We start from the raw sequence: 144,179 nt of genomic DNA, 5'->3' as shown, positions 1-144,179 counted from the left end.
CAGAAGTGTGAAGGGAGAGAGATATCTGGTTTCCCCATGAGTGTCTGCTCCGCCCTCGCTCTCTCTGTAATACAAACAGTGAAGGAAAACACAGCAAAGCACAAAATCAAATCGCTCTCTCTGTAACAGTGAAGGACTCAGAGGGGGGAGGGGAGAGAGGGCAGAGGGCAGGGACAGAGATATCCAGTTTCCCCATGAGTGTCTGCCCCGCCCTCGCTCTCTCTGTAACACAAACAGTGAAGGAAAACACAGCAAAGCAGGAAATCAAATCGCTCTCTCTGCAACAGTGAAGGACTCAGAGGGGGGAGGGGAGAGAGGGCAGAGGGCAGGGACACACACACTCCCACATACACACAGAAGAAAACCTTGCTAGCCCCCGTTTCATTTGCATAAGAAACGGGGCTTTTTTACTAGTGTTTGATAAAAGAATTCCACTTATCTAACTATGTATATAATGCAACACTATAATTAGTGATCATGTAAGCTACGGGCCCAAAAATGGAGTCCCATACTTACTTTTCTGATCCCTCATAATTAATCTGCTGAGTGGAGCCTCAAAAAATCTGGGCAACTATTTCCTTCCCCTGTGGAAACTTTTCCTGATCATCACACCTGGGATTCAGTCCTGATTCTCCTTTTCCACTTTGAGAATCAGTTAAAATTAGCCTCCTTTGGCTCACTTCTGCCAGATCTTGGCTCCCATTGGCCTATCCCCACTAGGCTACTCAAGCACCCCCCCCCCCCCCCCACACACACACACACACACAGGAATGTCCCATGCCCTAAGCAATCTTGATTAGCCAATCTGCATAAAGTAGTTCTATATGTTATATATAGATAGATTCTCTCATGTAATATGGCAATGCTGATCAATACAGGAGTTCACAGACAATTGATAGGAGGATAATGAAGAACTATGTTAATGTCTGATAGTTCACCATTAGAGACATGTTGAATTCAGGGACATGCAGCTGAATGCAGGGAGAAAAACAGGGAAGTAGACTGAAAAAAAAAACAGAAAAAAAACCCTTTGGAATTCCTTACTGTCACGGAACCCGGGATGGTGAGCCCTTGGGCTGCAGCCAGGCTGCAGTAGACAAATCCTCTGGGAAGGCGCAGAGCAGAGGTGAACCAGGCACTGAATACACACAGGATACCAGACATGGCAAATAGCACACTCAAGACAAGCAGAACCAAACAGAGAGGACACTCAGGGCTGTGCTAAACGAATAATCCTAACCTAGTCAAACAGAAATCACACAGAGAGGTAGCTCAGGGCTGGGTTAGTAGTCCCAGACAAACAGAAGTACCACCCACTCAAGCACAAACAACCAAACAGAGAGGACACTCAGGGCTGTGCTAGATCCTCAGCTATAAGCAAATAATCCTAACCAAGTCAAACAGAAATCACACAGAGAGGTAGCTCAAAGCTGAGCTAGTAGTCCCAGCTAAACGGAAGAGCAGTCCACTCGTGCCACACAGAGAGGCAGCTCAAGGCTGAGCTACTAATCACAACAAACAGAATCAACCAAAGAGGATGCTAGTAGACACAGCTAAACGAATAAGCAATCCATTCAAACACAACCAGAAACATCACACAGAGAACTCAAACAGAAAGCACACAGAGGAACACTCATGGCTATGCCATACAGAACTCAAGGATAAGGGAAGCCACTCATGAGGGAACACTCTAAGCTGTACCATACAGCACTCAGGGAAAAGGGAATCCACTCAAAGGAATACTCAAGGGTGTGTCACTCGGCACTCAAGGGAAAAAGTGAAGCTACTCATAGGAATACACTAGGCTGTGCCACAGCACTCAAGGGAAAAGGGAAGCCACTCATAAAATACACAAAGCTGGCCATGCAGCAATCAAGGGTAAAAGGGAACCAACTATAGGAATACATGCTAGGGTGTACCATATAGCACTCAGGGAAAAGGGAAGCCATTCATAGGAATACACTAGGCTGTGCCAGACAGCACTCAAGGGAAAAGGGGCGCCAACTATAGGAATACACTCTAGGCAAAAAAGGTGAGAGAGAAAGAAACAAAAAGGAACAGGAAAGAAAGTGAAAATGAGGAGAGAGAGAAGTAAAATGAATGGGCAAGAAAGTGAGAGCATTAGGTGAGAAAAGTGAGAACATGGAGAAAAGAGAGAAGTAAAGGACAGGCAAGAACATGAAAGAGAAAGATGGAAAGAGCGAGAAGTGAAAGAAGTGGGGAAGAAAATGAACAGACAGAACAGAGAGAGAAGTGAAAGAAGTTGTGAAAAAAATGAAAAGAAGAGGAAAGAAAGAGAGAAAATGAAAGGAACAGGCAAGAAAGTGAGAGAGAAACAAAAGGAGCAGGACAAAGTGAAAAGACAGGGAAAGAGTAAAAAGAGTGGGGAGGAAAGTGAGAAAGAAGGAAAGTGAGACAAAAATTAAAGTAGGAAAGAAAGTGAAAATGATGGAAATAGAGAAATGAAAAGATCATGCAAGAGTTAAAAAGGAGAGACAAAGAAGTGAAAGGAGAGGGCAAGAAAGTAAGAGAAGGAGAGAGAAAGAAATAAGGGCAACAAGAAAGAAAGAGAAAAGGCAAGAGGAAGACAGAGAACTGAAAGGAATAGGGAAGAAAATGAGAGAAGAGTAGAAAGTAAATGAAAGGAGTAGGAAAGAAAGTGAAAAAGATAAGTGATAAAAGTGAAATAAATAAGGAGGAGAGGAGTAAGTAAAAGGAGCAGAAAGTGAGAGCGAAAGAAATAAAATGACCAGAAAAAGTGAGAAAGAAGGGAAGTGAGAAATGTGAAAGGAACAGATAATACAAGGAGAGAGAAAGAAATAAAAGAAACAGGAAAGAATGTGAAAAGAAGGGGAGAGAAATATAGAACTGAAAAGAGGAAGAAAGTGAAAAAACAGGGAAGAAAGTGAGAGAGAAAGAAATGAAAGGAGCAGGAAAGCAAATGAAAAGACTTTGAGAAAGGGAGAAGTGAAAGGCGCAGAGAAGGGAGAGAAAAACAAAGCAGGCAAGAAAGTGGTAAAGAAATGAAGGGAAAGAAAGTGTAAAAGAATACCAGAGTGACAGAAGTGAAAAGATGGGGAAGAAAGTGAGCAGAAAGGTGGGGGGAGAGAGAGAGAGAGAGACAAATGAGGCATTTATATTACAATTGCCTTGAGGAAACAATATCTATTTAAATGCAATGAACGCAATGAAGGGAAGGTCATTAATAGCTATTGTTTTGTAGCTCAGTACAATAATAGTTTAAGTGGTTAATGAAATTTTTATGCATCAGCTGTAGATGCTTGCGAAAGTGATGGAAGATGGGAGGGGGAGACTAGTGGAGGTTGAATAAAGTCATATTAACCTTTCCAAATGAATGTTTCTTGTTCCAAGGTAATAATAACAGAGAGGTCTCATTCCAAGCAGTGCTCCCTGTCAATCTCACTTGATCATGATTATTAATTTTTCATTAGGAGCTGTCCATGTCACACATTAGGCTCTAAGATGAATGAGAATGCACTGGGACCAGGTTGGGAATGATGTATTGGACCCATCCGTCATTAATGTGGCATCATTATCTGGTTTTTTTTCTCTCTCTCTCTCTCTCTCTCTTTTCAGTGGGTGAACAAGGGCAGACAATAAGGTATTCTCTCCAGCAATCTAGATAATGAGCACCCATTGAGAAAGATTTAGCATTGCTGTTTTCGCAAAGATTTTAATTCCAGGCTGTAACATCAGAAAGCTAATTAGGGAGTTCTCTTGATCAGGTTAAATGAATCCCGAAATAAAGCATAATGTGCTATAGTTAACACTTAACATATACGCCACATTTTTAAGTTGTCATTTTACAGTTTAGGAGGTACTGTAAGCTATAAGTAACGCGTGATGAAGAATTACCCTCGTCACATCTTTCGTTTAACTGTTCAGATAGAGAATAAACATCATTCAGGTGCCAGGCAATCAGCGCTAGCGCAACATCTTGGTGAGTTGCAATGATCATAACGTGTCCATAACCTATCCAATAGCCCTAAACTACAGATGATACTACAAATCTATTTATTTAAGAAAAAAATAATTTGTTTTACCACCTCAACTAACTAGTAGACCTAGGCAGTTTACAATATATTAAACTCAAAATTGCAACTCTTGTCTTCACAATTCTTCAAGGTCTATCCCCAAAATATCTTGCAACACTAATTGAAGTCCCCTTGAGGAACGTCGCAATGGGTACTCGAATTTTCTGACTCTCCACCACCACCACTACAAGTGCATACACTGCAAATCTATATACGCTACCTGTGTCTCTTATCTCTCAACCTTCAACTAGAACTCCCTACCATTCAACCTCAGAAATATCACCGCCTACCTAATCTTTCAGAAAATGCTAAAGGCATATCTGTTTAAAAAAACACTGACATACACATCTATTCTACATAACCCACATCAGTACTTTCAAGGATCTGATACCCATTAACGAAAACCAAGGTGTCCACCACCCTCAACACTCGCCAAGGTTTCTGATTACCTCCCAACAATGTTAAGTAATTGATATCCACACCCGATTATTACATCTGGTTCTCCTTGCACTGATCTACACCACTAGGGGCACATATACCTCGCCCAACCATATCACTCTTGCCAACTGATGTATTTACTCCTTCACATCCATTTGCCCAATTGATGACCATTGCCCCATACCAAGTTGCTGTCGCTGTTCTTCCCCATTAAAACAATCAGTTTCACATGTTATGGTTACCATTCATCTGCTAGTGATTTATCACAATATAAATTAAGTTATGTTCAACAGTTGTTACTACTTACTACATTAGATGTAAACCACATATTACTATTTAACACATTGTATGTAAGCCACTTTGAACCTAACATGTTTTGGATAATGTGGGATATAAATGAAATATGAAATATAAATAAAGCCTATACCAGTGATGGCGAACCTTTCAGAGACCGAGTGCCCAAACAGCAACCCAAAATCTAATTATTTATCGCAAAGTGCCATTCCCCCTTCCCCTCCCTCCCCCTCCCCTGTCCCCCCTCCCTCCGAGTTCCAGGCCCCCTCCCTCCCTCCATCCGAGTTCCAGGGTCCTCCCTCCACCCGAGTTCCAGGGTCCCCCCTCCACCCCTCCCTCCCAGTTCCACAAGATCCCCCCTCCCTCTCAGTTCCACAGGGTCCCCTCTCCCCTCTCCCTCCCTCCCTTCCTTCGAGTTCCAGACCCCCTCCCTACGAATTTTAAAAGTCAGCTTTTGACTTACCTCGTCAGGGACGGGTTACGGTGGCCGGCAACAGCGCTAAAATGCATGAAGGCTCTGCCCTTCTCTCTCTTAGCTCTGGTTCCACCCTTGCGGAAACAGGAAATGAGGACGGGACCAGAGCTCAGAGAGAGAGAGAAGGGCCGAGCCTGCACACATTTTAGCACTGCTGCCGGCCACCGTAACCCATCCCCGACGAGGTAAGTCAAGAGATGACTTTTAAAATTCGGAGGGAGGGAGGGGGCCTGGAACGCGAAGGAAGGGAGGAACGACGACTCTGGAACTCGGAGGGAGAGGGGAGGGGGACACTGGAACTGGGAGGCGAATCTGGCTGAGGCGACGGGGCACGTGCCAACAGACAGGGCTCTGTGTGCCCTCTCTGGCACGCGTGCCATAGCTTTGCCATCACTGGCCTGTACTATCAAGAAAAAAGAAAAGGAACTACAATAATTGAAAGGAAAGTAAAAACATTCATTCCAACAAAAGCAAAAACTAAACAAATGGGACAGAGTAAGGGTAGGGGAGGAAGGGGACTGATGTGAGGACAAAAAAAGGTAAAAGCAGGAACGAGAAAGAGGGAGGGGAGGGTAAGGAATGCACGGGAAACAGTGGCGCTAGCAGCAAACAGCCCTATGGGAGATTATATGCTTGGCAAAACAGCCAGGCCTATATCGCTGGTTTGAATTTTTTAAAGGACAATTCTGCTCGTATATCTCGAGGGAGGAAGTTTCAGTAGAAAGGGGTTGCAAAGTAGAAGGCATGGTGTCTGGTAGATTCCAAAGTCGCTTGTGTAGTGTTGGGCAGGAGCAGACGGTAATCATTGAGAGATCACAACAGATGCATGGGTAAGTGATGGTAAGGGGAATGTTAATACTAGGTATTGTGGGAAACCCATCCGAAAAGCCTTGAAGGTAAGGGTTAGGAGCTTATGAATGATTTTTTGCTCAATGAGGATCCAGTGGTACTGCTGAAGAAAGGAGGAGACATGATCAGATCTTTTAACATGACAAAGTAACTTAATTGCAGTGTTTTATAGTGTTCTGCAATTCTATATGGTTTATAGTTCACAGAACCCATGACAAGGCAGAATTGGTGTGTAGGGCTTTAGCTCTTTCATTAAAACTTGGGGACTATGAGTCAATTTTAGCAGACAATGAAAAAGGTGCCGGTACTCAGTACCCCCAAGTACCCCCTCAAAAAAACCCTGAGTATAAGATTGTGCCAACCTATGGCACAGTGACTTTCTGTGTCCCCTGGAACAGTGGTTCCCAAACCTGGTCATGGAGGCACCCCAGCCAGTCAGGTTTTCAGGATATTCACAGTGAATATTCACGAGAGAGACATTTGCATGCAGTGGAGGCAGAGCATTCAAATCTCTCTCATGAATATTCATTGTGGATATGCTGAAAACCTGACTGGCTGGGGTGCCTCCAGGACCAGGTTTGGGAACCACTGTTCCAGGGGACACAGAAAGACACTGTGCCATAGGTTGGCACAATCTTATACTCAGGGTTTTTTTGAGGGGGTACTTGGGGGTACTGAGTACCGGCACCTTTTTCATTGTCTGCTAAAATTGACTCATAGTCCCCAAGTTTTAATGAAAGAGCTAAAGCCCTACACACCAATTCTGCCTTGTCATAGGTTCTGTGATTGATTGCAGGAGAGCTGGCTATTGTTGGGTGTGTCCCTCAATGATCACCCCACCCCTGAAGGGTGGCCTGGCATTTGAGAACCAGCACCTTTTCGCTAGCAAAAATGCACTGCTTATACTACATACTGCAATTCCAGCCATTACACATCCGAGATTCGACTGACAGATAGATCCTGACCCAGAGAAAAGTTTTTTTAAATACTCTCCAGCCCAGGCTGAATTAGACCTGGATGTTCAGTGCTGGTCCATATCTGGATACAGGCACCAAATATTCATACTTTATTTATTTATTTATATCTCACTTTAACCAATGCGAGTCACAATCAAACATACACAATTTAAAATTACATAAAATCACATACTACTACTACTACTATTTAGCATTTCTATAGCGCTACAAGGCGTATGCAGCGCTGCACAAACATAGAAGAAAGACAGTCCCTGCTCAAAGAGCTTACAATCTAATAGACAAAAAAATAAAGTAAGCAAATCAAATCAATTAATGTAAAAAAACAATTAATGTAAAAAAAACATAAAAAAACATTTAGTCCATAGCCTCTGCATACAATCAATAAAGTTTATAAACTTAATAGAAATTCAGCCCTCCAAGAAAGCCTTCACAAAACAATGGGCTTTCAGAAATGTCTTAAACTGCAGAATATTAACGCAACGTCTCAAATATGCTGGGAGCTTATCCCACAATATAGGTCCTGCAACAGAAAAAGCACATGTACAGGTCTCAGCATAATTGTATTCTGTCACTGATGGAAGGCATAACTGCTTTGTGGTTTCAGATCGTGAAGATCGTTTTGGACAGTACATGTTCAGAATATCAAAAAAATACTGAGGTACATTAGCATATATACGTTGATGAATCAATGACAAAACTTCAAAGATCGCTCTGTACGTCACTGGCGACCAGCAAAGCTCTTTCAACACTGGTGTGATATGAGTAGGTTTAGGTTTTAGGTTTCTATCAATTTGATATACCACCTCTATCGAGCCACGAATCGAGGCAGTTTACATATACTATACAGGTACTTGCACTGTCCCTGATGGACTTACAATCTAAGTATATTGTACCTGGGGCAATGGAGGGCTAAGTGACTTGCCCAGGGTCACACAGAGCTGCACAGGGAATTAAACCTGGTTCCCCAGGATCTTAACCCACTGCGGACCCCAGGATCAAAGTCCACTGCACTACCCATTAGGCCACCCCTCCATTCCCATAAATCTTGACACTCCCATAATCAAGCATGCTGCTGCATTCTGGATGACCTGCAGAGCCTGGAGTCTAGCTGACGACATTCCTAGGTAAAGAGGATTACAATAATCAATTCACATCAATACCAGACTCTGCACAATCATCCAAAAATCTGATGCAGGGACCATCCCTTTCAATTTACTGAACAACCAAATGTACCTTGGATATTCAGTACTGGTGCCAGATAACTAATTGGGCACAATTAGGGCTGCATTTTCCTCTAGGTTCTCTATATGGCGCCAAAACTTGCAAGATTATATTCGATAACAATGTGCACCCTGGTCCCACAGCGCACAACCCAAAAGGGGGTGTGGCCATGGGAGGTGCATGGGCGGGTCAGGGGCAGTCCTAAAATTCGAACGCAGTGTTCTAGAATACTGGAAATGTGCGTCCAAATTGGACACAGGGAATTACACCTGGTTTCAGTAGGTGTAGGTCCTGGTAGCCAAATGTGGGCACCAACGTTGGCGCTCAATGCTGTTTTCTAATGGGTGCTCATCTTTGAGTGCCCGTTATAAAATAACATTGAGTGCCAATTTCTTTCAGTGCTGACTTTTGGACACCGTTTACTGAATCTTGCCCTTTACATGGTCCTACATGCCTGGTTAGTTAACTGGGCACCAGCATTGAACATCGGTGATCCATGGATAACTTCTCAATCTACCTCAGCTCCACTAACCAGACAGTGCTGCATCAGTCTGCCTGGATATTGAGTGGCAATATCCGGGTAAGCGCCACTGGAAATTTGGATATGACCCAGTCAGCGGAACTTATCCGAGTAGGAGTCTCTCCTACCTAAGGGGCCCTTTTACAAAGCGGCAGTAAGCCCAACACGGCATGCTAAATATATATATATACCCTTGTTGTATTTGCACCTCCTGGTAGGTCATAAGGTAACAAATTACTTTCTTATGCATTGTTCTTAGTTATGTATCCAATATTGTTTATTGTAAGCCACATTGAACTCAAACTTGTTTGGGATAATGTGGGATATAAATGTCACAAATAAATAAATAAATCAGAACTACTGCCTGCCCAACGTGGCCGCCGGCGGTGCATCATTTCCATTGCTACACTAGAGAAAAATATTTTTTCTGGAGCGATGGAAATGGTGCATGCTCCAGCTGGAACTACCGCCGGCTCCGGCTGGTTAGTGGAGCTGAGGTAGACTGAGAAGTTATCCGGGGATCATCAATAGCTGGTTGCAGAAGTTCCACTAAAGTTGGTTTGCATTTCATCAAACTCCAGGACTGCATAGTGATTTTTGGCAAAAGAGTGAGAGGGTGCTTGTTCCTGGGCTGAGAGTAAAGCAGCGCTATAGAACCCCACCCCCACCCCCGCCAAGCTCCCAATTCCCCAGATCGCTATTCCAGACCATTAACCCACTCCTAAGCTTGACTGCAGGTGCACTGGAACTGTGAGTGTGGTGTGTGTACTCCCCTGACACATCCGGTGGTAAAAAGTAAAACTGAGCTTTGTGGCCCGGGAGGGACTTGAGCTAACGGGGACCGCGAGACCCAGGTTACACTAAGTTAGAGACATATACTAACCTTGGTGCATTGCTAGCTGTGCTGCATTTGTCAGTTGGGATTGGACTCTGGGAAGGGGTCAGAAGGCCATTTTCAGAAACCACCTGGGAAATGACACAAAATGAACATTTTTTTGGCTGTGCACCCCTACCCAAAGCACATTCTTCACTGTGTGGCTACCAAGTCAGCCGTGTCATTGCGTGATAACAAGGCAATCTGCACAGTGGTGTTGAGTGAGGTAGTAGCTAGACCAATAGCAAAGACAGAAACAAAGGCAGGTAGGCAGGCATCTGAAACTTCATTCCCTTTATGCAACCAAGTTCTGAAATCGCCTTTGGACATCATTTTAGAAGGCATGTCTGAAATTCCCTGCAAATGTAAATAGCAATTTTAGAAAGATGCTTTTACACATTTAGATCTGCAACACCATGTCCGCCTTAACCATTAGACAAATTAGGTGGTCACCTTGGGTGGCAACTTCTGGGAGACAGCAAAGAAGAACAGCCATCACAGCAAAACAATAGATAATGACAGCAACAAAACAAACAACAAAAACAGCAGCAGTCAAAGCAAAACAATAAATGCAGAAAGCAACAGAAATAGCAAAATCAATAAAAACAACAGTCAAAGCAAAACAATAGATAGTGACAGCAACAAAAACAGAAAGATCGTTCAGTACATGCTTTTATCTACAGCAGTGGCTCCCAAACGCGTCCTGGGGGAACCTCCAGCCATTCAGATTTTCAGGATACGCACAATGAATAATCATAAGAGAAATTTGCATGTAATGAATATTCACTCCGACCTTGGACAGGCTTCCTCTGCCCTAGTCCCGCTTCCAGGCTGGATTCCCTTATCCTCTTGGAGCTCTGTCTCCTCCTCAGTTGCTATTTAGAAGGGCAGCAATTACTCCTTTACTCAGCCTGTTCTTATTTCTTTTACTCCAGGATCCCCCAATACGCCCAAGGGTCCTGGCAGGTGTACAGGCAACCAAAGACCTCATGCACCTCACTCAAATCCCTTTATTAAACTCATATTCCACACCTGCTGTCATTCCCTACAGGGAAACACTTTCTCTCTGCAGCTTATTTCAATGCCACTCCCTTGGGCATGGCTTTCTTCCACCCAGGGACATCCCAAACTCTCCAACCCACTGGCAGAGACCTCCCTCCTTCCCCCCCCCCCCCCCCCCCCCCTCCGGGCTTCTGGAAACAACTAGTACTACTGTCTCAGTAATACCCATACCATGGGGTATTACATTAGGTTCAAACTTAATTCTCCCTCCCCCCCCCATCTTGTCATTATCCAGTTTCATTCTCTTGTCCCTCTCTTCCTCCCCTATCCTACTAATTTCCTTCTCCTCTAAATCAGCCACCCCACCCCAGCCCTCACCACCCAGGAAGCCAATCGGCCAACTCCCCAGCTCATATTGCCCCCCCATGTAGTCAGCCCATTCCCCAGGTAGCCCTCACTACCCAAGAAGAGAGTCAGCTGCCTGCCCAGTCCCTACCCCAACTCCTATGCTGCCAGCTACATCCCCCCTCCCAGGAAGTAGCCAGTATCTCCCAGATTTTTCATGAAGCTCGCTCCTTTTCTTGATCTCACCTTGACCTGCCACCGCTGCTACCAGGGATGGTCAAAGAAAACAGCAGGGTAATCGATCAGCAGACTCCAAGATGGAAACCAAATGAAGCAGATATGTACATGGAAAACAATATTTAATGGATACAAGTCAATAAAAATTAGCAAGCCCGACACAGGCCGTGTTTCACCACACTGGGCTGCATCAAGGGCTAATAAATATCTGTATGATCATATAGAGGGGCATAATTGAACGAAAACGTCTATCTCCATGGGCGTTTATCTCCGAGAACAGGTCCGTGAAGGGGCGGACCGAACCGTATTTTCGAAAACAATAGACGTCCATGTTTTATTCGACAATTTGTGAGCTGGGCGTTTTTGTTTTTCAGTGATAATGGAAAATGAAAGCGCCCAGCTCAAAAACGAATAAATCCAAGGCATTTGTTCGTGGGAGGGGCCAGGATTCGTAGTGCACTGGTCCCCCTCACATGCCAGGACACCAACCGGGCACCCTAGGGGGCACTTTTACAAAAACAAAAAAAAAGGTAAAAGAGCTCCCAGGTGCATAGCACCCTTCCCTTGTGTGTTGAGCCCCCCAAATCCCCCTCAAAACCCACTGCCCACAAGTCTACACCATTACTATAGCCCTAAGGGGTGAAGGGGGGCACCTACATGTGGGTACAGTGGGTTTGGGGGACGGTTTGGAGGGCTCCCATTTACCAGCACAAGTGTAACTGGTGGGGGGGGGGGGGGGTGGGCCTGGGTCCACCTGCCTGAAGTCCACTGCACCCCCTAATAACTGCTCCAGTGACCTGCATACTGCTGCCAGGGAGGTGGGTATGACATTTGAGGGTGAAAATAAAAAGTTGTGAAACGGCATATTTTGTGGTTGGAGGGGGTTTGTGACCACTGGGGGAGTCAGGGGAGGTCATCCCCGATTCCCTCCAGTGGTCTTCTGGTCATTTAGGGCACTTTTTGGGGCCTTATTCGTGGAAAAACAGGGTCCAGGAAAAGTGCCCTAAATTCTCGCTAAAAAGGCATATTTTTTTTCCATTATCGGCGAAAGGCGCCTATTTCTGATCGGCCGATAACCACGCCCCAGTTCCGCCTTCACCACGCCTTCGACACGCCCCCATCCGCGACGGAGTGCAGTTGAAAACATCCAAATTCGGCTTTCGATTATACCGCTTTATTCGTTTTTGTGAGATAAACGTCTATCTCCCGATTTGGGTCACAATATAGGCGTTTTTCTATTTCGATTATAAGCTGGATAGTCTCCACTTGAATATCTATTTGTTGAACTCGCAATTTGACAGATGGCACTTCACGAAAACAAATCTTTCAGAAGCCGTGAACCGACATATGACACCATAAAAATATGGTGGCATATGTCGGGCTTGCTAATTTTTATTGACTTGTATCCATTAAATATTGTTTTCCACATACATATCTGCTTCGTTTGGTTTCCACTGCTGCTACCAGTACAGGTGTTGCTTTCTCTGTGCACTGCATGTCTTTCTGTGAGTTTCAGTTATGCAATATAGGAACTCTCGCTCTGGTCTCAGGGTCTCAAGTCTTGCAAGACCTGTGAGAATATTTCTGCACTGTGCAGAAGGCCCCACATTGCAAAGAGAAAGTAGTTTCTGCATTGGTAGCAGCAGCAGCCCCCCCCCCCCCAAAAAAAAAAAAACAAAAAAAACAAGGTACTAAAATCCCAGTGCTGGGAAGAATTTCTGGCTGTGGAAGATCTCCAATAGAACTGTAAGGTTGCATTAATTTGGATGATGTTACAGAGAATTCTAGCCCAGGAAATCACCCAACATTTTTGGAGGTCTGCACTACTCTGGAGGGTGATATATATTCCATTTCCAACAGATTTGCAAGATCAGGTTCTCTGTTCAGAACTCCACTATATATTCTGCTCTCACCCCTACCCAGCACTAAGGCCCCCTTTTATCAAGCTGCGTAGGCCTGCTGTCACGCGGTAAAGCCGACAAAGCTCATTGGTATTACCACACCGGCAGCCGCTAGCATGGCTTGATAAAAGGGGGCCTAAGTTTACTTACTGACGGGTCATGTGGGCTCAAGAAGTTTAAATATAACCTAAACTAAGGGCTCCTTTTACAAAGCCGAGCTAGTGATTCCTGTGCGCCAAATGTGATGCCCGTTCAGTTCCTATGGGCTATGTCGCATTTGCTGTGCTGGGATCACTAGCGTGGCTTTGTGAAAGGAGCCCTGAGTTTTAAGAAAATACGGATTAAAATGACCTTGTTGCAAGAACTGGAAATCATTAAGGATTAAGGCCAGGTTCATTAAAGCTTTTCTCCCACTCTATCTATTGGGGGAAAAAAGCTTAGCGAATCAAGTTCTGAACTTGAAATACTTCCAGGGAATATATTAAGCTTCACACAGCACGCGTCTCTTTCATTAGAAACTCTGTAGACATTACTACATCAGTGGACCGGAAAAAAACACTAGCATCATGACCCTAAGAGAATTGTGGGAAATGAAGAGGTTATGATTACCTGGGACATCTCCATGCCGACTGCTAAAAAGTTGGATGAAAGAAAACCAGATATAGTACTAAAAAAGAAAAACACCAGAAAAGCATTAATCATAGAGGTGTCAGTCCCAAGTGATCACTCTGTGAATCATATATATACTGTATATATATATATAGAGAGAGAGAGAGAGAGAAGATCCTGAAGTCGCAAGAAATGCAGTCGGAGACCAAGAAAGTGTGGCAGAAAGATACTGAAATATTTTCCATCTTTTTGGGTGCCACATGCTCGATCAAAAAACAATTTCCAAACATACCTATACCTGTTGTTATATCTTATGAACGCCAAAAGGGAGCTTTGTTTGGCACAGTATAAGTTGTACGGCGAGCGTTCACAGTAAATTTGAGAGACTGAAATCATGCTCCATATACCCTGGCTTAGGAGTAAGGTTCATTCCTGTCATTGCATGTACAAAATTAACCCATTTGGAGAAAATGCCCCAGAGAAGTCCTTAAGAGGCATTTTTACTAAGCCGCATAGGTACCTATGCATACACAACGTGCGTGAATTTGGAACTACCGCCAGGCTACTGTGTGGCCTGGGCGGTAATTTCAATTTTTACATGCGTCCGCTACACGCGTCCGAAAATACTTTTTATTTTTGAACGCACGGTGCTAACCGGGCGGTAATCGGCAGTGTACATGTGTTGACGATTACCGCTCAGTTAACGCGTGAGACCTTACCGCTAAGTGAATGGGTGGTGGTAAGGTCTCAGAACCAAAATGGAAGCGCGCCAATTTTTATTTTTTCCCATGTCCATTTTTGGTCAAAAAAAGGGCCTTTTTTACAGGCGCGCTGAAAAATGGATCTGCGCGCATTGAAAACATGCGCCTACACAAGCGCAGGCCACTTTTCAGCACGCCTTTGTAAAAGGACCCCTACATAAGTAATGCCACACTGGGAAAAGACCAAGGGTCCATCGAGCCCAGCATCCTGTCCACGACAGCGGCCAATCCAGGCCAAGGGCACCTGGCAAGCTTCCCAAACATACAAACATTCTATACATGTTATTCCTGGAATTGTGGATTTTTCCCAAGTCCATTTAGTAGGGGTTTATGGACTTGTCCTTTAGGAAACCGTCTAACCCCTTTTTAAACTCTGTCAAGCTAACCGCCTTCACCACATTCCCCGGCAACGAATTCCAGAGTTCAATTATGCGTTGGGTGAAGAAAACTTTTCTCCTATTTGTTTTAAATTTACTACACTGTAGTTTCATCGCATGCCCCCTAGTCCTAGTATTTTTGGAAAGCGTGAACAGACGCTTCACATCCACCTGTTCCACTCCATTCAATATTTTATATACCTCTATCATGTCTCCCCTCAGCCGTCTCTTCTCCAAGCTGTAAAGCCCTAGCCTCCTTAGTCTTTCTTCATGGGGAAGTCGTCCCATCCCCGCTATCATTTTAGTCGCCCTTCGCTGCACCTTTTCCAATTCTACTATATCTTTCTTTAATTTCCAGTTTATACATTTAGCTCAGTTAGGCTATTCTTTTCTTTTTTTTTTCTTTTTAGCTGCAAAGGTATATAAAAGGCTTTTTACCTGTTGGTGTGTAGCTAATTACAGTCAAAATAAAAACTGCAAATAGTTTTTTTGCGTAAGCAGTGGGGAAATCCTGAAAACCCGAAAGGATTGCGGCCCTCGAAGTCAAAGGTTGCCCACTCCTGCTCTAGAATGTTGCTTAACAATCCCAATTGATCAATCGTGGCACAGACTGTCAACCCAGTCCTCACAACACACCTAGCCAGTCAGATTTTCAAGATACCCACAATGAATATGCACGAGACACATTTGCATGTGTTACCTTCATTTTATGCAAATCTATCTTATGTATATCCATTGTGGCTATTTTGAAAACCTGACTGGCTAGGTGTGTTGTGAGGACTGGGCTGAGAATCCCTGCGTTAGTAGTATATATATATCAAACATATAAATGGCAAGTGACCGACTCACCTGCAAATGCGACTTCCCTCTCTGTCCTGCCCTTGCGTCAAGACGTGATGATGTCAGAGGGCAGAACAGAGAGGGAAACGGAGTCGGACTGTCGGACGCTGCTGCTTGGAAACGAACATCGCGCGCACCAACCTCCACCCTCCCCCCCCATCCCCGCCGCCGCTCCCGCCCCCCTCCGTATCAGGCCCTCTGCACTGACCTGACAGCGCCTCTCACCTCCGTGTGGAAGCTCTGGTTTTCATGTATTTTAAAAATGGTGACAAATGTTCCTCTCCTTGACAAGTGCAGCCAAATGGTACAGGTGTCTTATCTTTTTTTTTTTCTAAAGCTCCAGGTGCTTTTACAGCAGGGGTGGGCAACCACTGTCCTTGGGGGCCACAACCCCATCAGGTTTTCAAGATTTCCACAATGAATATGCATGAGATCTATTTGCATACTATTAGTGGCGTAGGAAGGGGGCTGCCACCCGGGGCGGTTTGCCGTTGCACCCCTGCCCAGGTGCAGCACGATGACATCCCCCCCTCTCCTCGGCACATCAACACCCCCCACCCGACCCAGTGCCTACCCTCCTCAACTCCGTCCAACCAGCTCCTGCACCCTACCTTTAAAGAAATCTCAGAAGCCGTGGCGAGGCGAGGCGCAATGCCTCGCACCTGCATGTAAAAGAAGTGTGGATCGTCTCATCAGGCCTTCCCTCACTCTGTCTGTCCCACCCTTGTGGAAATAGGAAGTTGCGTCAGCGGAGGGCGGGACAGACAGAGTGAGGGAAGGTCCAATGAGATGATCCACACTTCTTTTACATGCAGGCGCGAGGCGCTGCGCCTCACCTCGCCACGGCTTCCTAGATTTCTTTAAAGGTAGGGTGCAGGAGCTGGTTGGACGGAGCTGAGGGTAGGCACTGGGTCTGGGGGTGTTGATGCGCCAAGCGGGGGGGGGTGTCATCATGCTGCACCCGGGGGGGAGCTGACAGGGAGCACCCCCCTTGAGCTGACACCCAGGGTGGACCGCCCCCCCCCCCCCCCCGCCCCCTTCCTATGCCACTGCATACTATGGGAGCAATGCATGCAAATCAATCTCATGAATATTTATTGTAGAAATCTTGAAAACCCAACTGGGTTGTAGCTCTCCAGGACTGTGATTGCCCACTCCTGTTTTTCAACCTTCTTGGGAGCATAGGAGCCAACTTTTTAAAATTATTGGGGGTGCTAAGCCCAATGGAAATAACACCTCCCTGGATACATACAAGGAATTTTCTCTATATTGGGGGTGCTCAAGCACCCACAGCACCCACAGAGTCGGCTCCTATGCTTGGGAGGATGGAGATTCTCATAGATTTTTATGCTCAGTGCTTGCCTTTAAAGACAGATCCTTACACATGAAACAATATCTAACATTTTTATTGATCTGTTTTTGTTTTTGTTTTTATCAGGCATGCTTTATACGTCAGGAACTCCAAGGAATGCAGCAACTCTTCCCCCTGAAAATTCAATCAGGCCCCCTAAAAGCATGACTCATCCATGTTCTCCCTGTCATGCTGTGTGTGAATTACAGCTTAAATGATAAAAGATAAATCTGTTGCCTAAAGGATGCAACTTATGTTCTAGATTTGCCTTTTTATATTGGAACAGCATTCCTGGCAAACAAATTGGATTAAAAAAAATCATAAAAATTGCATTTTTGATAAGTCAGTCTCATAAATGTTTGATCTTCAAGACTGTTGGCTCCAGGTTCTGTCGTCAGAAGGAAAAAAAAAAGCCAAGGCAACAGATTGTGGAAGTTTTGTTAAATTGATGCAGTACATCACAGCCACTCTAATACAATAACATATTGACTGCTTGACCTGCGAATCGGATGAGGCTGTCAGAGGTTTGATAAATGATTTCTTATCCCCAGTGCTTAGCATATTATTAAAATATTGGGATGAATCTTATACTTAAGTTCGCTCTCATATTAAGGTGGTCATTTTTCTTTGCATTTGAAATGTTTAGTTTTAATCGTTGGAGTTTGCTTCCCACCCCCCACCCCCAACTTAGGGGTCCTTTTACTAAGGTGAACTGAAAAATGGCCTGTGGTAATGTAGACATGTGCTTTGGGCACGTGCAGAATTATTTTTTAGCGCAGCTACAAAAAATGCCTTGTTACATATATAGTTATAGAATATGGCCCAGTGCGCGTGAATCTATGCCACATTTTCATTGGTGTAAATGGAGGCGTGTATTTTTAGTTTACTGGGATATCAACTAAATGTATTCTATATACCGTGCCTATATTTTTACCGTGCGGATAATACGCGAGGATGCATGACAGTCTACACATGTCATCATCTGTTTAACTTATATGGTTTGTTGTGGGTTTTTTTTAACTCTGAGCTTGAGAGATAATTCTTTTTGTTTCCTGTGCATTAATTATTTCTGGAACATACATTTACCAGAAAGTATTTATAGTAAGGATCACAGAGTAGCCCCTGGCGAAGCCCTTCTGGGCGAAACACGGCCTGTGTCGGGCAACGTACTCTATATGTTATTTTATTAATAAAATTTGCTTACATTTACCACTGATCTGCTTCATTGTTTTCCACCTTGGAGTTTGCGGATCATTTTCCTTGCTGTGTTCTTGGACCAACCCAAATAAAGTAAATTACAATAATCCAGAGAAGACGATACTAATGCTTGGATGAGGAATTTTAAACGGTCAAAGAGAAAGTAGTTCTTAACATGTTTTAATAACTTTATTTTTAAAAAGTCACTCTGCATTACCTTAGAATCCAACGTTACGCCTAGCACTCATAGGGAAGATACGATATCAGAGTCTATATTATTAATTTGGATTTTATCCTTGGGAAAGAGTATAGAAGGCGGGCCATTTCCATATTCAACTTCAAACGAGCGCTAATTGTCCAGTTCTCTGTGATCTCTAAGCGCTCTTGAATACAGGGTATAATATCTTTTAGAGGGAAATGGAAAGTATGTACTCAGACTCAGATAACTTTATTAATATAGAACTTAATCTACAAAACTATCCATAATGCTAATTTTTCTTACCAAAGTACCAAACTCTGGAACTCATTACACAACTATATCAGACACTCAGTCGACTATATATCATTTAGAAGTTTACTTAAAGCCCACTTCTTTAGATCTGTGTTCAGCTAATTGATCTGAAAATATAAATTTTTAAATAGTTGTACTCTTGTATTAATAATTGTCTTGTAATGCTTCTTATTTGTTATGTAAGCCGCACTGAGCCTGAGCTTTCTTGGGAAAATGTGGGGTAGAAATGTCATAATAAAGTAAATAAATAAACATGATGATTTTACATGCGTCGGCAAAGTAATATATTTACTGGAAGACAGAGAGAGGAAAAAACGCAGAAGGAGATAATTTGCAAAGCAGTAACAACAGCAATAAAAAAAAGTAATGTACAATGGAGGTGAATAACAAGAACAGGTTCTGGTCCTGGTTTGCATTGTCCATGGTCAGGTCACATCTATTTTTCTGCTATAGCTGTTCTACTTACCCGGATTCTTATCTGGGTACCGGTGCTGAATTTTGACCATACCCGGATAGGTTCAGGCAGTCAGCTTATACCTTAATATTCAGTATCCATATCCGGGTATGACCCAGTGCTAAATACCCACATATAATTTTAAACGCTGCAGTCAGTATTTAAAGCAATGTCGACAGTGGAATTTATGCATCAAGGGGGGAGGGTAAGTCTAATGCTTGGAATGTGCATTTATGTTATTGTTGTTTTATTTTGCATAGTACAGAAGGGAGTGAATTTCTCTTTCTCTTTCTCCTGTGTTACACTGCCCTCAGTCTGGCATTTTGGGGTTTCTAGTTCATTTTTACCTCCAGATTTCCATTTTCTAATTTATGGTCCCTTATTCCATATTACATAACATAGTAACATAGTAGATGACGGCAGAAAAAGACCTGCACGGTCCATCTAGTCTGCCCAACAAGATAAATTCATATGTGCTACTTTTTATTTGTACCTGTCCTCTTCAGGGCACAGACCATATAAGTCTGGCCAGTACTATTCCCGTCTCCCAACCACCAGCCCCGCCTCCCACCACCAGCTCTGGCACAGACCGTATAAGTCTGCCCAGCACTATCTCCGCCTCCCAACCACCAGCCCCGCCTCCCACCACCGGCTCTGCCACAGACCGTATAAGTCTGCCCAGCACTATCCCCGCCTCCCAACCACTAGCTCTGCCACCTAAACTCGGCTAAGCTCCCAAGGATACATTCCTTCTGAACAGGATTCCTTTATGTTTATCCTACGCATGTTTGAATTCTGTTACCGTTTTCATCTCCACCACCTCCCGTGGGAGGGCATTCCAAGTATCCACCACTCTCTCCATGAAAAAGTACTTCCTGACATTTTTCCTGAGTCTGCCCCCCTTCAATCTCATTCTTACTAGGTGAAGGACCATATGTGTTGTGCATATGTAACAGAAGTGAGGTACTTTATTAGTGTTTCTGTGTAGGGACCTGTAGCGATCTAAATTAATTCAAAGGTGAAGAGCCTAGACTTAAGGAAAACTAACTTTGTCATGATGGAGTATTTCTTAGATCATTAGCTGGATGGAAAAATCCAGGGGAAGTAGAAGAGCAGTGAAGAGAAGCCAAAAGCAGACAAAGCAACAAGTACAGACAAGGTGCATTAAGGAACTTGAGAAGGTTTTGGCAGTTCTATTATAAGTACATAGGCATCACCATACTGGAATGGACTGAAGATCCATCAAACCCAGTATCCTGTTTCCAGCAGTGGCCAATCCAAGTCACAAGTACTTGGCAAGATCCCAAAAGTATAAAACAGATTTCATGCTGCTTATAGATTTTTCTTTTAGGAATGTGTCCAAACTTTTTTGAAACCCTGCTAAGCCAACTGCTTTTACCACATTCTCTGGCAACAAATTCCAGAGCCTAATTGCACATTGAGTCTGACTTTTCAAAACTTCTTGGTTTCTGAGAGTGGAAACAGGGAGATGTGATTCCTCTTCACTAAAAGAGAGGATAGTGCAGTTTATGGAATCCAATGGACTACAGGATTCAAGGCAGCAGTGGCGTAGGAAGGGGGGGCGGTGGGGCGGTCCGCCCCAGGTGCACGTCACTGGGGGGTGTCGGCTCCACTGGTTCCCTGCTCCCTCTGCCCTGGAACAGGTTACTTCCTGTTCCGGGGCAGAGAGAGCAAGGAACCAGCGGAGCCGACACAGCTCCCAGCGACATGCACTCGGGGGCGGATCGGCCCTCTCGCCCGCCCCTCGCTTTCTAATTAAAGTAAGAATGCGCTCGGGGGGGAGGGTGCGCTCCGGAGGGGGGAGGGTGCGCGCCAAGGAGGGGAGGGGGGCACCGTGCTGCACCCGGGGGGGGGGCGCAGAGGTGACCCGCCCCGGGTGTCAGCCGCCCTCGCTACGGCACTGCAAGGCAGTCTAGCTTTAACAGAGGTAGTTTTGTCAAACAAGTCTGATTAATTAATTTCTTTGACTGGATAACTGAGTTGAAGCAAGGGAGAGTGCTGGATGCGGTGTGCTTAGAGCTCAGTAAAACCTTTGACACAGTTTTGCATTGGAGTTTTATAAACTGAGTGCTCTTGGTATGTTCACAAAAGTGACTGACTGGATTAGAAACTGGCTATGTGAGAAGTGACAAAGGCTAGTAGTAAACTGGGTGTGCTACAGGAACCGATCCTAGGTCCCATTCTTTTCAATGTTTTTTAGGTGATATTGCAGAAGTGTTATTGAGAAAGGTTTGTCTCTGTGGATGATACCAAAATCTGCAACAGGATAGATACCTTCAGATAGGTCATGCATTTGGATTGCAAAGCCCAAGGGAGCGATATCATATCAGGCTACAGTTTTGTGCACAAAACAAGAGCAGGATTTGGCAATGATCATAGCTGATGATTTTAAGGTGGCCAAACAGATACGAGCAAAATCAAAAAGGATGTTTGGGTGCATTGGAAAAAGAATGACCAGTATAAAAAAGGAGGTTATATTGCCTTTCTATAAGTATCTGGTGAAACTTTATTTGAAGTAATGTGTGCAATTCCAGAGATCACACCTTCATAAAGATATATACCAGAAGGAGCTGGTCCAGAAAGCATCTACTAAAATGGTCAGTGGTCTTTACCATAAAGAATGTGGGAAAGACTTAAAGATCTAATCATATACCTTCAAGAAAATATGGAATAGCGAAGATATGATAGAAACACAAATAACTCTATGGTATACAACCAAAGGATATGGGCCTCTTTCAACTGAAAGGAGGATCTGAAAAGAAGATATCATAGGATGAAAGTAGAAGAGGTTAGACTCAGGACCAATCTAAGGTGATGGGTATGAGGAACAGACTGCCAGTGGATATCGTGAAGACAATGACAGTATCTGAACCCAAGAAAGCATAAAACAAACACAAAGAACATCTGAGAATGAGGCAGTAGAACTTAGTGATTAGGGTAGATAGGCAGACTGGATAGGGTATATGGTTTTATTTATTTATTTATTTGCCATCATGTTGGAGGGGAAGGCACTTTGAGGAGAGAGTTCAGTGTGGCAAAGAGACGTTGAGGGTTTGAGCCAAGAGAATTTGTCAACTGGATGTAGTAGTCCTGTTTTTTTTAGGGGGGGGGTTGCCATCATGTTGAAGATGAAGGCACTTTGAGGAGAGAGTTCAGTGTGGCAAACAAAACATGTTCTATGTTTCTATGATTTTATTCTGTTTTCCAGCTGTATTGCTTAAAGATTCCACATTGACACCTCAGATAAGTCAGATGTGTTGACAATTTTGGAAAGTTTTGTCCATTTCTAAACATTTTCTAAAGCAATCTGCCTTCTCACAGAGTAAGAGCATTAAAGACATAATTCTAGTCATACTTGCAAAACTTAAATATCTGGAATAAGGGAGACTGGACATTTCCGTAATGGACATTACATTCTGTTCACTAATCCTGTATCCCTTACAACTTTTACGAAGCCTTTTACAAATGAACATATTAGATCAACTACTTGTATTTCTGATTCTCACCTTTTCTCCCCGATTGAGGAGGATGATACAACTAAACAAGCAGTCCACTGTGACATTAACACACCACAGGTAGTAGGTCTCTGCCAAGCTTCTTTTAATGATCACAATTATAAGATCTTTATTTTAAGAAGAATCATTAGATCTGAGAAGGTCTGAAAATTAAGGGACAATAGCTAATATGCTTTTCTAGGTAAAATAATTAAAAAGGCAATAGCTATCCAATTTAAAAAAATTTTCTGGATGATAATAACATCTTAAATAAATGTCAGTCCAATTTCAGACCCACATTTGGAACCAAAACAACATTGCTGGTATTAATTGGCAATCTGTGAAGAAACCTGGTTAGAGGAATCAACTTGTTGATAAACTTCCTCAATTTGTCAGCAATATTTCACATTGTTGATCACGGTTTGTTGATTAGCTGATTTAGAATTATGGGTATATTGTAGAAGTATGAGTATATTTATGTGCTATAATAAATAAATTGTTATTTTTCCAGAAGCCTCATATGAGGAAGGGATATTGCGTATAGGTGCCAGGGAATGGGTGTGATCACTACCCCGGACATAGAGAGACATACAGAGCCACATTTGTCACCCAATATTGCCCCCACAGCCCCTCTATAGGACTCATTTGGAGTACTATGGTCAGTTTTGGAGGCCATTATCTCACTAGGTACATAAAGAGGTTGGAGTCAGTCACTACACAAGAAAGCAACCAAAATGGTAAGAGGTTTCCATCAGAATTCATATGAGAAGAGACCATCCAGCTTATTTTCGAAAGAGAAAGACGCCCATATTTCGACCTAAATCGGGAGATGGTCACCTTTCTCTCATGGGCGCCCAAATCGGTATAATCGAAAGCCGATTTTGAGCGCCTCCAACTGCACTCTGCCGTGAGAACAAACAAAGTTGATGGGGGCATGACGGAGGCGTGGTGAAGGTCGAGGAGAGATGGGCGTGCTCGGCCGATAATGGAAAAAAAAGGGCGCCAGAAGCGAGAATTTGGGTCACTTTTTGGGACCCTTTTTTGTCACGAACAAGTCCCCAAAAAGTGCCCCAACTGCCCAGATGACCACCGGAGGGAATCGGGGATGACCTCCCCTGACTCCCCCAGTGGTCACTAACCCCCTCCCACCAAAAAAAAAAGAACTTTAAAAACTTTTTTCCCAGCCTGTATGCCAGCCTCAAATGTCATACCCAGCTCCATCACAGCAGTATGCAGGTCCCTGGAGCAGTTGTTAGTGGGTGCAGTGGACTTCAGGCAGGTGGACCCAGGCCCAGGGCCGGTCTTAGGCAGAGGCGACCAAGGCGGCCGCATAGGGCCCCGCGCCTAAGGGGGCCCCGCTCAGCGTGCCTCAACTCTTTTCCCAGCCTGTATGCCAGCCTCAAATGTCATACCCAGCTCCATCACAGCAGTATGCAGGTCCCTAGAGCAGTTGTTAGTGGGTGCAGTGGACTTCAGGCAGGTGGACCCAGGCCCAGGGCCGGTCTTTGGCAGAGGCGACCAAGGCGGTCGCATAGGGCCCCGCGCCTAAGGGGACCCCGCTCAGCGTGCCTCAAATCTGCCTCATGCCTCCGCTCCGACCTCCGACCCGGACCGGGACCGCATCGAGTCACTCAACCTCTCTCCAACCATAGGCAGATAAAGCATTCCTGGCATACCTTATACACTGTAGCACTGTGCTGGATATTTTCTTAATATTTTTCCTTATTTTCTCCTTTGTTATGAGAATTGGAACTACTAATTGTAGTGGACTTGAACTGAATAATTTCTGGGGAGGGGAGGTTTCATGATGATAAGCATTGTGCTTATTATTTCAATCAGTTTTTTGTACAAGTTTAGCATCATTTGTCTTTATTTGAAATTTCATAAATAGAAAAAATTTCTAAAAATGGAATAATCTTATCCATGGGGCGGAGCTAGGGTGGGGCAGAGCTAGGGTAGGGGCGGGGCTAGGATGGGGCCCCACCAAATTGGTCTGCACAGGGCCCCGCACTTGCTAAGACTGGCCCTGCCCAGGCCCTTCCCCCCCCCCTACCTGTTACACTTGTGCTGCTAAATTGGAGCGCTCCAAACCGCCCCCAAAACCCACTGTACCCACATGTAGGTGCCCCCCTTCAGCCATAAGTGCTATGGTAATGGTGTAGAGTTGTGGGGAGTGGGTTTTGGGTGGGCTCAGCACCCAAGAGAAGGGAGCTATGCACCTGGGAGGTATTTTAATTTTTTTTTTTACTTTTTACAAGTGCCCCCTAGGGTGCCCGGTTGGTGTCCTGGCATGTGAGGGGGACCAGTGTACTACGAATCCTGGCCCCTCCCATGATCAAATGCCTTGGATTTGTTCATTTTTGAGCTGGGCACCTTTGGTTTCCATTATAGCTGAAAACCGACACCGCCCAGCTCAAATCTGCCCAAACACAAACCATATTATCGACACAAAAGATGGACGCCCATATTTTTCGAAAATACGGTCTGTCCCGCCTCTTCGCGTACCTGTCCTCCGAGATAGGCGCCCATGGAGATGGGCGTTCGCATTCGATTACGCCCCTCCATGGGTCCTATGTATATATAACCTAGAGATGGGAAGGGATAGAGGGGATGTGATACAGACCTTTACATTTTTGAAAGGAGTAACTGAACACACATCCTTTTCCAAGTGAGGACATGATATGAGGCTACAGGGAGGTAGAGTCCAAAAGCAACATCAGGAAATAATGTTTCATGGAAACGATAGGAGATGGCTGGAATGCCTTCCTGAAAGAGGTGATGGAAGCAAACATGGTGCTAGAATTCAGAAAGAAATGGGATATATACAGCGAGTCCCTAACAGGCAAGAGGATGTAAACCAAGCATTGAGCACTTTAGCTAAATAATGACTTTTGCAGTATTAAAAAATCACTAAGAAATAAGGTTCAACCCTAACAAGACAAACATGGGGAAAGTAATCTGCACTGTGTGGCAACTGCATAGGAAGAAACCAGCCACATGATTCAAAGAGAAACAACTTATCATTTATCGATTAATTTGATATACCACCTCTTTGGAGCACAAGTCAAGGCAGTTTACATGCAATTGTACAGGTTCTTGCACAGTCCCTAATGAGCTCATAATCTAAGTAGTATATTGTACCTGGGGCAATGGAAGGCTAAGTAAGTGACTTGCCCAGGGTCACACGGTGCTGCAGAGGGAACTGAACCCGATTCCCCAGGATCCCAACCCACTGCCGACCATTAGACAGCAGTGGGAATCGAGCACGATTTCCCATACTAACCATTAGGCTTATGAATGTGCCACTATAAGTGACAAATCATACCAGCTCTATTAACAGCATTACTTTACTCTCCAAGCACACAAATCGTGTATAATTAATATTCCAAAAATCAATTGTGTGCATATAAATCCTGTGAAATCAAATTTCATAATGGAAATGGTTCGCTGCCTACTGCTAGTTAAGTTGAATAGTAAACACATTCAAAATGTTCCCTCTACTTGTCCATATATGTTGAAATTAAATCAATTTATCTGGACTGCTCAGCCATGTCCAACAGAGCACCTGTTTTGGCACAACTTCCTCATAGACAATCGAAGCTACTACTACTACTATAAACCATTTCTATAGCGCTACCAGTCGTACGCAGCGCTTCACAATTTAACATGAAGACAGTCCCTGCTCAAAAGAGCTTACAATCTAAATCAAGACAGACAGGACAAATCAGGACAGATAGGACATATGGGGAAAGGGACTATTGAAGAGAGGAAGACAAGATAAAGGTTACGAGCAGGTGACAAGTTAGGAATTAAAAGCAGCATCAAACAGATGAGAGATTACAACAAACAAAGTTGATGGGGGCATGTCGGGGGCGTGGTGAAGGCCGAGGAGAGATGGGCGTGCTCGGGCGATAATGGAAAAAAAAGGGCGCCAGAAGCGAGAATTTGGGTCACTTTAAAATATCAACTTATTCAAACTGTGGAGGTGTCTGCTCGTTTCAGCTGTAGAAGTGAACTGGTAGCAGTACAGTATTGATTTTGGGAATATTAGTTATGCGCGATTTGTGCACCTGGGGAGTAAGTTAATGACGTTCATAGAGTTATGATTAGTCACTTACATTGGCATATTCATAAGTTGGTGCTCTTCATGGGGCTGGTTCTTTCAACTGAATTTCTCCCTCTGTAATTATTCATTCAGATACTGTGAACTCATTTAGGGATTAGCTTTTGGTGTATACTGTTTGCTACGCCCTGAAAGGGTTGGTTTTTTTTTTTTTTTTTTTGAACAGCATAGGAAAGCACATTTTGGTAGCTTGATTCACAAAGATTTCAGTAGCACCTTACTTCTAGTTGATCCTGCAGCTAGCACTATCCAGTCTGTACCTGGTAGATTTAAGTTCTTTGTTATGGTACGGCAGTTGCCCCTGAACACACGTGTCAAGCTGTGAATGACTTATGAGAGCTGCCACAAATATGACAGTTTCCAAGTTAGGATTTAAGCAGGGTAGGGTTGTCAGCACCACCTCCAGCCAGTGGTGTAGCCAGACTGCCAATTTTGGATGGGCCTGAACCCAAAGTGGGTGGGCACAAAATTTTCTCTCTACCCCCCTCCCCCAGCAAAATTTAGTCACGCTAATCAGATGCATTTGTCACGCAGGGTAAAGTGCTGCTTTTCAGTGCATCAGATTTCAGAAAATTTATTTAATAGCCTAACACCCTTTTCAGTGAGCTTTCAGAGGCCAAAACCTCCTGCCTCAGGTCAGTATAATGCTGTTACAGTATCCTCGCCTGACCTAAGGAAGGAAGTATTGGTCTCTGAAACTTCATTAACACAGGTACCATATTACTTTATCCTAAATTAAAAATAAAATTATTTTCTTTACCTTTCTTGTATGGCCATTTACCTTTTCTCATTGTGTCGCTCCCAGTCTCTAGATTCTGCTTTCCTTCGTTTTCGCTTAACTCTTCTGCCACGGTTTCCTGGCCATTTCTCATTTTTCTCTCCTTTTTCTTTGCTTTCTTCAATATTTTTCTGCCTCTCTCTCTCTCTCTCTCTCTCTCTCTCTCTCTCTCTCTGTCCTGATTTAATTCATTCTTACTATCCATTCTTTAATTTCCTTCATCTACTTATGGCTTTTCATCTTTTTCTCACCCTTGTTCTCCCCATGCCCCTTCCTCTTATTCTCCAGTCTTTCACTACTCTCCTTTTCCATCCAGCAGCTCTCTTCTTTCTCTCCCCATCCTTCCAGTCTCCCCTCTCTTGCCCCATCCTTCCAGTAGTCTCCCCTTTTTCTTTCTGCATCCTTCCGTCCAGTGTCACCTCTTTCTCCCTACCCTTCCATCCAGCGTCTTCCCTCTTTCTCTCCCCATCCTTCCATCCATCTACCCTCTCTCCTGATCCTTCCATCTAATGTCTCTCTCCCTCTTTCTAACCAGTGTCTCTGTATCATTCTACCCTTTTCTGTTCAGTGTCCCTTCTCTCTCCACATCCTTCCAGTCTCTCCCCTTTCTCTCTGCATCCTTCCAGTCTCTCCCCTTTCTCTCCCCATCCTTCCATCCAGAGTCTCTCTCCCCATCCATCCGTTTTCCCTCTTTCTCTCCCCATCCTTCCATCTGTTTTCCCTCTTTCTCTGCCATCCTGCCATCTGTTTTCTATCTTTTATCCCCATCCTTCCATCTATTTTCCCTCTTTCTCCCCATCCTTCCATGTTTTCCCTCTTTCTCCCCATCCTTCCATGTTTTCCCTCATTCTCTGCCATCCTTCCATCTGTTTTCCCTTTCTCTGCCATCCTTCCATCTGTTTTCCCTCTTTTTCTCCCCATCCTTCCAACTGTTTTCCCTCTTTTTCTCCCCATCCTTCCATGTTTTCCCTCTTTTCTTCGACGAGGCCCGCCCTGCATGCCAGCGCCAGCCCCAGCACCCATTGCCGGCCACTGCTGCTTTTCCTGTTGAGCAGCAGGGCCGGCGCTACAAAAAGAAGAAGCACTAACGGCGCTAAGGACGAAAAATGTTTTAAAAAAAAAAAAAGCGTGGCACCGGCAGGCACTGTCTAGGCAGCCTTGAGGCATTGGCTGCTGGCTCGCAGGCTCCTCCCGCAGTGACGTAGGAGACTGGAGGAGCCTGCGAGCCAGCAGCCAATGCCTCAAGGCTGCCTAGACAGTGCCTGCCGGTGCCGCGCTTTTTTTTTTTTTTTTTAAACATTTTTCATCCTTAGCGCCGTTAGCGCTTCTTCTTTTTGTAGCGCCGGCCCTGCTGCTCAACAGGAAAAGCAGCAGTGGCCGGCAATGGGTGCTGGGGCTGGCACTGGGCGGGCCTGGGCTGAAATTGGGTGGGCCTGGGCCCAGCCAGGCCCACCCGTAGCTACGCCCCTGCCTCCAGCTATCCCAAAGCAATGGAGGGTTAAGTGGTTTGCCAAGGCCACAAGGAGCTACCATGCTGTAACCATTAAGCTACTCCTCCACCCAAGTTTTCTATTAACAGTATCTTTATTTTATGTGCTATCATTTGAATGGCTTCTATCATGTCTATAGCTACTTCTTCCTTTTGAAATAGTGGCCTATAGATTTTAGCTACCAGTATACAGATTTTAAGCCTGTGAGGTTTCATTGGGAGAACCCACAGACATTCAGCTAGTACATACTCTTTTAGTACCTCAAAGGTCAGCCAGCAGATCCGCTAGAACTTCCCTAAGTTCCTTCAGTATCCTTGATGTATACCATCCAGCCCCCATCACGTTGTCCACCTTTATTTTAGCCAGCTCCTCATGAACATAGTCCTCTGAAAATTGATCGGGGACTACCAACCCTTCCTTCCTATTTGAGTTTGTCTTCTACATTCCTGCTCCCAGCCCTTCAGCTGTGAACATAGAACAGAAATATTTGTTAAGCAAACCTGCCTTGTCTTCATCAACCTCTACATATTCCTCCCCTTCACCTTTGAGTCTCACAATGCCACGTTTGCATTTCCTCCTATCACTAACATATCTAAAATAAAAAAAGGTCTTCCCCCCCCTCCCCCACATTTTACCGTACCAGCTATTTTTTTCTTCCATTTGCATCTTTGCTTTTCTGACTACTCTACCAGCTTCTCTTAGCTTTTCCACATATTGTCACCTGTCTTCAGGGGTGTGCTGGTAAATTTTTAACAACAGGCTCTTTCTTCAGACGTAGCCAGCTCTGCAGTTGGAAGGGCCAGGGGTGGCGCAACACTTGCCTCTCTCTCCTCCCTCCCTTCGTGCGGGCACACTAGGCATACCTTTTCTGGCAGCCAATAAACGGACTGCCACCACTCCCAAGGTCTTGCTCTGAGCAGCATGCTGAAACTTCTCACACATGCTGGAGAAGTCCCAGCCTGCTGCTCAGAGCTGGAAACAAGGAGCAGGGAGCAGCAGCAGTCTATTTACTTGACTGGCAGGGCTCAGCATCCCCACCAGCAAAGTAAAAGAGAATTCAGCAGGGGGCCCAAGCCCACATTTTGGGAGCCAGTTGTTAAAGTAGCCATGGAGGGCCCTACTTTAACAACCGGCTCCCAAAATTCTTAAAAACTTAACAACCGGCTCTTGCGAGCCTATGAGAGCCTGCCCCAGCACACCACTGCCTGTCTTCCACTTTCTGTGATCTCTTGTGGTTTATAAAGGATAATCTCCTTTTCCTCTTACCTTTATTTACTTTCCTTTCAAAAGCTTTGCTACCCTTACACATAGCTTCTTTCAGTTTTGTCCACTGCTTTCCAACGTCTTCCGGATGTTCCCGTCCAGAAAGCAATTCCTTGAGGTAATCCCCCATCTGAATAAAGTTAGTTTTTTCTTTTTCTTTTTTTTTTCGAAGTCTAGAATTTTCACTTTTGAATGAACCCTCTCCATATCTATCTTAATATTAAACCACACAATTTGGTGATCACTGGATGCCAGATGTCCAGAAACACTCTCCCCATTTGTAAGCATTAAGTCCAGTATGACCCCAACCTACATGGGTTCCATTACCAACTGTTGGAATAGTTCCCCCCATATGGGTCCAGAAAAAGAAGGACACATTGATCCAGTCCGGGGTGTTTGCTTCCATTAAAAGCAATGGAAGTAAAACCCAGACTGGCTCAATCTGTCCTCCTTTTTCTGCACGTCTTATATTCCGCCAGAACCGATATACTCATATCACCCCTCTCCTCAAATCACTTCATTGGCTTCCGATCAGATATCGCATACAATTCAAGCTCCTCCTCCTTACCTACAAATGCACTCAGTCTGCGGCTCCTCACTACCTCTCCACCCTCATCTCCCCCTATGTTCCCGCCCGTAACCTCCGCTCACAGGACAAAGCCCTTCTCTCAGTACCCTTCTCCACCACTGCCAACTCCAGGCTCCGCTCATTCTGCCTTGCCTCACCCTATGCCTGGAACAATCTTCCTTTACCCATACGCCATGCCCCCTCCCTACCCATCTTCAAATCTCTGCTTAAAACTCACCTCTTTAATGCTGCCTTCGGCACCTAACCGCTTGAGAAATATAGAATGCCCCAATCTATCCACCCTATCAGATTAACTCGTCCTCTAGATTGTACACTTGTCTTTAGATTGTTCTCTTGTCTTTTAGATTGTAAGCTCTTTGAGCAGGGACTGTCCTTCTATGTTTAAATTGTACAGCGCTGCGTAACCCTAGTAGCGCTTTAGAAATGTTAGTTAGTAGTAGTATTTTTCTGGAGCCATATGGTAACCCTACCCTATAGAGAATACAGGATCTCCCTGCTTCCAAAAGACCCCACAATAGGGATACCCCAATCAACATCTGGCATATTAAAATCACCTATTAGTAGTTCTTCCCCTTTCACAGTTATCTTTTGAATGTCTTCAATTAAATCTCTGTCCATTTCTTCTGTCTGTGAAAGAGACCTGTATATCACGTCAATGTAAATACATTTGCCATTCCCTCTTTCTATTGACACACAGTCATACATGTTAGTTGACTTTGTGCATATTAACTCATTGGTTAATGCATGGTAAATCAACTTTGCCCACACTAAGGCAGCCCTTTTACAAAAGCTTGGTGTCGGTGTTGTAGGCAAAATCTTCTGCCCAATGTGCAGCGGCAGCCAAAAAAGCAAACAGGATGCTATGAATTAATAGGAAAGGGATTGTAAATAAGACCGAGAATACTATATTGCCTCTGTATCATTCCATGGTGTGACCTCACCTTGAGTATTGTGTTCAGTTCCGGTCGCTGTATCTCAAAAACGATATAGCACAATTAGAAAAGGTTCAAAGAATAGCGACCGAAACAAAAAAGAAGATGGAACTCCTCTCATATGAAAGAAGGCTAAAGAGGGTTGGGCTTTTCAGCTTGGAAAAGAGACAGCTGAGGGGAGATATGATTGAGGTCTACAAAATCCTGAGTGGTGTAGAAAGAGTAGAAGTGAATCAGTTTTTTACTCTATCAAAAAGAACAGACCAGGAGACAATGAAATTACATGGAAATAATTTCAAAACAATTAGGAAGAAATATTTTTTCACTCAACAAATAGTTAGGCTCTGGAACTCTTTGCCAGAGGATGTAGTAACAGCGGTTAATGTATCTGGGTTTAAAAAAAGTTTGGACAAGTTCCTGGAGGAAAAGTCCATAGTCCGCTATTCAGATAGACATAGGGAAGCCACTGCTTGCCCTGGGTTTGATAACATGGAATGTTGCTACTATTTGGGTTTCTGCCAGGTACTTGTGACCTGGATTGGCCTCTGTTGGAAGCAGGATACTGGGCTTGATGAAGCATTGGTCTGACCTAGTATGGCTATTCTTATGTTCACTAATGGACATTAGTGTGTGCTAAATGCTAAGAAGCCCATCGGTATAAAATAGGTGTCTTAGCATTCAGCACACAGTATGCTTTAGCAAAATGGCCCCTAACTTTTTAAGGTACACTAATGAAGGTATAAAGTATACTTTTGTACTAGAAAAAAAGATAGAAATTGATCATCACTCCTCTCTTGTGTCCTTTTCCCCACTGCTTTTCCTAATCATATGGCAGTTCCTTTTACTGCACACAGGAGATGCCAAATCATCCCTTTCATTGGTTTAGCTCTTCGACAACTTGAAACGGTAGCTTTCAGGCATCAAAAATGTTTGTTGTTTGTTGCACTTTTATGCATCTGATAGGCCAATATTTTTCTTTTGAAGTATCACAGAAATCAGATGCCTTAAATGAGGCTTTGTTGGCACCTATAGGGCTCAGTATTCATCAGAAAGGACAAATGGGGAACCCTATTCTTGATATTCATCTATGGCAATCGGACGCTGGCGGAGAAAGATGGACATCTTGGTGTTTAAAATTATTCTACTACCATTGCTCAGCAATGTTCAATTATATTGTCATCTTAGAATCACTCTGGTTTACTGTAGATTTTTCTTACTGTTAATTAAACAAGTTAAAGTTTGATAGTACCACACATAATGAATTACTTTGCTAAAGATAATCCACAGCTTGTGGCCTTTAATAGCTTTTCAGTTAATTATAGGAGATTAACCACTAATTAAATGTTTTCATTTTCTTCTCTTCCTCTTTGCATCATAATGTAATCTTGTCTGCTGTCGGCCTATTTTCTGCCCTTAAAGTACCATCATCCTATTTTAATAGGTATTATAATTTCCATTAAAGGCTCTCCTGCTAATCAGGTTTTGATATCATGAAGCTAAATGGGAATGTACACCACCTTCTGATAATATTGTGTGCATGTGCCATTACCCTGATGTGTGATTTACAAGTATTGAAAGAGAGAGCTTGGCTAATCAGACATCTGCCTGGTCTCTTGATATGACTTTCAAATGTCCTTGAACAGAATCTCAGTCATGAGGAAACACATGCCACAGTAGTTTTATTTCCCTTAAATTATGCAGCTCCAACTTCTACCAAGTACCCATCTGTCAAATTAGGGTAGAGATAATGCATCTCATTCTCCACCAGGAGGATAACATGGGATAAGAAACCGTCATGGGAGTTATTCAGGGAAATTTCATTGAGAAATAAATTGCTCTTTATTCTCTACTTATGATATAATATTTTTTAGGCCTCAGAGTCGCCTTCTTCTTTGTAACCAATCCAATTGGCTACAGTACCCTGAGCTTCATTGACAACTACCTGGGAGTTTTTCCTCTATTTTTATACAAGCCGTTGAGCCCATTAAAACGGGCAAGAAAGTGGTCGGAGCAACGCCGGGTGCAGCCGAGCCCCCGCCCAGGAAAGCTGCCCCGGGGGATGGTGGCAGAGGAAAGCGCCCAGGTCACAGCAGCGGCGGCAGCAGCTCATCGTACCTGTCGGAGACGGAGTGCGCCTCGGAGCTGCTGTCGGACGATCCCCGCCCGCCCGGTGCTTGCCGGTCAACGTCGGAACTCGGAAGAGATTTGTGATGTGCCGCGCATGCGCAGATGTTCTACGCATGCGCGGCACATCGGTCACTCTTCATTTATATAGTAGGATATGTTAACAGCACTGTTCAAAAAAAGGGAGTGAAATTAGAGCAACACCTCTGGGCCTCACTTTTTCACTACTTTTTGGCAGACCAGTGGGTATGCCACATACAACAAAATTCTTCCTTGCTGTGTCACTGGCCACCAGCAACCGAAGCATGGGGTCAATATTCAAAGCCATTTAGATTTATTATTTATAACCAGCCCTTATCCAGGGTGGCATATATAAAATACATACAAATAACAAACAAAACCAAAGTCAACAATCAACATGTCCAGGCAATACAATCCATTATCATTGGTCATAAGAATAGCCATACTGGGTCAGACCAATAGTCTATGTAGCCCAGTATCCTGCTTCCAGCAGTGGCCAAGCCGGGTCACAGGTACCTGGCAGAAACCCATTTAGTAGCACCATTCCCTGCTACCAACCCCAGGGCAAGCAATGGCTTCCCCCAAGTCCATCTCAATAACAGACTATGGACCTTTTCTCCAGGAACTTGTCCAAACCTTTTTTTTTTAACCCAAATACACTAACTGCCATTACCACATTCTCTGGCAACAAGTTTCAGAGCTTAACTATTCTTGAAGTGAAAAAATATTTTCTATTTGTTTTAAAAGTATTTCCATGCAATTTCATTGAGTGTCTCCTGGTCTTTTTGAATGACTGAAAAATCGATTCATCTCCACCCACTCTACACCACTCAGGATTTTGTAGACCTCAATCATATCCCACCTGAAGCGTCTCTTTTCCAAGCTGAAGAGAAGAGCCCTAACCTCTTTAGCCTTTCCTCATATGGGAGCAGTCCCATCCCCTCTATCATTTTGGTCACTCCTCTGTTAACCTTTTCTAATTCTGCTATATCTTTTTTGAGATATGGCGACCAGAATTGAATACAATACTTAAGGTGAGGTCGCACCATGGAATGATACAGAGGCATTATAATATTTTTGGTCTTATTTTGCATCCCTCTCCTAATAATTCCTAGCATCCTGTTTGCTTTTTTGGCCACCACCACACGTTGGGCAGAAGATTTCAGCGTATTGTCTACAATGACAGCTAGGTCTTTTTCTTGAGTGCTGATTCCTAAAGTGGACCCTAGCATCAGATAACTATGATTTGGATTACTCTTGGGCTCAGTTTGTCAGCATTGTTAAAAATTGGATAAGAAACATTCTTCTGATCACCTTGAAGATGTGTTTGGCTACTTCTACTCTTCTGGTTTTCCTCGGATTATTCTTCCCAATGTGCATCACTTTGCATTTATCTGCATTCCATTTTATCTGCCATGTGGACACCTATGCTTCCAGTTTCCTAAGGTTTTCCAGCAATTTTTCACAATCTGCAATGCGTTGTGACAACTTTGAATAGTTTTGTGTCATCTGCAAATGTAATCACCTTACTCATCATTCCGATTTCCAGATCATTTATAAATATGTTAAATAGCACTGGTCCCAGTACAGATTCCTGCATCACTCCACTATTCACCCTCCTCCATTGAGACAAATGGCCATTTAACACTACCCTCTGTTTTCTAATAACCAATTCTTAATTCACAGAAGGATATTGTCTCCTATCCCATGACTCTTTAATTTTCTCAGGAGTCTCTCGTGAGGTACTTTGTCAAAAACTTTCTGAAAATCTAGATACATCAACCAGCTCACCTTTATCAACATGTTTATTCATTCCTTCGAAGAAATGTAGCAAATTGGGTAGGCATGACCTCCGTTGGCTGAATCCTTGCTGACTCTGTCCTATTAAATCATAATTGTCTATGTGTTCCATAATTTTATTCTTTACAATAGTTTCCACTATTTTGCCAGGCACTGAAGTCAGACATATTGGTCTGTAATTTCCCAGATCACCCCTGGAACCCTTTTTAGAAATCGACATCACAATGGCCACCTTCTAGTCTTCAGGTACTACGGATGATTTTAATGACAGATTACAGATCACTGGCAGCAGATCAGCAATTTCATGTTTGAGTTCTTTCAATACCCTGGGGTGTATACCATCTGGTTCAGGTGATTTATCACTCTTTAACTTATCAATTCGGCTCAGTACATGTTCCAAGTTCACTGAGAATTCTTTCAGTTCCTCCGCATCATCACCCCTGAAAACCATTTCCTGTATAGGTAGATTTCTTACATCGTCTTCCATAAAGACCAAAGCAAATAATTCATTCAATCTCTCTGCCATGGCTTTGTCCTCCCTGAATGCTCCTTTTGCTCTTTCCTGATTTAATTGTTCCACAGGCATACCTGAAAAAAGTGTTACTATCGGTTTTGGTCTCCACGGCAAGTTTTTCTCTATAATCTCTTTTAGTCTTCCTTATCAATGCTTTGCATCTGGCTTGACAGTGCTTATGTTACTTCTTATTTTCTTCATTCAGATCCCTTTTCCATGTTTTGAAGGATGTTCTTTTGACTCTAATAGCCTCTTTTACTTCACCTTTTTAACCATGCTAGCTGTCATTTGACCTTTTTTCCAGCTTTGTTAATACATGGAATATATCTAGTCTGGGCTTCCATGGTGGTATTTTTAAACAATGCCTATGCCTGATTTAAAGTCCTAACCTTTTTGGCTGATCCTTTCAGCTTCTTTTTAACCATTTTCCTCATTTTGTCATAATCACCCTTTCAACAATTAAATGCTGCTACAGTAGATTTCCTTAGGGTGACTTCACTGCAGATATCAACTCAAATTTGATCATGTTTTGATCACTGTTTTCCAGCGAATCCAACACCATTACCTCTCGTACTATGCCCCGTATTCCACTAAGGATTAGATCCAAAGTAGCTCCCCCTCTCATTGGTTCCTGGACCAGTTGTTCCAAAAGCAGTCATTTATTACATCTAGAAATTTTACCTCCCTACCGCTCTCTGATGTAACATTTATCCAGTCGATATTAGGATAATTGAAATTACCCATTATTATAATGTTGCCCAGTTTGCCAGCTTTCCTAATTTCTGTAAACAAATTTTCATCTGTCTGTTTGCTCTGTCCTGGCGGATGGTAGTACAGCCCTACTAGTATATTCCTTCCCTTCACACCTGGAATTTCTGTCCATTTGTTTGACTCAGTTCCCTTTTTTAATTTACAGTGCAACACCCCTCCAATTTGATCCACTCAGTTGTTGACCCCCCGCTCCCGGGGTCCAGCATCTCCTTTCTCTCTTCTCCCTCCCCCCTTCTCCCACCCCACCCCCTTTTTCAGCCCAGTGCCTTAAAAGGTAAAGAACAAAAATTATTTTTTGACAGCTTTTTAATTTATTTGAAAGCTTCCCACATGTAGATATAGATATCATGAAATAAAATTGAATATCACTACAACTGCTTAAAAAAATGTATTGTAGCTGGTGGAAACAGCACTAAGAAAGGCTATATTTTGTGCTCCTTTTTCTACAATGTTCCATTCAATACAACCAAATTTCAGTAAGAATATCCTGTTTACTGATGGGTTCATCTTAACTGTTGCTATAATCTGCCTTGGGAAGGCTGGTGTGGTAAAGATTGGAAGTAAAATTAAGCTCTCTTTCATTGGGCCACATGGAATCACATCTACACCTCATCTCTTTTGTACAAATGGATTATTTCTGTTTTGAGCATGTTTCAGGGACAAGTGGTTTTCATAAAATAATAAAAATATTTTCTTTCATGCAGATCTCTCATTTGTTTAAACATAACTAAATGGACTATAAGCCCCTAATGCAGTCCATTGGTTTTCTTATATTTTGTCCTTCTGATGAGTGTCTTATACTGTGCCAAAACCTGGTCCCCCCTCCCCCCACTGCCGCAGATGCTGCCATCGCCACCATCACCGCCCTCCCCTCCCACAAACTACAACCCCCTTCTCCCACACACTACAGTCCTACCTTGAAGGGCCCGCCCCACCCTGGTGGTGTAGTGGCCTCTGCAGCTGCGGGAGCAGGAAAGAATCCCACTCTTTCCTGCCCGCTGCCGCTACTCCGTCTCTGCATTGCTCTTCTGCACCACTTCTGGAACCTTCAGGTAAGAATGCAAATTACCGTTGCCCATAACATTTTCTCTCAAACTGTATTATAAAAATAAAGTGTGCACTAATTGTATGCTTCTCTGTTTCCTTTAAGGTGCAGTCACTTATCTCAGTCCCAGAAAAAAAGAAATCAATTCTTGTATGTGTTGGCTGGCAATCCATTGTCCTCTGAATCCTGAACAGTGGCAAATCTTGATTGAAGATTCATAGCCAACCCCTTAATACCTACTACCTATGCTCAAATAAAATCAAAGGAGAGAAACTAACACTCCCTATGTGTACTCAGTGTGTCTTATTCACAGTTTACCTTAGAGAACACCGGTGTATCTACTTCAGAAATAAAATAAACATAAACTCTGCCTTTTTTCCTGACTTGCCCTGTTTAGCTAAGACACTTTAATCCCTATTTCTATCTGTCTATTCAAAAACCACTGTCAGGAACTGTTTCTTTCACTCACCCAACACTTCACCTCACATCAGCTAACACTGGAGATAACCAGAAAGGCATTTTTATTTCTTCTGGTGAGGAAAAAAAAATCAGCTTTTTAGGCAGCCACAGTTAACCAGTTCACTTCAAATACAGTGTATCAGAGCATCGCTGTGTTCAGAAAATCTGAACAGTAGTCAGAAGAGATTTTAGAGGCCTTTTATGAAGGTGCGCTAATGGATTTAGCATGTACTAAATGATAAGAAATCCATTATATTCCTATGGATGTCTTATCATTTAGCACATACTAAATCTGTTAGTACACCTTAGTAAAAGGACCCCTTCCTTCTGGCTTTAAGCTAAATCACCAGATTTCAAAATGTGAGGATTTTATATTTATCCATCACTGATAAAAATTCAAACAGGGTGACATTTTTTTCAGGAACCAGTACTCTTAGTTTCTCTTTCACCTTCTTCCTTTCAGCAGACACAAACTCCCTTGTTTGCTTTTACAAACAAAACAAAACAAAAACCAATCAGAATTCCACTTCCCAGCTCTCTTTCCATACCAAACACAGCAACAAAAACTCCTGAAATATATCCCTTTCTACCTAAAAGGCTTTCTCTTAGAAGAACATAAACAGAAAATAGCTTTCTCCTCAGCTCTCTACCCCCAACTCCAACAGTTTCTCACCAAACCCAGCTAAAATTCCTCTTTGAACCTACTGCTTGAGCTTTCAGCCAATCAAATTGATTTTAGCTATTTCCAGTCTTCTGCTAATTCTCATGCTGGAGCTTCCCTACAGGCATGCTGTTTTTTTTCAATGTACATGATCAGCACAAGCTTTCAACCAACAATATTTGCAGATTTTTAACAATCACTGCTATATTTTTTTCACTCCCCAGTGATACTTGCACTTCACATCTCCTCCAAGCCTGTGCTCTCCATTTGGACACTGTACAATCTTACCCCGAGGTAAGAGTGTTTCCCTGGCAGACACACATATATACCACTGGCTCCATCCCCTGAAACAGTTTCAGTACTACCAGAGAGTCTGCCCCTTCCCTAAAGCCACCAGGACAATCAATTTTTTTCTCCTATTAATATTGTAGTTATTTTGGCATCACTGAGTATTACAGGTTAAGAATGTTGTGCGTACTGTCCTGTTTTATTTTTATCAGCTCACTGACCTGTATGATTTTGTTTGTTTGTTTGTTTGTTTTGTTTTGTTTTATTCATTGTTCCATATTATATGCTGTTATATGTTTTTATAAATATTATGTTGCTTTAAAATCAATAAATAAAGTTTAAAAAAAAGGATGTCCAAATAGCTTTAGGCCTGCTATACCCGCAGCCGTGATCACTGCAAACAGGTAGCCAGATGAAGGCTGAGTATCTCTGCTATGTGATTGCCTCCAATTGCACCCAATTATACATGCTTAACTTTTGGCCAGACGTTAGATTCTCTGGCTAAGGGCCCTTTTACTAAAATGTGCAGGTCTTTCGCACGCACTGAGGCCACTTTTAGCATAGTCGTAATACGGCTCCATTTTCCATTTTGCCTATTAATGGCCACACACTCATTTCCTCATTAGCGTGTGGTCATTAGTACATGAGAACTTACCGACGCTTATTTTCTAGGTGCTTAGGGGCTCCCGCACTAACCACACGCTAATGAATTGGTGCACAGTGATGTAGCTGCTCTAACCAATTAGTGCTGGGCACACCTGTCTGCTCCCAGACACCGCCCCCGCGCTAAAAAATATTTTTTAGCGCATGGGAAGTACATGCCGATCCTAAACTAAGATGGAATGTCCGAGTACAACCCGCGACAGTGCTTTTTAACCTGTGGTAAGCAGGCATTACCACAGCTTAGTAAAAGAACCCCTAAACGTTAAGCAGTCTGTAGGGCCAACATTGAAAAAAAATAGGATCTGTCCAGATAACACTTGAAGTTACCTGGACAAATCATTTTGAATATTGCCCCATCGATTTTTGCACCCCTATAATCTTTTTGTACATCTAGGGGACCTTTTGCATTGCCCTGGAGGTGCAACATGAAAGAAAAAGACAGTGATATTTAGAAAACAAAGGGGAAAAATACCAAAAATTCACCAATGGAAGAAAGTAAAAGGGTCTAGATGGAATGGGTGAGGCAGAACTTTCAAGCCTAAGCTGAAGTGAATAAAATGCAAAACAAATCTCAAAAAGGCAAGTGGACACCAAGGTGTATTAGAAAATCAAGTATTACAGTGCAAAAGCACACTAATATAACTTAAGAAAATCAAGAAACTGAAACAAGCAAAATCCCAAACTGCAGTAAAAAGTGACCTTAGCCTGTCCTTACGCAGGTCTTTCCCATGAGCTAAGCCAAGGTTACTGCCGGGGTAAAATGGCTGAATTTCCTATTTTTTGTATTAATGGCCACATGCTAATTTTGCCATTAGCGGGTGGCCTTTAAAACAGATTAGTACATGAGCCCTTACTGCCACCTATTTCTTAGGCAGTAAGGGCTCACATGCTAATCATGCACACGCTAACCAATTAACGCAGAACACAGCCACGCTCCCTGTGCCAAAAGATGCATTTTATTTTTTAGCACATGGATAGAGCACGCACAGTCCAAAATGACCATGGTACGCCATCTTTTGCTCTGGTAAGCACACATTAGTGCTTACCACAGCTTTGTAAAAGGGCCCTTTAGTATCTCAATGTCCTGATTCATGTAGCAGTCCCTCCGCTATTGTTCTTTCTATTCCTCAGAGGTCCCGGGCAGGACACTTGACTCATTCAGTAGTTTCTGCAAGATAAGTGCAAAAATGCAAACTCGCAATATTCAGTACCTTAAGTAGGCAGAATCATTGTCTTGTGCTCTAGAAGGTTCTACAAAATCCAAACGTTTTTTTATGCTACCTGCCATCTGGAGATACAAAAATTGGCCCCCCAAAAACAAGACAGGCAGTATGCAAAATTCAATGTGAAAAACAGATAGCACTTTGGGGACATCCCTTCAAGCCTGCATCTCCAGCTGCACACCACAAAGCATGCTGTCCTTTAACCAGCCTCTATTAGATGACATCACTGCAGGGCTGTATCTAGGGTATGCCATGCCAAAACTCAGGCACCTGGATGTTACAGCCTTGGATAGGTGTCACAATATTGGCTCTCCTCCACTCCTTTTTCTTCCAGGATGCCACAGAGAATGCTGTCCTGTTCCAGGCTCTAGTAGATGATGTCACATCAGGACTATCTCTCAAGCACAGCATGCCAAAACCCAGACACCCAGCCTTTGGTAGGTGGCTTTATTTACTTAGTTATTGATTGATTGGGATTTATTAACTGCCTTTATGAAGAGATTCACCCAAGGTAGCGTACAGCATAACAGCTCTCCTCCACTCCTCCTTCTCCCCGTTTTCGTTTTTATGTGTGATGTATTATATTTGATGGATTTTAGTCTGTATACTGCTTTGGGTGGTTTTTACAAGCAGGAAAAGAGGTGCTTAAGAATAACAATTAAATACATTTTTTGCCCACCTTCTTCCTTAGATTTACCTAGTGCAGGTTTTTTCTGTAACATTAAGCAAAGTTCTCTCCAAAGATTGACAGCTTCAGACTGTGTGCAAAACTTTCCACTGACCATATCTGTGTGCAAATGTCTATCTATCTCTATCTACTTAACATTTCTACAGCGCTACAAGGCATACGCAGCGCTGTACACCATACACAGAAGATAGTCCCTGCTCAAAGAGCTTACAATCTAGATAAGACAAACAGACAGAACAATTAAGGGTAAGGGAATAAATAGGTGAGGTTAAAGGACAGGGCAAGTGAGTAGTGGTTAGGAGTCAAAAGCAGTGGTAAAGAGGTGGGCTTTAAGTTTGGACTTGAAAACGGCCAAACAAGGGTAAGGGAATAAAGAGGTGAGGACAAAGGACAGGATAAGTGAGTTAGGAGTCAAAAGCAGATGTAAAGAGTGGTAAATGTGTCCTACGGAAGCTAATAGTATTGGCTTAAAATGGCAATGATAAATGAGATGACTAAATTTATTATCTCATTAGTAACATGTTAATATTGTCTACTTATAACTGGTTGTTTACACATTTTTATTTTTTTTTGTTTTGCAACTATTATTGGCAAAAGTATAAATTAAATCATAAAAAATGTAAACAGGAAAAAATGTTCATGGGTCTCTTGCTGATTAAGATAAGAACAAACCCCTTTCAAAGCATCATGCAATGAAACTTTACCATTCACACACACATACAGGGCAAGAGCATGCAATCAAGCCTTCGAGTATATCCCAGGAGATTATCCTTCTAATGCCTCGGCATCCAAGACAACTTGGCAATCCCACTACAGCAAAGAAATCCTTTCACCCAGAGCCTTTCACATTAGGGATTTTAATGCAGCCAGCTCTACCAAGCAAAAACTAGTCAGAGGGCTTCCGCGCAAGAGAATGAGAAACTAAAGTCATTATCACTACACTTTCAATTGGTTATAAGTATTGCCATACTGAGACAGACCAAAGGTCCACCAAGTCCTACATCCTGTTTCCAACAGTGGCCAATCCAGGTCACAATACCTGGCAAGATCCCAAAACAGTACAATACATTTTATGCTGCTCATCCTAAAAATAGGCAGTGGATTTTTCCCAAGTCCATTTTAATAATGATCTATGGACTTTTCCTTTAGGAAACCGTCCAAACCTTTTTATAAACCCTGCTAAGCTAACTGCCTTTACCACATTTTCTGGCAACGAATTCCAGAGTTTAATTACACATTGAGTGAAGAAACATTTTTTCTGATTAATTTTAAATCTACTACTCTGCAGTTTCATTGCATGCCCCCTAGTCCTAGTATTTTTGGAAAGAGTAAACAGATGCTTCACGTTCCACTCCACTCATTATTTTATAGACCTCTATCATATCTCCCCTCAGCCATCTTTTTTCCAAGCTGAAGAGCCCTAGCTGCTTTAGCCTTTCCTCATAGGGAAATTGTCCCATTCCCTTTATCATTTTCGTCGCCCTTCTCTGCACCTTTTCTAGTTCCACTATATCTTTGTTGAGATATGGTTCTTCTGCAGGAAAGTGATTGAGGAAGTTTCTACTCTCCAGCCCACAACTCACTCAGCTTAGATGTTTTCCTTTTTTGTCACATGTAGGTACTACATCAGGATCTCTCCTAGAGTAGCACACATGGAGCCTGCCTGCTCACCCCCATTTTGTTAGATGTAGCTTTCATGATCCGCTGAACTGTGAGAAATCCAGGCACATGCCACCATCCAACCTAGGGTGGCCATCTGCTTGATTTTCGACTGGCAGGCCAGGTTTTTCCTAACTGTACTGTCCTTTAGTGTCCTGCCATCTCTGGCCTGCCACCAAGATCTCTTGGTATCAAAACTGGTCCATCCACTATGCAGACTAGATGTCTACCTAGGGTGGCTGTGGAACCAATGTGGCAGTCCTGGCATCTTTGTAAGATTTACTATGGCTGTCACAGGGCCTTGAGTATTTGTGCATAATCAAGGCCTGTGGGGCCCTGCACGCTCTGAAACAAGAAGTTCAGAGGGAGTGGGGCCCATGCATGGATGCTCAAGGCCCTGCACCATCCACAATGAATCTTTGTAGACAGCGTGACTGCTGTACAGCACTGGTGCTGCTCCAGGGTTGGTATGGGAAGGAGGGAAGCTGCTGAACTCCTCAAGGGTGAGTAGAGGGGAGATTCTGAATGCAGGGAGGGAAGGTATGGGAAGAGAGTGATGCTGGACACAATGGGGGTAGTAGGAGTAGGGAAGGAGAGATATTGGATACCATAGGATGAGGAAGTAGAAGGGCAATACTGGACTATGGAATGGTAGGAAAGGGAAAGACAAGCTGGATGGAGGGGAAGACCTTGAGCCCCTTCCTCCCCCCTCTCCCCTTTATTGGCAGGCTGCATGGTTGAAGACTCACCTAGGGTGTCAAATACCCTTGGGCTGGCCCTGCTTGCTATCAGTTATACAGTTATACCTGCACTAATAGAAGCAGAAGAATCCAGTGTCAGGCAGGTCAGGATCTACAGGGGTGCTGGGCAGCAGATGTTTTGTTTAGCAGCAGAAACGTTTGTTGATGACTATATGGATAGTTACTATGCTCTGGGTAATATACCCTGACTGTCTGTTTTTTTCCAACTTTTTATGATTACATTTATAAGCACTTTTGACCCCTGAGGCAAGTGTTTGTACGCTGAAACACGGCCTATGTCGGGTTATTTTCAGACTAAAAAGGACTGCATTTATCTCCATCCTGAAGGCCCAGTGTTGCTTTTTTCCCGTTTATGCTTGTATGCTGTTTTACCCTCTCTTTTGTAACTTTGTTAAGCAGCAGGCCATGTTTGTGGGGGTGAGGGACCACAACGCAGTGTCTGGCACAGCAACACATCAAGTTCAGAGATGTGGTGAATATGGTACACACTCCATCAGTGCCAATACAGACTACAGGGCAAGTCAGGCCATTAGGTTCCTCCAGTCTTTGCGGGCACCATTAATACATCAGCAGCTGCAACACATGCCAGACCAGTGACTGTGCATGGTAATTAGACATTTCTGTATGGCGGAATTATCTTCTTTGCATGGCTGACTCCCAGGCATCTTAAAGGGAACACTAGCCCTGGGGTATCTGCTATGGAATCTGTGTCACTGAGTGGATACAGGTCAGTATTCCATATCCAAAGCCTCTGGGGCTGACTTGGACAAGGGGACAAGATTCGTTTTCAAGGGCTCACCTCTGAAGATCTCATACTAGTTCTCTTCCAGCTACAGCACAGTCACTCAAAACAAAACAAAAACTGTTGTCCAGGTTAGGTTTAGCTGCTCAAAATAATGGTGGACTTTGCTGAAGAAGTCCTGGAAATGAAATCCTAATTCCGGAAACCAAAGCCAAAGAAAGGCAATTCAATTAGTTGGAAAATAGGATAGAAACAGATTCTTCCACCTTCCTGGAGTCTCTTTGTGGAACTCTTTCTTTCTCTAGGTCAGTGATGGGCAACCTTTTGAGCTTGGTGTGTCAAAATTCGCCAAAAAACCGAGCATAACTCGGGTGGTGTGTCACTTCGAGAAAAAAACCATAATTTCGCGATATTTATAGTTTAAATAACAAAAATGTATAATTGTAATATAAAACTGTATTTAATAAACCAAAAACTAATTATTTAACTTACCTACTTAGTGACTTCTTTGTTCATCTGTCAGTCGGTTTCTTTTGTTGGTCTTGATATTATTTAACTTGTGTGGGGTGCCATGAACTAAGATAAGTGAGGGGGAGGGGGAATTCTTTAACTAATCTGCCTATTAGTGACTTTTTTGTTGCTGAATTTCATTGGCTAAATCTTCAATTGAAGGTTGGTATTTTGTACACTTCAAGCCCAAGCAAGCGCTACTAACTTCATCTGTCAATCTGTTTCTTTTGTTGGTTTTGATATTATTTAACGCTGAGAATAAGGTTTCACAAAAGTACGTAGAGGGAAAAATTGTGAGTAAAGCCATTGCTATATTTTTCAGGGTGCTAAAAGTGTGTGGTAATCGGATCCAGGCACTCCAAATTTCCTGGTAACTCAGATATTCTCTTAATAATTGCATCTTTATTCTGCATATCGTGAAATAGAACTGGTGCACATCTTAGGAGAGTTTCTTTAATAAATTCTCCCTCACTGAGTGCTTTTCCATGCTGAGCTATGGAGTGAGCAATGCTCAAACTTGCAGATGTTAAATTTGTAGAACCTTTTACAAATTTAAGGATGGACTTAGATTGGCTCTTATAAAAGTGTAGCTGCCTGGAAATGTATTCCTTCCGTTCATCCTCACTTTTTTTCAAGAGCTGGGAATGATTAGTTTCAAAATGTCTATTTATATTCCACGTTCTGCTTACTACAGTTTCAGTACATAGAACGCAAAATGATTTGCCATTTTTTTCTATAATGCCATACATCTCGGTCCATGTCTCTTGAAAGGGTCGGCTACTGCTACTACCACTTCCTTTACTTAACCTTGGTTTTTTATTTTTTGAGTTCTCCATCAGGGGGGCAGAGACAGAAGATAGAATTATAGATAGCCTGTTAGCCCTAACTAGCCTAACTGACCACCTTATGTAAATTAAGATGGCTGCCGCTATTTCTAATGGCGGGAAACGGCACCCATAGCACATGCCCTCGCCTCTCCCAGCCTCCCCCTCACCTATCTCAGTAATGGTGGTCAATTACAAATCCACGACACCCCAGAACAGTAGATTGGATGATGGTTGCTGGTAATGGTGATCACAGGGCCCTCAGAGATGCGTCCCCCACGGCATTCCGCTGCTCTCTGCTCCGCCGGCCGGAAGTGAGGAGCCGGGGCAGAGGGAGCAGCAGGGAGGGAGCCAATAGGAGCGCACACGGCACACCCCCAGCGGGTAAACATGCACCGGGTGATTTCGCCGGGGGGGGGGGGAGGTCGCGCTGCACCGGGGGGGAGGGGGGGCGCATCGGCGATCCGCCCCGGGTGTCAGCAAGGAACTCCGCTGCTTCTCTGTATGCGGCCACATGCGGCCGCGTGTCACTGAAAATGGCTACGCGTGTCAGTACTGACACGCGTGTCATAGGTTCGCCATCAGGGCTCTAGGTCAAGGGTTGACAATTATAAGTTATCACCAAGCTTGACTGCAACACTTGCCTCATCCTCCTCTCCAGTTCCTTGAACCTCTCCTTTGATAGCTCCTTGAGCTCTCCTCTGACATATAAAGAGCTACAAATCCTGTTCTCCAACATAAACTAACCAAAGGGCTTCTCTCCCTAGTCCTAGGCTTCCCTGGCCCTCAGGACCCACTTCTTGGAGCTCAGGTATTCCCCATGAGCCACAACACTCCCAAGGAAGCTTGGAGAGAAAAGAGCAAGGCCCCTCCCAAACTATCCACACTCTTAGACCTGCCCCCGAGACAGTGTCCCTTGATTCCCCTTCTTTCCTTACCCTCTGCACTACCTGGAACTCTTTCAAATTACATCTTTTTCAGCTCTGCTCAGCCACATGTGCCTCACAACCTGCTCTTTAGACCCCCTTCCTTCCAGCTGGATGAACTTCTCACGTCATGGGTTAACTCCCTTTCTTCTTCACCTTGTGTCCCTGAGCTTATCTTCTGGATCCATCACTCCCAACTAGGGAAAAAGGTATCGTTAAACCAGTATTGAAAAACCCCTCCAGTGACCTTTCTGTCCCTCTCACTATAGGCCTGTCTCAAACATGTGAATAGCTTCTAAGGTCACAGAGTTATGGTCAGTTCTTCTCATACACGGATGGTCTTTCAGTCTTACACCCTAGACATACCAGCTTCCACTCCAATCATAGTACAGAAACAACGGTTACTTGTCTTAGAATTGGGTAACATTACACTTTTGGTGTCTCTTGACCTTTCTGCGGCATATGACCTAGCTAATTATTCTCTTCTGCTCTCTCGCTTGGAGTCCATTGGCCTTGGGGGTACTGTCCATTCCTGGTTCACCTCTTACCTTTCGGGCCGGTCTTTCTCAGTTTCTTGTCTCTATATCTGCTTACTTTCCCCTCAAGTGCAAAGTCCTCAGGGCTCCGTTCTTTTGCCCCTCTTATTTAACATCTTTCTCAATCCATTAGCTACCTTCCTACAGAATTTCAAAATCCATTTTCACTTTTACGCTGATGACATCTTGCTTATCTTTCCCAGTACCTTTTCTGCTCTGGACCTTGGGCCATTTCACTTAGCCTTCATGCACTCTCGGAATGGTTTCTTACTCACAGACTTGTCTTCAATATCACTAAGACTACTACGTGCTGGATAACCGCTTCACACCCTGCCCCCTGTTCCTTTGTTGTTCTTTCATCATTCTTTGATGCCAGTACCCTTCTTTCGCTACTTAGGTGTCATCTTTGATTCCTGCTTCTCCTTTGAAAACCAGGTCTCCCATGTTGTCAAAACTGGTTTCTTTGGTTACATTGTCTGCACTCTATTCACAAAACTTTTGGATTTTTCATCTACACATACTTTAATTCACGCTTTCATTATTTCCTGCTTGGACTATTATTATAATCCACCTGGGAACAAATGACCTTGTCAACAATAACAAGTTCATAGACAAAGAGAGCGTTCCAGAAGCTTGGGGAAGGACTCAAGTCTTTGGTTTGAACTGCTGAGTTTTCTGATGTTATTCCTACATGTGGAAAGGGAGAAGAGAGACAATCGGCCTTATTTTCGAAAGTGATGGGCGCCCATATTTCGACCCAAATCGGGAGATAGGTGCCCATCTCGCAAAGGCGCCCAAATTGGTATAATCGAAAGCTGATTTTGGGCGTCTTCAACTGTACTCCATCGTGGGAACGAACAAATTTGACGGGGGCATGTCAGAGGCGTGGTGAAGGCGGGACTAGGGTGTGTTTATCGGCTGAGGAGAGATGGGCGTCCTCGGCCGATAATTGAAAAAAGAAAGGTGCTTTTACTGCGAATTTGGGTCACTTTTTTTGGACCCTTTTTTTTCACGAACAAGTCCAAAAAAAGTGCCCTAAATGACCAGATGACCACCGGAGGGAATCGGGGATCACCACCCCTGACTCCCCCAGTGGTCACTAACTCCCTCCCACCAAAAAAAAAGAACTTTAAAACTTTTTTTCCCAGCCTGTATGCCAGCCTCAAATGTCATACCTAGCTCCATCACAGCAGTATGCAGGTCCCTAGAGCAGTTGTTAGTGGGTGCAGTGGACTTCAGGCAGGTGGACCCAGGCCCATCCCCCCCTACCTGTTACACTTGTGCTGCTAAATTGGAGCGCTCCAAACCGCCCCCAAAACCCACTGTACCCACATGTAGGTGCCCCCCTTCAGCCATAAGTGCTATGGTAATAGTGTACAGTTGTGGGGAGTGGGTTTTGGGGGGGCTCAGCACCCAAGGGAAGGGAGCTATGGACTTGGGAGGTATTTTACTTATTTTTTTACTTGTTACAAGTGCCCCCTAGGGTGCCCGGTTGGTGTCCTGGCATGTGAGGGGTACCAGTGCACTACGAATCCTGGCCCCTCCCACGACCAACTGCCTTGGATTAGTTCGTTTTTTAGCTGGGCGCCTTCTGTTTCCATTATCGCTGAAAAACGAAACCGCCCAGCTCAAATCTGCACAAATCCGATGCATTTGCCCGGCACAAACCGTATTATCGAAAAAAAAGATGGACACCCATTTTTTTTCAAAAATATGGTCTGTCCCGCCCCTTCACGTACCCGTTCTCGGAGATAGATGCCCATGGAGATGGGCGTTCGCGTTCGATTATGCCGCTCTATGTAAAACAGAAGAATTCAATAAGAGGCTCAAAGTTTGGTGTAAAGAAGGAGGTTTCAGATATATAGGAGGATGGTGCAGTACACGGCAAAATCATAGGCTATACTGTAATGATGGGCTACATCTTTCTATAATGGGAAAAAGGATCCTTGGGAAGAAATTCAGACAGTATGTTTCTAGACATTTAAACTAGAGGGTGGGTGGTGATAAAAGGCAACAAGGGAATTCAGAAAGTCACCTCCAGAAAAAACATGATGGCAGAGGGAAAGGTCATGTAAATAATGAAAACCATCCTCAGTTCGTACATGGAAAGCAATGAGCACAAATGCTCTTAGTCTAAGTAGAAAGGTTCAAGATCTTCAAGCCCTGATGTTTGAGGAAAACATGGAGATTGTTGCTATTACAGAGACATGGTTCAATGATTCCCATGAATGGGATGTGACCATACCAGGCTATAATCGTTTTAGAAAGGATAGGGAGGGCCAAAGAGGGAGTGGCATTGTATATGAAAAACAATATTAGAGCAGCAGAAATGTAGGGTACCTAGGGAAAGGAAGAAGCTGTATGGATTGTCCTGGAAAAAGAAGATATGCACATATGGAGAAGTTGATAGAAGATATTCATAAGCTTGGTATGAAAGGGAAGGTGCTATTGTTGGGAGATTTCAACTTGCCCGATGTGGATTGGAACGTCCCATTGGCAGAATTGGAAAGAAGTAGAAAGATCGTGGATGCCTGTCAAAGTGCCTTGCTCAGACAACTGGTGATGGAACCCTCAAGGCAGGGCCGTGCTGACACAGTAAGCGAGGTAAGCAACACAGGGGGGCGCCGACCTCTAGAGGGCACCACTCACTTGCAAAATCTTTTACCTGAAGTTGTGATTCTCCTCTCTCCCCTGCCCTTCCCGCATCAGGAAGTGAAGGTAGCCCACCAGTGCTGAGACAGACAAGCTGCTCTGCTAAAGCTGCTTCAAAGAGTACAACCAGCAGCTATTTATGGCTTTGGTGTGTGAACAACTTTCATTCAGGGTGAGCTGGAACAACATTCAAATTAAAGAGAACAGGTTTGGAGGCAGGTGATCAAGTGAGACTGGGGAGAAATAAAAAATAAATAGTGTAATTGTTATCTGTAAGTGGTTCAAAGTTTTTGTTTTTTGAGCATGTACACTGAGAGGAGGGCAAGGCATGACTGCAATGATGTGTACATAATTATCATAGCTACAGCTAAAATCCATTTAATTGGCTGAGCTTCAAAGAGGAAGTTTACCTGACGTATAGTGTAGAATAGATGGTAAGTAAAAATCTGATTGCTTTTTTTGTGTGTTTGTTTTTATATAAAACATTCTGCTTGGATAGGGAGAGTTTGTGATATTTGAAAATACATTTTGCTTTAATGAAATTGCTAAACTTTAGAGTCAGAGACTTATCAATGAAGGATACATACAGTGGAAAGGAAGCCCTGGAAACAGAGTTAAGAGGACAGATACCAGCAACAGAATCAGATACTGGGCCAGCATGATCAGAAAAAGAAAGTCACCAGCCAACAAAGGTAGAAAAAAAATCGTTTTATTTTCATTTTAGTGTTTGGAATATGTCCACTTTGAGAATTTACATCTGCTATCTTATTTTGCAATGTATAGCAGTCTCCAAGAGACTGGGGTCAGACTGTGTAAATGAGATGAAGAGACCCCCCCCCCCCCCCCCCCCCCCCCCCCCGACTGTAACAAAGACAGGAACATGCCTAATCAAAGCTTAGGTCTCTGCAGTTACAAGGGCTGGCCATTCCTAATTATGCTAATAGTTTTTAATAGGCTAAGTCCCACTGAAAAGCCTCTTTATAAAGGCCGTGCTTTCTCTGGAGAGCAGTGTTAAGAGACAGCAGGAATTGTGTTTATTTTTTTAAACTGCTTTCCTGTGTAAGCTAATTTACAGTCTTCTAGTATATGCTTGACATTGAAGGGTGTGGTAGACCCTTTTGTCATGTCTGGCTGGGCCTGTAGTTTTCAGTCTAAAGGAAAGACAGGTAGCAATGGAGAAACATCTAATGAAGAAGTGAGACGGGGGGGGGGGGGGGGGGGGGGCACCAACTGATAGTCTGCAGGGGGGCACCAGAGACCCTTGGCACGGCCCTGCCTCAAGGGAAGGGTCGTCATTGGATCTAGTGCTCACAAATGGAGGAAGTGTTTCCAATGTCCGTGTGGGTGCCCACCTGGGTAATAGTGATCATCACACGATATGGTTTGATGTAGGAGCAAAAGCAGAGTATGGATGCAGAAAACTGATACACTGATTTTGCTACAATGGGGCAATACTTGAAGAAGGAGCTGACCGCAGGGGTAGGAATTGAAGAAGTGGAAGTGCAGTGGTCCAAGCTGAAAACTGCTATAAATATGGAAACTGATCTTTACGCAAGCGATTTACCGCATACATTACCTCTGTGCCCTTTTCCAAATCTCTTGTGCGCATGTGTTTCTTTTGGTGCCTCTTTCAAAGTCTCTTTAAACCTTCTGAGCACAATGGGCTTCTTTTCAGCACTCCAGTGGTGCCTACAAGCCACACCATTAGCGAAATCTTATTGCCACACCTCACAAAAGTCTTTTTAAAGGTAACTACTTTATTCACTGCATTGTATCAATAGTCTAATTGTTTTACTACAGTCGAACTGTTTCACAGCATACGTTCCCTTATGTTGGGTAGTCAGTTTTCCTTTGGGCAGGATGATGACCTGGTAGTTTGGCGTTTTCATCATGTTTCTGTCTTCTTGAGTACACCACTATTTATTCTTTCCCTTTTTTGTCTTTTCATACCTACCACTTTCATTTTTCGAGTATACTGCATGTGCTCTTGTGATCGTCTGACTTCACAGTTAGTCGGTGTTAACATATGTTTAGCTTTATGTGGCGTTCTCTTTATTTTTTCTTTTCCGTTTTTCACGGCCATAGTTCAGGCTGTGCTCCCTGTCTGTTGCTTCTTGTACAAGTACGTTTCTTTTCTTCTTTTTTATTGTTCTCCCCTTTCACCAGTTTGTTACCTTATGCAAGAAGCATATAGGCCACCACCAATATAAGCTTTAGGTCCACTCGGCATTTAATTCATTTTTTTTATATATATATCACAGCCACAGTTCACATTTTTAACTCGTTTGTGTTACTATTTACATATATTTTCTGTTGCAGCCATAGCCCATTACCTTTAGTTGCTGTTAACATCTCTCACCTCCTTCACACATTTCATTTTACCATTATATTTTATTCCTACATGTCCTGTTTGATTATGGTTTCGATACCTCCAGTACACAGGGCCGGTCTTAGGCAGAGGCGACTAAGGCGGCCGCATAGGGCCCCGCACCTAAGGGGGCCCCGCTCAGCGTGCCTCAACTCTGCCTCATGCCTCCGCTCCGACCCGGACCGGGACCGCATCGAGTCACTCAACCTCTCTCCAGCCATAGGCAGATAAAGCATTCCTGGCATATCTTGTACACTGTAGCACTGTGCTGGATATTTTCTTAATATTTTTCCTATTTTCTCCTTTGTTATGAGAATTGGAACTACTAATTGTAGTGGACTTGAATTGAATAATTTCTGGGGAGGGGAGGTTTCATGATGATAAGCATTGTGCTTATTATTTCAATCAGTTTTTTTGTACAAGTTTAGCTTCATTTGTCTTTATTTGAAATTTCATAAATAAAAAAAATTTCTAAAAATGGAATAATCTTATCAATGGGGTGGAGCTAGGGTGGGGGCGGAGCTAGGGTAGGGGGCGGGGCTAGGATGGGGCCCCACCAAATTGGTCTGCACAGGGCCCCGCACTTGCTAAGACCGGCCCTGCCAGTACATATGCCATTTTGGCGCAATTTTATTTTCAGTTACAGTCCATCGCTTTCTCCTTATGTGGATTATCACACTTCCTCCATTAACTGTCTCTAGTACCATTGATATTACACCCGTTCTTTTAATTCTGTAGTTTTTATTTCACTTTCTGGGTTCTTCCTATCACATTGCATCATTCTTCAAATCCTAGTGCATTACTTTGTCTCTTTTGTCAGATCCCTACTCTTTAGAGTTTTAATTCGGAAGATATCATTTATAAGGATTGTTTGACACATTTACCAAGGTCAGTTTGCAGATTACCTACAATACACATGCATATACCCAAGTCTTTGGATGCATACACACGTTCTATTTTTGAAGACCTGTTATTTGTATATCCTTTGGTCTCTTTTAAAATCTTTTAAACAGTGTTGTATATTTGCTTGTCCTTTTTTAAACTTTTAACTTTCATTACAAACAAATCCCAATTTACTGCAGTCACCGTTTTATTATTTTTTTAATTTCCTTATCTTTTTTTAATCGTTTTTACGTTTTCCTTACATTTACAATTGTCATTAACCTTTGCATACATTTTAAATGATTGCCCAATATTGTAGCTCTTTCTTTTGTTTTATTTCATGTTATTTTATTATACATTCCTTAGTACCATATTATATTATGTATATATATACATTTTGTTAATATATATATTTAAAATGTCTGTTTTGGGTTATAAGATGTTTACAAGTGTTTTTTTTTTATCTATATCTGTGCAGACTACTGAAAAGGCACTTTTTGTATCGTGTTGAGTCATCCCTTAATAAACAGTTCATATCTACATTGGATGCCTTTGGTCTGTTTTTTGAACAGCCTGATTCTGTTCCCACACCTCTCTTGTTCCTGTGACTTTTCATGGGATATCGTTATTCTTTCCACTTTTGTGGTTGTGTTTGCCAAATGTTAGGTGCCAGGAACAGGGGCGGCCTAAGAAAATCTGCCGCCTGAGTCAAGGATGAAATGGTGACCTGCACCCCCCCCCCCCCCCCCCCCGCCAACGCCTTCCCATACCCCCTATGGTCTAGCATCTCTCCCCCTCGCCTACCTTCTTTTTTGTTGTTGTTTTCAAAGTCAAAGGCGGCAGCAATCCCCATATGCTGCCCTGATGCTGGCACCGGCGTCTCCTCTGTACTGTGGCCCGCCTCCGAGGAAACAGGAAGTTATGTCAGAGAGGTGGGCCATAATACAGATGAGATGAAGGTGCCAGGGCAGCATATGTGGACACCGCCGTCACCAACTTTTGAAAAACAAAGCAGGTAGGCTGCGGAGGGGAGTTGAGGAAGGAAAGGGAAAAGATGCCGCTCCATAATTAGTGCTAAGGCCCCCGCCTCAGTTGGCCTAATGGTAGGGCCGCCACTGGCCGGGAAAATCCACACTCATTACTGTTCTATAAAGGGATGAGCACTCTTTTTAGAATAAAGCCTAATGTGGATTCTGCTGCCCAACTTTGGGTGCAAGGACTTACACCTGCTGAAATCCGATGTAAATCCTGGCATGCAATTTGGGTGCAGATCCCTGGTATTCCATAACATGTCTAAATTTTGTGAATGCCCCGAATTGCCCATGCCCCTCCCATGGCCACGCCTCCTTTTGAGTTATGCATAATCCAATTTAGGCGCCCGGTGTTATAGAACAGTATGCAGCCAGATCCGCAAACAAATCGTAATTTGTGCTAACCCAGTGCTTGTTAACTCCAATAATTATATCATTAGAGCTCATTAACTAATTATTTTGCATGCTGATCTGGGATCCACAACCTTTATAGAATCTCGTGGGTTGTGTGAAACAAAGAAAAATAAACCCTTGATTACACACTGCAGCGGAAACAAATAGAGAGACCAAGATGGCTGTGGCAGGTAGAAAAGTTTGGAGAAAGAACGGCTTGGGAGATAGATGGAGAGAAACAGAACATTAAAGCATACATTGGGAAAAAGAAAACAAGTGTGTTGATTTGGGACTTGGCCACCACATGCATTTTCTGATTTAAGAGTGCCCTCTATTGAGCAATTTATTTTTCACACTGGAGGAAAATTCTATGCACCAACCAGATGTATCAAACCAAACTCTTCTTTTACATCATTGACCACAAAAACATAGAAACATGACAGCAGATAAAGGCCAAATGACCCATCCAGTCTGCCCATCCTCTGTAATCCCCAATTCTACCTGTTCCTAAGCGATCCCACATGCTTATCCCATGCCTTTTTAAATTCTGGAACAGTCCTAGACTCCACCACCTCCACCGGGAGGCCATTCCACGCCTCCACCACCCTTTCTGTGAAATAATACTTCCTTGGGTTACTCCTAAGCCTATTCCCATTATGACATCACAATATGAGCTCTGGTTACCAGAGACTGAAACTCTTCACACTAAGGGGGGAAAGTAAGCCAAGAATGGGACAATTGAGCCATTGTGACATCACTGATGAGGTTGGCTCTTAGGCATTGGTGGAATAGAAACATAGAAACATGACGGCAGATAAAGGCCATATGACTCATCCAGTCTGCCCATCCTCTGTAACCCCCAATTCTACCTGTTCCTAAGCGATCCCACATGCTTATCCCATGCCTTTTTAAATTCTGGAACAGTCCTAGACTCCACCACCTCCACCGGGAGGCCATTCCACGCCTCCACCACCCTTTCTGCAGGTAGATATTATACTTCTGGGTGGCAGAAGAGTTTGTATTAGCAGAAAACTTATTCAGTTTTTTTTTAAACCGAGTAGCAGGTCTATGAAGCAAAATACGTTGAACTTAATTACTTGTCAAAAAAATAAACTAGATTGCTGCAATAACCAAAGAACACTAACCCTCAGATTCTATACAGGTTGCCCAAATTTAGACACAGATCCGTGTACGAACTAATTAATGAGCCATAACAATCGGTAGTTGGTGTTAATTGGCAGACATTTGGGTTTCTATGTAGGTCTGCCCTGCACCCCATTCTGTAAAACCCACACCTAAATTTCATAGTGCACAAATGAAAAGGGGGTGTGGCATGGGCGGGTTAGGGGCATTCCAAGAATTTAAGTGCAGTGTTACAGAATAGGGTCAGTTAGGTGCCGAACTGTCATTAGTTGGGCACCAGCATTTACACCAGGCTTCAGCAAGTATAAGTCCTCACTCGCCGGATTTATATAGCCTGTAAATCTAGGTGTATTTTTTAACTGTGCGCATAGATTGTTTTAACAAGCTAAGCGTTAACAGCTCTTAACAAGCAATAATGAGCACTAATTGGCAAAAATTAGAATTTACGCGCGTACATTGCTAAACGTATTCTGGAATGTACTGCGCCTAAATTCTAACGCACGCAGGCAAAAAGGGGCAGGCTTAGGGGCATGGAAATGGGCATTTTCTGGGCATTCCAAAATCTACACGCGTTGTTATAAAATATGGGCTGGTGCACGCAAATTCTACTCACAGGGATTTACACCAGCTTTTCACTGGTGTAAATGGACGCGCATAGATTTAGTTACATGAACTATGCCTAAGCGTGTTCTAAATACGCTTAAGCATAATTGTCTAATGCACGTTAATTTTAGGCGCCATATGTAGAATCGGGCCCTAAGCTATTATTCTGCAAAGGGGCTCTACGCAGAGCACGCCTTGCAGCATACTAGTTTAGCATTATTAATATTATTATTATTTGTTGCATTTGTATCCCACATTTCCCCACCTATTTGCAGGCTCAATGTGGCTTACATTATTCCGCAATGGCGATTGCCATTTCCGGGATGAGAAATATAAAGTGGTATTGCATTAAAGTTTATAAGCGACAGAGTAAATTAAGGAGTCAAGTATAGACAATTCATTTCCGGAATGAGAAATAAAGTGGTATTGCGTTAAAGTTCATTAGTGACAAAGTAAATGTAGCAGTCAGGTATAGAGAGTTCAGTTTTGTCCAGTTCCGGTGTAAGTTTTGTTGTCTAGTATTTAGGATGGATCATTATGGTATGCCTTATTGAACAGGTTGGTTTTTTAGTGATTTCCGGAAGTTTGTTAGGTCGTGCATTGTTTTTATGGCGTCTGGTAGTGCATTCCATAGTTGCGTGCTTATGTAGGAAAAGCATGGATATTCCCGGCCTCTAACTTTGGGAGCCATTTACTGAATTCCTCCCATAACAGTCCTGGGGTAGAAACATGCATAACTGCAAAGGTGGGATGGAGAAGACAAATTAACTGTGATCATTGGGGGGGGGGGGGGGGTATAAGGCAATGCACCAGGGGGAAAGTGAACAAACAAAATGGATTTGCTTCTGCTGACAGACTCTATGGGGTTAATATTCTGATACAGAGGAAGCCAGGCTGCCTCCTGCGGTTGGTGGTCAGCCTCGATATTCAATGCCTGGCTGTTTCCGGTGACCTGCATTAAACATTCAGGTGTTTTCTGGCCAGCTTCAACTTGGCCAGCCAAGTCAATATTCAATGCTGGTTAGTTAAGTTGAAATCGGACAAAGATAAGCCTGCTATTTTGGTGGCCTACTAAGGCCTCCAAACTTAGCCTGCGATGCTCTGATCATCAGCGGATAGCTGGTTATATCACACAATATAACCGGCTATCTGCTAAGCATGAACCAATAATATTCAGTTGGATTCAGTTGGATTCAGTAGCCAACTATCTCCCACTGAACATCATCAGATAGCCGGTTAAGTACCATTTAACCGGCCAGGAATAGCTCCTGGCCAGTTAAATGGTTTAAAATATCAGCCGGTACATTTTTATATGTAGCATACTGGTTTTGGCAATATAAACTTGACTAGCTTTGATGACTGGTGTCCCAGTGTAGCCAAGCAACAGAAAATGTCTAAACATTACTTGGTAGAGAAAGGGCATAAACACCAGAAGGTTAACGGATCTCTTACTTCAAAGGTTGGAAATGATAACTCAGCTTGGCAAGAACTATATCCGATTTACCTTGCAATGGCATCACTTCTTCCTGGATGCAGGAGTCTCACAGCCTGGAGCAGAAGCATTGAGAGTTATACTGTATTATCATTTTCTCTAGGTCAAGTTGTACTCCCATAGCTGGAGATTATGATAAACAACAGTGAAAGCATCACTGCCTCCAGGCCAGAGTGGATTGCAGTCTTTAAAAACATTATTTGTTCAAGAGTAGTGTGGGCTACTGATCTAGTGAGATGAGGAGAGGTAGATACATGGCAACATTTAGGGGGTGATTCCAGGGGCGTATCTGGACTCCGGTGGTAGGGGGGGCAGAGCCAGAGGGAGGGGGCACATTTTAGCCCCCCCCCCCCCATTGCCAAACCCCCCCTCCCGCCACCAACAACTCTCTCTACCCCCCCCCCCCCCCGCTGCCAACCCTACCCCGCTGCCGTTGCTTACCTTTGCTGGTGGGGGATCCCAACCCCCGCCAGCCGAGGTCCGCTTCCACCTGCCAGTGCCGCTGCCTTTAAAAATATGTCTTCAGCTGGCGGGGGACCCCAACCCCCGCCAGCCGACCCGAGGTCTGTAAAGTTCTTCGTCCTCCATGGCCGGCCCGTGCTGTATAGCTGTTGATTGAATCCAGTTCGGAGTCCCCCGCCAGCTGAAGACATATTTTTAAAGGCAGCGGCACTGGCAGGTGGAAGCGGACCTCAGCTGGCGGGGGTTGGGGTCCCCCGCCAGCAAGGGTAGGCAGCGGGGGAGGGTTGACAGCGGTAGGGGGGTCCAGGGCAAAATCTGCGGGGGCCCAGGCCCCTGTGGCCCCACGCAGATACGCCCCTGGGTGATTCTGTAACAGTGCGCCAGTATACAGGCACATATTCCATGAAGGAAAGTAGGCACCTCGTTTCCTTTATAGAATACAAGCCTTTGAGCCCGTAAAAACGGGCTATTATAGGAAGGGGGGGTTGAAAGGCCCGCCCCTGCCGCCGAGTTCGCCGCTGCCCCCCCGAGCCGTCACCACCCACCTTCCACCCGGCCGGGCCCTCGCTCCGCTATTGAAACAGCGAGGGTCCAGGAACACAGCACTGAGCTCTGCTGAACTGCCGACGTCAGCCTTCGTTCTTCTTCTCTGCCTGTCCCGCCCTCATGTGACGTAACGTCGTCGAGGGCGGGACAGAGGCAGAGAAGAAGGAAGGGCGATGTCGGCAGCTGAGCAGAGCTCAGTGCTGCATTCCCGGACCCTCGCTGTTTCAATAGTGGAGCGAGGGCCCGACCGGGTAGAAGGTGGGTGGCGGCGGTGACTCGGGTGGGGGGAGCGTTAGACGGCAGTGTCCCTCCCTCAGAAATGCGCAGTACAGACCCTCTCTGTTCCGCCCCCCGTCATCACATATTGACGCGGGGCGGGGCAGAGAAGGTCTCTACTGCGCATTTGCGAGTGAGTACGACACTCGCCTTTTATATATATTGACTAGCTTAACAGGTGTAGACATGTCCATGCACTTCGGCATGAGCAATTCTGCCAGCCACTGAATTAGTGTAAATGCTCACACCTAAGTTCTGGTGATACACATGTAATCTACAGCGTTTGTGTACAGTTATGTGTGTGAATGTGCGCTCAACCCAGACACCACCTGCAAACTCTGCACTATCACAGATATACATAGTTACGCACACAAATATATATAGTATTTAGGAGAGAACAGAGAAGGGGAAACAGAAAGCATGTATGTGTGTTTGCATTTGAGAGGAAAGAGAAACTTTACATACTATTTCCCTATTCTATACCACTCCACATCTAAGCTACCGCACATCAACCTCAGCCGCAGAACTAATATCTGCCAAGATATCATCGCACTGAACTCAGAAGGCAGTCACATTTGGCAGAACAGCGAAGATACATACCTGTAGCAGGTATTCTCCGAGGACAGCAGGCTGATTGTTCTCACATGTGGGTCGACGTCCGCGTCGGCCCGGGAATCGGACGGCATTTTGCAAGCAAATCTAAAAAACGTTTTGCCAGAGTCTTCTGGCGCACGTGCAGCGCAGACTGATTTCCCTCTCAGTTAAATCAAAAAGCATAACAAACTAGTAACAACTCCAAAGGGGAGGTGGGCGGGTTTGTGAGAACAATCAGCCTGCTGTCCTTGGAGAATACCTGCTACAGGTATGCATCTTTGCTTTCTCCGAGGACAAGCAGGCTGCTTGTTCTCACATGTGGGGTATCCCTAGCAACCAGGCTCACTCAAAAGAATGAACATTGCTCAATTGGACCTCGCAACGGCGAGTACATAACATAGATTGACCTGAAACCATAAACCACTAACTGAGAGTGCAGCCTGGAACAGAACAAAAATGAGTCTAGAGGGGTGGAGTTGGATTCTAAACCCCAAACAGATTCCGCAGCACAGACTGCCCAAACCGACTGTCGCGTCGGGTATCCTGCTGGAGGCAGTAGTGAGATGTGAATGTGTAGACTGATGACCACGTTGCAGCCTTGCAAATCTCTTCAATAGAGGCTGACTTTAAGTGAACCACTGACGCAGCCATGGCTCTAACATTGTGAGCCATGACATGGCTCTCCAGAGTCAGCCCAGCTTGGGCGTAAGTGAAGGAAATGCAATCTGCTAGCCAATTTTGAAATTGTGCGTTTTCCGATGGCGACTCCCCTCCTGTAGGGATCAAAAGAAACAAACAACTGGGCGGACTGTCTAAAGGGCTTTGTCCACTCCATGTAAAAGGCCAATGTTCTCTTGCAGTCCAAGGTGTGCAAACTGCTTTCGCCAGGGCGGGTATGAGGACAGGGAAAGAATGTTGGCAAGACAATTGACTGTTTAAGATGGAACTCCGACACCACCTTTGGCAAGAACTTAGGGTGCATGTGGAGGTCTACTCTGTTGTGATGATATTTGATATAAGGTGCATGTACTACGAAGGCTTGAAGCTCACTGACCCTACGAGCTGAAGTAACAGCCACCAAGAAAACAACCTTCCAGGTCAAGTACTTCAGATGGCAGGAATTCAGTGCTCTAAAGGAGCTTTCATCAGCTGGGAGAGAACGACATTGAGATCCCATGACACTGGTGGAGGTTTGACAGGGGGCTTCGACAAAAGCAAACCTCTCATGAAGCAAACAACTAAAGGCTGTCCAGAGATAGGCTTACCCTGTACACGGGGATAAGCACTAATAGAACTAAGATGAACCCTTACTGAGTTGGTTTTGAGGCCAGACTCTGATAAGTGTAGAGGGTATTCAAGCAGGGTCCATGTAGGACAAGAAAGAGGATCTAGGGCCTTGCTGTCACACCAGACGGCAAACCTCCTCCATTTGAAAATTAACACTTCTTTGTGGAATCTTTTCTGGAAGCAAGCAAGACTCGGGAGACACCCTCTGAAAGACCCAAGGAGGCGAATTCTAAGCTCTCAACATCCAGGCTGTGAGAGCCAGAGACTGGAGGTTGGGATGTAGAAGCGACCCCTCGTTCTGAGTGATGGAAAACAGTCCAATCTCCACGGTTCTTCGGAGGACAACTCCAGAAGAAGAGGGAACCAGATCTGACGCGGCAAGAAGGATGCAATCAGGATCATGGTCCCACAGTCTTGCTTGAGTTTCAGCAAAGTCTTCCCTACTAGAGGTATGGGAGGATACGCATACAGAAGGCCTGTCCCCCAATGTAGGAGAAAGGCATCTGACGCTAGTCTGTCGTGGGCCTGAAGCCTGGAACAGAACTGAGGGACCTTGTGATTGACCTGAGTGGCAAAAAAATCCACCGAGGGGGTGCCCCACGCTCGGAAGATCTTGCGGACTACGCCCATGTTCAGTGACCACTCATGAGGTTGCATAATCCTGCTCAACCTATCGGCCAGACTGTTGTTTACGTCGGCCAGACTGTTGTTTACAACTGCCAGATAACTGGCTCGGAGAAACATGCCGTGACGACAAGCCCAAAGCCACATCTGGACGGCTTCCTGACATGGAGGGCGAGATTCGGTGCCCCCCTGCTTGTTGGTGTAAAACATGGTAACCTGATTGTCCGTCTGAATTAAGATCACTTGGTTGGACGCCAATCTCTGAAAGCCTTTAAAGCGTTCCAGATCACTCTTAATTCCAGGAGGTTGATCTGCAGACCTCTTTCCTGAAAGGGCCAGGCTCCCTGAGTGTGGAGCCCATCTACATGAGCTCCCCACCCCTGGAGAGATGCATCCGTCGTCAGCACTTTTTGTGGCTGAGGAACTTGGAATGGTCGCCCCATGGTCAAATTGAATCGAATCGTCCACCACTGAAGAGAACTCCGAAAGTCGGTGGACAGTTGGATTACATCCTCTAGATCCCCCGCAGCTTGAAACCATTGGGAAGCTAGGGTCCATTGAGCTGATCTCATATGTAGACGTGCCATGGGCGTGACATGAACTGTAGAGGCCATGTGCCCCAGAAGTCTCAACATCTGCCAAGCTGTGACCTGCTGAGACGCTCGAACCATGGACACCAGGGACAGAAGGTTGTCCGCCCTTGGCTCGGGAAGATAAGCTCGAGCTGTCTGAGTGTTCAACAGGGCTCCAATGAATTCCAATTTTTGGACTGGGGTGAGATGGGACTTGGGATCATTTATGACAAACCCCAGTAGCTCTAGCACCCGAATAGTCATTCGCATGGACTCCAGAGCACCATCCTTCGAGGTGCTCTTCAGCAGCCAATCGTCGAGATAAGGAAACACATGCACTCCCAGTCTGCGTAGCGATGCTGCGACTACAGCTAGGCATTTGGTAAATACTCTAGGCGCAGACACCAGGTTACAAGGCAGTACATGGTACTGAAAGTGCCGTGTTCCCAGCCGAAATTGAAGATACTTCCTGTGGGCTGGAAGTATCGAGATGTGTGTGTAAGCATCCTTTAAGTCCAGAGAGCATAGCCAATCATTTTCCTGAATCATGGGAAGAAGGGTGCCTAGGGAAACCATCCTGAACTTTTCTCTGACAAGAAATTTGTTCAGGGCCCTTAGGTCTAGGATGGGACGAATCCCCCCTGTTTTCTTTTGCCCAAGGAAGTACCTGGAATAGAATCCCAGCCCTTCTTCCCCTGGTGGAATGGGTTAGACCGCTTGGGCCTGTAGAAGGGCGGAGAGTTCCTCTGCAAGTAACTGCTTGTGCTGGGAGCTGTAGGACTGAGCTTCCGGTGGGCAATTTTGAGGCTTGGATTCCAGACTGAGGGTGTATCCTAACCAATTTGAAGAACCCACCAGTCGGAGGTTATAAGAGGCCACCTTTGGTGAAACAACATTAACCTCCCCCCAACCGACAAGTCGTCCGGTACGGACACGTTTACTGAAGCTATGCTGAACTGGAGCCAGTCAAAAGCCCGTCCCTTGCTTTTGCTGGGGAGCCGCAGTGGCCTTAGGCGCACGCTGTTGACGAGAATGAGCGCGCTGGGACTGAGCCTGGTCAGGCTGCCAAGAAGCAGGAGTGTACCTATGCCAAGCATAGGAATAGGGAGCACTCCTCTTCCCTCCAAAAAACCTCCTAGATGAGGAGGTAGTAGCAGAAGATACCCGGTGGGAGAGAGAATCCATAGCATCACTGTGCTTCTTGAGCTGGTCAACCAGATCCTCTACTTTCTCACCAAAAAGGTTATCCCCCCGGCAAAGAACATCTGCCATCTGCTGCTGGACCAAATGAGCCAGGTCAGAGACACGCAGCCATGAGAGTCTACGCATCACTATACCCTGGGCAGCGATCCTGGATGCTACATCAAAAGTGTCGAACGTACCACTGGCCAGGAATTTTCGACACTCCTTGTGCTGCCTGACAGCCTGGCGAAAAGGCTCGACCTGCTCCGGAGGGAGTGCATCAACCAAGCTAGACAGTTGCCTCACCAAGTTCCGCAAGTGGATGCTTGTGAAGAGCTGGTATGTCTGGATTTTGGTAGCGAGTATAGCGACCTGATATGCCTTCCTCCCAAAAGACTCCAAAGTTCTAGATTCTCTGCCTGGGGGCGCCGAGGCATAGTCCCTAGTGCTCTTGGCTCTTTTGAGAGCGAAGTCCACCACCATGGAATTGTGAGGTAGCTGAGACCTCATCAATCCAGGCTCCCCGTGGATCCGCTCTTGGGGATTCAGTCTTTTTCGGGATCACGGGATTAGACAGAGGGAACTACCAGTTTCGCATAAGGACTTCCTTCAGTACATTATGCAAAGGAGCTGTTGCAGCCGCTCTAGGCGGAGGATAATCCAGGACCTTGAGCATCTCAGCCCTGGGCTCATCCTCAACCTCCATAGGGAAGGGAATAACCGCAACCATTTCCCAGACAAAGGAGGTAAAGGATAGACTCTCCGGTGGAGAAAGTCTCCTTTCTAGTGGAGGGGAAGGTTCAGAAAGCATTCCATAGGACTCGTCAGAAGAAAAGTACCTGGGATCCTCCTCTTCCTCCCATGAATGCTAATCTTCAATATCGGACAAGACATCCCTCAGAGCAGTCCGAAACTGAGCCTGACTCGACGCCGAGGAACAACGTCCTTGATGGCAGTGCCGAGAATTCGACGCCCGCCTGGATTCCGGTGAAGCTTCCTCCACTGATGTCGAAGGGGAGTCAACCTGGGTGGCAGGCGGCACCGAGGTCGGGGACCTCACCACAGGCGAAGAACCAGACGCCGCTGCAGCAGATGGTACGGAAGGCGCAAGCACCCCCAACACTGAAACAAACTGGCGCAGCAATCCTTCCAGAAGCTCTGGAAGCAGGGCCCTGATGCGCTCGTCGAGAGCCGCTGTCGGACAAGGCTGCAGGGTCGGTACAGGAGCCGGTGGCAGAATCTGTCGAGGCTCTGGAACAGGTACTGGGCTGCCAGAAGACCGACGCATCGGCTCCTCCTGAATAGAGGGGGAGTGATCCTCTCGACGCCGACACTTCTCGGGTGTCGATTCCCTCGACGCCCCAGAGCTCCCGGCACCGTGTGTCAAAGGAGAATGGCGACGGTGCTTCTTCGCCTTCGCTCAACACCTGTCATCGAGACTCCTCGGTACCAATGAGGACGTGGAATCCTCACACCTCCTCGGGGCCGGATTCGACAAAGGTCGGTCCCGGGGGGGGGCCTGCATAACAGGAGGCCTCGAGGCAGGTGGAGACCAACTCGATGTCTCACTGCTCCTAGCGTGAATAGGTCTTTCAGCAGCCATTACCTCTGCTCCAGACATCGATGCTTCCCTCGAAGTCGATGTTGACGCCGCCAACGTCAAAGGACCGAACCAAGCCCCAAAAAGCTTTTCTCGCTGGGCTTCTCGAGACACTTGGGTCCGTTTCTTCATACGAAGACACAGACTACAAGCAGCTGGGCTATGGTCGGGCCCAAGGCACTGGATACACCAGGCGTGGGTTTCGGTACCTGAGATGATCCGGTTGCACCGAGTACAACATTTGAAGCCGATGGGTTTCGATGACATGGAAGGAAAATCAGCTTCGGCGAAATCAAAAGATGCGATTGTACCTTTTAAAAGAAAAAATGCCACAAAAGAAGGGAACAAGCCGGCCGCGTCAAAAAACAAAGGAAACTTTAAAAGGGGACAAAAAAATAAAGGAAACTACAGGTACCTTTTATTTATTTATTTTTAAACGGTAAAATGTTAAAAGAAAATAAGGAAAATAATGCAAAAAAAGCCACAAAACAGACGAAGATCTTCCCGGGCCTGAGAGGAGCGCAGAAAAACTCTACCGCACCTCAATGCGGAGAAAAGAAAACTGAAAGGCATGCTCACACGACAGGCGGGAAATCAGTCCGCGCATGTGCGCCAGAAGACTCTGGCAAAACTTTTTAAATATTTTGCTTGTAAAATGCCGTCCGATTCCCAGGCCGACGCGGACGTCGACCCACAAGTGAGAACAAGCAGTCTGCTTGTCCTCGGAGAACACAGGGACTCAAATCATGCTTAATCCTGCCAATCTCCTTGGCTTCCTTCCTTTCTCTGTTTCAAAGTAGAAGTGTGTGGGTAGGAGGAGGAGGTATGGGGGATCAGCAGATTCATGCTCAACAGTGTCCACGCTTCTGGTCCTTTAAGACAAGAGAGGAGGGAAGGTGATGTTTGAGGGAGATGAGAAAGATAAGAAGAATGATTAAAAGTGGAGGGGAAACTTGGGGAAAGAGAAATAAGGGGGGGGGGAGGGTGAAGGATAACAGATAATTTAAGGAGAGTGATGTGAGAAGGGAGGGGCGGAAAAGGGGAGAGGAAACCTGGAAGGGGAAAATATGAGAGGAAGGAAGAGGAGGGGGACTGAGGGAGAAGAAAAGAGGAATGGTAGAGAGTGAAGGTGAGAGGAAGAAGGGAGGAAAGGAAAGATAAGAAGCTATGAGAAAAGGCAGGGGAAAGGGTGGAAAAAGAGAAGGCAGAATGAGGAGAGAAACGTAGGAAGAGAGGGAAAGTAAAGATGCGGGAAAGAAGTGAGGGATAAGCACAAGATAGCCATACATGGGAACTGAAAATAGGACAAGTGTGTATGGGGGGAGAGGGAGGGATGTGAGTAAGGAGAAGAATAAGGGTGGAAAAGGTAGAGGAAAAGCTGAGAAAACAGACTGGATAACAAAATAAGAAAATTTAGAAATTAAAAGAGAAAGGATATGTGGAAAGAGGCAAAGAAAATAAATAAGGAGAGGATAAAGAAATGAAAATAAGAAACCTAACAGCATAATGAAAAACTGAACAAGGAGAGAAACTGAACAAGGACTGAGAAAGAACAAAGAAGACACAAAGTACAAAGGATTGAAAATATTTTCTATTGAAAAATTTTGTTCCATTACCGAGTAAATTGAGATGAATAGTTTGTTTAGTTCTTGGCCTCTGACATGTTAACAGGCTCGATATTCTTGATTCAACGTTCTGGGGGTGATATTCTGCCCACAGCAATAAGTGGCTAGTAAGCCATTTCCAGTCACAGACTGACCTAACCCCGCACATTTAATGCTCAGTTAACTCAGTGTATGCACTCATCAGCTGGTTAGTGGACTGAATATCAGAACTAAGTTGCCACTCTGCCCCTGGACCATTCCTAACCTAACCGGTTAGGGGATGGCAGGGTAGCGGGTATATTCAGCATCACCACCTGGTTAAGTGCTGCGGAATATCCAGGATTGACTAACTTAGCTGGGTTTAACCAGGCAGGAGCCTCTCCTGTCTGGTTTAACCCTTTTGAATATTGACCCCTCTATTTTCGTCATATCACTCTATTACTACTATTATTATTCTGAAAGGAATCCTGTTCAGGAGGAATGGATCCTCAGGAGCTTAGCCGAGATTGGGTGGCAGAGCCGGTGGTGGGAGGCGGGGCTGGTGGTTGGGAGGCGGAGATAGTGCTGGGTAGACTTATACAGTCTGTGCCAGAGCCAGTGGTGGGAGGCGGGACTGGTGGTTTGGAGGCGGGGATAGTGCTGGGCAGACTTATACGGTCTGTGCCCTGAAGAGGACAGGTGCAAATCAAGGTAGGGTATACACAAAAAGTAGCACATATGAGTTTATCTTGTTGGGCAGACTGGGTGGACCATGCAGGTCTTTTTCTGCCATCATCTACTATGTTACTATGTATTAACTTTCTCTTTGCTTCATGTACAATTTCTCATTCATAATAGATTTTCTAAATGTTAAACATCCATAGCTATCCCAGTATGTTTACGATACTGTATTGTAAAATTGGATTCTTTCAACAAATTACTTTCTTATGCATTATTCTTTGTTATGTATCCTATACTGTTTATTGTAAGCCACATAAAACTCAAACTTGTTTGGGATAATGTGGGATGTAAATGTCACAAATAATAATCACATCAACAGGTAAACAAGATAGTAATCCTGGACAAAATTGGAGTCTGTATAGTTTGTGATGTATGATTTTGTGATTACAAAGCCCTCTCCGAGTATTTTTCAGGGAAGGGAGGCCACTCTCAACTTTTCTGCTTCAGCCTCCCGAAACAAGTCAATCGCCAGCTGTCGAACCTTTTAGGGGCCACATATATCCCTTTTCTTCAGATAGGACCACTGCATCCAAAGGTGAGATCTAGTGTCTCAAAATCTCATGTACATCTTTGAATTTTCATATTTCACCCATTCATGGTATCACAACCTGCCCAGGATCCAAGTTCATCCAAAACTAATGTGTGTTCTTGCCTGAACTGCTCCAAAATTTAAGCAGCTGTACAGACAGCACCACGTACAAAGAAATGGTTTTATTTCCAATAGTTTGAACAAATTATGCACATAGTTTAAGACTGACAGCACCACAGAGTTTAGAACAGAATAAAGTACGATTCATTCACTGACCGAACTACTGTAATACACAGAATTCTTTATATACGCTTCATATTCATACAATCCAGAACTAGCAACTCTTAAAAAAGGAAAACATAGTTCTCTTCTCTCCCAATCATGATGCTTCAGCTATCTTTTCTACTTGGACTCTTTTTTTTTTTCCAGATCAACAAAGATACATCATTTGGTAAGAATACTGTGAAAATTTGAACAGTTTATTCTCAATAACCACATTGGTTTCATAGCAGCATATACTTCCTTTATGCTTTGGATGTGCTAACTGCAGAACAATGATTGTCTTACTTTTTTGTACACATCTTTGTGCACTTCTATCCTAGCTGTTTTCTTCCTGAGAATGTGCAAAACTAACCTACATGTTTTGTTCTTTATTTATGAGCAATCACTGTAAGCTCTGTAGATAAACAACTAACACCCTTTTTTTTTTTTTTTTAATTTTGGATTTTGCTCACACCTTTTTCAGTAGTAGCTCAAGGTGAGTTATGTTCAGGTACACTGAGTATTTCCCTGTCCCTGGAGGGCTCACAATCTAAGTTTGCAATGGAGAGTTAAGTGACTTGCCCCAAATCACAAGGAGCAGCAGTGGGATTTGAACCGGCCACCTCTGGCCAAGCCTCATTCTACAAAGGTAACTCCATAACTAAAACAGAAGCTTCCCCCCGCTCTAATATCTTAAACATGGCTGAACAGCTATTCATTGGTGCCACTGGAGAGGATGGACTGCAGATCATGGCAGTGATAGCTGAAAGGACATCCTCAGACCAGGCTAAATGAAGTACACCTTGTGTCCACATTTTTAGTTCACAAAAAGATTATGACAACATAAGGATCATAAGGGCAGTCTCGCCTACCCGGTTTAATTCCTGTTGCATAGTTTTACTAGGCCCCAGTTGATATTGATTTTCATCTACAGACTATTCTTTGGAAATGTAAGAACAATTTCAAAGGTATTCACTTGGGTCCAACCTCAATACGGCTCAACTCTTTGTAGCCAAATTTAGGAGACGTGTTCCCAGGGAAATGTTTTGGGCAGGAGCAATCACAATTCTTTGGGCCTGCTTATGAAAGTGTGGTAAAGTTTTGTAGTTACTGTGCATTACCTGCAAAATTAACGCATGGCAACTGCAAGGCTGGTGCAGTATCTGTTGAGGGCATGGCCACCGTCTGCTATGCAGTTACTGCACAAGGGAGACACTCACTGTAAAGCAAATGCATTGAGATAGTGTGGTAAATGCATTTGTGCTGTCTGATGAGCTACTTACCACAGCCCCAAGACAAAAAGCAAAGCTGATCCCCACAAACCACCCAAATGATGCATCAAGATCCTTGATTAGCATCTCCCCCATACCCAACTGCTCCTGATCAGCACTCTCCCACACTCCCAGCCCACCAGTGAACATCCAACCCCCCCCTCCTCCCAGAGCATGCCCTGTGTATCCAGACACCTCGCCCTTGAGCCATATTTGGCAGCATGACACTAATGGAAGACTATTGCTAGTATTCAGGGACTTCATTCTGAACCTGGGCAGGGACATCTAGAGAGCAATCCTGCCTCCCTACAAAACTGACCTGAGGATAGGTTACAAGGGGTGAGTGTATGCTAATTGGGGGTCATGATGCTCTTGGGTGGAGTTGGGGATGGATTTCTGGATGCTGAGTGATTGGGTTTTTTTTTTTTTTTACATTACCAACCGCGCTAAACACATTCCAATAATGTAGGTGCACTTAACGCCTCCACTTACCATGTGCTTAACTGCAAGCACTGTTCATGCACTTAACCCACCCATTCTTTTACTCATTTCCCAACCCGTTACAGAAAGCAGGTACTGCATGAATTAGCACATAAGTGACATAGTCATGTGGTAACTTATCTCAGTAGTGTAGTGACTGCTACTGTACATTAATTTGCCCAGTAAGGGCTTGCTGCTCGTTAATAAACAAGCCCCATCATGTGTGTTATTTTTCCAAGAAAGTTACTTGTGTAAAAAACTAATGTGAAAATCCAAAGGTACTCTGAACCCACAATAAGTTTCAAGGTGAAAGTACAGACACACTTTTGGTGCTACATCCACCGGGGGGGGGGGGGGGGGGGGGGGGGAGAGACACATGGACTTCATCTCAATTTTTATTGATTTAGCTTTACCTCATGCTTTTCCCTAGTAGCCTACGGTGGGTTACATTCAGGTACAGTTGGTATTTTCCCGCCCCTCAAGAGGGTTTACAATTCTGAGGAAAAGGAGGGCAAAGTAACTGTCCAAGGTCACAAGGAGCTTCAGCAGGACTGCCACCCTGTCTTTCAAGGTTCTCACCCTGCTCCTCTACGCACTAGGCCAATGTAGACTGAACATTTTCCCAGGAGTGTGCAAAGACCACTAATCTCTTGAAATGGGTTGGTTTTTTTTTTTTTTTAACAAACTGGATCTACTTCCTGGGAGTTCCCAGGAACAATCTGGCCACTGTGAGAGATGGGTTGCTGAGCCCTGTGGACCTTGATCTGACTCAGCATGGCTTTTATTATATTCTTATGCACAGAAACAGCTTTACATGTTTCCTGTTTTAACATCTTGGGCACAAAAAGGCAGGTAAAAGAGGGTGGGGGGAGCACCCCCCACCATCAGAGACAGCTTCTGCTATCTGTTCTCCTTCAGCACTCTGCTTGTGTTCTTCGCGGGTAATGTTTCTATGAGAAATACATAGACAGGCTGATATTCAGAAAGATAGGTGGAAGTTATCTGCATAAAACTAGCGCTTATGCAGGTAACAACATCACCTCTAGCCACAGATGATATTCAGCTGGCAATAAGCACTGACCACAAGCAGAAACCTGGATATCCGCAGGGGTATGCTGGAGGCATTCCAAGGCCACAGCCACAAGTTCAGCAGATACCACCAACATGCAACGCAACCGATGATGTGCACCCAGGTATATTTGGGCTGCTTTGTTGGTAGCTTTCTTTCAGTGCTTTGAATATCTAGGCCTAAGCTTAGAGGCTTCAGGCCTAGAGGATTCTGTTCCACAGTACAGCTGGTAAAGCCGACTGCATTGCCAGCAATGCCTACTATCAGCACATGCAGCAGAGGGGAAGGGTGCTGCAGTGGAGGAGGCAGAGGGAGCCAGCAGTAGGCACAGAGGAAAGCTCGGGTACAGCTACAGTGGTAGATATTTATTTATTTATTGCATTTGTATCTCACATTTTCCCACCGTAAGGCAGGTTCAATGTGGCTTACACAGGGGCGTATCTGAAAGTCGGCAGTAGCGGGGGCCGAAGCCAGAGTGAGGGGGCATATTATAGCCCCCCCCCAGCCGCCGCCACCATTTCCGACCCCCCCGCCGCCATGGATACTTTTCCTATTGGGGGACCCCAACCCCCACCAGCCAAGGTCCGCTTCCTCCTGCCGCTGCGAGGTTTTTTTAAGTTCTTCATCGGGATTCGTCCTCCATCACTCTGTGCTGCTGTTCAAAGAAGCTGCTAGCTGAATGCAGTTTCGGACTGAGTCTGACATCGCTGCTGCACGTTGTACGTGCAGGACGTCAGACTCATGTACGACGTGCAGCAGCGACGTCAGACTCAGTCCGAAACTGCATTCAGCTAGCAGCTTCTTTGAACAGCAGCATAGAGTGACGGAGGACGAATCCCGATGAACTTAAAAAACCTCGCAGCGGCAGGAGGAAGCGGACCTCGGCTGGTGGGGGTTGGGGTCCCCCGCCAGCAAAGGTACCCACGGCGGCAGTAGGGGGGTCCAGGGCGAAATCTGCGGGGGCCCAGGCCCCTGTGGCCCCACGCAGATACGCCCCTGGGCTTACATATTGCTAAAAAGGTGGTTACAAAATTTAGATTTGTAGAAGTCTAGTACATAATAGAGAAGTACAATAAACACTTAAGTTGATATATTAACATATTGTGAGAGAGGTTAATATTATTGTTTGCCATTTCTGAACTATGCAGGTACAGGCCTCATAGTGTGTACAGGCCAAGAGGGAGTCTTACCTGTGAGTTAATTAAAAAAAAAACAAAAAACCTTGAGACCCCCAACTTTAAGGAGCCATGCCTTGTCTGAGCACGTGTTTTATATCCACATTTATTAAAATGTGAAGGTCACCACCACCCTAGCCTTTCTTGCAACAGGCAGCTTCCAGCATGTCACTGATGCCAGTGCACTGATTCCTTCCCGCAGGTTCAGAAGGCAGCACAAGTATGTCATCTTTCTCCTAAGAGATGTGTGCAAGATTCCCTGGTTCCTGCCACGCTGCCTTCATATTGTCACAGTCCAGACTACGCCATATAGCTATTCAGGGATGCCTGGTTGCTAGGCAAGTCATAACTGGGATTGGAAATGTATTATCTCATCCATTATGTCTATATGCAAATCAAGGAAACACAATAGTATACCAGGGCTTATGTCTGCACCCACCCTATAGCACATACTGCCCCTCACACTCCTCTACCCCTAAATTTGGTAGTAAGGACCTGGAAACCTGGGCAAAATGGAACGTATGACAACAGTGTTCCACATGGCTCCCAACAGTGACCTACATTCAAACAGAGGCATGTGTGCATGCACTGCTTGCAAATTTAACTGTCTTGGAATGTCCTTTATACATCCTGTACATACTCTAATTCCTCACAATGCCCCACTGTCTCTTGTCTCCACCCCAGGTGATAGGGGCTACCCTGATTCCTGACTCTTGAAAGGCAGCCCAAAATACCACAGGAGAAGTAATACAATAGGGACCATCAATATAGGCCAACCGAATTTCAGTTTCAGCTACCAGATAGGCTATAGAGAAGCTAGTAAATTTAAAACAAATTGGAGAAAATATTTCTTCACTCAATATGTAATTAGCAGAATTTATTGCCAGAAAATGTGGTAAAAGCAGTTAGCTTTGTAGGGCTTAAAAAAAGGTTTGGACAAATTCCTACAAGAAAGATCCATAAGCCATTATTAAAATGGACTTGAGAAAATCCACTTCTTATTGCTGGGATAAGCAGCATAAATCTGTTTTTACTCTTTTGGGACTTTGCCAGGTACTTGTGACCGGTTGGAAACAAGATACTGGGCTTGATGGAGCTTCAGTCTGATCCAGTATGGCAATGCTTATGTTATGTTCTCTAAGCTTCCCATTTAAACTTATATGTAAAGTATGTAAACTATTTTAATAACTCATTCATGATAATTAAGTGTAATGCTCAGATCCAGACCAAAAGAACTAACCTAGAGGGATCACTTCTTGATAGCAAAATATAAAGAAAATGCTTTATAAAATTACCCCCAAAATACCACTGGATGGTCCCAAAATAAACTTCAAATAGTAAATTGTTCTCACAAAAGTTCTCAAAGAACTTCTTCACAAAGTTGGAAAAACACATCATGACCAAATTTGACTGAACATGTTTCTCTGTCATAAGCAAAAATTACATGTGACAAGAACACATCTTCTACCTCTACAACTGTCACACGATGAGAACATAAGATTTGTTATACTGGGTCAGATCAAAGTCCCATCAAATCCACTACCCTAACAGTGGCAAATCCAGGTCACAAGTCCTAAAAAGTAGATACATTTGTTGCTTTTTACTGCCAGGAATAAGCAGTGGCTTTCCCTAAGTCTACCTTGCTAGTAACAATTTATAGGCTTTTCCTCTAAAACTCGTCCAAAACTTTTTAAACCTCTGTTTGTGATTTTTTTTTAAACCAGTCTAAGCTAACCTCTTAATTCCAGAGTTTAACAGTGTGCTAAGTAAAAAATAGAGAGGCCCCTTTTACTAAGCTGCGTTAAAAAGTGGCCAGTGCCATCTCCAGTGCAGGGCTTTCCCGCGTGCTGACGTCACTTTTAGCGCAGCAGTAAAATGGCCCCATTTTCCCCATTAATGGTCACATGCTAATTTCCCCATTAGTGCGTAGTCATTTACGTGTATGCACTTGCAACATCTATCGTCTAGGCAGTACGGCCTCACGTGCTAATCAGTTATTGCGCAGGGACCGATTAGCACAGTACACACCTACTCTCCACCCCAGCGCAAAAAAATAAAATCTATATTTTAGTGAGTGGGAAGCACGCACTGATTCCGAAACAACCGCGGTACACCTGAGCGTGCCAAGTGGTACTGATTTTTAACCTGCGGTAAGCCTGAATTAATGCTTAACAGTTTAGTAAAAAGGCCCCATATTTTTACAATTTGTTTTAAATGTGCTATTTACTAACTTTATGGGGTGTCCCTTAGTCTCTGAAAGAGTAAAAACCTGAATTACAGTTACCTGTTCCCAGTGGCGTAGCTAGGTGGGGCCACCAAATCAGAGCTCCTGGTTTTGCTGGTAGGGGTCCCCAACCCCCGCCAGCTGAAGTCTTGTCCAACGCCGGTCTCCGGTGCAGCTGTGTTCCCTGCCCTGCTCTCTCTTCCTCCTCATATCCTGCACGCTGCTTTCAGTGAAATTGAGCATGCTCAGTTTCACTTAAAGGAATGTGCAGGACATCAGGAGGAAGAAAGAGCAGGGCAGGGAATGCAGAGGTAGGGAGCAGGGCAGAGAATGCGGCGGCGGCACCGGAGACCAGCGCTAGAGAAGGATTCAGCTGGCGTGGGCTGGGGACCCCCCCCCCCCCCCCCCAGCAAAACCAGGAGCGCCCTGATGAAATTTGGGGGGGCCCAGGCGAACTTCCATGGGAACCCAGCTAGCATTCACTCATAGTCCTAAGGATGAGGGAGAAATCCTAGCCAAAGGAAGCCACACTAGCCTGCAAGGACAGAACTCAGATCAAATAGAGCCCAGGAGGGAGAAGCCAACATCGGAGCTGATGACATCATTAAGACCCAACATATAATGACACCGGCTTCTGAAGCATTAGATCCAACTGTAGCCATTAACCACCGGAGCTGTGAGGGACGTCTGAATTCTCATCTGAATCTTGTTCCATTTGCACTTTGAAGATCAAATAGAGCACAGGAGGGAGATTCCAACATTGGAGTTGATGGATACTAGCTGATGACATTATGAATACCTGACATGTAATGACACCTTATTCTGAGGCATCACGCCGAAGGGGTGTGCTAAAGGGGCATTCCCCACCCCTTTGTGTGCAACTCGTGTGAATTTTTGTAAGAATACAGACTTGTAAATCTTAATTGCAATTTTATATTAAGGAGCGCTTTACATACATTACGCTGTGTCATTACTATAGGCAATGAGTGGCTTCAATTATTATTGCTTACTATATTCTTACTTGGGGGATGTAGTATTTCATATAGTCAAGTTTTGATTTCGGGTTTTATTCGGGTGGTTCTTCCATCATTGTGTCATTTAAAATTAGAAACTACAGTCCCAAAGCAGCATAGATTTATATTAGACTGTGCTGATGTTTTACCACAGTCTATAGAAGTGATTACAAATAGTACATGGCCATCTCTTTACAGAGTCTCTTACTCTAGAAAAAAAGTTTAGAAGGGCTAGGATTAAATCTAATTTAAGATTGCTTTCTTGCTTGAATAACTGTCACTCTCTCTGCAGGTACCAATTCCATGTAACTATCTGAATGTTCAATTAATTGGTAACAAGATTTCATTGGTCCGGGACTGGTTGGAGGAACACCACCCGGGCTGCCTTTTCTTTTTTTTTTTTTTAACAGAGACCTGGTTGGTGTACAAAGATGACCATCGAGCGGAGCCAATGATCTTTGTCCTCCGGGTTATAAGATACTTAGTCTCTGAAGACCTCCAATTTGCTTCTCCTTTTCACTTCCCATTTGTGGGATTTCTATCTCTATCCCAACCCCCCCCCCCCCCCCCCCCCCATTCCTTTGTAGGCATTCTTTCACTTTATTTACCTCTGTAGGAGCATAGGAACAGCCCAATGGTTAGAGAAGCAGGTTGAGAAGCAATGTGTCTGGTTCAAATCCCACTGTGGCTCCTTGTTGGGCAGGTCACTTAACCCTCCAATGTCTCAGGTGCAAAAATAGATTGTAAGCCCTCCAAAGGCAGGAAAATATTTATTGTACTTGAATTTAACTTGCCTTGAGCTACAATTGAAAAAGGTTTGAGCTAAACCAAAACATTCCTTCCCCTTTTCTCATGACGCTGGTCTGACCTACTGCAGCAGCCAGCTGTGAAGGAGCACAGACAAAGGAGTGAACTGATGCACACATTAGCTTAGTTCCCAATCCTCACTCGTTCACAACCTTTTGCCCCCATCACAGTCAAGATCAAGACTTGCCTGTTTCATAAGGTCCTGGTGAAAACAAAAGTCCATGAGTGATGTGAACCGAATCAAAATACGTGAAAGATCAGGCTGTGGCCTAGGTAAAGTTAGAATGCTATTACTAAGTTACTGTCTTTTTAAACTACATATTTCTGCTCAGGCCTGGCAAACTCCTAGGCTACCACAGAAAAAAAAAAGAGTTACTGTCCCAGACTAGCACAAAAAAACAAGTTTTTACATACCTTTCTTATCTACTAGTACAATTAGGCACCACTACTCACAGTCCTGGGGAAAACTCATCATTCTTTCTCTGAGCTTGTGCAGTTGCTAGCAAACTAGCAGCAAATCTTTTTTTCTTAGTTATACACTTTTTCATTGGCTCTTGCCATCATTGCCCCCTAAATGCAGAGAGTATAATTCATACTATAGTTCATAGGGTTTTTTTTTTTTGGGTACTATCTCCCTTCAGCCTGCTGTGTCTGTGTCTTATCTGATCACTGACTGCTGTACTTGACTGCCATAACTATCTACTGCAACTGACCTATATCCAGTATGCAATAAAGCTAAGTATTTCATCAGACCTTTCTGAGTGCCTGAGTAGATTATTTGCACATATCATACAAAATACATGAATGAGCTTTGAGGTGATAGGATGGAAGGGGACAGAGAAGATCCATAAGCATTGCAATTTGCAAGCTCGACACCCCTACATAATGTTATTGTGTTCATAAGGAAAACAGAAGGGGGAACTTTGTCAATCTCCCATGATTAGTTGTGGTTTTTTTAACATTAAAAATGTTACATTATTAAGATGTGTCTTTACAATTTCCCCTTAAACGCTAAGTGTACAGCACTACAACTCTAATGCTTGCTGAAACAAAGCTGGGGGAATTAATAGCACTTTAGAAGCAAAACCTTCATGGGTTTACTTCAAAGGGAAAAAGCGTAGACGCAGCCTCAACCAATGAGGCTGCTTCTGCGAAGTGGAATGCTCCTTTTAGATTATGAAAAGCTGAACATAGCACCAACAAATCACTCATACGGCAAATTGCCTCAATCTTACACAACACCTACAGAGAGCTGAACGGTATTTCCAAGAGGTCTCCAAGGATGTGCCTAAAATCTATGGCCCCAGATTTTAAGTCTCTTCCATACTTAAAGTCCTTTGTTAAAGTAGACCAGGTCAATATCTCCGGATTTGGCACGGACCAGGGCTTGAACCTCAGGTTCCAGGCGACTTAATTGCATTGAGCTGAAAAACAAATGTAAACACTGAGAAAAAGCTAGAGTGTACTCCTTTGGAAACTGCACAGCAAAGAACCTTATTTATTTTGTATATCTTTGGAAAAATATATAACTAAGAACCACCCCAAAAGTACTGAAGTAGTGCTTTTTGAGCTCAATAATTTAGCTGTCCATAAAACGTATATCTTTATACAGAGATCACCATTTAATTGGGAATACTTTTGTTTCAGATAGTGTTTCCCTGACGCAGCGCATGTGAAACATAGTTCTATGTCGAAGATATACTGTTGATGAGAAGAAAGTGGTCCGGAGAGACTACAGGGTTTCTGGTGTATGAAGTGAAACTATCTGGAAACTACTGATTTCCCTCCTTTGATGCGATTTATGGAGTTTTTAAAGATAAGTACTTTTCAAAATCTGAGGATATGTGTGGATTGAACATTGAGAAGAACATACTGTGAGATGACTTTTTTTTAGAGATTGGAGATGTACAATAAATGGTTTATTTGAACTATAAAAATGGACCGATGAGGAATATAGGTGCGGCTATAAAAGCCTGCACTTTGAGTTTCACCATCTGATGGTCCACAAAAAATGTGTTTCAGAACTATATATTGGATACTGTGACTGTATTCTATAGTTCTCTTATTATTGTTATACAGAAACATAACTCCTAGCAGTACTAACGTGAGACTACTGCTAAGGGTGACATTTCGGAGATGGCGCCAGCAGGGCAGGAACAACTGAGAATCGCTACTGCCCGAAGACCACTGGACCACCAGGTACTGGGGCTGGTAGGCTGAAGATGATGGTGGAAGTCCTATGAACTCCAAATGCCGAATAGGATGAAGATGGAGACTTGGGGTAGTTTAAAACAAACCCTAATAGCTGTAACACCCAAATAGTTCTCTGTATGAACTCCTGAGCACCGTCCTTCAATGTACTCTTCACCAGCCAATTGTCCAGATAGGGGAACACATGGACTCCCAGTCTGCGTAGCGACACTGCGAACACTGCAAGACACTTGGCAAAAACCCTGGGATCCAACGTGAGGCCAAACAGCAACAAGCGGTACTGAAAGTGATATGCCCCAGCTGAAATCAACAATACTTCCTGTGACCAGGAAGTATCGGGATGTGGGTGTAAGCAACCTTTAAGTCCAGAGAGCATAGCCAATCATGTTCCTGAATCATGGGGAGAAGGGTGCCCAGGGAAACCACCCTGAACTTTTCTTTGTCTAGGAATTTGTTCAGGGCCCTTATGTCTAGGATGGGATGCATCCCCCCCCCCCCCCCCCACCCACCCCGGTTTGAATAGAATCTCTGCCCTTCTTCCCCTGGTGAAACGAGCTTGACTGCTTGGCCTTTAGAAAGGCAGAGAGTTCCTCTGCAAGTATCTGCTTGTGCAGAGAGCTGTAGTGAGAAGCTCTCAGTAGGCAATTTGGCGGTCTTTGACGCCAATGCAAGGCGTAGCTGAGGCTATTTGAAGAACCCACCGATCGGAGGTTACAAGGGGCTACCTTTCTTGGAAACAAAAACTCAGCCTCCCTCCTACCGGTAGGTCATCCAGGACAGTTACTTTGACTGCAGCTTTGCTCTGCTAAAGCCAGTCAAAAACTCATCCCCTGTTTTGAATGGGGAGCCGGCTGGGCCTTGGATGCATGCTGTTGATGAGAACAAGCATGCTGAGATGGAGCCTACTGAGAATGGCGAGAAAGAATGTACCTATGCCTCGGAGAGTAGTAGGGAACCCTCTTCGACTTGTCCAAAAACCTCATGGATGAGGAGGGTGCAGAAGGTACCTGGTGGGAGAGAGTAGCACTGGTGTCAGTGTGTTTCTTGATGAGGTCAGTGACCTCCTCCACTTTCTCTCGGAATGCACACTGTTGTAAAATCCCCACCAAATGCTCACAGAGCATGGCCAGGATGTGCTCATCAAGAGACACCATTGGGAAAGGCTGGGGTGTCGGTTCAGACAGAATACTGAATTGCCAGGGTTGAAGTGGGTCCTGGTCCTGGCTGCGTAGAGACCCGCGCATCAGCACCTCTTGTATGGAGGAGGAGCGATCCTGCCAGTGCCAATGCTTCTCAGGAACCAAATCCCTCAGTACTCCAGAATTCCTGGCACCGTGCGTCAAGGGGGATTAATGCCGATGCTTCTTGGCCTTTGCCAGATGCAACTCATCGATGCTCCATGGTGCTGATAAGGTTGACATCGAATCTCCAAGTCGCCTTGGAGTCGGGTCCGATGCCAACTGGTCCTGGGGGCCCTGCACTGCGGTTGGCATCGAGGCAGGTGGAAACCCACTCGATGCACACCCACTCCCAGTGTATAAGACAGGCCTATCAGCCATACAGACCAATGCACTTGATGCAACTCCCGACATCAATGCCGACATTTCCAACCGGGCTCCAAAAACAATAAAGAAAGGGAGAAGAAAATTTCCTAATAAAAATAAAACAAATCAGGGAAAACCCCCAAAGGGAAGGCACAAAAAAAAAACTTGAAAATGGAACTCATGCACAAGACACTATAAGGAGCGAGCAACATGTTCTCTCCTCACGTTGGATGAAGACAGACTGCTGACCCCGCACTCTCACAGCAGGCAGGAAGGCACTCACGCAAGCGCAGTGGGGGTATTGAGCGTACTCTTAAAGCTGTATTAGCTTTATTTAAGCTCCGCACCAGGCAACATGGATGACATGACCCACATGTGATAATATGGCCTGCTTATCCTCGGAGAACCAAAGGTTCTAATAAACCTTTATTGAAGAATGACACTACTCAGCTGAGTTACAGCAATAGCCTTCCTCAGGGGTTAACAGTGTCTTCAATATAAGCTCAATGGGACAACAGTCCATACACAATCTCCTTTTATACCAAAGTAATCCGCCAATTGCTGCATACAACCACAATGCAACGTGAAAGTTTGTGTGGTCTTTGTCAGTCTGTATATTTGGCTGCACAATTACATACATGCCTTTTCCACATATAAAACCTGATTTACATGTGAAAAATGCTTCATAAAATTACTCCCAGGATGTTAATTTTCCGAAAGCTCATGTCCACGGGTAAAACACTGGAAACAGCTTTCAAAACAACCCTTCTAGTGTGTAAATCCTCTTAGAGAGGGCAATGATGTGCATTAACTCTTTTTCCCATCCCCCGTTTGAACCAGCTGTGTTCTTCTTGTACAGAGTTACAGTCATGTTATACTTTAAAAGCTAGTATGCAAGACAGTTTCCTACCTTTTTTGTGGGAAGAGCGCACAGCAGAGTGGAGTCGCGAACACTAAGCTAAAGTGAAACAGAAACACAACATTACTATGTGTTACACCCTGAATACCCCCTACAAAACATCATTTCATGTTCTGTTCCTGAAAGTTTATTTTATAGAACTGCACTGGAAGCTACAAACTTAGGGGTCCCTTTACCAAGCTGTGGTAAGCACTAACACGTGCATACCAAAGCTTAAAATGGGATACCACAAGACACGCCAAGACATCCCGTGGTACTTGTGACCTGTGTATGCACTACCAACACAAAAATAAAATTTATTTTTCCCCCCAGAGAGGGTGTGTCAGGGGATGAACAGTGGGCCTGTCTGTACTAATCAGTTAGCACAGCAACATTGCCGCATGCTAACTGATTAACACGTGAACCTTTACCGCCTACAAAATGGGTGGCGGTAAGAGCCACCGTTGCAACGGCCATGTGATAATATAGAAAATCAGCCATTCTCCGGCCACAGAAAAAATGGCCTTAGTGAGCAGGAAAGACCCACGTAAGGGTATGCTAAGCCACTTTTTACCGCAGCTTTGAAAAAGGGCCCCTTACGTTCACTGAGCAAATCAACAATATACTCTATTTCCTACTGTCATTGCAAACCCCTGTTTTGTTTTTTTTTCATGTACTGTAAATAGTAGGGTTCATACTGACTGAGGAAGATCCATCGCTAATTAACAGAGCTACTTACCACAGGCCCACCAATCCGACTTGCAGAGGGGCGTTCAGGAATGGCCTCCGCTGTCAAACAAAAAAAAAAAAAAAAAAAAACCTTTTTAGACACTGTACATTTATTCAGTTTTAGCATTTCTAGACCACCTTCCCAGCCTTCAAGAAGGCTGCCCCAAGAGGCATACAAATAAAATTTAAAAGCAATAGACAGAATGTAAAAGAGAGCTAGACTGAAAGCCCACCTCTTTAACATTGCTTTTGACTCGTAACCACTTGTAACCACTCGCCTCCACCTACCCTCCTCTCCTCCTTCCTGTACACATTAATTGATTTGATTTGCTTTTATTTTTTGTCTATTAGATTGTAAACTCTTTGAGCAGGGACTGTCTTTCTTCTATGTTTGTGCAGCGCTGCGTACACCTTGTAGCGCTATAGAAATGCTAAATAGTAGTAGTAGTAGTAGTAGAGCTCAATATTCAGTAAGCTGGTAAGTAAATAATACAGAAGTTACCAAGATAACTTTAGCTGAGTATTTCAGCGGCACTTATCCAGGCAAAAATCCTGATTACATTCAGCTAAAGTCACCTGGATAAGTTCACTGGGTTTTTGAATATTTAGAAAAAAATAAAAATAAAGTAAATCATAGCCCAGTGGTTCATGATCCTTCTTGCATCTCACAACCACCCCCCACCCCCACCCCCACAGACACACAAGGATTGCTTCTGTGCATCACTGAACTCATGTAATTAGCAGATATCAAACAAGTGGAGAAAAGTTTGCACAGCATAGCTCATGGAATTCTTTACAAACCCTCTGCGAGTGTGGTGTGTGGGGGGGGGGGGGGGGGTGAATGTGCACACCCACCTGTGGGGCTGATGCATTACAGCTCTATGCATGGTTTCCTAACACACATGAAAATAAAATTATGAACCCAACGCAGTATCCAACATATTCAAATAAACTGTGCACTAACATGAGCGAGCATGCCAGATGCATGCACATATGGCTCTGTACTACCGGTAGCTTTATTTTGTACACAAAAATTGTATCGGAACTCAGAGCTGCATGAACATACCTCGCACATGGATGTAATGCTATTTTGATATACAATTTATGCAAAATCATTTATGCACAGAACAGCTTCCAAAACATGAGCAGATGTGTAAGCATGGAAGTCCAATTGCTCATACAATTTTTTCAATACCAACAACATAGTGTTTCAGTTGTCAATAGTCCAGCAATTTACTCTTTGCTCCAGCACATCTTCCCCTGGGCTCTCCATTCCAGTCTTATTCTTTTCAACCCTTCTCCTTGAACAATGCCAGAAAAAAAAAGTGGTGGGTCCTGTATATTCACAGTAAAGAGAAGAAACTGGCTCACTAACGCTGACCACAGAATGAGCTAACCTTTTACTCCTCCTCAGACCTCCAGTGTTAACGCAGTCAGCCTTCGGTTCTTCTACGCATTTCTTTGAATTTGGATTTAATACCAAATATCTTCATTACCGTGACATTTAGTGTACGGTGACCTCTATCCAAGTCTGCACTAAACTCATTTTAACATTAAGACACCCATGGTGTACTCTGGAGGGCGTGTCAAGATGGCGACCAAGCATGTTTGTTAGCGATCAGTGTTTGTCTGCTGGCGACACCTTATTGTTTTTCTTTTTTTTTTTATTTCTTTATTTATGGTATTTTCATAACTATCAACATTAAACAATTTGACTTCCACAAAGTACATAACGCTTGGGATGATTGCTTGTTACAATGCATTATCTTTTCCACTTTAAACATCCGTAAGTTAATCCCTTTTTCCCCTCCTCCCCTCCCCTCCCTTTTTCCCCCCCCTCCCCCCCCCCCTATCCGCAGTCTTTATGTCGTTGTATGTTCACTGGTGATGCTGACCAATCAAGATACGCTTCCCAAATCTTGTGGTGTTGGGCCATTCGTCCTTTATTCATAGCTGTGAGCTTGGACATCAGATGTATATATTCCAATTTTTCCTGAACCCTTGAAATGTCCGGCAGGCTGGGTTTTTTCCATTCCGCCGCCAGTACCAATTTACCTGCCACATATACATGCGTAGCAAACCGATGCACATGTTGCTGAACTGCTGGCGGCTTAAAATGAAGTAGGCAGTATTCTGCCTTTTGTTCAATGTGCGTGGCCGCCACTAGATTTATGTAGTCCACAATAGTCCTCCAGTACCTTTGTGCATGTACACACGACCACCACACATGATACATATCACCCTCACACCCACATCCCCTCCAACATTGGGAGGAGCCCGATCCAAACATCTTAACTAAGCGACTTGGGGTTTGGTACCAGCCATATAGTATTTTATGCCCATTCTCAATCATGGTGCTTGAGATTGATACTCTAAGTAATGATTTGATCGCCCTTTTCCATTGTGCTGGCTCAAACATAGTACCTATTGCTATCTCCCACTTATGTGTATATCTTTCTACCGGGTTTTCTCGGGACATGAGTGCTTTGTATATTCTAGATATACCTCCCTTGTTCCCCCCGCTGGTCATTCCTTTTTCAAGTTGTGTCTCAGTCAGCTCAAGTTCTTCTCTCGCTTTACATTTAATAAAGTTCTGCACTTGGTGGTAATGGAAGGCCTGAATGGGAGATAATCCATGTTCCTGGCATAAGTGTGAATAAGATGGGATCTCTCCCTCCTCGCACATCTGTCCTAATGCATACAATCCCATGTCTTCCCAATCTTTATATACACTGTTTGCAGTTCCTGGACCAAATTGGGGTGCATATCTAAGATATGTATGTTTAAAGTATTTGCGTTCGGGGAAAAATTGTTCTCTAACCCTGTCCCATATCTTCAATGGCCCCTGTAGCAAAGGGGGACTTCTCTTGATCAGGCCCCGCAAAGTGTTCCTTGGTAGCCATGGTATAGCTTTCAATGGGTATGGTTCTAGCCAGCTTTGTTCTATGTCTACCCATAGTTTCCCTGTGTTTTGGGACCAGATGGCTAGGATTCGTAGGTGAGCTGCCCTATAGTAATCCTGAAAAGAGGGAACCCCCATACCCCCCCTGTCTCGGAGTTGGTACATCATTTCCCGCCTTACTCGGGGTGGTCTTTTTTTCCAGATAAATGAGAATATTCTACCCTGCAGCCCCCGGAAAAAGGAATCCGGTATCTCAATTGGGAGGGCCGTAAATAGGTATAACAGTTTCGGAAGTATTATCATCTTTATTGCATTCACTCTGCCCACCCAGGATATAGTTAATCCCTCCCACCGTTCCAGTTCCCGGAAGAGTTCCCGCACCTTACTCGGATAATTATACTCAAATATTTCTTCTATCTGGCGTGGTATATTGACCCCAAGGTATCTAATATACTTGGTAGCCCATCTATATGGGTATTGTATCTTTAGTATATCTAAAGAGGGTTTAGGTAGATTTATATCAAGTGCCTCAGACTTCTCAAAGTTAATCTTGAAGCCCGATAGCTCTCCATATGTCTGAATTTCATCCTCCAGCACTGGGAACGCAGTCAGGGGGTCCTTCAAAAGAAGCAAAATATCGTCTGCAAAAAGTAGTATTTTTGTTTCAATTCCCCCTCCCACTAGGCCCCGAATTCGATGGTGAGCTCGTATCTTTATTGCCAGTGGCTCCATTACTAGAGCAAATAGTAGGGGTGACAGTGCGCATCCCTGTCTCGTGCCTCTATACAGGGGAAAAGGGCTAGTCAAATTACCATTGACCCGCACAGCTGCGCTGGGTGTTTTATATATTAGATGTATCCATTCCGCAAAACGCCCTCCCACCCCCATCTCTTGTAATACTGCGAATAGGAATGGCCAGCTGACCCGGTCAAAGGCCTTCTCCGCATCTAACGATAATATGCAAAGAGGTGATTGAAGTGCTCGAGCCCCTTGGATAACCTGTAGGGCCCTCCTGATATTATCAAAGGTTTGTCGGTCTTGCACGAAGCCTGCCTGATCTTCATGAATAAGTTGTGGGAGATACTTCTGCAGCCTAGTAGCCATAATTTTGGAGAATATTTTGTAATCTACTCCTAATAAGGAGATGGGTCTATAGGAGCTGCATTGTTGTGGGTCTTTGCCTGGTTTATGAATAACCGTGATCGTGGCCAGGTTCCATGTCGGTGGGAGGCCTGTGGTGTCGTTCAGGGAGTTAAATACCCGTACCAGTAAGGGGGCCAGATATTTTCCAAACGTTTTATAAAATTTATTTGTATACCCATCTGGCCCTGGTGCTTTATGAATAGCGAGCCCCTTGATCGTTAGTTCTACTTCTTCTTGTGTTATGGGTTTCCCTAATGTTTGATTTGCTGATTCTGGGAGTCGTGGGAGATCTACACTTGTTAAGTAAGCCCTAATTTCTTCTATTCCACTGCTCCCCTCGGTGCTGTATAAGCGTTGGTAATAACTGCTAAAGGCCGTATCTAGAAATTCTAATTCAGTGTGTATCTTTCCCTCTGCGTCTCTAAGGCCACTTACCATGTTTCTGCTAGTGTGTTGAGCTAATTTGTGAGCCAATAGTCTGCTGGGTTTATTCCCAAATTCGAAATATGATTGACGCACCCTCTGCAATTTTTCTGTTATATCTGCTAGCTCCAGTTCCTGTATCTGCGTGCGGAGGTTATGCGCCTGTCCCCTGAGCTCCTGTTGTTTCTGCTCATTTCCCTCCTGAATTAACTGCTCAGTCTGAGTTAGTGACTGGCGTAGTTCATTTTCTCTAGCACATCTTTCCCTCCATCTCTTAGATCGCAGAGCTATTAAGTGTCCTCTTATCACCGCTTTAAACCCCTCCCATAGCACTGTTGGGGAGACCTCCTCATTATCATTGAACTGGATATAATCCTGGATTTTCGCCTCTATCTGGGATATGTTCGATGGATCTGCCAATAGGGCGTCATCCAGGCGCCACTGCCGTGTCTTCTTACCAGAAACTGGCTCACTGATTATTAGTGTTACCGGTGAGTGATCCGACCATGTGTGGGGAAGTATGGATTGCGCCCCTATTGAACCCAGCAGGGAGGTATCCCCCAGCCACATATCTATTCTGGATGACGACTGATGTGTTATAGAATGGCATGTATATGTCCGCTGGACGGGGTTATCTTTTCGCCATAAATCTACAAGCTGCCAGCGTGTTATAAACTCATGTAGTTTTCGCCTATCCTGCTTGGCATAGCTTGCCTTACTTGCTGTATTATCTAGTAGAGGATTCAGGGTAAGGTTAAAGTCGCCTCCCACCAACAGAGTTCCCTCAATATGTCTGGTGATAGTCTGGTCTACCTTGTGGAGAAAGTCCCCCTGATTTGTGTTGGGGCAGTACACATTCACTAGTGTATATGTTCTTTCCCCCAGTGCAACTACTATCAGCAGATATCTCCCCTCTTTGTCTTTTATGACCTTTTTTATTTCCCAGGGCTTACCACTACAGAATGCCACCAATACCCCCTTGCTTTTTGTGTTGTCTGTGTTAGATGCAAAATGGATGATAGGGTATTTCTTGTTGGTGCATAGGTACTCATGTCTAGGTTTGAGGTGAGTCTCCTGTATCAATCCTATGTCTACCCCAAGTCGCTTTAGTTCACGGAACAGAAGCTGCCGTTTTCTGGGTGTATTCAGCCCCCTGACATTTAGTAACATACATTTAATATCCCCCATTAAGATTTATCACATAATTTACGCCCCTCCACCATCTTTTAATATGGCCAATAGCATCTTCCATACCCCTTACTTGCTCCACATGCAGACTGCTTTTGTTCCCTACTGTCCCCTCAATAACCTCCCCTCTCCCCCCACCCAACCTCCCCCCACACAATCTAGGCATCACTTTATAACCTACTCGTGTGCCTACTCAGAGGAAGGAACAGCCGGCGCTTCCTCGTGGCCTCGCCGCAAATGCTTTTTTTTTGAAACTACCTCACGTCCAACGCTGAGGTGGTAGTCCACACAATCAACTTCAACTTCAACAACAACTGTAGAGTTATTATTTTTTTCCCTGTAGCCTGTCCTTTTCCTCCTCAGGTAATCTGTGATGCGGATTGCTGGCGCTGTAGCCTTTTCGGTCCTTTCCCTGCTCTCTGCCATTTCGGCGGGATGGTTCTGGTGTTGGATCTTTCCCCCGGGCCTGCTTCTCGCCGCTCTTCCAATTCAGCTGTTTCCGGGCAAATTACTCTGGCTTCTGCTAGTGACCGAATTTGGTGCATTTTTCCATCTTTATAAAATACCAGGGCAAAAGGATGCCTCCATCTGTACTGTATTTTAAGTTCTCTAAGGTGTCTTGTGAAGGGTCTCAGGTCTCCTCTCCGTCGCAATGTCGCCGCTGCTAGGTCTTGATATATTTCAATATTGTAAGAGTCCCATTTAAAGTCCTGTGTCTGTCGCGCCAGTTTTAGTACTTGTTCTTTTAATTTATAGCTTGTGAAGCAGGCTATGATGTCTTTAGGTTTGTTGCCTCGTGTCGGTCCCAGCGCCCGGTGTGCTCTTTCCAGCTGCACTGTCACATTTTCTGTCGTGGCTCCGCTCTTGGCGAATAATTCTTGCACAATTTGCTGTATTACTTGCTCGCTATCCTGATAGAGTGGAGTTTCAGGTAAGCCTCGGAATCTCAAATTGCTTCGGCGGCCTCGATTCTCTAGGTCCTCTATTTTATCCTGTAGCAGTTGTTGGTCGCCCCGCATTTCAACGATGGTCTGTTCCAGCGAGTTCAGGGCCTCACCGTGGACATCCATTTGTGTCTCCGTTTCTTCCAGCCGGGCTCCCAGCTCCCTGATCTCACCTCGTAAATCAGAGCCCAGCTTTGCCACCTCTGTACGCAGTGCTTTAAGTTCAGCACTAATATTTTGCAGCCATACTTGCAAGCCAGGGTGTTCCTCCTCTGCGGGGTCATCCACCGCCTGCTGTTCCACTTGTGGCCCCTGCATTTTGGGCTTGTCCGTGGTCACTGACTCTCTCCCTTTTCGGGCGTCCGCCATTTTGTTTTTCGGCGTTGCCGCGATTCCCGCGAACGCGAATCTTGAAAGATCAGCTGTTTTCCGGCAAAAAGTCATAGACCAACGAGTCGCCGTTGCTCAAGGTAATGTTGTTATTTTTAGCGCCCCAGCGTTATCTTCACTCGTAGCTTTATTCGTTTCTGCCGCGAGGCCACCGGAGCTTTCAATTCAAGCGTCCATGCTGTTGGTGACGTCACTTCCTCTCTCTCCCACCTTATTGTTTTTCCTTGGATAATACCGCACACGAAAAGAAAGGGGATGGTGAAAGCCTGACTGCCACCGAGTAGAACTTCATCCCCGGTTCAGCAGACACTGGACCGCTTTACAACATCAGTTTCTCTAATTGGAGTGCAGACTCCTGCTGAAGAAATCGAGAAAGGAGAATCAAGACGGCCCCAATTTGACTGCCCCTATCGGACTGACTGTTCACGTGTCCTTTAGATTGTAAGCTCTTTGAGCAGGGATTGTCCTTCTATGTTAAATTGTAAAGCGCTGCGTAACCCTAGTAGCGCTTTAGAAATGTTAAATAGTAGTAGTAGAATCGGTTGGTCTAGGAAACGAAACATCTCTTTCTCCTTCACAACTCAATCCTCCACCACGTCCCGCGTTCATTCGAGACAAGGCAAGAAGTACAGAGGCATCGGAGGTCGGTGCGGACTCTGCTTCCATTGGCAGTACCTCCCTCTTGGACACGGAGGGGACGAAAATGGAAGCATCTAATGCTCCCATGGTGATAACCTTGGACTCCATATGGGGAGCTCTACAACGATTAACAACTATGGTTACTACCTCTGTTCAAGAAACTGCGCAATTGGTCAATAAAGTCGACAATTTGGTACTATCGATTGAGGAAATTAAACAAGAAACGAAACAACAAGTGACACAACTGCAAACGGAGGTAACTACTTTAAAATCTGTTTCTAATACTACTATTGTGGATATGACTGAAATACGTCATAGAGTTGAACAGACTGAGAACTATAATTGTCGCTTGAATCTAAGGATTTTAAATTTCCCGTTGGCCATGGGTATAAGTCCGACAGATCTTTTTAAGAAATATCTATCAGAGGTTCTACATTTTCCCCCAGAAGCTTATCCTCCTTTAAATAACATTTTCTACTTACCAATATCTAATCGAAATCAACCAGAGCAAGCCAACTTGGGGAATGAGACTGGAAAAAAAGGAACTGAACAAGGTTTCCAAGACATTTCTGCCATATTAGAAGAATCAATGTCAGATATAACTTCAAGACGTACCCTAATTATTTCCTTCCTGTTCCAACAAGATCTAAACTCTGTTTTAAAGTTGTACTTTAAAAACTCCTTAAAAACCTTTTGTGGATACAGAGTTTGGATTTATCCAGACGTAACAAAATCCACACAAGATAGAAGACAGAGGTTTCTAGCATTGAGAGATGAGACAAGGCTCATAGGAGCAAACTTCTTGCTAGCCTATCCCTGCAAATGTATAATAAAATATTTCGACAATAAGTATGTGTTTTTGGGAACCAGAACAGCTTCGAGTTTTTCTAGATTTAAAAAGAGCACCAATTGGATCCAAGGTTTGAGATAATTGAGATTAAGATATTTGAGCGAACAAATGGTCAGGCCAATTTCCAGACAAAAGTATTATTTTTCTTTTATTTGGTACTCCTTACCTCTAACACGCTCCCCCTTTATTGTTGGTCTAAGGCAGGGGTAGGCAACTCCGGTCCTCGAGAGCCGCAATCAGGTCAGGTTTTCAGGATATCCACAATGAATATGCAGGAGATAGATTAGCATACCATGGAGGCAGTGCTTGCAAATCTATCTCCTGAATATTCATTGTGGATATCCTGAAAACCTGACCTGCCTGCGGCTCTCGAGGATCGGAGTTGCCTACCCCTGGTCTAAGGAAGAGAATAAAATGGCATGGGGTAAAAAAGAGACTTTTTTTTTTAAACAGAGCTCAAACAGCCAAGTCACCCCCAAGTGACCTCAAACAAAATATTGAACAAATGCTCAACCTACACCTCAGGGGGGAAGGGGGGGGGGAAGGTCCTAGGCCAATCAGATTCCAGAACACTTTTTAAAAACAGCTGACCACATCACTGCAGGTTACTTCCTCTTTGTGTTAAACTAAAGAAGGAACAGTCATTTCTCTGTAACAGCTTTAAACATAAAACACGCACCACCTGCTGGCCAAACTAGAGAAATACACTTCAAGAAAAAATACAGGTTACAGGCTTAAAAACCCACTGTTTTGTCACAGCCAGCTAAAAGGTATGACCCCAACCTGATATTTTGTCTGTTTTCCTTTTTACTAGTTTTATCGAATAATGCAGCATTGATGTGCCCAGAGCTTATAAAATTCAAGTAGGCTTCACAGTGCCTGATGAAACAAGGCCGCTGTGAAGACATTGACTAATAAAAATTAAAGCACCTAAATGAGCTTAATGAGTTTAAACTTCTACAATCATTGTTTGTAAAGCTCAAATTCAGAAAAGTAATATTTAATCTCTCATAAGCTCTGTCATCCCAGGGGGCCATTTTATCAAGGGTCTATTTCTGAACCCTGGGAGACAACCCTTGATTTTTTTTTTAATAAATATAGAGCTATTGGAACCTTTTCTTCCACCCTTGGTTTTTACATCCTCCTCATCCCCCTGAGCAAGGAACAACTGAAGTGCAGTCTATATTCAGATCCCTACAGTCAGATATTATAGAATGGGATTGCAAACAGCTTTATAGCGTATTTCACTAATAAAAAGTTAAATACAAAAAAAAAAAACCCAGTCAGAGGCAACAGTGTGTATCTCATAGTGTCTGCAGTTGTCTCCTACCTTCAAGAAAGCTCTCTTCTCCAGATAGTTCATGATCAAGGGAGGAATTGCTGCAGGAAAAGAATGATAAAGAAAGAATTTAAGAACAGATTTTTACAATTCGTGACAAGTGTGTTTGAAAATTTGGGGGTCATTATTCAAAGTGAATTAAATGGGCAGGAGAGCGTTTAAATCGCTTGCATATGCCTAGCCACCGATATTAGCGGCACTTAACCGGACAGTGCTGCTAAATATCAGCACTCACCAGCCATGCTGAAAGTGGGCAGGTTCAGGGGGTGGATCCAGAAGTTATGCAGGGCAATATTCAGTGTTTTATTTTTTATTTATTTATATCAATTTATATACAGTATCTTATCGCAACTGCAAACCAGAACGGTTTACATATATAAAAATACTATTTGTATATACAAATAGACAGATAAGGAACTCAATTCATGACAGGAAAGCACAGCAAATCAGAATTAACTACATATAAGTACATAAGTAATGCCATACTGGGAAAAGACCAAGGGTCCATCGAGCCCAGCATCTTGTCCACGACAGCGGCCAATCCAGGCCAAGGGCACCTGGCAAGCTTCCCAAACGTACAAACATTCTATACATGTTATTCCTGGGATTTGGGATTTTTCCAAGTCCGTTTAGTAGCAGTTTATGGACTTGTCCTTTAGGAATCCGTCCAACCCCTTTTTAAACTCTGCTAAGATAACCGCCTTCACCACATTTTCTGGCAATGAATTCCAGAGTTTAATTACACGTTGGGTGAAGAAAAATTTTCTCAGATTTGTTTTAAATTTACTACACTGTAGTTTCATCGCATACCCCCTAGTCCTAGTATTTTTGGAAAGCGTGGACACTTCACATCCACCTGTTCCACTCCACTCATTATTTTATATACCTCTATCATGTCTCCCCTCAGCCGTCTCTTCTCCAAGCTGAATAGCCCTAGCCTCCTTAGTCTTTCTTCATAGGGAAGTCGTCCCATCCCCGCTATCATTTTAGTCGCCCTTCGCTGCACCTTTTCCAATTCTACTATATCTTTCTTGAGATGCGGCGGCCAGAATTGAACACAATACTCAAGGTGCGGTCGCACCATGGAGCGATACAACATAGTACAAACCAGAATGGATTATATTTAATATACAGTGAGGCTACCCTTTTATTTGATCTTATCGCTTATTCTAAGTTCTGTTCTAACAAAGCATACAGGACAGAATAAAAGGCAATTTGCCTGATTAGCTGTGCAGGTGTCAGAACTGAGTATCAGCTAGCCCTTGCATAAACACCGGGTTGCAGCCTGAAGTTGCTCCGTCCTCCCTCCTGCTCCCTCTGAGCAAAGTCTGCTCAGCCCCCCCCCCCCCCCCCCCGAGCACAGCCAGATCCCCCTCCCCTGAGGCTGACTTACCAATAGACCTGGATGAATACTGGCCAGGACCCACACACATTCCAGCAGCAGAAGTCCAGTGAAACCCAGACATTCAATTCTGATGCATAGACACAGCTCGGCATTGAATATTTGAGGCCAAATTAACCGGTGACAGTTACTGTTTAAAAACCATTTGAATACTGACCAGTTTCATGTGCATTAATCAGAAATGTCTGCATGCCACACTGCTTCAGTCAAATCCATCGGACTTTTCAGAATCTGTTGAATTTCTTCCAAATATATTTCCTTGACTCACCTACAGTGGCGTACCAAGGGGGGGGCGGTGGGGGCGGTGATCCGCTTCGCTCCCACTGCTCCCACTTTACCTTTAAAAATTTTTTTTTGAAGTGTCGTTGCAGGCAGCGCCTTGCGTCTGCCCTGCTTGTTGTAAAAAGTAAATCTCTTTGCTTCGTCGTCGTCGGGCCTCACTATGTCCCGCCCTCCTCTGAGGTAATTTCCGCGAGGGCGGGACATAGTGAGGCCCGACGACGACGAAGCGAAGAGATTTACTTCTTTTACAAGCAGGGCAGACGCGAGGCGCTGCCTGCAACGACGCTTCAAAAATTTTTTTTTAAAGTAGGGTGGGAGCAGGAGAGTCGGGTCGGGGTGGGGTCCTCAGATGGGAGAGGGGTATTGTGGGGGTTCTCACATGCTGGGAGAGGAGGGGTTTTCATATGGGAGAAGGGGACTGGAGTGGGGAGGGGGCTCTCAGATGGGAGAGGGGTGTTCTGGGGGTTCTCACATGGGGGAAGGGGTTTTTATATGGGAAAAGGGGACTGGGGTGGGGAGGGGGTTCTCAGATGGGAGAGGGGTGTTCTCACATGGGGAGGGGAGGGGGTTTTTATATGGGAGAAGGGGACTGGGGTGGGGAGGGGGTTCTCAGATGGGAGAGGGGTGTTCTGGGGGTTCTCACATGGGGGAAGGGGTTTTTATATGGGAAAAGGGGACTGGGGTGGGGAGGGGGTTCTCAGATGGGAGAGGGGTGTTCTCACATGGGGTGGGGAGGGGGTTTTCAGATGAGAGAAGGGGACTGGAGTGGGGAGGGGTTTCCAGATGGGAGAAGGGGACTGGGGTGGGGAGGGGGGGTTCTCAGATGGGAGAGGAGAGGGGTGTTCTGGGGATTCTCAGATGGGAGAAGGACTGGGGTGGGGAGGGGGTTCTCAGATGGGAGGAGGGGGCTCTCAAATGGGAGAAGGGGGCTGGAACTGGGGTCTGAGAAGGGGTCATGACGGAAAATGGGGCATGCCTGGGTCAGGTGGGAGAATGGGTCGGGCTGAAAAGGGGGGCAAGGCATGTAGATGAAGGGGGCTGAAACTGGGGGCTGAAAGGCGGCAGGGGCTGAAATTGTGGGGACTGGGGGCTGAAAAGGAGACAGGGAGAAGTGGCTGGGGCTGAAGCTCAGGACTGGTGACAGAAAAGGGCTGGGGTTGAAACTGGGGGCTGAAAAAAGGGGAAGAGAAAGGGGACAGATCCTGGATGGAAGGGGGAGGAGAGGGAGGGCAGACCCTGGATGGATGGGAGAGGGAGGGTAAATGATGGATTGAAGGGGCAGAGAGAAAGGGCAGATAGTGGATGGAAGGGATAGAAAGGGCAGACAGTGAATGGAAGGGGGAGAGAGAGAGGGCAGACAGGGGCAGATGGTGGATGGAAGGGGCAGAGATAGAGGGCAGATGTAGATGGAAGGGGCAGGGAGAGAGGGCAGACATTGGATGGAGGCGACAGCAGAGAGGGCAGACACTGGATGGCAGAGAGAGAACAAAGACAGATGCTGGATGGAAGAAAGACAGTGAAAAGAAGATGAGGAAAGCAGAAACCAGAGACGACAAACTGTAAATAAAATATATATTTTTATTTTTTTTTTTGCTTTAGGATAAAGTAGTATTGTAGCTGTGTTAATGTTTATAATAGAACATGTAAACAAGGTAATCTTTTTATTGGACTAATTTTAATACATTTTGGCTAACTTTCGGAGAACAAACCCCCCTTCCTCAGGTCCGGATAGGATATTGTAACAGCACTATACTGTATTGACCTGAGGAAGGATGTTTTGGCCTCTGAAAGCTAAATGTATTAGTCCAATAAAATGGTATTATTTTATTTTCTATATTTGTTTTATTTCTATTTGTTAATTTGTAAAGTGGTGATTGGTACTTGTTAGTTTTTTCAAATTTACATCTGCTGTCTTTATGTTTTGCACAGTACTAGGGGACATTTTCTGTTTCTGTGGTGTTGCATTGTATGCAGAGTCTGGCATCAGGGGTTCAGTTTAATTTTTGTCTAAATAGAAAGGTTATTGCTTATTCTATAGTGGATTAGGGTGTATCTGTGTTTGTGAAAAAGACATGGCTTTCGATTGGCATTGACTGTGCAAGATGGACGATCTGTGTTATTCTGCCTGGTTTCGTTTTACAGTAGGTGAATTGATGTTCTAGTGCTCACTGTAGTGTTTAAGATGCTTTCCTTTTCCTTGTGTGACTTGTAGAAATTACTGCTTATGGTATGCTAGAATTGCTCTATAGGTCCTGAGTGTTTTGTATTCTCGGCATGCCTAGTACTAGAGTTTGGAGGGGGGGTGTTAAAAAATGACCGGCCCCGGGTGTCAACTACCCTAGGTACGCCACTGCTCACCTAGACTCATTTTATTCTCAGTTGCAATGTCAAATACTATCTACTTGTTAGTCAAGCGAGAAAGCTAAGATACGAGCCATGTACTGTTTTCAGTTACCATTTATACAGTCTCATCCTTCTTTTCTGGAAATCAACCACAACAAACATGCCCAAAGAGTTCAGTGATCTCTAAAATTATCACCTTATTTTTGGGGGGTTGCACTTACTGAGAGATGTCAAATAGTTGTGCAGACTTCCACTGCCTGAGGATCAATCATTCATGAAATCAAGGAAAAATTCTGCTGGAGCACAAGTGGACTGTTAAAACGGCTATTAGAATTGGAAGTTGTATGGTACAAAGAGTGCTTTTGGTGGTGGAGGAGGGAAAGGAGTTGTAATGTGGTACCACAAGATTTCCACATGGAAATTGTGATTTTAGAATGGCCACTACCTACATGTATTTTGCATATAATATTTGTTGATAATTCTAATCGCTGAAGCCCAAAGCTGCTCACTAAAAGTGAAAAGGAGCAAAAGAGGAAAAAGGATCTCAGTAGACTGCGGTTTGTTGCTAGCAAAGACAATTTGATAATCACCCTAGCTGGGTTACAATATTGTCCATACTACAAAACACAGAACAAATCATTATTCCAGAAAAAACCTCCAACATATTTAATGTTCCACAGCTCAAACTGTTGTTGCTAGCAACAAACCACAGTCTACTGAGGTCCTTTTTCCTCCTTTGCTGTGTCAATAGAATGCCCAGATATTCCAGCATCTGCGATGGAGTTAGTCTGCTCTTCTTGAAATTGATCACTCAACCCAACCACTGCAGAAGGCAGACAACTTTGTCCATCTCCGCCACACTGTCCAAACAGGATGGCGCACTAATGAGCCAGTCATTGAGATACGGGTGAACTCTGATTCCCTGGTGCCGAAGGAAGGCCGCCACTACCATCACAACCTTGGTAAATATTCTTGGTGTCATGGTGAGACCGAAGGGCAAAGCCCTGAACTGGAAGAGATGGGCCAGCACCACAAAACGTAGAAACCTCTGATGCAGTGGCCATATAGATATAAGCAAGTATGTCTCCTTGACATTGAGTGCAGTGATAAATTATCCCGCTTGCACCAAGGCTATGAACGCTCTTGGTGTTTCCATGCGAAAGCAGCCTTGTCCCATTTCAGCTTGGGGAACTGGAACAAGGGCTCAGAGCACCAGCAAGGAATCTACAGTGGCCTGAACCTCAACCACATTGGTTCCCATTCGACAAGGAGACTTCAAGAAGAGAGAGGAGCAATAGGGTGGTCGAATTCCAACTTACAACATTCTGTAAGAATATCCATAACCCATTGGTCTGACGTGATTTTGGCCCACACATCCCAAAACTCCTGACGATGTCATCCCACCAGAGGATGAGAAGAGTGGACCAGCCTCGCATCACTGCAAAGCTAGGGAGGCACTGAGCTCTCTAGCTGACTGAGAGGAGGACTTCCTGTCCGCATGAAAGGAAGACTAGCATGCCTGAAAGCAGGACTTCTGACCGTTTTGCTGACAACCAGGTCGGTGCAGTCTGCTGTCTCAAAAATGAGATTGAGAGCCCCCAAAGATGGATGACCAGAGGCAACCACTGCAGCTTAGTTTCTGCCAGTTCTTTCATCAAGTTACCAAGTTCTTCTCCACTAGATACACTGCATCCACTGTCCAATGCTACAATCAGAGTTGAAGAGGTGCTGTGACAGCCAAAGACATACTGTGGGCCATAACCCCGTAACATGTCATATATAGCATCCACCACATATGACAACCCTGCTCCCAGCTGGGTGTTGGTACCAGTCTTGTGTTGCAGACTGCTGATGCTACTTCAGGCATGCTCTAGCCATGAATGAGCTGAACATTGTTGCTTGAAGGCTCAAAGAGGCCACTTCAAAGGCTTGTTTCAGCAAGCCTTCTAGCTTCCTATCCTGTAGGGCATTTGGGGAATGCCAAGGCTGGACAGACTGGAACAGTTAGACACTGGCTCTGAAAAAGAGCCCTTGCTGGGTGGCTCTGAAAAACAGCCCATGGGGGCAGGCCTGGCTGGTGGACCAGGGCCCTGGGTAGAGCAAGAATGCTGAGGCAAGACTTGAATAGCTAGACACTGGCTCTAAAAAGAGCCCTTGGAGAGTGGCTCTAAAACGAGCCCTTGGGGACAGGCCTGGCTCTGTCAGCAAGTTGCAAAATGCTCCTCAGATACTGAGTTGTCCTCACCGGTATCTGTTGCATAAATATCTGTGTTGAATTTACTCAGAATCGCAGCTGTCAAAGACTCATTGCAGCATGTGTCTTTGCGCCTCATGTAGCTGCAAATATACAAGGCTTCCAGAATGCCTTGTCGCATTTCTCAATTTTGTCTTGATGAGGTTCATCTGAGAAAAAAAAAGTTATTTCAATGGCTACACTGCTGAAAGGTAAAGCCAATATACACAGTGCAAAATGCCCAGTGACGGAAATCATGATCTCCTGAAGCATCTGTGTGATTTGCTATAGCTACCCAAAACTGCTCAACAAAGTTGTCACTAAAGGTGGGTCACACCAATGTGCTGACTCACATCCACTGTTGTTCCCGATTTCCAAGATTCCTCTTATACATAGGTAAAAAAGATAACTTTGAAAGTTGAGGTTTCTGGGCTCCAAGATGGAGAAAGATCTGTAAGAGTCTCTAGCTGCTGTACATTTGACGGTAGGTAGCCTCTTGACACATTTCCCTCAGGATGCAAATAGGTAATCCTGACAATGCTCTTATTTGTTCTGCAGACATGCGTTCAAGATTCATGCAACAGCAGCTCAAATTCGATCCCAAAGTTCATAGCCGCCACAGGTGGATGGTGGGACCTATCTTGAAAAATTATATGCCAAAGATGCGCCTCATCCTTGACAATCTGTAAGTGAAGCTTTAGTTCCGTCATATTGTTGGTGGAAGACATGGACAGCCAGCAAGTGACTGACTTCAGGATTTTGGTGGTTCTTCTCCAACATTAATTCATTCGTATAATCGTTTATATTGCTGCTGGTGAACAGTACTACAGAAAAAAGTTATAGGTCTCAGCAACCAAGAATTCAATGTTCCTTAGCATCACCATCAGTGCATGTGAAGAACTTAGTTGAACTGAAAGGCAAATACACTTTCAGGGGCATTTTCGAAAGAGAAAGGCGCCCATCTTCTGACACAAATCGGGAGATGGGCGTCCTTCTCTCAGGGTCACCCAAATCGGCATAATCGAAAGCCGATTTTGGGTGTCCTCAACTGCAGTCCGTCGCGGGGACAACCAAAGTTCACGGGGGCGTGTTGGAGGTGTAGCGAAGGCAGGACTGGGGCGTGCTTAAGAGCAATAGCAGGCCAGAGATGGAAGGACACTAAAGGATGGTACAATTAAGAGAAAAATTGGACATTCTGGTCAAAAATTGAGCACTTGGAACACCCTAGATGGGACGGTGGTGAACGCCTGGACTTCTCAGTGTTCAGAGGATCATAGCAGGCTGCGGTGAGGGAAGCAACATCTAACAGACTGGAGGTGAACAGGCAGGCTCCATTTGTGCCACTCTCTAGAAGAGTTCCTGCCGGAATGGCTACATGTAACAAAAAAAGGAAAACATCTAAGCTGAGTGAGCTGTGGACTGGACAGTAGAAACTCCTTCAAGCACTTTCCTGCAGAAGAACCAATGTAAAGTGTACTGAAGACATTTGTTTCTCAATCTCCTTTGTGAGCAAGCCCTCCAACCAACTCTTGCTTGGTATAAACAGTAGTACTAGCTGCATTAAAATCCCTGATATGAAAGGCTCTGGGTGAAAGGATTTCTCTGTAGTAGGATAGCCAAGTTGTCTTGGATGCTAAGGCATTAGAAAGATGGTCTCCTGGGGTATACTTGAAGGCTTCTCTTAATTACATGCTCCTGCCCTGTATATGTGTGTGAATGGTAAAGTTTTATTGCATGAATGCTTCAAAGGGGTTTGTTCTTATCTTCAGCAAGAGGTCCATGAACATTTCTTTTCTATTTAAGTTTTTACAGTTTTATTTTACTTGTTGCCAAGACAGTTGCGAACAAGATAAGCAAGCAACCATTTAGAAGTAGATATTAACATATTACCGTTAAAATGTTTAAAATAAAACATTATCTTCAGCAGCACATATCTGTACACAAATTTAGTTGGTGGAAATGTTTGCACATAAACCGTCAATTCTTAGACGGAACACTGCCCGCTTGTTCCCAAGGAGCATGAGTCCACATTATTAATCTCTTATTGAGCGTGAGTAGAGCAGCAGGATCTGGACTGAATCCCCTGTACTTTACCACTCCTTGGTGGTCAGTCCCTACCATTTGTTGATGATTTCTGTAAAGAATCCCATCATTACTCATCCCATATCTTAACAGCTGACACCACTGGTAAAGAGGTTGCGGATCTTCAGCCAAGGGGATTTTACAAATGAAAATTCCTGCAAGCAAACTAATAACTCTCTCAGCAAGGATCTAAGAATTTCCTTGTGCAAGAACATAGGCATGCCTTAGAAGGAAAATGCTAAGCAAATGAGATTAGGCTGGACTGACCTTCTCTGCTCACACGCTCTGTCGTTCTCTTAAATTTGAATGCCAAAATTAGATAGAAAAGTTAGGTGCCCTTTAGATTAAAGCTGCTGCAGGGTGAAATTACTGATCAAAAATAAATGAATGAATGAAGTCTAGGATAATGAAGAGAGAATAATGAACCTAAAAGCATACTCTCTGTTTGCAATTTGAACTTTCACTGATGACTGGAACTCATCCAAAGAAAAACACATTGGGTCCGATATTCAGGTGAGGGCAGCACGTCTGCTGTCTGCCACCGGACTTAAACACAGATATTCAATGACAGGCTGCAGCCGGCAACCAACATTGAATATCCAGGTTTATTTTGGCCACTAAAAAGTTAACTGGCTATACCGATATCCAGCGATAACTAGTTAACTTTTTAGCGGTCAAAAATAGGCCTGCTATTTAAGTGGCCTAATTTGACCACTCAACATGGCTCGTTTGGCGCTGAATATCTGAGCCTAACTAGCTTCGTCACACGCGTCTACATACGAACATAAATGTTGCCATACTGGGACAGACGGAAGGTCCATTAAGCCCAGTATCCTGTTTCCAACAGTGGCCAATCCAGATCACAATCACCCAGCAAGTTTCAAAAAGAGTAAAACAAATTTTATGTTGCTTATCCTAGAAATAAGCAGTAGATTTTCGCAAATCCACCTTAATAATGGCTTATGGACTTTTCCTTCAGGAAATTAGCCAAACCCTTTTTTTTTAAACCCTGCTAAGCTAACTGCTGTTACCACATTCTCTGTGGAAAATTCAGGAGCTGAGCATAGGCAACAGGGACTGTTGCAAGTTGGATCTGTTTGGAGTGAATTTTCAATAGTTACCAAACCAGGTCTACATTCTCTAGTAAAGAAATTTAGTCAAGAGTTGTGCAGACTTGGAATCTGTAGTGGGCTAAAGATTTTGTGGTATATGAGAGCCTTTTTGGGCTTCTCTGACTCTGCTCATAACTGTATTCTTAACCTTTAGCTTATTAACTGTGGGATCTGGGGGGGGAAGGGGAAGGGGTGGACTTTAGGTTTTATCGTGGTTCTACTACTCACCCGTTAAATTCAAAAAATTTGTATTGCAAAGAATGTTGCTTGTTTTGTTGTTACTTTAATAAAGAGATTTAAACAAAAATAAAAAAAAAATCACAAACGCAGATTAACACCTTAACTCAAAAGGCCTTTTTTGTTATGCGAAACCTTCGACATGTTCGGAAATATTTTGACCAGGAAACTTCCGTCTATTAGTACAATCTCGTCTTAAGTCTTTTAGATGATTGTAATATCATTTATCTGGGTTGCTCCAAACATGTATTCAAAAAGCTTCAAACTATACAAAATACTGCTTTACGTTTAATCTAGTCATAAGTACATCAGTATTGCCATACTGGGAAAGACCAATGGTCCATCAAGCCCAGCATCCTGTTTCCAACAGTGGCCAATCCAGATCACAAATACCTGGCAAGATCCCAAAAAAGTACAAAACATTTTATACTGCTTATCCCAAAAATAGTGGATTTTCCCCAAGTACACTTAATAACGGTCTATGGATAATATGACAGTTTATGACCTTACTACATAAAAACTCACTGGCTATCAGTATAATTTTTTTTTTCAATTCTTATGTTTAAGACAATTTTTGGTACTGCACCACTATACCTTCTTACTCATTATTCTTTTCACATATCTACCAAACCAACTAGGAATTTAAAGTTTTTTTGCCTACCAATCCTTGAGGAGGAGTGGCCTAGTGGTTAGGGTGGTGGACTTTGGTCCTGAGGAACTGAGTTCGATTCCCACTTCAGGCACAGGCAGCTCCTTGTGACTCTGGGCAAGTCACTTAACCCTCCATTGCCCCATGTAAGCCGCATTGAGCCTGCCATGAGTGGGAAAGCGCAGGGTACAAATGTAACAAAAATAAAATAGATACTATTGGAGATTCTACGTGGAATGTTGCTACTCTTGGAGGTTCTAGATGGAATGTTGCTACTATTGAGATTCTGTTGCTACTATTGGAGATTCTACATGGAATGTTAATGTTGCTATTCCACTAGCAACATTCCATGTAGAAGGCTGCGCAGGCTTCTGTTTCTGTGAGTCTGACGTCCTGCACGTACGTGCAGGACGTCAGACTCACAGAAGCAGAAGCCTGCGCGGCCACATTGGTGGAATAGCAACATTCCATGTAGAATCTCAAATAGTAGCAACAGTGGAGGAGTGGCCTAGTGGTTAGGGTGGTGGACTTTGGTCCTGAGGAACTGAGTTCGATTCCCACTTCAGGCACAGGCAGCTCCTTGTGACTCTGGGCAAGTCACTTAATCCTCCATTGCCCCATGTAAGCCGCATTGAGCCTGCCATGAGTGGGAAAGCGCGGGGTACGAATGTAACCAAAAAAAAAACAAAAAGAGAGCTAAAATTGTTGATAATCTTCTTTCATTTGAAGCAGCAAGACTAGATAACGAGCTCTTAGGACATTTATTAACTGCAGCTGATTATAAGTAATTCAGAAGCAACCTCAAAACACTTCTATTCAAGAAATACGTCCTGAATGCTAGAGAATGACAATCTAAAGTGTGATAGTATTTTGTCACATTCTGAGTGACTGTACTTTAGCACTGTATGTTCCTGGTGACTATCCAGCCTCTCAAAAAGTGTAATCTGCGTAAAACCGGGATGTTAACTGCAGAATATAAGTCATGCTGTAATGTAAGTTGTCAGATGCAGAGAGAGACAATGTTTTAGCTACTCACCCATAGCTGGGACAGCCATACCAATTCGAGAAATCACCACCTGAATTATGGCCTGCTGGGCTGCCTTTGTGGACTCTGCCAGTCTTTTCCCATTCTCATCGGTAATGGGAATCCCAAACTTCAGCTCTCTGAAACAGAAACAAACCTTATAAATGATCACGCAATCGTCTCGACACACAGAAAAATGATATTACAAGCTATAACTGTATAGACTGCTTAGCAAAAAAGTAAATCTAATTAACCCTTTAGTGTCCAATGTTCCCGTAATAAGCCATATGGGAACAAATTGATGGGAACACTGGACACTAAAGGTAACAAACAATACATAATTCAGAAGAAATTTGGGTGAAACATTTGTCTTTTTGCTTAAATAATCCAAACTATCAGAATTCTTACTATCAGGTTTGAAAGGAGGGTGTCTGGGTTATTTCTCATAACTAATTCTAATCCCAATTCTCAAACGATGCTGATGGAAAATCTCATGTGTTAGCATGATGTCCCAGTCGCATTTTATGATCTTCGCCACTTCTTCCCCTCCCTTCGAATACCTTAATACAAAGGTGTCCACTATATCACTGTCATTCTTACTATTGTGATTATCGGACAATGAAAGGTCTCTACTACTGACCCTCCGAAATGCATTCTTCACTGTTCTCAATGATACCCTTGTTCAACCGAGGAACCAAAAAGAGTGGCGAAGATCATAAAACGCAACCGGGACATCATGCAAACACATGAGATTTTCCATCAGCATCGTTTGAGAATTGCCTTTCAAGAGGGCGGAATTTGAAAGAACTTTTAAGCCCAGCCAATTTACCTGTACCAGGAGGCTGGATAACCACCGGTGGTGGACACCACAAATGTGGGAGATGTGGGATCTGTACCATCACTGTGGAGTGTGTGGATTTTGTTAACCCAATTGATCAGAAGAAATATGTGCTTACATCACACACTAATTGGCAATCCACTCATGTGGTGTACATTTTGATGTGCCCATGTAATAAATATTATGTGGGGAAAACTAGGAGAAGGCTGCAGGTTTGAGTGACTCTCCCAATCCTTCATCTGAAACCCTGGCCAAAATGAGCATTCTTTCAAGAATTCTGTGTGCCTTTGAGTTTGTGTAAAACCCAAACAGAGATCATAAACCTGTATGCCAAAGCAATATACAAAAGTCAAAAATGTAATAGTTACCAAAATAAGTCTCTCTGATCTGTGGTTTCTTGAATTACCCTAAAGCCCTTCTTAAAAACTAGCACCACACTGGCCACTCAGGTAGAGTGGTAGTTTTCTACAATATTTTATTTATTTATTTGGATTTTGCTCACACCTTTTTCAGTAGTAGCTCAAGGTGAGTTACATTCAGGTAACAATCTAGGTTCTAGATTTTTACTAGCAGGTTTGCAATTTCATATTTGAGTTCACTCAAAGTCCAGAATGAATACCATCTGGCTTTAGTGATTTGGTACCATTGGGTTTGTCACATTCCTCCAGGGTATACATGTTCAGGTCAGCAAGTCTCTCCTCGTATGTCTTGTAATGCAAATCCCATACCATTTTTGTAGCTTTTCTTTGCACCACTTCAAGTCTTTTTACATCCTTTGCAAGATACAGCCTCCAAAACTGAACACAATACTCCAAGTGGGGCCTCACTAACGACTTGTAGAAGGGCATCAATACCTCCTTTCTTCTGCTGGTTATGCCCCTCTCTATTCAGCCTAGCATCCTTCTGTCCACGGCCACCGCCTTGTCGCATTGTTTCTTCACCTTCAGATCCTCAGTCACCATTACCCCAAGGTCCCTCTCCTGAGTCGAGAACACCAATCTCTTCCCTCCTATCCAGTATCTCTATTTTCGGTTTCTGAACCTCAAGTGCATCATTCTGCACTTCTTGGCATTAAATTTTAACAATATTATTCTAGGGTATTCATAACTTGTTGGTTCCCTATTAATTAATAATGATCATCTATAGAAACCTCTTACATTTGATGTTATATATCTAATTTGTTTTATTATTATTTTTCTTTAAATATAGTGAATAGTGCTCAGATTTGAGTGTTTATTAGAGCCCAAGGAGTCATCTTCTCTAGTTACATACCAGCATCATTGTACTAAAATCCACCACCCTACCAATATCTACAATTCACAGTACATAGACGATAATATCCTTAAATGATTCAAACCATCAAACTTGGGCTCCAATAAGCACTCAGATCTGAGCACTATATTTAAAGAAAAATTAAAAAAAAAAAAAAAAAAGAGAGAGAGAGAAAGAGATAACATCAAATAACATAGTAACATAGTAGATGACAGCAGAAAAAGACCTGCACAGTCCATCCAGTCTGCCCAACAAGATAAACTCATGTGTGCTACTTTTTGTGTATACCTTACCTTGATTTGTATCTGTCATTTTCAGGGCACAGACCGTATAAGTCTGCCCAGCACTATCCCTGCCTCCCAACCACCAGCCCCGCCTCCCAATCTCAGCTAAGCTTCTGAGGATCCATTCCCTCGGAACAGGATTCCTTTATGTTTATCCCATGCATGTTTGAATTCCATTACTGTTTTCCTCTCAGGTTTCTATAGATGATCATTATTAATTAATATTGGGAACCAACAAGTTATGAAAACCCTAGAATAACACTGAAATAGTTTTTATATATATATATATAACATCAGATATAAGAGGTTTCTATATATGATCATTACTAAATTTTAACTGCCAGACCTTGACCATTCTTCTAACTTTTGGAGATCCCTTCTCACGGGTTCTACTCGCTCCAGGGTATCCACTCTAGTGGCTATCTTTGTGTCATCCGCAAAACGGCAAACCTTTCCTTCTAATCCTTCATCAGTATCTCTCGCAAATGTATTAAACAGAATCGGCCTCAGCTCTGACCAGGGACACTCTACTACTCACCTTCCTTTCCTCCGAGCGGATTGTTTACCACCACTCTCTGTTGCCTGTCGGTCAACCGGTTTCCTACCCAGTTCACCACTTTGGGTCGTAAGCTTATTCACGAGTTTTCTGTGATGGACTGTATCAAAGGCTTTGCTGAAATCCAAGTAATCTAGCGAATGTCCTTTATCCAGTTCTTTTGTCACCCAGTCAAAAAAGTCAGTAAGATGCGTTTGGCAGGATTTTCCTTTGGTAAAGCCATGTTGTCTCAGATCCTGTAACCCGTTGGCTTCTAGAAAGTTAACTGTCCTTTCTTTCAGCACTGACTCAGTTTTTCTTTATTTTTTTTTTTTTTTGCCTACCACCAACGTGAGACTTACCAGCAAGTTTCCCACTTCTTTCCTGTCTCCGCTTTTGTGAAGAGGGACCACATCCTCTCCTCTCCCACAAATAATGCACTTACCTATTACACGCTATTCTATAATGAAGTGCATAAGTGCCTTAAAGTGTAACTGCAAGAGGATGTACACAAACCTCATCCTTTTGACTTCAACACCAACCAGACAGGACTTAAGAAAGACCTGGATTTTCTATACCACTATCAACCATAAAATTATACTGTTTTGTCACCCTCTTATCACCCATCCATTTCTCCCCTTCTCTCACTTAACCCAGCCAACCCTCTTCCTGTGCGACTATCATTGGAAAGCTTTTGTGTTTCACTTCCTCTGATATGTCAACATTTGCTCATTTCTGATCTGAAGGAGGAATACCTTCATCAGCTAATCATTAAGGTAGCCCAATAAAAAAGGGATCATAATTTTCTTTTCTATGTTTTGCATTATTTCTATCTTTAAAAGTGGACTAGCACGGCCACCACACTTTACTCAGGTCTGCACAAGTGTTTTATAGCAGCACCTTGATACACCGATGCCGTTAAAGAATTGGTGCTCAGCATGCATAACTGGAGGCACTAAGGGGCCCTTTTACTAAGTCGTGGTAAAATGTGGCCTGCAGTAGTGTGGGTGCATGTTTTTGCTGCGGTTGGGAAAAAAAGAAAGGCTTTTTTCAATGGGGGCAGTAAATGGACGTGCGCTAGAATTAAAGGTAGTGCGCAGCTATTTACTGCCTGAGCCCTTACCACCACCCACTGATCTAGCAGTAAAGTACTCGTGCCGTGCTGCTGATTACCGCCAGAAACACCCCCCCTCTCCCGTGGTAGAAAATAGAAAAATATTTTCTATTGCAGGAAACAGCGCCTCAACTTAAACATTACCCAGATAGTAGTGTCGATTTGGCACGTGGCAGCCCTATCACCACTTTGTAAAAGAGCCCCCAAACCAGTGGTTCCCAAACCTGGTGCTGGATGCACCCCAGCCAATCAGGTTTCCAGGATACCCACAATGAATATTCATGAGAGAGATCTGCAAACACTGCCTCCACTGCATGCAAATCTCTCTCACGAATGCAAATCTCTCTCATGAATATTCGTTGTGGATATACTGAAAACCTGACTGGCTGGGGTGCATCCAGCACCAGGTTTGGGAACCACTGCCCTAAGCTATAGAATTGCCCCCTAAGTTTGTACCCGAGGGGATTAAGGGTTAAGTGACTTGCCCAAGATCACAAGGAGCTGCAGTGGGATTTGCCCAGTGCTCTAACCACCAGGCTATTCCTCCACTGCCAAATCTCAAAGAGGAGTTTCTCTTTGAAAATTAGTCGTGCACATGATCTTAAAAAGTATGGGCTAATACCGAAACAGTGTTACCTTGAGATGAGCCGACCCTTACCTCTGCCTCATTAGAGGGATGTTGATGCAGTTAGCAGCTGCAACTGCAGCAAAGGGCACAAAGCGACCAACAAGAGAGGGCAAGTGCTAAAAAGAGAAAACAAGAAAAATCACAGATCGAGAGATAAAGGCAGTCCTTCCCTACACCCCTTCCTGTGCACTCCGCTCCATGGATGAATCCTTCTTATCTGTTCCCTTCGCCACTACTGCCAACTCCAGTCTTCACTCTTTCTGTCTTGCTGCACCCTACGCCTGGAATAGACTTCCTGAGCCCCTACGTCTTGCCCCATCCTTGACCATTTTTAAATCTAGATTGAAAGCCCACCTCTTTAACATTGCTTTTGACTTGCAACCACTCGCCCCCACCTACCCTGCTCTCCTCTTTCCTCTACACATTAATTGATTTGCTTGCTTTATTTTTTTGTCTATTAGATTGTAAGCTCTTTGAGCAGGGACTGTCTTTCTTCTATGTTTGTGCAGCACTGTGTACGCTTTGTAGTGCTATAGAAATGCTAAATAGTAGTAGTAGTAGTCCAGGAAATGAAAGACACTTCTGTGATTTGTTTCTCAAAGTTCCTCTTTGCACTTGCCCGATTTACTTCCTTTTAAAAGCTGAGGGTTTCCCAATCCACACACTGTAGCAAGCAGTTAAATCAGGTTATAATAATCATGTCAAATGAGTGTCGATGAAGCTTATGGCAAAAGGACCCAAAGGGGTACTCGAGATCATGCTTATTAGAAACCTATGGAACTTTGGAAGGCTAAGTGCTTTGAAAATATGCCTCTATGTTACTTAGTGGATGTAGGCATGGCTGATCTTTACAGAAAGCAGGTAGTTTACCTTGGTGAGGGATTTAAGGCCCAGGGCAGTAATGACAGCACCTGTTGTAGCACTGACATACGCGGTTCCCAGCTGACTGCAAACAAAGATAAACAAGTCAGTGAAAGAAAAGTTGCTGATCAGGACATACGAGCTCTGTGTGTTGCTGTTCCTCTTACCTCGGTGTAATAGGTGCATCGCCACTTCTGTTGGTATAGTTCACAATGGCATTGAAGGACTGATTCACCCACTGCCAAAACACCACCGCTGGAGTTGTTCTGCAGATGCAAAATGCAGGTTAACATTACATGACATAATATAATTTATATCCCACTCACACCTTCCAAAAAAAAGTTCAGTGCAGCTAAAAAGGAGGAGTGGCCTAGTGGTTAGGGTGATGGACTTTGGTCCTGGGGAACTGAGGAACTGAGTTCGATTCCCACTTCAGGCACAGGCAGCTCCTTGTGACTCTGGGCAAGTCACTTAACCCTCCATTGCCCCAGGTACAAATAAGTACCTGTATATAATATGTAAGCCACATTGAGCCTGCCATGAGTGGGAAAGCGCGGGGTACAAATGTAACAAAAATAAAATAGATACTATTGGAGATTCTTCATGGAATGTTGCTATTCCACTAGCAACATTCCATGTAGAAGACTGTGCAGGCTTCTGTTTCTGTGAGTCTGACGTCCTGCACGTACGTGCAGGACGTCAGACTCACAGAAGCAGAAGCCTGCACGGCCACATTGGTGATCTGCAAGGGCCGACTTCTACATGGAATGTTGCTAGTGGAATAGCAACATTCCATGTAGAATCTCAAATAGTAGCAACAGTGAAGGAGTGGCCTAGTGGTTAGGGTGGCAGACTTTGGTCCTGGGGAACTGAGGAACTGAGTTCAATTCCCACTTCAGGCACAGGCAGCTCCTTGTGACTCTGGGCAAGTCACTTAACCCTCCATTGCCCCATGTAAGCCGCATTGAGCCTGCCATGAATGGGAAAGCGCGGGGTACAAATGTAACAAAAAATAAAAATAAGAACACATAGGAACTAGAAGACGGAACAAGGCAAGGTGTCCGCCAAATCCAACGTGGAAGATATGAAAGAAGGCAGATCATATAAAAAAGCAGTCTTTAATACAGTAAAATGCCCCAAGGTTAATAATCATCTGTGCCTGACATGGCCGTGTTTCACCAGTAATAATGGCTGCATCAGGTGCAGAACAAACTAACTGGTGTATACAGCACCCTTCACCTAGTCTGGTCCAGCAACGAGATACGATCAAGGCAACGTTCCTGTACCTGGAGGCTTGAAGATCAGCGTTACTCTGCTCCTGACGCAGCCCTTATTACTAGGGAAACATGGTCATGTCAGGCACACGATCTGCCTCCTTGTTTCATACCTTACACCTAGGAACTAGACAATCTTTCCCGCATTTCCTCTCAACACAAAACACATTTCTGAAATGAAAATGTTTTTAAGAGTCCATGAAACAATTTAAAAAGCAGATTTTTCTCTCAGATCTACAAGTTCCAATATTTAGCCATCTGGTATTTTAAAGACAGATTAAACAGACTCGTACAGTTCTCTCTTTGGCTTAGGGAAATGAACATCTAAATGACATCTACAAGTACATACTTGATTTCTTTCAGGCTGAGCAATCAAATTGAAGATATAGTAGGGGGCCTTGGCCATGCAATATAACAAATAGCCTGGGCCTCTATCAGAAGCCAGCGTCATTTGATTTAGAATGGTGTTACTCTGTCAAACTTTGATGCACAAAACAATAATTGGGACGCTGTATTTTGAAGAGTTTGTAATTTTTTACGTACGACCTCTCTACAATCGCTAAGATCTGTCAAAAGTCAAATGCGGTACATCAAGTTTAATAAAACATAAAACGTAACCCACATATTTTTATTTATTTTAATTTTTGTTACATTTCTACCCTGCGCTTAGGTGATGACAGATTGAGGAGCGGGGGGGGGGGGGGGGGGGGGGGGGGCTGCAGGCTCTGTATGTATGCCAGTGGTCTGAAGGGGTGAATTGTGGGCCTGATTTACTAAGCTTCTTGGACAAAGAATGAGAAAATGGCCTCAAGAAATCAGGCCCTAAAGGAACTGTGGTAGACAATAGGAGAAATTCCCCTCTCTTTACATATTCCCCCTGACACCCCCCACTCCCCACTCCAGGCTGCTCAACTTCAGTGGAGACCCCGGGGGGGGGGGGGGGGTAGTGGGAAGCAAGAGAGATGGTCCTAGTCATTGGCACATAGTTTTTTTACCTAGATCCTAAATTAAAGAAAATTTGTCAAGGCCTGCCTTAATCCCAATGTCTACAAATCCAGCTTAACCTTTCAATAACTACTTAGGGGTCAATATTCAAAAGGGGTTTAACTGGGCAGGAAAGACTCCTGCCCAGTTTAACCCTGCTGAGATGGCCAGCTGCCAATATTCATCAGCACTTAACTGCCAAGGGGGTCAAGCTTTCTGAGCGTTAAGATTTAGGGCCTGACCTTAGCTCTGCCCCACTCCGCCCATAGCTCCGCCCAGCCCTCCCAAAAACCCACCCAGAACTGAACATAGCTCCGCCCAGCCCCCATAACTCTGCCCAGAACCGCCCTCAGCTCCACCCCAGCACACTGCAATTTGCAGCCAGGAGCACCAGAAGTAACCTCCCTTTCCAGCGATAGGAGACGCCTCCGTAAAACATCATCTCCTTCTGACGCAAGACCAGCAGCAGCAGGAGATAACATTTAATGAAGGTATTTCCTGCTGTCACTGGAAATGGAGGCTGTTCAGCCGGAGATCCCGGATCCCCAGTGGGAGTGCAGGAGATAACCCGCGAAAGCGGGAGCAGATCTGGTATCAGCTCTAACTGGTGCAGGAGATAACCCGCAAAAGCGGGAGACTTGGCAGATCTGATATCAGCTCTAACCAGCCATGTGCAAATCAGCTAGGTTAGAGGCAGTCTGGGGGTGGAGTTTGGGCAGAGCTGCTACTTAGCCAGTTAGTGGCAATATTTAGTTCACTAAGGGCTGGACTCAAGAAATGGTGCTCAAAATTCAGCACCGGGAAAAAAAAAAAAAAACAGCGCTGAACGGTACTCTATAACGGGAGTATCGGGATCAGCGGCCTCTACAGAATGACGCATAATGCCGGAATCCGCGCTCACCTTTGGGATCGAAAAGCTACACCAACTGAAACTAGGCGTAAATCCTAGTGTGCAAGTTTGGAGCAGATTCAAACTATTCTATAACACTGCGCACCCATGCCCCTCCTTGGCCATGCCCCCTTTGCAGATCCATGTGGAAACACTTAGGTGCTATTCTATAAATGAGCACGTGGGTGTGTTTTCGAATGGATCCGACGTTTCTGCCCCCATTTCAGTGCCTTGAATCGTTAGAACACTTTTTCGCGCCAAAAATTCAGCACGGAAGTAGAACCTAACATTCGGCACCATATATACAATTCCCCTGTAACCGGCTAAGTAAGCGTATAAAGTCAGGACAGCAAAAAGGCTGTCCTAATGATCGCCGAGTTAACAGAGCACCAGTCTGAATATTGGCCAGTGCTTGCTTAACATCTGGGTTTACTGCACTAGCCAGGCTATTCAATGCTGGATGATAGACATGCCCCGGCAATGACTATCTGACTCTGCTGCACGTCTTATATTCCGCCAGAACCGATATACTCATATCACCCCTCTCCTCAGGTCACTTCACTGGCTTCCAATCAGATACCGCATTCAGTTCAAGCTTCTCCTTCTTACCTACAAATGCACTCAGTCTGCTGCCCCTCACTACCTCTCTACCCTCATCTCCCCTTACGTTCCCGCCCGAAACCTCCGTTCACAGGACAAATCCCTCCTCTCATTACCCTTCTCCACCACCGCCAACTCCAGGCTCCACTCATTCTGCCTCGCCTCACACGATGCTTGGAACAGCCTTCCCGAGCCCTTACGCCAAGCCCCGTCCCTGCCCATCTTCAAGTCTTTGCTTAAAGCCCACCTCTTCAATGCTGCGTTCAGCTCCTAACTCTTACCTTTCAGGAATTCCAGACTGCCCCAACTTGTCTGCCCCTATCGGTCTGACTGTTCACGTGTCCTTTAGATTGTAAGCTCTTTGAGCAGGGACTGTCCTTCTATGTTAAATTGTACAGCGCTGCGTAACCCTAGTAGCGCTTTAGAAATGTTAAGTAGTAGTAGTAATTCAGCCTGTGGCTTACAAATCGCTTACCACCATGGGCTGAATATCAGGCCCTTAGAGAGTTATTTGGATTTTTTAATTCAGTAATGCTGAGCTTTGCCCCTGGCCCCCTCGTTCCTTGATGCATCATGTTAAATAAACTTGACTAGAGTCCCACTGAATGGCTGCCACAAACGAGGGCTCTGAGGAAGACCGTGGATGTAGAGTACCTGTAGAAGGTGAGCATGCAGCCTGTGATGGTCATGTTCATCGGCACTTGGGCAGACATACGCCCAATTAGCATCATCTTCTCCCCGGTGTCTGGGTGGAAGGCTGAATCATAAATGTATTTCGCTCGCCACAGCTGGTCCTCAGTCAACCCAGGAGTCGGTATTCTTGACCTAAAACAACAATAACCTACTGTCAGCTCTCTCTCAGTAATGGGGTGAGCCTCATCCAACATTCAGGCAGCCACTAAAAGCAAAGTCCCAGGCACCAGAGGATGACCTGATCATCTTCAGATTATCTGCTAGGTTAAGAGGATTGTACTTACCAAGAACTCGTGTAAAGGCTGGTTTAAAACAGCCTGAAGCTCAGATCAAATGTTTTGTTAGAGGACATTCCTTCATACTAGGGGCTCTCAACCCAATCCTCAGGACACACCCAAACAGTCAGGTTTTCAAGATATCCACAAAGATGCATGAGATACACTTCCATACAGTAGAGGCAGTGCATACAAATGTATCTCATGCATATTCATCACATCTTGAAAACCCGATTGGTCTCCAGGACTGGGCTGAGAACCACTGCTCTTTAGTGACTTTCTTTCTTTGCTAGAGCCCATTCTCTGTTTCACCCATGCTCCAAAACTACCACTTAGTGGCAAGCCCTAGGCAGAATTTCTTATGAGGGAGAAATTTCTCCAGTCTTTTACAGAGGGTTAACCATGTTACTCTGTACAGCTGACGAAGTGGACTCTTGTACTCAAGTATTTAGGCCCACAACAAATTGCTATGTCCCTAAGGCAGTGCTTTTCAAACTTTTATCCCATATGGCCCCCTTTGTAACAAGTGAAAATTCACGTGACCCCCCAGATACTCATGAAAATGAAACAGGAGGTCTCCACCCCCTACCATACTCATCCCATCAGGAAGGCTGTAGCAGCAGAGGTGATAGTGGCAGCAGTCAGTGCTGGGCCTGAGTTAGTGTGTGCTCTCAGACCTCAGTACTGTACATGGATTTTCAGTGTAACAGTAAGAGGGGCCAGGACCTGTGAATATTCCCTGGGTCACCGATGCCATACTGACTGCCACTATTGGGCACGTCACAGTGAGGTCTGGGGAAGGGAGGTCGGTTTCTGTGACCCCCATCCGCTGATGATGAGGCCCCATTTGCAGTCCCAACCCACAGTTTGGGGACCACAGCTCAGTCTGCTCTAAGATGCCCTTTCTTTAATTATCCTGGGCCTGATACGCAGCCAACAGGAGATCATGTTTTACTGAACGCTGCCAACATTATTAGCAGAAATTCAATGCCAGGCCATGTCCAGGCTCCAGCATTCAATTTCTGGGTATAAGGAGCCTGTTAAATATAGCCGGTTAAATGACATATTCGGCACTTAATCAGCTATAAAGAACCACATAAAGATAGCGCTGCCTTTTATGCGGTTAACTTCAACCAGTTAAGTGCTGACTCCACCCCCAGAATGACTCTAAAGTAGGCCAGTTTTGGCCTGGATGCTAACTGGGCATTTTCAGCGGCACCATCCGGTTACGTTATGTGCCACTGAAAATGACCAGTTAGCACTGGTCATGTGATTTAAAGATATATATATCTTATATAATAAAAAGCACCTCCAACGTTCTGAAGCTGACTCCATGGCAGTGAAAGTTTGAAGGGTTCGTGCTGCCTCCAACGCTGTATCCACCTCCTGAATTGACGTCACGCGCTTCCGGGTTCGTCACAAACAGTACTGACTAACCACAGGATAGCAGCACTAGGCACAACCTCAACGTCTATAGCCTTCCCTTCGAGTTCGTTCCCTCAGAGTCCTGCCCTCACGGAAAGAGGATATGATGTCAGCAGGCGGGACTCAGACGCGGCCGCTTCGACGGAGGTAAACAGGGGAACGAGGATAATCTCTGGGTGCCTGGAAGGGGGGGCAGGGGAGGGAACGAAGTCGAAGGGAAGGCTACAGACGGGCAGTGCTTTCAAAGACGTGGCCGCTTCGACGGAGGTAAACAGGGGAACGAGGAGAATCTCTGGGTGCCTGGAAGGGGGGGGCAGGAGAGAGAGGAGAATCGCAGGGTGCCTGGAAGGGAGGGCAGGGGAGAGAGGAGACACACTCGCACCCAGCGGTCTCACTCGCTCTCTGTCACACACACACTCGCACATTCACTTTCTCTCTCTCTTACACACAGTCACTCTCGCACACACTCTCTCAAACACACACACACGCACATTCACTCTCTCTCTCTTACACACAGTCACTCTCACACACACTCTCACACACACTCCAAGAAAAACCTTGCTAGTGCCCATTTCATTTGTGTCAGAAACAGGCCTGTTTTACTAATATATATATATATATATATATATATATATATATATATATATATTAAAAGGAGATCCAAGTACACAAACAGTATGAGCAAAACAATCACACATTTAAGTAAATACCCTAGTGCAAAGACAATCTTCTACTGAAATAATAATACGAGACGTTAATCGAAAAGGGCAACCTATACCGGATTAGCTAGTTTAGCCTGCTGCTGACATCCGGTCTCCACACTTTTATTACTTAAAAACATTACTGAGATAGTTCAAAGAATATGTAAGTGTTAGCAAGCTGTTTTACCACACATTCACAGTGAGATTTAAGGTAAAATTATGTATAATCATACCTGATAATTTTCTTTCCATTAATCATAGCTGATCAATCCATAGACTGGTGGGTTGTGTCCATCTACCAGCAGGTGGAGATAGAGAGCAAACTTTTGCCTCCCTATATGTGGTCATGTGCTGCCGGAAACTCCTCAGTATGTCGATATCAAAGCTCCATCCGCAGGACTCAGCACTTAGAGAATTACACCCACGAAGGGACACTCTGCCCAGCTCACCACCGTCGAAACGGGGGAGGGGAATTAACCCAGCTCATCCCCACACAAGTGGGGGAGGGGAATCCGTCCAGCTCATCCCCGCGGAGCGGGGGAGGGACACCACACCCGCCGATGCGGGGGGATCTGGCTTATCCTGCAACCGCAACCGCGGGAGGAGCTGACTGACCCTAACACCGCCGAAGCGGGAGGGGTACAAAGCTGCCCTACAGCCGCACGAAGCGGGAGGGAGTGCCGGCAGAATTTATGTCTCAATCCAGCCCCGTAAAACGGAGGGGAGAGGAATGCAGCAGCTCACTGTAACACAAACTCGTCTCAACTCTTGAAGAATCCAAGTGAAAGAAGAACTTGAACACGAAGTCCTCCTGAAGTAACTGAAGGCTAAACTTGAACCTAAAATTCAACCAGAATATAAACAGTACAGATATCTGGGAGGGGCTATGGATTGATCAGCTATGATTAATGGAAAGAAAATTATCAGGTATGATTATACATAATTTTACCTTCCATATCATCAAGCTGATCAATCCATAGACTGGTGGGATGTACCGAAGCAGTACTCACCCGGGGCGGGACATAGAAATCCCTGACCTCAACACTGAAGCTCCAAACCGGGCCTCCGCCCGTGCAGCCACAGTCAAACGGTAATGCTTGGAGAATGTATGAGCCGAAGCCCACGTTGCCGCCTTGCATATCTCTACCAAGGAGACGGATCCGGCCTCTGCCATCGAGGCCGCCTGAGCTCTCGTGGAGTGAGCCTTCAGCTGGATAGGCGGCACCTTCCCCGCGGCCACATAAGCCGCTGCAATGGCTTCCTTGACCCATCTTGCCACTGTAGGCTTAGCAGCCTGCAGACCCTTACGAGGACCTGCAAACAGGACAAACAGATGATCCGATTTCCGGAAATCATTGGTCACTTCCAAGTATCTGATGATGACTCGTCTCACATCCAGATATTCAAGAGCGGAGTACTCCTCTGGGTAGTCCTCCCTACCAAAGGAAGGGAGACAGAGCTGCTGATTCACATGGAAGCGAGAACCAATCTTGGGCAGGAAGGCAGGCACTGTGCGAATAGTCACTCCTGCCTCAGTGAACTGCAGAAAAGGCTTTCGACATGAGAGCGCCTGGAGCTCGGAAACTCTTCTGGCTGAAGTGATAGCCACCAAAAAGACTGCTTTCAACGTCAGGTCTTTCAGAGATGCCCTCGACAAGGGTTCCAAAGGCGGCTTCTGCAATGCTCTTAGCACCAGGTTGAGATTCCACGCAGGCACCACTGAGTGCAGAGGAGGGCGCAGGTGATTAACTCCCTTGAGAAAGCGCACCACATCTGGCTGCGAAGCCAGGGAAGCACCCTTCAGGCGGCCCCTGAAGCAAGCCAGAGCCGCTACCTGGACTTTAAGGGAACTGAGCGACAGGCCTTTCTCCAGACCTTCTTGCAGGAACGCCAACACTGAAGAAATTGGAGCAGTGAAGGGAGAAAGTGAGCCTGCTTCACACCATGCTGCAAAGATACGCCAAACCCTGGCGTAAGCAGTAGAAGTAGAGCGCTTCCTCGCTCTCAGCATAGTGGCGATGACCTTGTCTGAGAAGCCCTTCTTCCTCAGACGCTGCCGCTCAATAGCCAGGCCGTAAGACCAAAGAGAGAGGGATACTCCATCACCACGGGACCCTGATGTAACAGGCCCTGCTCCACTGACAGCCGGAGAGGATCGTCGACTGAGAGCCTGAACAAGTCCGCATACCAGGGACGTCTGGGCCAATCCGGACCCACCAGGATTACCCTGCCGGGATGCTTTGCCACCCGGTCTAGCACCCTGCCCAACATGGGCCAGGGCGGGAACACATAGAGGAGCTCTTGTGTCGGCCACTGTTGGAGAAGAGCATCTACTCCCAGGGATCGAGGGTCCCGTCCTCTGCTGAAAAAGCGCGGCACTTGGCCATTGGCCGATGACGCCATCAGATCTAGGCTCGGCTGGCCCCAGCGCTTCGTGATGTCCAAGAACGCCTGAGCAGATAGTTGCCACTCTCCGGGCTCCAAGGTATGGCGACTGAGAAAGTCCGCCTTGACATTCATGACTCCGGCAATGTGGGCCGCTGAAAGCTGCTCCAGGTTCGCTTCCGCCCACTGGCAAAGACTCATAGCCTCCTGGCTAGAGGGGCGCTCTTGGTACCTCCCTGGCGGTTGATATAGGCCACAGCCGTGGCATTGTCCGACAGGACCCGTACAGGCTTCAACACCAGTACCGGGATGAACTCCAATAACACCAACCGAATGGCTCTGAGTTCCAGGAGGTTGATAGACCACTTGCCTCTGCAGGAGACTAGAGCCCCTGCGCTGTCCTTCCCAAGCAGTGGGCTCCCCAGCCCATCAAAGAGGCGTCTGTCGTGACGACAATCCACTCCGGGGTCACCAGAGGCAATCCTGCAGACAACTTGTCTGTCTGCGTCCACCAGCTCAGCGCCTTGCGCACTGCTGGGTCCACGGGAAGGCGCACAGCATAATCCTCCGACATCGGAGTCCAGCGCAGCAGCAGAGATAGCTGTAGTGGTCTCATATGAGCCCTGGCCCAGGGCACTACTTCCATCGTGGCCGTCATAGAGCCCAACAGCTGCACGTAGTCCCAAGCCCGAATAGGAGAGGCTACTAGGAACTAGTCCACCTGAGCCTGAAGCTTGACAATCCGATTGTCTGGTAGGAACACTCTGCCCACTTGGGTGTCGAATCGAACTCCCAGATACACCAGGGACTGAGTCGGGCGCAGCTGGCTCTTCTTCCAGTTGATGATCCATCCCAGGGAGCTCAAAAGAGCAACTACCCGGTCCATAGCTTTGCCGCACTCTGCATAAGAGGGGGCTCGGATCAACCAGTCGTCCAGATAAGGATGGACTTGTACTCCTTCCTTTAGCAGGAAGGCCGCTATGACCCCCATTACTTTGGAAAAGGTCCGCGGAGCAGTAGCCAACCCGAAAGGGAGGGCTCTGAACTGGAAGTGTCGTCTCAGGACTGTAAAACGCAGAAAGCGTTGGAGAAGAGGCCAGATGGGAATATGCAGGTACGCTTCCTTGATGTCCAAGGAAGCCAAGAACTCTCCTGCCTTCACTGCCGCTATAACAGAGCGGAGAGTCTCCATGCGAAAGTGCCTCACTTTCCAGGCCCGATTGACCCCTTTGAGGTCGAGGATAGGCCGGACAGAACCTCCTTTCTTTGGAACCACAAAGTAAATGGAGTAACGTCCCTTGCCAATCTGATTTTTTGGCACCGGAACGACCGCACCCAGGCGGATCAGGTTGTCCAAGGTCTGCTGCACTACCACAGCTTGACCGGAGACTTGCAGGGAGAGAGTACAAACCCGTCTCTTAAGGGTTGGCAGAACTCTAGCTTGTAGCCGTCTCTGATGACTTCCAGCGCCCACGCGTCTGAAGTTATAGTGGTCCACTCGCCCAGAAACGAGGACAGCCGTCCTCCAATCTGCACTGGGGCGTGGACCAAGGCCCCGTCATTGGGTACGAGACCCTGGGGGAGGACCGGAGGGAGCACCTCCGGGACGGCGGTCTCTGCGAAAGGAATGCTGCTTGGGGGAGAAATTCCTCTTGAAGGAAGAGGGGGCAGAGGAACCCGACTTGCCCGGGCGGTACCGATGGGCTTCCTGCAACCGTCCTCTGGAGGTATCGGGACGAGTACTAACCCGAGCCCTGACCTCTGGTAATTTCTTGCCCTTAGACGTGCCGAGATCGGTCACGATTTTGTCCAGCTCGACCCCAAAGAGCAGCTTGCCTTTAAAAGGCAATCTAGCCAGGCGGGATTTAGAGGCGTGGTCAGCAGACCAATGTTTCAGCCAAAGCCACCGCCGCGCAGAGACTGTCTGAGCCATGCCTTTAGCTGAGGCTCTCCAGACATCATACAGCAAGTCTGCCAAATAGGCTAAGCCCGATTCCAGGGCCGGCCAATCAGCCCTCAAGGAATGATCCGAGGGGGAAGCCCGCTGCACCATAGTCCGGCACGCCCTGGCCACATAGGAGCCGCAAACTGAGGCCTGCAAACTTAAAGCAGCTGCCTCAAAGGACGACCTTAAGGCCGCCTCCAATCTTCTGTCTTGGGCGTCCTTTAGGGCCGTGCCACCTTCCACCGGCAACGCCGTTTTCTTAGTCACCGCAGTGAATAAAGAATCCACGGTAGGCCACAGATAGGCCTCACGTTCACTCACAGCCAAAGGACAGAGGCGGGACATAGCCCTAGCCACTTTAAGGCTCGTTTCCGGGACATCCCATTGAGCCGCAATTAAGGTGTGCATGGCATCATGCACGTGGAAGGTTCTAGGTGGGCGCTTCGTCCCCAGCATAATGGCAGAGCCAACAGGGGCTGAGGGAGAGACGTCCTCCGGAGAGGAAATCTTCAAAGTGTCCATGGCCTGTAACAACAGGTTGGGCAAATCCTCTGGGCTAAAAAGCCGCGCTGCAGAGGGGTCATCCGCTCCATCCGAGCGGGGATCTATCTCCTCCAAGGAATCCGCAAAGGATCGTTGGGAGACCTCAGACACGCTGCCCTCATCTACATCGGAGGAGACAAAAGTCCTCCAAGGCCTGGAAATCAACCCGAGGGCGTTTACCTCTGGGAACCTCAACCTCTTTATCCGAAGAGGGAGCAGGGGCAGCGTTTTGCATGAGGAAAGCCTGATGCAGCAGCAAAACAAACTCGGGGGAGAAACCCCCCAGACTGTGCACTTCCGCAGCCTGGGCAACAGCCCTAGACGCACTCTCAACCGGCGCTCGCAATAGCGGGGGAGAGACATGCTGCGCATCCAAAATGGCGTCCGGCGCGAAACTCCGTGAAGGAGCCGCGCGGGAAGAACGGCGCTTAACTTTAGCCGCTTTTGTGCCGTCGCCCAAATTAAGGGCGTTCATGGCATTAATGTCTCCAACCTCAAGGGCGGCCCCGAAGAAGCCGTCCGAGCCGCGTGGCCGGCCAAGATGGCGGAGGCGAGGAGCGGGGGATGGGCGTTTATGGCGGGAAAAAACCGCCACGCCGGAGGAACGACCGGGACATTCATCGGTCACTAAACTATCACCCATCAAGGGCGAATCAGGTTGTAAAACCCCCGCATCCCCTCTAGAAGCGCTCCAGCGATCCGGGGAGCGACCCTTTGCGCCCTCGCCCTCCGACGCCAGTGCCACGAGGAGAAGAATCGGGGAACCCCCTGCCCGCTATAAAAAGGTAAAATTACCTGCTTGCCGCTCCGAGCTGTAACGAACTGGTGTCCCAGTGAGTAGCTGCAATGAACGTTTAGAATTAAACGCCTTTAAAGACGTTTAAAAATTTTTTTTTTTTTTTTTTTTTAAACGGAGCCAGCGGGAGGGGGGAGAAAAGGAGGGACCTGGCACCACCAGGTTTGCACTTGCTCAAAAGAGCCCTCAACCCCAGGCCTCAACAAAACCTAAGGATTAGGCTTGGAGGCCTAGCCAGAGCTGCTGCTGTGTGTGACCACCACCTGCTGAGATAGAGAACATACTGAGGAGTTTCCGGCAGCACATGACCACATATAGGGAGGCAAAAGTTTGCTCTCTATCTCCACCTGCTGGTAGATGGACACAACCCACCAGTCTATGGATTGATCAGCTTGATGATATGGAAGTACAAAAGCTGCTCCAACGTCCACCTTAGGACGCAGCAGGTAAAAACTGCTTTCGGCGTCTTTGTGTAGCTTTTAGCAACATCAGAGAACATCCTCACATTCAAAGACAAAAATGAAGAGCCTTCGTGCCTAAAACACAGTCTCAGTAGCCAATCTCTATCGGGATCCGGCACAAAAGTAACTAACAGTGTCGATGGGATAACAAGTTCATGCAGTCAACTTTACACTGTCCTGAGATATAGGAGATAGAACATTCTAGGTAGCATGCCGCTACCTTCTCCTACATGAGCACGCAGTTAAGGAATGCACAACCTACAGACCTGAAGGCAATCAACGAAATAACTATCTTCCGCAAATCTCTGATAACACACTTCTTTAACAAAGCCTACAATGAGAACCGATAAAAGATAACCTCACCAATATCCCTCACCAACCCAATCAGTTATGAAAACCCACCCTCTATAACTACCCTAATCTATCCCTTCCTTCTCCTTTCTTCCCCTACCTAAACTATGCACAATACTACTGTATCTAAGATCCTGGAATGACAATGTTATATAACCATGTAAGCCACTTTGAGCCTGCAAATAGGTGGGGAAATGTGGGATACAAATGCAATAAAATAAATAAATAAATTCTGCCCTCCCTCACCAGTCTTCTTCTTAAATGGGGGTAATTAATATGCTCAAGCAATAGGAGGTAATGATTGAGAGGGTACTTCTAAATACTCAAGCATAAGTTTCTTAAACATATCATGGGGAGAACCTCCAAGCATCTTAGGAAAGTTAATCAGATGCAAATTTGCGTCCGAGTGTATTTTCCAAATTTTCACATTTGATTTGCAAGGCAGAATTATCTTTCACCAGTAGACACAGTATCTATTTTCTTGATTGCTTCTTCTGTCTTCTGAATATGAGACTCACAAACAGTTAAATGTGATTCATGATTTTCTATCGATGATTCCAACGTCAAGACTTGAGAACCATTTTGAACTACTTGCTTAGATTGAGTGCCTCATTGGGTCAAGGCCTAAGTCCATAAATCATCCAAAGTTAATGTTAAAGTTAAACTCTGGAATTAATTGCCAGAGAATGTGGTAAAGGCAGTTAGCTTAGCAGAGTTTTAAAAGGGTCTGGACAGCTTCCTAAAGGAAAAGTCCATAGACCATTATTAAATTGACTTGGGGAAAATCCACTGCTTATTTCTGGGATAAGCAGCATAAAATGTATTGAGCTTTTTTGGGCTCTTGCCAGGTAGTTGTGACCTGGATTGGCCACTGTTGGAAACAGGATGCTGGGCTTGATGGACCTTTGGTCTATCCCAGTGTACTTATGTATGTACTAATGCTAAAGGTCTTAACAGGTTAAATTCAAAAACTGGTGCTAGCAGATCAACCGCTGAAATACTACCAGCCGGTCTGAGAGAGGCAGTCCAAATAGAAATTTCTGAGTTAGAGTTGTTCCTGAGGTGTCTCTGGGAGGTGCAGCATCGAAACGCTAATCGGGATTGAAACCAAGACGGGGTCCCCTTGTAGCATAAATCGAGGAACAGGAAGTAGAATCTTTCTCCTGCTCCTGCCCTGTCGTAGGAACTTCTTCCCTCACAGTTGCCAGGTTCACTGGAGGATTCCTCTCTTAGGGGGTCAGCAAGAAGCTACGGTCAGGAGGCAACTAAACAGGCACCGCCCTCTGCTGTCCTTAGCAACCCATCCCCAGATGGTAAAATCATAGTCACAAAGGCATTTATCGTCAAGGAAACTGGAGGGGGCAGAACGGGTCACCAACTTAGCACAGCCCGATTTCCCCTTTCGCTTCATACGCTTAAGCATAAGGTAAGGAGCACGACGTGAAGTGTCCTCACTCTAGGGAGCCATCTTGGATCTCCAGTAGGTCAATTTTATTTAATAAACCACTAAACATAAATAACGTCAAAGTCGAAAAACAGGGTGGAACACACATAAAAACATACACACAATTCATAATACGAACAGAAAACACAAAAGGAAGGCACAAACCGGAGAATTCTATATATGGTGCCCAAAGTTGTCCTCAGTTGCGCGCACACAACTTAATTGATCAATGAGCGGGTGCTAACAACCAATTATTGCAGTTAATGGGCATCAATTAGAATTGGCACAAGCAACTGGCTGTGCGCTGTTCTATAAGGCTCAGCAGCCAATTCTCATAGCATGTATCAGAACAGAGGGCATGTCAGGAGGTGTTCCGAAAAGCTGCACGCAGAATTACAGAATTTGGCCTCAGCGCACCTAACTTGGGCGCTGGCATTTACGTCTGGTTTCAGCAAGCTTAAAGTCCATTCTAAAGGCGTGTGCCCTTTATAGAACAGCGCTCAGTGCCAAATTTTTCAGCACCCGAGTTCTGGCGCTATTTAAAGAATTTCCGCTAAAATGGATAAAATTACATTTTAAGAAACGCATGAAAACAGGACACCGAAGCAACCAAGTACATATATCGCTATATGTATTTTTCATTTTATTTATTTGCTGCATTTGTACCCCACATTTTCCCACCTATTTGCACGCTCAATGTGGCTTACACTATGTTGCAAAAGGTATAATCATAAACAGAGTAAGAGGTATGGTCTAACTTAACATATTACTGTGTAAGAAATTAGGTAGATAGGTCAGTAGAGTTATTTACATAACACAAGTAAGATATAATGACCAATAGTGATAATGTGATTAACATAATCAAATTAGAAGGGATCAGTATTAGTTGGTTTAGATATAGAATGTAATCAAGTCATTAAGGAGGATTTTTTAAGTCTCTTCATACTACTACTACTATTTAGCATTTCTATAGCGCTACAAAGCGTACGCAGCACTGCACAAACATAGAAGAAAGACAGTCCCTGCTCAAAGAGCTTACAATCTAATAGACAAAAAATAAAGTAAGCAAATCAAATCAATTAATGTGTAGAGGAAAGAGGAGAGGAGGGTAGGTGGAGGCGAGTGGATACAAGTGGTTACGAGTCAAAAGCAATGTTAAAGAGGTGGGCTTTCAATCTAGATTTAAAGATGGTCAAGGATAAAATAATGGCTATAATTGTTCATAAACCAATGCAGTAAAAATGCAAACTTTCTGCTAGCTAGGAGGAAAAGAAGAAACAGACCCTAACCTTATTGACATCGGGTTAGAGAAACAATCTTTAGTGACAATCTAATCACTGGTCAAAAGCCTCCATCATAACAAATGTCTTGCTGTATTATATTTTTTAATTTTTTTCATGCAAGCATATATATTCCAACAGTTGTATATCACCCAAAAAAAAACGATCCAAAAATATCAGGAATTTGAATGATGGTGAAGTGTCATTTATCTTGGAACACAGGATCCCTAACCCGTTAAAGATTATCTCCCTAACCTAACGTCAATAGGGTTAGGGTCTAAGTTTCTTGCAACATCTGAGGGTTTTTTCCCTCCTAGTTAATATAGAGCGTGGATCGGTCTTTGAGTTTTACTGCGTTGCTTTATGAAAAATTATAGCCATTATTTCATGAAAAATAGATACAGCCATGTACTGTATATTTTCCATTACTGTTACATTTGCAATTATGTGCGTAATTGCCTTTATAGAATACTAGTGTAAGTCCATGGTTCCGCAGAGCACTAACGTCAGCTGAAAGGCTTGAACCAAACTATTGTAAGAAGTGTAACTGCTTGTATTCTGCAATCCATGCTAGGCATGCCCCCACCCACCCAAGCCCCTCCCAGGTACACACCCGACTTGCAGTTACATGCTTTGGATTTGGCATAATAGTGCCAATTAGTACCAAGGACGGTTTGTTAATTGCAAATTAGCAGCTAATTAAGCAATTAAGCTACACCCATAACTGACACTTCTATAACTTGAATGCACAATTTTACATGCTAAGCATAAAAATTGGGCACACAAGTTTATAGAATAAGAGGGATCGTGACTGATGGCAGATAAAGGCCAATGTGGCCCATCCAATCTGTTCAGTAAGGTACCTGCTACTCCATGCAGGTCACCCACCCCCTTCCCCCAAGCCTTCATTAGGCCTATAATTGCCACTGTGCGCAAGATAACCATCCCCTTCTCCCAAGTCTTCAGTCAGGGCTATAACTACTGCTCCATGCAGGTTACCCAGCCTTTATTCAGGGCAGGAACTGTCACTTCGTGAAGACTACCTACCCCCTTCCTCAAAGCCTTCACTCAGGGCTATAATTGCCATGTCATGCAGGTCGCCGACCCCCTTCCCCCAAGCCTTCAATCAGGGCTGTAACTGCCACTCCATGCAGATCTCCTACCCTCAAGTCTTTATTTAGAGCTGTAATTGCCGCTCCATACAGGGTACTCTCAATGCAATAATCTTGATCTCAATGGAAGTATAACCCAAGCATGGGTAGGATCATAAATCAGGCCACCAGCAGAGTAAAGAAATGAAGAGAGCTCACTGTGAACCTGTAATTCTGTACAATCTTCTTTGCCTCGTCCAGGGTCCCTGCAGACAGTAATACATTTCGAGGGTCGGTCACCATAAAGAAGTGCTTGGCCCTTCCTTCGAATGTGCTCTGATCCCATCGTGGTTCTTGGATGTTGATGCTGAAAGGCAGTTCCTGAGGCATCATCTGCAATGCAAGACAAAAAGCCCTCAACATGAAGATCAAATGCAGAGACGGCAGAGTATTCAATATACAGAGAGCAAAATGCTACCGCATTACGAGAGGGCATGAAATGAGATTGAAGGGGGGCAGACTCAAGAAGAATGTCAGGAAGTATTTTTTCACGGAGAGGGTGGTGGATGCTTGGAATGCCCTCCCGCGGGAAGTGGTGGAGATGAAAACGGTAACGGAATTCAAACATGCGTGGGATAAACATAAAGGAATCCTGTGCAGAAGGCAGGGATCCTCAGGAGCTTAGCCTAGAATGGGTGGCAGAGCTGGTGGTTGGGAGGCGGGGCTAGTGCTGGGCAGACTTATACGGTCTGTGCCAGAGCCGGTGGTGGGAGGCAGGGATAGTGCTGGGCAGACTTATACGGTCTGTGCCAGAGCTGGTGGTGGGAGGCGGGACTGGTAGTTGGGAGGCGGGGATAGTGCTGGGCAGACTTATAGGGTCTGTGCCAGAGCTGGTGGTTGGGAGGCGGGGATAGGGCTGGCCAGACTTATACGGTCTGTGCACTGAAGAGGACAGTACAAATAAAAAAGTAGCACATATGAATTTATCTTCTTGGGCAGACTGGACGGACCGTGCAGGTCTTTTTCTGCCGTCATCTACTAAATTTACCATGTTTATCACACTTTTGTTCTTTGGGCCATTTTCTGCCAAATCTGTGTGGTGGTTTGTTGGAAACATGTGCCTCATGAATAACCATACCTAAATTCCTCACACCTGTAGTGACAGCAAAAGCGTCAGAAATCCAAGCGTCGGCTACAGAAAGGTTGCAACTGCTTCTCTATTGCTTTTCATGCAATGGCATTACATTATCAGGATCGTGCAAGACTTCCAATGGATGTATGACAGGTAGTAATAGCAGACCAGCTATTCATTGATATATGTGATGTGTAAGTCACTAGTCGTAAATACACTTCTGCTGTTACTCTTGGAAACTGCCATGTTTGTTTATGATGTACCACCTTAGAAAACACATTAGTATCTGATTGGTCCAAGCAGCATCCCCAAATTTTATACATGGCGTCTAAAGTAGGGCACGCAATTGCACACCCAATTCTAGAATAGGGTCAGTTACACGTATAACATACTTAGCTACATGTTTTGGAGTTGGCCGAGAGTCGTGAAGTTCTGGACCAGCCTTCTTAATCAAACAATGAGCCTTTGGGATACAAAATGGAACTACTCTCGCCTATGTTACTGTTTGGTAGGCCTGAGCTTGGTGCTTCACGGCCTAAAGGCTATTCTGACTTTGTGAAACGGGCAACCCTGATGGCAAAGAAGTCCATTCTAATTGACTGGTTAGACACAAAGGGACCCTCGATTCAGACATGGCGAATACAGATGGTATCTTTACTACGGATGGAGCGATTATTCACCATGGACCGATCACAACAAGAATCTGAACGGTTCCTGGATAGATGGAATCCGTTCTTCAGAACTCTGCCTTCTGGAACAAGGAGTCAGTTGTTGAATATATAGCTAAATGTTTCAAGCTGTTAATTGATCTGCTATGTAACTACATGGAGGGGAGGGCAGGGGTAGGGTAAGGAAGGGGGGAAGAGTAGGGAAGGGTAAGAAGGATATCGTAAAACGGATGACGTACAGCATTATTGGATATAAGCTTAAATTGTTTGTATTTGTTTTGTCATCAATAAAAATGATTTAAACATAATTAGCTAATTGTCAATGCATTGGCAATTAATTATCAAGCAGAAATTAGCAGCTGTATGCGTAACTGACTTATACCCCTATTCTGTAAACTAAGCACCTAACGTTTCTCGAACGTGACTAGGGGAGGGGGATTTAGGTGTGAAGTTATAGGATGCTTCCATTTTCCCACCTGACAGCAGTTAGGTGCAAGCATTTACCCCAGTCTTTGGCAGATATAAACACTCAAACCTAAAGTTAGGAACAAAATTAATTAAACTAGTATTTTATAAAGACAGTTCTGTGCGGAGCTGCCTTTTAGAATTCGCGCTTCGCACGCATCAACCCGGCGTCTAACTTTGGGCACCATTTACTGAATCTACTCCTACATCTGATGGCATCAGCTTACCCAAATCAAACAGATCCAATCTGCAATGTAACCTGTGACCTTCTTGCCAACATGACTACTGCTGAGGGTGCAGAGCAAATGCAAGAGGCTTATGTACAGAATTTTAAAAACCTGTGACTCTCACAGAAAATAGCTGAACTGCGATAGGGAATGCCTTACTGCTTGTTGTCATACATACTCCAGAAATATGACCTGGAGAACAATACATAAAAGCTATCAAATCCGTTATTTATGGACAGAGTGCTGCTGGCTTTCTCCAAACTCTACAGCTGCTCTTCAGACTGGGTGACCATTTCTGGAGGATTCTCTGTTGTTAAAGGCCTTTCTGAAAACAAACAGATGTTTCAAACCATAGGTTTCTGCACCTTTACCTTGCTGCCTACCGGAAAAAGAACAGGCAGGGAAAGGCTTCTCACTGTTTCAGCACAGGGTACTACGTTCTCTAGTACACCAAATATAACTATGTGCTACAAGCTTCTCTGAAATCATTTCCTCCTGGTATGACTCAGTGAAGAAAATCGTTCTCATACTTCCCAGAGATCCACATGTTGATAATGCAACTGCCTCAAAGCCTGTAGTCTCAAACTTTCCATTCTCCCCTCCCTACCACAAAAACATCTCATTTCAAAAAAAAAAAAAAAAGACAGACTGAACTGTAAAAATGTTCCAGTACAATTTGGTTTGGCTTACATTTTCAAATAACTGAGGTAGTTGGGAGGGGAAGGAATTAAAGGGACTTTTATTTTGCAAGATTTCTGTCTTCCAGTAAAAGTATCCTGTAATGAAAACAATACTTGCAAAATGCCAAACTACCACTCTCAACCAGCTACCCATTCCTCATTTGGCTAATTTAAACTATTTTATTTTGACAGAGCACCATGGTACTTCAGCTCAGTTTCCATGGTGATCACTGGAAGACAGAACAATGCAGGACCGGCTGGACCCCATATTATATGTCCTTTTTTTTTTCATGGAAAATTAAAAGGGTCCCCTTTGGAGTAGCCTAATGGTTAATGCAGTAGCTTGATAACCAGGGGGAAGTGGGTTCAACTTCCACTGCGGTTCCTTGTGGCTCTGGGGAAGTCTCTTATCCCTCTATTGCTCCAGGTACAAAATAAGTACCTATATGTAAACCACTTTGATTGTAACCACGGGAAGGCAGTATATCAAATTCCATCCCCCTTTCCTTTCCCTACTCTTCCCTAAAAAAATAGCATAGAAAGGCAAGAGATCAATATGCTAGCACATTTTTAAACCAGCACAACTTGCAGTCAAGCTATTCATTTTCTATATTTTCAAAGGAAAACAACTGCACAGATAGAACACATCCAAAAATACTTACGCCAAAAGCACAACAAGGTTTATGCTCAATCCATACACTAACTCTTTTAGGCACAAGTCCTGCTGTGTTCCCCCCCTCCCCACGGGGTCTATTTTTCTATGGAATCCCCCTCCCCCCCCCCCCCCACCACCATCATACACACACCATTTTCAAAATTTCAAAACAAATAAAAGCCTTTTGCAAAGGATGCACTGTCTCAGAAGTTTGAAACAACCCGATTTGACAACGTTTTTAAAGGTCCCTCCGGACCCCCAGAAAGGGCGAGTGCCAATATGTTAACCCTCACCCTGGACATAATCAGCCTCAGGCATGCCAAGGATGAATCATTCCCAGTGTGTCACTGCGGGCCTAAGAGTGAGATTTTCCATATGGATGTCCAGGACACAACTATATAAAACTCAAGTGTAGTATTGTTTTGCAAATAAAGAGGGCAGCATCAAATATTTGCTGAAAGTATACAGACAGAATGGAGGCAAACGGGTAAATTCTCTGGGCTGAAAATTGCTCTCCTGTCAATGGCAAAAAGCATGCATATAGGTTTCAGAGCACATGTACTTGCAGAGGTACAGATGAGACTGGGGCAGGTAATACACAAGAAGATGATTTCTTCCTACTGGCTGGGTCACTTGGCTCTCATAAAGAACGTCTAAGTGAGAAATGTTTCAGAGTATGAGAGAAAGGAATACTCCTAATAAGTGAGACTCTGCAAACTTCTTACTCCGTTCCAGGCTGGAAACTTGGGCCAGCCAGTCCTGCTCCTAAACTTACATCCCAAAGCAGTGTGCCTGATCCTGCCCAGTGAAATCAGTACTACAAGTCCCATAATGCAACGAGGATGAGTCAATCTGGAACTAGGTACCTTGACATCTCTACCAAAATATACCAAAACACACCGAGCACGATCTCTCCTCCCGTGATCTCCCGCTCTCTCCTCCCGTGATCTCCCGCTCTCTTCGGTCTAGCATGTCTCCCCCCACCCACTACTATTAAACTAATACCTGAGGTTACCCACCACCAAAGTCGCTGCGTTCCTTCTCCGGTGCTCCGTCCTCTATGACACAATACCCTCGGAAACCTCCCGCCTTGCCGGGAAACAGGAAGTTGCATCAAACGAGAGCAGGAGGACGCCGGAAAACGGGAATCCCGCGGGGATGGAAGTAGGTACCACCTCCTCATCTCTTCAATAAGCGCAGCTGCACTTGCTTTCTCTTCCCGGGCTGACGTAGCGGCTCACACTGACACCTGCACAAGCCATCAGCAACAGCGGTCACCTGACCTACTGATACAACATGCCTGGGGCAATCTCCACGCACGTGGCTGCAAGGAGGTTAAATCAAGGAGGTGTGATTGAGAACAGGAGCCGGCTTGACGTCAAAAAGTTGAAACCACTTAGGTTAATCCATGTTTCCCCTTCCCCGCGCAGCCGTCGTTCTGCGTTCACCCAAAACAAAGCAAACGAAGTTATAAGTTGCTGCATCCACGTTGTCGTTGTTTATTGTTGGTAGCATTTTTATTTTAATCTCACTTATATTTTCAAACATGCCAACTTCTGCAGCATACGGATGTACATAGAGAAACTGAAACAACGGGATAACGTTTCTTTTTATTATTATTATTTATTTTATTTGGTGTACAGCGCTGCGTATGCATTGTAGCGCGATAGAAATGATAAATAGTAGTGGTAGTAATAGTATTTATTTGTTATTTGTATCCACAATCTCACAAATTGTAGCGGAGTTTCCCCTCTTTTGTGTTTGTTACATTTATATCCCACATTTTCTCACCTATTTGTGGCTTACAGAGTACCGTAATGGCGTTTGCCAGTTCTGGTATGGACAGATACAAGGTGTTTTATTGAGTATAATTGAAAATACAAAAATATATAGTTAAATTCAGCTATAAACAAGTCACAAAATGTATAATAGTAACAAGGACAGTACAACAAGAACTACAGAGAAAGCATGAGTAAAATGAGTGTATATCCAGAATCAAAGTATAAATATTCTCGGATAACAAAGTGACTGACCTTTGTGGGTTATATACTAGATTTAATCATCTAAAGTTTTCCATTTTAACAACTGGAAAGTACAACTTAAATAATTTTAATATTGAGGCAGCTTGGACAGAGAAATCATATTAATTTGTTAATTCTGTTTAATTTTGGTTCAGTCCTGCAAGTGGTAGAATGCCATCTGGTTTTAATTACTCAAATGTCTAGCTTTTGCTAGACTAGAGGTTAGAAAGGTCAGCGAGAAATGAAACTTTCTTTCTCCCTTTTTGAGTGATGGATTGTTAAAATGCTGTTTAGAAGGAGATAGTTTAGATTTAAATAATTCTAGATAATTTAGATTTTGTCTTATAAGGAATTCTGATTTCTGCTTATTTTAAAATATGTTTTATTCTATTTAATTAATAAGTTCTATTTCTCTATGTAAAATATCTTTTCAATTCAGTGTCTGACTTTCAAGTGAGATTTGTCTGCAGTTTAAGAGGTCATCATCTGGTTTGAATTATCCACAGTCCTAGCTAGGTGAAAGAGGTCAGGAAAAGTCAACTCTTCTCCTTGATGGATTATAGCTAAGTGTAGGACTGGTCTCCTGAAAGTAATAACAAACCATGTCTGTGTGCCATTAAGTAAGATTGGCCCCTTAATGAATGCCAGAGTCCAGTTAGTATTTCAAGTTATGAAGTTAGCTGGGAATCTGAGAATTTAATAATAATAAAATGCAGGAGATAGGTGCCACATTGTCTAGTTTGAGAGGCCCCAGGTCATAGGTCAGTTTAGGAAATATCAAACCTATGTAACTGATATTTTGAGTAAATGTGTAGAGATAATTAGTTCAAGACAGGGTAATCAATCTATTCTTTATCATCTGGTGAGAAAGGGGGGCTAGAGGGGTTTAGGACCCTATATAAATGAGAACAGAAGCAGCTTACGTTAGACGAGAAGGAGCCGAGACGAGAGAGACAAGACACAAGACACAGAGAGCTCAAGAGAAGGATAGAGCTAGCGCTGATGTCCTACTTTGTTTGCTGGCAAATAAAGAAGATTTCTCTCTCATTCTGGTGTGTGGTGTTTGACTCCTGAAGTACCACAGGTTCTGCTAACAATAGTGGTAATTCCTGCATCAATATTTCTTATACAAAAAAACCCAGCTCCACCACATTTGGAAAGAAAGAGGTGAGTTATCCTTCCAATGAACGAAATAACTTTTCATAGGTAGAGTAGTAATTTGTTATAAATCGTAATCAGTCTGGCATTTGGAGGGGCTGGTTATAGAGACAACCTAGCATGTGTTATATTCGTGCAGAGATTTTTTTTTCTCCTGGTAAAGGGTCACTAAAACAGACTTCATGTTATGAGAATCAGGTGCTCAACATTTAGAGTTTCTATCTATCTATCAATCTATATCCACATTAAACATGAATTAGATCAAAAGAGAAAGATGGTTTGTGGGAACTTGCTCCTTTTGTCTTCTGGAATGCAGTGGTATATTATAAAAATGCACTTAATATTGTTTATTGTTACATAAGTATTGCCATACTGGGAAAGACCAAAGGTCCATCAACCCAGCATCCTGTTTCCAACAGTGGCCAATCCAGGTCACAAATACCTGGCAGGATACCAAAAAAGAACAAAACATTTTATATGCCCCGAGTTATATGACTGATCTCATAGATCTACCAACCAGAAACACAATTAGAACATCACGAACATACCTAAATCTTCACTACCCTAGCTGCAAGGGACTCAAGTACAAATCAATTTACGGATCCAGCTTCTCCTATATAAGCACGCAACTTTGGAACGCATTACCGAAAGCCATAAAGACAACGCAGGATCACCTCAATTTCCGGAAATCACTAAAGACCGATCTGTTCGAAAAGGCATACACTACTGATCCAACCTAAGTAACTGAACTCAGCAACACAACGAAGCCATAACCTGCAATGAGCAATATATCACTCTTCTTCTCTTGATTCTCTAGTGTTCTGTAACAACATCACTCTGTATTTGTTTCATCACTGGAGGTGACTAACACCTCACGGTACTATGTAATCCACATTGAGCCTGCAAAGAGGTGGGAAATGGGTACAAATGCAACAAATAAATAAATAAATACTGCTTATCCCAGAAGTAATGGATTTTCCCTAAGTCCATTTAATAATGGTCTATGGACTTTTCCTTTAGGAAGTCATCCAAACCTTTTTAAAACTCTGCTGAACTAACCGCCTTTACCACATTCTCTGGCAACGAATTCCAGAGTTTAATTACACGTTGAGTGAAGAAACATTTTCTCTGATTTGTTTTAAATTTACTACATTGTAGCTTCATCGCATGCCCCCTAGTCCTAGTATTTTTGGAAAGCATAAACAGACGCTTCACATCTACCCGTTCAACTCCACTCATTATTTTATAGACCTCTATCATATCTCTCCTCAGCCGCCTTTTCTCCAAGCTGAAGAGCCCTAGCCGCTTTAGCCTTTCCTCATAGGGAAGTCATCCCATTCCTTTTATCATTTTCATTGCACTTCTCTGCACCTTTTCTAATTCCACTATATCTTTTTTGAGATGCGGCGACCAGAATTGAACACAATATTCGAAGTGCGTTCGCACCATGGAGCGATACAAAGGCATTATAACATCCTCATTTTTTTTCCATTCCTTGCCTAATAATACCTAACATTCTATTTGCTTTCTTAGCCACAGCAGCACACTGAGCAGAAGGTCTCAACATATCATCAACGACGACACCTAGATCCCTTTCTTGGTCCGTGACTCCTAACGTGGAACCTTGCATGATGTAGCTATAATTCGGGTTACTCTTTCCCACATGCATCACTTTGCACTTGCTCACATTAAACGTCATCTGCCATTTAGACGCCCAGTCTCCCAGTCTCGTAAGGTCCTCTTATAACTGCATGCATGGAGTTATAGTTCTTGTTTTTCCATGAGAAACTTCAGTCCTGTGTGGGCAATAGCACTCTGTTCAGTTGATGTGGAGTAACATAAGCAGGAAACTGGCTCTTAAGGACTAGAAAGTGGTAGAAGCCCCTGCAATGCGACCCTGCTCTATTACTGTGCTATTCCCTCTACAGTGATGCACACGACAAAACATTAAATAGAATAGTACGGAGGGGAGGAGTCAAGATGGCGGCTCTAGCTTGAGACTTCGCAGTCGCATGAGCTGAAACTCTGTTGCTTTACCTTTCCCATTTACCATTATGCCGCATACTAAGAGAAAGGGGGTGGTAAAGGGTCTACTACCGTCGACCCGAATACCTACCCCCGGTCAGCAAACACTTCTGCGTTTCGTCTCCAGCACCCCAGTAAACTCTGGTGAGAGGGATCCTGCTTGTGGTCTTGTCGAAGGAGCGACATCTCCCTTAGGGGTCGAGACATCTCTGTCCCCACCAGACCTTAATCCGCCGCTTTGTCCTGCTATCCTTCGGACGAGTGAGGAGGACACGATGGAACCGGAAGTCGGTAACCAGAGGCCCTCAGACGGTGGTGCTCTACCCCAGGAAGCAGATGTTATGAACATGGAGCTTGTTGCTCCACAAGCGGTTACTCTTCAAACTATTTGGTTAGCTATTCAACAACTTACTGCTGCGGATACAAAAACTTCGCAAGAAACGGCTTTACTGGTAAATAAAATAGATACTTTAACTTCAGCTCTTGAAAATGTTAAAGCTGAAACATCTACTCAGAAATCTGAAATCTCTTCTTTGAAAACGATAACGGATGCTCTGATTAAGGATAAAATCAAAGTTTCTTTAAAGTTGGAACATCTTGAAAATTATAACAGACGATTAAATTTGCGGTTTCTAAATTTTCCTGCTTCAATTGGAATTTCACCAATTGATTTTCTGAAAAAATATTTGCTTGAAGTCTTGGCATACCCTCAAACTGCAATACCACCAATCAACACAATCTATTATTTGCCTGACTCTAAAAATTTCAAGGTGAATCCAAGTGAAAATAATCGGAATTCTGAATTGAATTTACAAGATATTTCTGCTCTGTTAGAAGAATCTATATCAGAGGTAACTACACGAAAGACTCTTTTGGTGTCATTTGTCTTTGAACAGGACATGAATGCTTTATTAAGACTACTAGTAAAAAAGGCCCGTTTCTGACACAAATGAAACGGGCGCTAGCAAGGTTTTCCTCGGAGTGTGTATGTTTGGGAGAGTGTATGTGAGAGTGTCTGTTTGTGAGTCAGAGTGAAAGTGTGATTGTGTGAGAGAGAGCGTGAGTCTGGGTGTGAGTGTGTTTGTGAGAGAGTGTGTGTGTGAGAATGAGAGTGTGTGCAAGTGTGTATGTGAGACACAGTGTGAGTGAGAGTGTGTGTGTGTGGGCGAGAGAGAGAGTGTGTGTGAGACACAGATTCTCTGTTTGAGTGAGTGTATGAGACCAAGCGAGTGTGTGAGTGACTGTGTGGCACATAGAGAGTGAATGTGATACAGTGTGAGACAGAGTGTGTGAGAGTGAGAGTCAGAAAGACATTGTAAAATTCCCATAAAACATTTTGTGGTCAAAAAATCTGGATTTTCCCAGATGTGATTAGATCTACACAAGGCCGTAGAAAAGCTTTTCTTGTTTACAGAGAAGAGGTTAAAGCAATGGGAGCTACATTCCTGTTGGCATATCCATGTAAATGCTGTATTAAATACTTGGGAAATAAATATGTGTTTTTTTTTAGCCAGATCAGCTTAAATTGTTTATAGAAAGTAAAAAGTTGCCCAAATAGTCAGTGTTGAGTAAATAAGGTATAATTATATAATGCTGGAGGTTTTGAGCCAGGCCATTTATCCTTAAGTATTACCTATTTTTTTCTCCTTAGATCAACTACTCCTCTCCAATATAGGATTGGGGTCTAAGAAAGCAAGAATTATTTCTAATATGTTTTGTTTTACTTTTTGGAGAATGCTAATATCAGAAAGGTCGGACATGTTTTGTTTGTATAGATTATAGCAATCTCTGTAATAAGTACTGCTGTATTGCCATTTATAAGTCTATCTTGTAAATTATAAAAAGTTAATAAAGAAACAAACAAAAAAAAATAGAATAGTACGTATAACATGTATTCTACGCCTCCCCTTTGCCCCACTGCTGCCAGAAGAAATTAGCAGGACAGTGCAAGGCGTGCTCCATCTATTAAAGACAAAGCTGAGGTACAACCGCTGGTTAAGCACATACAAGAATGTGTGCATCCAAAGTGATAATACAGGGGAAACAATAACCTCTCAATGACATCACCAGCTTGTGCTGAGTTTGGGACACACAAGGAGGATTTATGGCAGGAAATGGCATGATGTCAAAAAGTTGAAGTTGTTCCCCCCCCCCCCACCCGCACATCCACCATACTGGACAGAGCAAAACAATAGCCTAATACCCTTTTCAATTAGCTTTCAGAGGCCAAAACCTCATGCCACAGGTCAGGTCAGGACAGTATAATGCTGTTATGGTATCCTCTCCTGACCTGAGGAAGGAAGTGCTGGTCTCTGAAGGCTAATCAAAAGTGTTTTAAAAATCAGTGAAGGTATCACCTTATTTTCTATTTTCTGTTTTATTTGCTTTTATTAACCTTCCTTAACACAGCTACCACATTGCTTTATCCTAAATTAAAAACAAAAATTATTTTCTGTACCTTTGTTGTCTAGCCATTTACTTTTTCTAATTGTGTTGGTCCCAGTCTCTTGATTCTACATTCCTTTGTCTTCTCTTAACTCTCTTGCCAAGGATTCCTGTCCATTTGTCATTTTCTCTCCTTTTTCTTTGTTTTCTTCAATTTATTTTTCTGCCTTGCTCTCTGTCCAGATTTAATTCATTCTTACTATCCATTCTTTAATTTCCCTCTTTTTACTTCATCTACCTATGGCTTTTCATCTTTTCCTCTCTTTTGTTCTCCCCATGCCCCTTCTTCTTATTCTCCAGTCTTTCACTAACTCTATCCTCTCCCCTTTCCATCCAGCATCTCCCTTCTTTCTCTCCTTATCCTTCCAGTGTCTCCCCCCCCCCTCTCTCTCTCTCTCTCTCTGCATCCTTCCAGCCAGCCAGCATCTCCTCTTTCTCTCCTACCCTTCCATCCAGTGTCATCCCTCTTTCTCTCTCCATCCTTCCACCCATTACCCTCTCCCATTCCTTCCATCCACTGTCTCCCTCTCCTTCTATCCATTGTCTCCCTATATCTCCCCTTCCTTCTAGACAGTTCTCTCTCTCAACACTTTTCCATTCAGCATGTCCTCTCTCTCTCCATCTTTCCAGTGTCTTTCTTCTTTCTTTCTTTCTTTCTTTCTTTCTTTCTTTCTTTCTTTCTTTCTTTCTTTCTTTCCCTCCCTACCCTTCCATCCAATGTCTTCCCTCTTTCTGCCCCCTCCTTCCAGCATTTTCCCTCTTTCTCCTTACTTTCATCCAACATTTCTCTGTCTGACAGCTAGGGTCTCCCCCAGTTTCTCCCCAGCAGCTTCTCTCTCCTGCCCATGTCCCCTCTTTCTCCCTCCATCTTTCCACTCATCTTTCTCTCTGTGCCCCTCTTCTATCCAGCATCTTCTCTCTGGCTCTCCCCTGCTGTTTTCCATGACCCCTCTTTCTCTCCCCATCTCTCTTTGGCTCTCCCATGCTCTTTTCCATGTCCTTGACTCTCCCCTGCTCTTTTCCTTGTCTCTGGCTCTCCCCTGCTCTTTTCCATTCTCTCTTTCTCTCCCCTCCAGCGTCCTCACTCCCCTACCCTTTCCAGCCATGTTTCTCTCTCCCTCCGGGCCTCTTTACAGCAGCGCTGGCACCAGAACAGAAACAAGCGCGGGGCCACAGCAGCCTTCAGGCATGCGCTGTCAGCTCTGCCAGTCCTCTGCCTCCTGAACGGGAAATTGACGTCAGCGGGAGCAGAGGACGGCAGAGCCGACAGCATATGCCTGAAGGCTGCTTCGGCCCCATGTGTTTTTTTTTTTGTTTTTATGCCAGCTGTAGAGAGAAGAAGCGGTTTTGTTCCTGCCGCTGCTCAACAGAAGCAGCGGCAGCGGAATTCAGCAGGAGACTTTCCCGCTTTGGCTGGAGCGCGGGGGATGACTCACCAAAGAGAGAATCTCCCGCTGAATGCGGGAGACTTGGCAGGTATGACTATATTTGCTATTCAGATTCTGGGCATTTTGAGAAAAACGTCCAAAGTCGGACTTAGACGTCATATCAAAAATGCCCTTCTATGGGTCAGATTCCTCAAAGTCTTTTCCCATAGACACTGAAGGGAAGAAAGGCCATAGTGAACCAAGCCATTTATTTATTTGGTTTATCTCAGAAATCTGTGCCCCCACCCTCGGGGGGGGGGTTCATTTTCTGCTAAGCTTTAAAAAGTTGTTTTGCATGTTCTCCAGTGGCTGCCCAAGCTGAGGGCTTATCCTCTTCTCTGCAGGAACCAGTTATTATTGTTCCATCAATGGCCATGCTATAAAATCCAATTTCACACAAAATGCAATCTTGAATGGTTATATAAGCAGCATACTCTTGGCATTTCAGCAGGGCTGCCTTGAAACTGTATGGGAACCATCTTTTTGCTGGTTACTCTGGTTACTCTGGAGGGTGGGTCCTGGTTCCACGACAGCTCCCTTTTCTTTTAAATATTTATCCCTGATATTAATCTACACACTACCATAGGATCTCCCTAAACAACCAAGACTTACTCTGGTGAAGAATACCAAGGAAAACCATCAAGCAAGAGTCCTTCCAGGAATCTACAAAGGAAACAAAAAATACGCAAGTATTTTTGAAATCTTTTTCTAACTGAAAACATAAATATAATTTATTTTTGTAGACAAATGAATGAAATCCACAATGAAGAATTTAAAGTTTGCTAACTTATATATATTTTTCTTTAGCAATTCTGTCTTTTGGTTAGATACATATTCTATTGCAAATTTATTTGCATGATAAAAAAAGTGCAAAAACTTCTTTGAGGTTAAGGACTAAGGAGTCCTTTCACAAGGGTGCTGCAAAAAGGGGGCTTGCGCTGCTGTTGGGGTGTGTTTTTCATGCGCACCGAGGCCCCCTTTTACCGCAGCAGGTAAAAGACAGGTCTTTGAGTTTTTTGTTTTTAAGAAATGGCTGTGCAGCAAGTGAAGCACTTGCCACGTGGCCATTTTGTGGGGGGGGGGGGGGTGCACTTACTGCCACCCATTGAGGTGGTGGTGAGGGCTTCCGCGTTAACCGGGCAGTGATTACCACCGGGTACACGCTGGTGCTACAAAAATTGAAATATTTTTTGCAGCTGTGGTTGGAAACTACCGCCGGGTTGCTGCGGTAGCCCGGTGGTACTTCCCTTTTAGCGAGCAGTAAGGGTTTACTGCCATTTCGTAAAAGGGCCCCTAAATTCTTTAAATGGCGCCTAAAAAATCAGCACTGAAAAAAGTGCTTAGTTGTATTCTATACATGGCACTTAAAGTTAGGTGCTGTTTATATAATAATACTTAGCATCGGGGACCGCAGCTACAATTAGGCATGACCATTTACAGCTATGAAAACTTGGTGTAAATCCCCGTGCCTGAATTAGGTGCAGATCCCCGTTATTCTATAACAATGCGCATAAATGGCCCTGTTTACTAAGCCATGCTATAGACGTGCTATTGTCTTTGTTTACTAAGCCATGCTGTAGACGTGCTATTGTCTTTGTTTACTAAGCCGTGCGGTAGACGTGCTATTGTCTTTGTTTACTAAACCATGCGGTAGACGTGCTATTGTCTTTGTTTACTAAGCCGTGCTGTAGACGTGCTATTGTCTTTGTTTACTAAGCCGTGCTGTAGACGTGCTATTGTCTTTGTTTACTAAACTGTGCTGTAGATGTGCTATTGTCTTTAGCACATGCTAAAAATAAGCGCGCTCTAATGCTAGAGACACCCATAGGAATATATGGGTGTCTCTAATGTTAGCGCACGCTAAATTTTAGCTTGAGCTAAAAACATTAGCACACCTTAGTAAACAGGGCCTAAACTGTCCCCCATCCCGCCCATAACTCTCCCATGGTGGTCCTGCTTTTTGAACTCATGTGTAAAAATTATGCATGTAAATTTGAATTAAATCCAATTAGCACTAATAACTGCTTTTTAAGTAGACAATTATTGGTGCTAATTGGCTTGTTATTCAATTAAATTGCATATGCAAATTGGGTGCATGCCCAAATTTGCATGTGCAATTTATAGAATTTGGGGGTAAATATATCTTTGAAGGGCTCACACTGGATGCAATGAAGGAGTTGTATGGTCTGTGAGGAAAGAATTGAAAATAAACAAGATGGACCATACAGTCCAATTTCTTTGTTTCTATGTGCGCAATATACAGGATATACCAAAACTGGATTAAGGCAATGGCCTACTGCCTTCAAGAGACTACAATTAATTCAGAATACTGCTTTGAAACTAGTTTGTAGTAGTACCCATAAATACGATCGTGTTACTGTGTTAATGATAGAACATCATTGGTTACCAATTCTGCAAAGAATCAAGTATAATATTCTTACACCAGCTTTCTCAATCATTAGTCATTGGCCGTCCAAAGTTATGTAAGTGATTCCCTACCCATTGTCTGAGGTCATTGTCTGAGGTCATTACCCAGAACTGCAACTTCATAGGAAGGTGTATTTTGGAAGCCTGCTACAACAGCTGTTAGTTTTTCAGGCCATAATTTATGGAATGATTTGCCATTGCTTTTGAGACTTAATTCTACCTTTTGCTCGTTCAAGAAGGATTTGAAAGCATTGCTATTTAAGCAAACGTATGGATTGTGACTGCTCCTGCACCTAATTGTCTTCCCTTGCCTGTACCTAATTCTCAATAATGTTAACCCTCCTCTCTCTTACTGTTTCCTGCAAATTCTCTCTAGCTGTTGCATTTTTTTAAAATGCATCTCTTGATTATATTTCACTAGTAAAAAAAACCCGTTTCTGACACAAATGCAATGGGCGCTAGCAAGGTTTTCCTCGGAGTGTGTATGTTTGAGAGAGAGTGTGTGTGAGAGTGACTGTGTGAGAGAGAGAGAGAGAGTGAATGTGTGAGTGTGTGTGTGTGACAGAGAGTGAGTGTGGGTGCGAATGTGTCTGAGTGTATGTGTGAGAATGAGAGTGTGTGCGAGTGCGTATGTGAGCCACAGTGAGTGTGAGAGAGTGTGATTCACACAGATACAGTGTGTGTGAGAGAGAGAGTGTGTGTGTGAGACAGATAGAGTGTGAGAGAGTATGTGTGCGACACACAGACTCTGTGAGAGCGAGAGTGTATGAGATTGAGAGAGCGTTTGAAAGTGACTGTGTGACACATAGAGAGTGAATGTGATACAGTGTGAGACATAGAGTGTGTGGTAGACAGTGTATGAGAGTGAGAGAGACACTGACTGTGAGAGAGAGAGTGTGTGTGTGTGAGAGAGTGTGTGTGTGTGACAGAAATACCTCCATTTTTTCAGGTTTAAGTTGCTTTTTTTTGTTTTTGTACCGGCCGCTGCTGCTGAACAGGAGAAGCAGCAGTGGCCGGAAATGGCAGCTGACGTCAGACGGAGGGGGGGGGAGTGGCGGTGACCTCAGGGGGGGGGGGTGGAGCAGTGGCTGTGGCGACCTCAGGGGGGGTGGAGGGGGGAGCGGTGGCACCCTGGGGGGGGGGTGGAGGGGTGAGGGGCAGCAACCTCAGGGGAGGCGTGGCGAAGGGCTGAAACTGCTCCTCCAACGTTCCAATGTTACGAACGCAGCCAGAGACATTGGAATGTTGGGAGTGCAAGATGAACATTCGATGAAGCTGCTTGGGACTGGGCCCGCACTGCTGTTGCTTAGGCTCTCTGTATGACGTCATCCGAGGCTTCAGTCCCAGGCACAGCCAATCAGAATGGAGGCACGGGCCCAGGCAGCTTCATGGAACATTCATGGTGCAAATTATTATATGGGATTGTAAACAGGTTGGATGCTCCCTAAAGGCAGTATACCAAAACCAGATAAACACAAGAAACATGAAGTTTGTTCTGTACTTCCAAAGGCAATGATGCTCACTTTTGTAAAAGTTTACCCATTTTTATTTTTGCCTTATAGAAATGACCCCCAGGAAAATGAGTGCAATTCTTCTCAGCTCCGCCTCTCTAGCTTCTTTCCATGAAGACAAAGCCCAAGAGATCTCATGCTCACGTGATTCCTTGCTGTCAGCGCTGCGCACCAGCAGCCAGTCAGTGAGTGAGGTTGAAAGCTTCTCAGACACCCCAGCCCCTCGGACCACTTCACTGCTGTCTCTGCTCTATTTTATCCTTGCCTCTTTCTTTGGCAGTGCCATCCTACTAGCAGAGATGCAGCATCACAGTCCAAAGAGCCAAAAGGTTCATGCCTTCCTGACTGTGCTCATGCTGACCTCCTCTGCCTGGATGCTGTGGTTTGGATGGCATTCAGCTAAGAATAAGAAAGTGAAAATGCACCAGGACCATCAGGCTGGGGCCAGCTGGTTAAAAGGTAGGGCTTTTGTTTGTTACATAGTAAGGGCATTTCTATTACTAGGCACCTGAGGTTAGGCATCCTTTCGTGTGCCAACATATAGCACTTAATCCTCTAATTCTATAAACCTATGTGCTCAAATTTCCAACTAGTACACGAGGAGGGGCATAAACGGGCCGCCCAAGTTTTCATGAGGGCGGCCTCGCAGGATGGCCCTATGAAGGGGCAGGGAAATCCATATTATCGAAACAAGATGGGTGTCCATCTTTCGTTTCGATAATACGGTCGGGGACGCCCAAATCTCAACATTTAGGTCGATGTTAGAGATGGTCAACCTAAATGTTCAGATGGTCGACCTTAGAGATGGTCATCCCCAGTTTTCGGCCATAATGGAAACCGAGGACACCCATCTGAAAAACAACCAAATCCAAGCCCTTTGGTTGTGGGAGGCGCCAGCATTCGTAGTGCACTGGTCCCCCTGACATGCCAGAACACCAACCGGGCACCCTAGGGGGCACTGCAGTGGACTTCACAAATTGCTCCCAGGTGCATAGCTCCCTTACCTTGGGTGCTGAGCCCCCCAACCCCCCCCCCAAAAAAAAAAAAAAACC

At 44.5% G+C, this 144,179-nt stretch overlaps 2 protein-coding genes across 4 annotated transcripts in view; one reads left to right on the top strand and one right to left on the bottom strand.

Annotated features, from left to right (window-relative positions):
* Positions 1–76,984: 76,984 nt before the first annotated feature.
* SFXN3 (sideroflexin 3) lies at positions 76,985–131,314 on the bottom strand. 3 transcript variants are annotated; one of them, XM_030204781.1, is made up of 11 exons: positions 131,133–131,314; positions 126,513–126,679; positions 113,551–113,721; positions 109,317–109,415; positions 109,159–109,234; positions 108,319–108,404; positions 103,630–103,757; positions 92,245–92,294; positions 82,446–82,495; positions 81,719–81,766; positions 76,985–78,477 (listed from the first exon to the last, which is right to left on the bottom strand). In XM_030204781.1, the coding sequence occupies exons 2-11, from the start codon at positions 126,677–126,679 to the stop codon at positions 78,381–78,383; spliced, it is 972 nt and encodes a 323-aa protein (XP_030060641.1). In that variant the 5' UTR covers positions 131,133–131,314; the 3' UTR covers positions 76,985–78,380. The 3 variants fall into 3 exon arrangements, with proteins under 3 accessions (XP_030060641.1, XP_030060642.1, XP_030060643.1); XM_030204782.1 differs by having other exon boundaries at positions 131,119–131,144; XM_030204783.1 differs by lacking the exon at positions 131,133–131,314 and having other exon boundaries at positions 126,506–126,664.
* Positions 131,315–143,180: 11,866 nt separating this feature from the next.
* Positions 143,181–144,179, top strand: part of LOC115471061 (proton channel OTOP2-like) — a 15,075-nt gene continuing 14,076 nt past the window's right edge. Inside the window, exon 1 of the mRNA XM_030204730.1 lies at positions 143,181–143,586. Within this exon, the coding sequence (XP_030060590.1) occupies positions 143,181–143,586 (406 nt within the window). The remainder of the gene's footprint in view (positions 143,587–144,179) is intronic.

Source organism: Microcaecilia unicolor, chromosome 5 (genome assembly GCF_901765095.1).
Source record: "Microcaecilia unicolor chromosome 5, aMicUni1.1, whole genome shotgun sequence".
In the NCBI taxonomy this organism is placed as follows: Eukaryota; Metazoa; Chordata; class Amphibia; order Gymnophiona; family Siphonopidae; genus Microcaecilia; species Microcaecilia unicolor.
The sequence above is the reverse complement of the archived record's forward strand: the minus strand, read 5'-3'. Positions and strand labels throughout refer to the sequence as shown.

Coding starts and splice junctions, on each gene's coding strand:
- SFXN3 (XM_030204781.1), bottom strand. CDS start 126,679: ATGATGCCTCAGGAACTGCCTTTCAGCATCAACATCCAAGAACCACGA. Junction 113,722..126,512: donor AAGATTGTACAGAATTACAG/GTTCACAGTGAG, acceptor TTGTTGTTTTAG/GTCAAGAATACCGACTCCTG. Junction 78,478..81,718: donor GCGCTCTTCCCACAAAAAAG/GTAGGAAACTGT, acceptor TTTGTTTTTCAG/CTCAATGCAATTAAGTCGCC.